Source organism: Medicago sativa, chromosome 4 (assembly GCF_051527215.1).
Source record: "Medicago sativa cultivar Bolivia chromosome 4, Bolivia_mono, whole genome shotgun sequence".
Classification (NCBI taxonomy): domain Eukaryota; kingdom Viridiplantae; phylum Streptophyta; class Magnoliopsida; order Fabales; family Fabaceae; genus Medicago; species Medicago sativa.
Window position 1 is genome coordinate 81102839 of NC_140752.1, and position 142922 is coordinate 81245760.

The 142922-nt window shown below is 33.3% G+C and overlaps 15 protein-coding genes, 2 long non-coding RNA genes and 6 pseudogenes across 29 annotated transcripts; 8 read left to right on the forward strand and 15 right to left on the reverse strand.

Annotated features, from left to right (window-relative positions):
- The first annotated feature begins 379 nt into the window (after positions 1-379).
- On the forward strand, positions 380-3785 carry LOC146932534 (F-box/LRR-repeat protein At4g14103-like). Of its 5 annotated transcripts, none has more exons than XR_015007141.1 (5): positions 380-536; positions 814-1772; positions 1905-2207; positions 2292-2500; positions 3491-3785. XR_015007141.1 is itself a non-coding variant. In XM_085704228.1 (5 exons), the coding sequence occupies exons 2-5, from the start codon at positions 819-821 to the stop codon at positions 3566-3568; spliced, it is 1500 nt and encodes a 499-aa protein (XP_085560354.1). In that variant the 5' UTR covers positions 380-541; positions 814-818; the 3' UTR covers positions 3569-3785. The 5 variants fall into 5 exon arrangements, 4 of the variants coding, with proteins under 4 accessions (XP_085560354.1, XP_085560355.1, XP_085560357.1 ...); XM_085704228.1 differs by having other exon boundaries at positions 380-541; positions 2336-2500; XM_085704229.1 differs by having other exon boundaries at positions 2336-2500.
- A 2293-nt stretch (positions 3786-6078) lies between these two features.
- Positions 6079-10597, reverse strand: LOC146932535 (F-box/LRR-repeat protein At4g14103-like). Its single transcript, XM_085704241.1, is given in 7 exon segments — positions 6079-6518; positions 6567-6595; positions 7120-7193; positions 8630-8788; positions 8910-9215; positions 9346-10356; positions 10493-10597. Coding segments are annotated over 6 exon segments (1866 nt in total). The 5' UTR covers positions 10354-10356; positions 10493-10597; the 3' UTR covers positions 6079-6228.
- Positions 10598-16716: 6119 nt separating this feature from the next.
- Positions 16717-20607, reverse strand: LOC146932536 (F-box/LRR-repeat protein At4g14103-like). Of its 2 annotated transcripts, none has more exons than XR_015007140.1 (5): positions 20487-20607; positions 18374-19393; positions 17910-18247; positions 17629-17826; positions 16717-17217 (listed from the first exon to the last, which is right to left on the reverse strand). XR_015007140.1 is itself a non-coding variant. In XM_085704227.1 (5 exons), exons 2-5 carry the CDS (start codon positions 19388-19390, stop codon positions 17137-17139), a joined length of 1599 nt encoding a protein of 532 aa, XP_085560353.1. In that variant the 5' UTR covers positions 19391-19393; positions 20487-20607; the 3' UTR covers positions 16717-17136. The 2 variants fall into 2 exon arrangements, 1 of the variants encoding a protein (XP_085560353.1); XM_085704227.1 differs by having other exon boundaries at positions 17945-18247.
- On the forward strand, positions 19787-21254 carry LOC146932537 (uncharacterized). The gene is made up of 2 exons (XM_085707767.1): positions 19787-19790; positions 20926-21254. Exons 1-2 carry the CDS (start codon positions 19787-19789, stop codon positions 21252-21254), a joined length of 333 nt encoding a protein of 110 aa, XP_085563893.1.
- Positions 21255-22347: 1093 nt separating this feature from the next.
- Positions 22348-25292, reverse strand: LOC146932538 (putative F-box/FBD/LRR-repeat protein At1g78760). Its single transcript, XM_085704236.1, has 4 exons — positions 25168-25292; positions 24100-25080; positions 23606-23903; positions 22348-22672 (listed from the first exon to the last, which is right to left on the reverse strand). The coding sequence occupies exons 2-3, from the start codon at positions 25060-25062 to the stop codon at positions 23622-23624; spliced, it is 1245 nt and encodes a 414-aa protein (XP_085560362.1). The 5' UTR covers positions 25063-25080; positions 25168-25292; the 3' UTR covers positions 22348-22672; positions 23606-23621.
- A 4326-nt stretch (positions 25293-29618) lies between these two features.
- LOC146932539 (putative F-box/FBD/LRR-repeat protein At1g78760) lies at positions 29619-32485 on the reverse strand. Its single transcript, XM_085704237.1, has 5 exons — positions 32394-32485; positions 31141-32151; positions 30708-31016; positions 30382-30588; positions 29619-30078 (listed from the first exon to the last, which is right to left on the reverse strand). The coding sequence occupies exons 2-5, from the start codon at positions 32146-32148 to the stop codon at positions 29998-30000; spliced, it is 1605 nt and encodes a 534-aa protein (XP_085560363.1). The 5' UTR covers positions 32149-32151; positions 32394-32485; the 3' UTR covers positions 29619-29997.
- Positions 32486-34046: 1561 nt separating this feature from the next.
- On the reverse strand, positions 34047-34743 carry LOC146932540 (pathogenesis-related protein 1B-like). The gene has a single exon (XM_085704239.1). It carries the CDS (start codon positions 34666-34668, stop codon positions 34174-34176), a length of 495 nt encoding a protein of 164 aa, XP_085560365.1. The 5' UTR covers positions 34669-34743; the 3' UTR covers positions 34047-34173.
- Positions 34744-36719: 1976 nt separating this feature from the next.
- Positions 36720-39880, forward strand: LOC146932541 (uncharacterized; annotated as a pseudogene).
- A 196-nt stretch (positions 39881-40076) lies between these two features.
- On the forward strand, positions 40077-40409 carry LOC146932542 (uncharacterized). The gene has a single exon (XM_085707768.1). It carries the CDS (start codon positions 40077-40079, stop codon positions 40407-40409), a length of 333 nt encoding a protein of 110 aa, XP_085563894.1.
- A 1601-nt stretch (positions 40410-42010) lies between these two features.
- On the forward strand, positions 42011-42589 carry LOC146932543 (uncharacterized; annotated as a pseudogene). The gene is made up of 2 exons (XR_015007143.1): positions 42011-42201; positions 42286-42589. The product of XR_015007143.1 is annotated as an uncharacterized LOC146932543 (transcript).
- Positions 42590-46689: 4100 nt separating this feature from the next.
- On the reverse strand, positions 46690-47316 carry LOC146932544 (uncharacterized). The gene has a single exon (XM_085707769.1). It carries the CDS (start codon positions 47314-47316, stop codon positions 46690-46692), a length of 627 nt encoding a protein of 208 aa, XP_085563895.1.
- A 1920-nt stretch (positions 47317-49236) lies between these two features.
- Positions 49237-50546, forward strand: LOC146932545 (uncharacterized). The gene is made up of 2 exons (XR_015007144.1): positions 49237-49503; positions 50245-50546. It is a non-coding gene; the product is annotated as an uncharacterized LOC146932545 (long non-coding RNA).
- Positions 50547-50750: 204 nt separating this feature from the next.
- Positions 50751-53589, reverse strand: LOC146932546 (probably inactive leucine-rich repeat receptor-like protein kinase At5g48380). Of its 2 annotated transcripts, none has more exons than XM_085704243.1 (3): positions 53287-53589; positions 51929-52818; positions 50751-51833 (listed from the first exon to the last, which is right to left on the reverse strand). In XM_085704243.1, exons 2-3 carry the CDS (start codon positions 52814-52816, stop codon positions 50892-50894), a joined length of 1830 nt encoding a protein of 609 aa, XP_085560369.1. In that variant the 5' UTR covers positions 52817-52818; positions 53287-53589; the 3' UTR covers positions 50751-50891. The 2 variants fall into 2 exon arrangements, with proteins under 2 accessions (XP_085560369.1, XP_085560368.1); XM_085704242.1 differs by having other exon boundaries at positions 53372-53588.
- Positions 53590-71847: 18258 nt separating this feature from the next.
- Positions 71848-72619, reverse strand: LOC146932547 (pathogenesis-related protein 1B-like; annotated as a pseudogene).
- A 9031-nt stretch (positions 72620-81650) lies between these two features.
- On the reverse strand, positions 81651-83444 carry LOC146932548 (probably inactive leucine-rich repeat receptor-like protein kinase At5g48380; annotated as a pseudogene). Its single transcript, XR_015008019.1, has 3 exons — positions 83392-83444; positions 82831-83098; positions 81651-82680 (listed from the first exon to the last, which is right to left on the reverse strand). The product of XR_015008019.1 is annotated as a probably inactive leucine-rich repeat receptor-like protein kinase At5g48380 (transcript).
- Positions 83445-86583: 3139 nt separating this feature from the next.
- LOC146932549 (probably inactive leucine-rich repeat receptor-like protein kinase At5g48380) lies at positions 86584-89481 on the reverse strand (annotated as a pseudogene). The gene is made up of 3 exons (XR_015007145.1): positions 89199-89481; positions 87790-88716; positions 86584-87669 (listed from the first exon to the last, which is right to left on the reverse strand). The product of XR_015007145.1 is annotated as a probably inactive leucine-rich repeat receptor-like protein kinase At5g48380 (transcript).
- Positions 89482-93404: 3923 nt separating this feature from the next.
- LOC146932550 (probably inactive leucine-rich repeat receptor-like protein kinase At5g48380) lies at positions 93405-97539 on the reverse strand. Of its 2 annotated transcripts, XM_085704244.1 has the most exons (3): positions 95837-97539; positions 94682-95598; positions 93405-94573 (listed from the first exon to the last, which is right to left on the reverse strand). In XM_085704244.1, exons 2-3 carry the CDS (start codon positions 95594-95596, stop codon positions 93644-93646), a joined length of 1845 nt encoding a protein of 614 aa, XP_085560370.1. In that variant the 5' UTR covers positions 95597-95598; positions 95837-97539; the 3' UTR covers positions 93405-93643. The 2 variants fall into 2 exon arrangements, with proteins under 2 accessions (XP_085560370.1, XP_085560371.1); XM_085704245.1 differs by lacking the exon at positions 95837-97539 and having other exon boundaries at positions 93530-94573; positions 94682-95707.
- A 100-nt stretch (positions 97540-97639) lies between these two features.
- Positions 97640-98321, reverse strand: LOC146932551 (uncharacterized). Its single transcript, XM_085704247.1, has one exon. It carries the CDS (start codon positions 98297-98299, stop codon positions 97640-97642), a length of 660 nt encoding a protein of 219 aa, XP_085560373.1. The 5' UTR covers positions 98300-98321.
- A 1667-nt stretch (positions 98322-99988) lies between these two features.
- LOC146932552 (basic form of pathogenesis-related protein 1-like) lies at positions 99989-100777 on the reverse strand. The gene has a single exon (XM_085704248.1). It carries the CDS (start codon positions 100743-100745, stop codon positions 100266-100268), a length of 480 nt encoding a protein of 159 aa, XP_085560374.1. The 5' UTR covers positions 100746-100777; the 3' UTR covers positions 99989-100265.
- Positions 100778-102773: 1996 nt separating this feature from the next.
- Positions 102774-105026, reverse strand: LOC146932553 (probably inactive leucine-rich repeat receptor-like protein kinase At5g48380; annotated as a pseudogene). Its single transcript, XR_015007146.1, has 2 exons — positions 104521-105026; positions 102774-103813 (listed from the first exon to the last, which is right to left on the reverse strand). The product of XR_015007146.1 is annotated as a probably inactive leucine-rich repeat receptor-like protein kinase At5g48380 (transcript).
- Positions 105027-110776: 5750 nt separating this feature from the next.
- Positions 110777-112177, forward strand: LOC146932554 (uncharacterized). Its single transcript, XR_015007147.1, has 5 exons — positions 110777-110993; positions 111294-111353; positions 111447-111576; positions 111655-111809; positions 111907-112177. It is a non-coding gene; the product is annotated as an uncharacterized LOC146932554 (long non-coding RNA).
- A 3668-nt stretch (positions 112178-115845) lies between these two features.
- LOC146932555 (probably inactive leucine-rich repeat receptor-like protein kinase At5g48380) lies at positions 115846-118660 on the reverse strand. The gene is made up of 4 exons (XM_085704249.1): positions 118463-118660; positions 118119-118361; positions 116992-117057; positions 115846-116878 (listed from the first exon to the last, which is right to left on the reverse strand). The coding sequence occupies exons 2-4, from the start codon at positions 118320-118322 to the stop codon at positions 115946-115948; spliced, it is 1203 nt and encodes a 400-aa protein (XP_085560375.1). The 5' UTR covers positions 118323-118361; positions 118463-118660; the 3' UTR covers positions 115846-115945.
- A 12619-nt stretch (positions 118661-131279) lies between these two features.
- LOC146932556 (branched-chain-amino-acid aminotransferase 2, chloroplastic-like) lies at positions 131280-135845 on the forward strand. Of its 2 annotated transcripts, none has more exons than XM_085704250.1 (9): positions 131280-131442; positions 132930-133107; positions 133960-134136; positions 134350-134481; positions 134578-134682; positions 134768-134884; positions 134974-135069; positions 135189-135301; positions 135441-135845. In XM_085704250.1, exons 1-9 carry the CDS (start codon positions 131396-131398, stop codon positions 135553-135555), a joined length of 1080 nt encoding a protein of 359 aa, XP_085560376.1. In that variant the 5' UTR covers positions 131280-131395; the 3' UTR covers positions 135556-135845. The 2 variants fall into 2 exon arrangements, with proteins under 2 accessions (XP_085560376.1, XP_085560377.1); XM_085704251.1 differs by having other exon boundaries at positions 131281-131442; positions 134584-134682.
- The last annotated feature ends 7077 nt before the right edge of the window (positions 135846-142922 follow it).

The following is a 142922-nucleotide window of genomic DNA, read 5'->3' on the forward strand; positions in this document are numbered from 1 at the left end:
TTTCTTTTCAATTGTACCCTCCAATTAATACTCTGCACACTACTTCCAAAGTATTACTTTTAAAACTAATCAATAGTTAATAAGAATAATTTGGTAAAATAATCATTCTCTTTCTTTTAATCATTACATTTCTTAGTATGTGTGTAAACACCTAAAACGACATTCATTTTAAAACGGAGGGAGTATTTTTTTGTGTTAACCCTCCGGTTTTCAAGAAAAATGGGTCTCGAGAATTCAGATTTGGTAAGGAGCTTAGTAAAACTTGACCAAAAACTATTACACCAAGCCCAAAAAGATGTTGTAACAAGTTTTTTTTACTCCAAAAATTTGCTTAAAACACTTAACAAATATAAGATGTTGTAAGATCATTTTTTCAGTTAATTCCCTGGACATTGCAATCGAAGTTCCCACGAATTTTGCCTGGTACAAAATTAAAAAATAGCGAACACTAGAAACGAGAAAGAGCAATGCATTTAAATGTTTCAATCCAATTTTTGTAGTTCTTTCCAATCCATCGGAGAAATTACAACCCGACGGTGAGGTATTTTTCATTTTCCAATTCAATTTCATTCTTCGATTTCCCCCCCTAAATTATACTTTCTAGGTTTTCCCCCCAAATTGTTACGTCTCATTACTCTTGCTCTGACAGTTGTTGTTTATTAGTTTGTTTTAGCAATTTTTCGTTAGTGGAACAATTGGCTTTACCTCGTTTCGAATATAACTTTGCTTTGGCTTGAAATCTAGCTTTATTTTTTCTCATTTTTGCTTCTTGTGTTGATATTAATATTGAAATTTACTTTGCTTAACCAACAGAAAATATGAGGACCATGTCTGATTATCTCGAAGAAAGCATGATTTTAGAAAAGATAAAGAAGAGAAGGCAATATGAGAATGAAATTAATGAAGAAAGTGAAGACAGGCTTAGTGACTTACCCGACGCTGTTCTCCTTCACATTTTGTCATTTTTGAATACCAAACATGTCGTTCGAACTTGTCTTTTGTCCAAGAGATGGGAACATCGCTGGAAACGTGTTCCAACTCTTGTGATGCATAGTTCAAGATTTTCCACTTTTAAGCAATTTGCAACATTCGTGTCTAAGATTTTGAATCTTCGTGATAGCTCAGCTGCATTGCACGCTATCGATTTTTACCATGCTGATTATATTGAGCCGCAACTTCTTATAAAGATTTTAAACTATGTTTCCTCCCATAATGCCCACCTCCTTGAATTAGGGATCTATGTCCGTGGTTATAGTTGTCTCATTATGAGCCGTGTTTCTTCATGCCGGGCCCTTACATCTCTTAAGCTTTCACTTTCCTCCAGCCGTCGCTATGATATTAGAGAAACATTATTTCCAAAAAATTTGAATTTGCCTCTATTGAGTAGCTTAGTTTTAGAAAATTTTGCCTTTTGCGGCGGTGAAAACGGTCGTGCTGAGCCCTTTTCGGCCTTTACGAAGTTGAATAATTTGGTCCTTCGTAGTTGTGAGGTAATGGATGCTCAAATCCTCACCATATCAAGTGAGACACTTGTCAAGTTAGCATTGCTTGATAACTTTGCCAAAATTGAGCTATCTGTTCCAAGTCTTTGTACCTTCACTTTTACCGGTGACCTTATTCAGAAAATTTGTGGGAGCAATCTCTCTTCTATTAAACAAGTAAACATTGATCCACAAATTTCACCTTCGGTGAATAATGCTTTGGCTCTTTTAAGCTGGCTGCAAGATCTTGCCAATGTAGAATTATTGACAGTCACTTCAACTACTCTTCAGGTACCTTGTCATGTTTTCAAGCTTTACTTTTTACTTTATTCTTAAGAAGATGCATATATTTTTTGTTTTTTAAATTTTGTTAAAATTCATTTAACTTGCATAAATCTAATCCTAATTCACCCCGTTGCTTAGATTCTCTCCTTGGTTCCTGATTTATTGGAGGTTAAGCTCCCTTCTTTATGTAACTTGAGGTCATTGGAAGTAAAACTGATACCACTTCATTATGGACATTTATTTCTATTAATGAAAGATGCCATGTTAAAGAAAGTTGCTGCTAAGTCACGTAAAGAAGCTGCTAAGTTAAGAAAGGCGTTTGAAGCAGGTTTAGAACTGCCTGTCATACCTGATGGAATAGTTGACTTCTTGCGACAAAACTCGCCGTCAGCCGAAGTTAACATCACAACGGATTACCCAGGTTGTTTTAATCTCAAGCAGGTAGTTATTTAAAAATCATAAGGGAGCCAAGTGTGGTAATTATTTTTTTGACAATCTAACCTTAGATAATTTTAAATGAAACAGCCATAAGAAGAGTTTGTGATTGGTTGCTACTAATTACTCAACAGGTTGAAGAATCTATAAAGGGTGCGAAGATTATCAACTATCGTTCAAAAGTTGCTGCGCCTGCTTCTTCCTCTGCTGCACCTGCTTCTGCTGCTTTTGCTCCTGCTTCTGCCGCGGCATCTGCTTCGGCTGCACCTCCCAATCTTCATCTCTCTCGCACTAAAAAGGTAACATTCCTCACATGCATTTTGATGTATCCTCTTTGAGTTTCTGATACTAAATTTTTGGGTGCTATTTCTGGTTTTCATGTGGAGATTTCTATTTTTGTGATATTTGAGAAAAATATAGCATATTAGATTATTGTAGGAACCTGTTAGGCCTCATGTAAAGAATATTTATAAGAGGAGGGGATGGAATTAATGTGGGCATTAAGCAGTTATTTATTTTATTAGCAGTTCCTGTTTTCTATAAGAGGAATGCTAGGCCTAAACGCTTTGACACTCGCGGACGAACACGCGCCAGTATTGTTAGGCCATGTCAACCATTTTTAAAGGTGATTTACCTGGTTACAGACTAACCAAGTTGTGTCTTTTTTTAACACTCACCTCTATTTAATTAAAAAAATATGTGGCACGTTAAACATCAAACACCAGATCCAGATCCTTTCGTGAGCAACACCACGCTTCAATCACCCACACCGCCACACCCATCAACACAAACAGCCATGATCAAACACCATCAATTTCTCCTCTTCCTGCAATTAACTTCTAACACCAAATTACTGCCATAATCATGTAAGATCTGAACCACTAAAACCAATCTTAGGCAGTCTGACAACCTTAACAATTAGAGAAAACAAAGAGGGAATCATCTAATTCAACCTCGCCCTTATTTTCGCTTTCCCATCACCATCTCAAGAAGAAAATTGGAAACGCGGAACAGAGAAATGCATAAAAAGTGAACGTGCTTGTATGATATATAGCCCTCTATCGTTGCCGAGGAAGAGGTAATGACATGGCTCAAAGTACGGCGAGTGTTAACAGGCATGTGTTAGAGCGTCTGTCAATAGCACTTCTCTTTTTTATAATTAATGATTAGTTGCAGTTATTGTTGTAGTTATGTGTTGTTTGTGAGTAAAATAAGGAAACCGCAGACAGAGTTGGCTATCCTGGACTGACAGTGACAGTTCACAGTGTTATTTTTCTTTTTGCCTTTAGGATAAATCATCAAATGAAGATAAGGTGGAGAAGCACCAACCTAACATCAACTCTTCACTTCTTGATAATGTGCATTGAAGAGTTCTCACATTGCCTTGTTACAATGCCTTCTTTGTGAACGTTTCTTTTAAGAAATCAGATAAGTGACCCAAATTGTAATATACTTATTTAGAGACCATCTCAGAGTATGTCTCAGATACTAAATTGCACTGTACAAATCTTATACGCTGCATATTGAATGTGTAATGTGTGCTTGACTTTTGTTTGTGGGAGCCGACCTTTTCCCTTTCCAAAATTATCCTTCATTTAAAATATTTTATTTACTACTCGCGTAAAGTCGAGTACACCGCTCATTTTATCACGCTACCATTTGTAAATTATGAACGGTATCCTTTATGAGATTTTGATTATGATTAAAAGTATAGGTAGGTATGTGATTTTCAAATTATAATAAATCTAACAAATCATGGTTATGGAGTATTTTTCAATGACAACGATAATATATAATAATCATAGAAAAATATGTTTAAGGGTATAATTTGAATAATGAAAAAACCAACCCAAAAAGTTCATATGATGTATAGATATAGATCATATTTTATTATTAGGCTTAATACATCATTTGATCCCTTAACTTATTTTCTGTTTTCAATTTGGTCCCCTAACTATTAAACGTTCCAAATTGGTCGGTCATTTATCTTCTTTCCTTCAATCAATTTGGTCCTATTTTATTCATTTTAATCCACAAAAAAAGGAGACCGTTGGATAAATGAGGTCTATCAGATCTAACTATGTATCACCAACACCTGATTTATTTTACTTTTCTTCATCTTCTTTCCTCATCCTCATCTTCATCTTCATACAACCTTCATCAATCTTCATCATCTTCAACTTTTTTTTTCACCGTTCATCCCAACCAACCCGCAAGGATTTTGGTGAGAGAAAGTTTCTTTTTGGAGTTAGCGGGTTTTGGTGATCCATTTTGAATAATGGTGGTGGTGTTAATTATAAATTTAAAGGTTTCATTATGTGGTTTTTGTTGAAGTTGAAATGATGTATTTTTAAAAGAACAAAAAAAAAGGTGAAGATGATGAAGATTGATGAAGGTTGTATGAAGATGAAGATGAAGAAAAGTAAAATAAATCAAGTGTTGGTGATACACAGTTAGATCTGATAGACTTCATTTATCCAACGGTCTCCTTTTTTTGTGGATTAAAATGAATAAAATATGACCAAATTGAATGATGGAAAGAAGATAAAGGACCAATTTGGAATGTTTAATAGTTAGGGGACCAAATTGAAAACAGAAAATAAGTTAAGGGACTAAATGATGTATTAAGCCTTTATTGTTAACAGTGGCAGAAAGACGGGAACACAATTTCTTTTGCGAGTGAAATTAAAATAAGCTTTTTTTATAGTTCAAAATATTGTTTTATTTTTTATTTATTTTGAAAGGAAAATATTGTTTTTATTGTGGTAAGGTACTTTTGGCCCCCTAACTTTTTCAAATGTTGCGATTTTAATTCCATGATAAATTTAGTCCCCTTTGAATTAACCTTTTGCAATATTCATCTTTTTGCCAATTTTTACTTTTTCTAAGCCTATGTGTCACTTCATTAGCCAACTAACCGAGTTGGCACACAACGTATGCAAACAACCATTTAAAAAAATTAAAATGGCCACACGTGTAATTAAAAAAAATCAAAAAATAAAAGGAAAATTGGAAGGGGCGCGTGACAAAAAAAAAAAAAAAACATCATTCCTTCATTATCAACGCCCTCTAATCTTCAACAGCAGAGAACAACAAAACTCAGAACCCCAATTGATTTTTTTTTCTGCATCATCACCATCATCCTTCGTAATCAGTTTTACATAATCAATTCTCTCAAAATTAGTTTTTGTCAATGCAATATCAAACATTCACTTAAACTGCATACAGAAGTTTCAACCTAAAATTAACTTTGACAATAGAAACTATTTCTATATAAAGGTCTCAACCTAAAATCAATTTTGACAATAGAAACAATTTCTAAATAGAAAGTCAATCTTAGTCACATTCAGTGAAACCACCACGTATGAACTAAACATACATGTCGCACGTGCTACATCCTATTGTGTAGCTTCAACGCGCGTGCTACCCACCGTTTATGAAAGGCTGTACAGAGCGTGTGTGGAGAGGATCCAGATCCCTATACTATCGTGCTCTAGATGCCCGGACAAAAGCAAATATAAGTACCTTACAAGGTATCAAAAAAGACACCAGACAACCCAAAAAAAAAAAAACAGAAGGACCCCTGACTAACACTACAATCTTGTACTGCACACCAAATACCAATATACTTGACTCTGCTACTCCCATCACCCTTCCAACAGACTCACCTGAACCTAGACACATTAATTTTCTATCCAACACCAATATTAACTTGAAACGCTGCAATTTGCATTCAAACTGGCCCCTAGCCTCCTACGATTTTGACAATAACGCCCAGTATCACCTGACAAATATCTTCTTTTATGACACAAACAAAATGGCCCCACGCATACAACCACACCATATCACACCCGCTACCCACAAAAAGACCAACACCAGCAACACAATCCCACCTATCAGCTAAACACGCCCCACCACAACAGCATCCGAATCAGTCAGGACAGCAGCAAACTGACAGATATACAAATAGATTTCTCTATTTCTGCAAAATAAATTTTGAATTGCAAACTAGCAAGCCTCACACACTTCAATCCTCAGGCAGCCAAATTCTCTGCCACTCCATATTCACGCCACTTTTTGCTAAAGCATCTGCAAATGAGTTCATTTCTCTGTTTACATGCACAAACTCTACCTGATGCAGTGCTGCCAAGCAATTACGCAGTTTGTCACTGAAGAACCGCATTGACCATGGACAATCCTCACTCCTCTTAACCCAACTAAGGGCCACTTGTGAGTCGGACTCTACCATCAACTTCCTCTCTTGAAGCCTCCTCTTCAAAATGTTTAGAAATGTTTGGCGAATTTTCATGCATAGCACTGAATTAGCAACAAACTATCAACGACGACAGGGCAGTCGAAAAAAGCCCCGTGGGTAATATTTACCTACGCCAATACTGCGGCTAAACCATCATTGTCATTCCTAGAACCACAACAACAGATAATAGGAAAATAAACACAATTATAAGCAAAGTTGTATCAACAAAATGAGACTAAACGCCATGTACTCTTCCGTACAAGATCATAGCACAACACCAAAAGTCATCGATAAACAAGGTCAAGTAGCAACCAACTGCTACGTGACGGCTCCAAACAACAAAAGACAAGCACATATTACACATACAATATGCAGCGTATAGGTTTTTTGTATACTGCAATTTAGTATCCAAGACATACTCCGGAATAGTACCTAAATAAGTATATTACAATTTGGCTTTAAAATTGGAGACTACCAGTTAGATGAACTCATGGACCTCAAATGAAGAGTTCATGTGATCAACCAAATGCTTCTCAAATCAAACAACATGTTTCAGTAAAGTTAGCCAAACTGATATTTTTCAGTCACTTATCTGATGTCTTAAAAGAACGGTTCACAGAGAAGGCATCGTAATTTGTATGAAATATGAGAACTCTTCACTGCTCATTATCTAGAAGTGGAGAGTTGTTGTTAGGTTGGTGCTTATCCACCTTATCTTCATTTGATTATTAATCCTCCTAAAGGCAGAAAAAGAAACACTGTCAGTTGTCACTGCAAAATCAATCATATGAAAAAAGTTTACAGCAGGTATAGAAAAAGCAAGCAAACGCGGACACCACTTGTGTACCATTGGGATACCAATGTTATATAACATTGGCCAATGAAGGTGTACCACGTGGCACTTCACATGCATGTCTTTTCTCTTTCCTCTTTAGACCTTCCTACGTGGCACACCTTCATTGGCCAATGTTATATAACATTGGTATCCCAATGGTACACAAGTGGTGTCCAGCAAACGCGCTATAATTGAGGTTGATTGCTCATCCAACCCCTTGAAAATGCAGGATCTCACTGGAAGCTAGGTTTCGGTAATGTATTTTGACAGATTTGAGCAATTACCATAAATGAATTTGAAAGATTCAAAACTCATTTTATAATAGATTCCTCTATTGTCATTCTTGAACAATTTTTACAAGAGTGAGTTGCAGACAAGCGTTCTCATAGAAACCGGCACCAAATCAGATTTGTAACTGAATAATAAGTTAATACTCCCTCCATTCCTTTTCTTTTGATGTTTTAGCTCTTAGCACAAGTTTTAAGGAGTAATTAAAGTATATAAATATTTATGTGTTTTTGACTAAAATGTCCTTATTTATCATTAAATTTACATGTGATAAACCAAAGGTCACAACTACTTTAATAGTTTATGGTGTTTTCCAACAAGGGTAAACTTGAGAAAACAATAATAAATTCACTAAAACATCAAAAGTTTTGGAATATAATTGAAACTCTAAAACATCAAAAGAAAAGGAATGGAGGGAGTAACTGTTTTATTGAACAATTTTCAAAGGGAAAAGGTTCCCAAAACAGAGACAGTACACACGATTTCACACTTGCATATAATTGAAATTACAGACACGAACAACACCAAGGGTTCTCTCCTAATCCAAAATACCACTCAATAATTCCAAGTTGACCAACTATGCCCACGTTTCCTTATTTTATTCACACACCACACATAACTACAACAGTAAATGCTAATAAGATAAATAACTGCCTACTGCCCACATTAATACTGTCCCATCCTCTTATAAATATTCTTTAAACGAGGCCAAACAGGTTCCTACAATAATCTAATAGGCTATATCATTCTCAAATATCACAAAAAAAGAAATCTTCACATGAAAACAACAAATAGCACCCCAAAAATTTAGTAACAGAAATTCAAAGGGGATACATCAAAATCTATGAAGCACAGATAAGGACACAGACACCGGACACGACTCAGACACTGACACACCAACACCGCTAATAATTTGAGAAAATCACATAATTCAGTGTAATTATATGTGTTCGTGTCAGTGTCAGACATGACACGCGTCCGACACCGGGACACGCCTAATCCGAGGAGTGTCCGTGCTTCATAGATCAAAATGCATGTGACGAATGTTACCTTTTCAGCGCAACATAGATGAAGATTGGGAGGTGATGTCGAGGCAGGCACGGTGGCAGAAGCAGACTCAGCAGCATGAACAGGTGCAGCAGAGGAGGCAGGCACGGCGAATTGCGAATGATAGTTGATAACCTTTGCACCCTTTATAGATTCTTCAACCTGTTTAGCAGCAACCAATCACAAACTCTTATCGTTGTTTCATTTAAAATTATCTAAGCTTAGATTCTCAAAAAAAATTATCACATTCAGTTTCCTCGTGATTTGATTTATAAATAACTACCTGCTTAAGATTAAAACAACCCGGGTAATTTGTTGTGATGTTAACTTCGGCGGATGGCGAGTTTTGTCGCAAGAAGTCAACTATTCCATCAGGTATGGGAGGTGGTTCCAAACGTGCTTTAAAAGCCTTTCTTAACTTGGCAGCTTCTTTACGTGACTTGGCAGCAGCTTTCTTTAACATGGTTTCTTTCACCAGGTTGGGTAATGCCATTTGATTACTACAGGTTTCCAGTTTTATTTCCATAGACTTCAAGTTACACAAAGAAGGCAGCTTAACCTCTAGTAAATCAGGAACTAATGAGAGAATCTAAACAATTAGGAGGGAAAGTGAATTAGAATAGCTTATGAAAGTCAAGTGATTCTAAACAATATTTAAAAATAAAATAAAGAACCTCGAGAAGAGAGTAATATTAAAGCTTCAAAACATTCAAACATACCCGAAGAGTAGTTGAAGAGACCATCAATGATTTTACATTGGAAAGGTTTAGCAGCCAGTCGAATAGAATCATAGGAGGCTCATCCCATCTTGAAAACATATCTGCTTTAATCTTTACTTGTTTGACAGCAGAAAGACCACTCCCACATATTTTCTGAACAGGAGTACCAGTAAAAGTAAAGGTACAAAGACTTGGAGCACATAACTCAATTTTTGCAAAGTCTTCTGAATAATTGCGCATTTTAAAATTGACAACGGTTTCACTTGATATCCTGAGGATTTGTGCATCCCTTACCTTACAACTACGAATGACCAAAGTAGTCAACTTGGGAAAGGCCAAAAAAGGCTCAGCACAACCATCTTCATCACCGCAAAAGTCGAAATTTGTTAGATATAAGTTGGTTAATGTTGGCAAATTCAAAGATTTTGGAAATAATGTTTGTCCAATATTATGACGACCTCTAGAGGCAACATCAAGCTTAAGAGATGTAAGAGCCCGGCATGAAGAAACACAGCTCATAATGAGACTAGTATCACCATTAACAGTGATTCCTAATTCATGGAGGTGGGTATTATGAGATGAAACATAGTTTAAAATCTTTTTAAGGAGTTGAGGCTCAATATCACCATGACGGTCAAGATCAAGAGCGTGCAGCGCAGTTGAGGTATCACGAAGAGTCAAAATCTTAGACACAAACATAGCAAATTGCTTAACAGTGGAAAATCTTGATGCATACAACATAAGAGTTGGAATACGTTTCCAGAGATGTTCCCATCTCTTAGACAATACACAAGTTCTTACAACATGTTTAGTATTTAAAAATGACAAAATGTGAAGGAGAACAGCGTCGGGTAAGTCACTCAGCCTGTCTTCACTTTCTTCTTCGTTACTTTGATTCTCACATTTCCTTCTTTTATTCAACTTTTCCAGAATCATGCTTTCTTCGTTGAAACTACACGGGCGCTTCATTGACATACTGTGTTCGAGATAATCAAACATTCTCCTCATTTTCTGTTCGTTAAGCATAAAAAGTAAAAATAATTGGAATTATATCAGACAAATATAAAGCCAGATTCTAGCGAAAACCTAGAAAGTATTTTGAAGTCAATGGATAACAATTTGGGGAAAACGTAGAAAAATGAAATACCTCGCCGTCGATCTGTAAGCTCTCTGATGGATCGGAACGCCGAAGCAAGAACTCACACAAAATGGATTGAAAGGTGTAAATCAATTATGCTTTCTAGGGTTCCTTATTTTAATTTTGAGTGAGGGAATATTTATTTCACGAGGGAGAAAATTGGTGCCAAGTGGGATTGAAATGTTTGTGGAGGGAGTGGTTTTTTTGTCATCACTCATCAGTATTGACTTTTACTGTACTTTTTTTTTTTTTTTTTAGTGAAATGTGTTTTTTCTTATAAATATTACAGCTTTTGTTTTAATTTCTCTTGAATTTTTCTTAGATTTTTAGTTTTTCATATAAGTCAATTCATGTATAGTATTTAAAATTTTGAATTTCTTTTTCGACAATGTTTAACTTAATATAAGAATCTTTTTAGAAGTCCGTGTGAGTATAGCTCAGTTGGTATAGACAATGCATAATATATGCAAGGTTCGGGTTTCAAACCCCTGCCCCGGCCACCACAAAAAAAAAAAAAATCTCTTTCAAAAAAATTAAAGAATTTTAACAAAAACATGAATTAAATTTAAATGTTTGACGTTTTTTTTGTGGTGGTCGGGGTTTGAACCTCGAACCTTGCATATATTATGCATTGTCCCAACCAAGTTAGTTCACGAGGACTTTTTTGACGTTTAAAAACTCATATTTAATTCATGTTTTATTAAAAATTCTAATATTTTTTTTGAGATATTCTTATAATATTATTTTGTGGTGATAAGATAACTACTCTCTATCATCGTGAATTTAACTCAGTTGGTAGGCACATTGCATATTATATGCAGGGGTCGGAGTTTAAACCCCCGAAAATCACACTTCACTACATTTAAAATGTGTAAGCTCTAGCTAACTGACAAAAAAATGATAACTACTCTTTGTCTCTCTGTCTCTAATTATAAGACTATTTACAACAACAAAAAATTGCCTTTAAATATAAGATCATCTACTAATTTCTAAATGTATTTATAATTTATGGGAAATGTTAATCGGTGTCCCTGGGGGCACTCGGTAAGGAATTATAAAAGGAAATATTGTATTGAAAATTGTGTATTCTACTTTTTGAAAGTTAAAAAATTGTTCTTTTCAATACAAAACTTGATTTTTCTTTCTACTTTTAGTTTCTTAACTAGTGTCACAGGGCACTAGTTAACAAGACCCATAATTTATTAATACCGTCAATGTATTCCGAGATATGAAAAGATGACATTGAATATATCGATACACAAAGAACAATTTGTTAATAGTTACATTAGTGACAAATTTATTTCTCCAACAACTTTTCTTAAAATCCGAAATTTGTGTAAGGTAATCTTATAAAAAGGGATAAAGGAAGTATTTTATTATTGAGCTTGTATAACCTGTGCATTATTGCACGTGTTAAAACAACTAATAGTAGTAGTAATTTTTTTTTTTAGAAAATTGAGTTTGATTATAAACATATGACATGATTTATGTTTGGATGATAAACTATTCAAATTGCTTTTAAGAATGCAATTACCGTCCTTTCAAAAAAAAAAATTGCAATTTTGTAGAAATAGTGAGAAGATTCCTAGCACATCCCAATTTTTTTTTTTGGTCAGGCATCCCAATAAAATTTTAGGGATTTACTTTTCCCATCCTATGGCCTTCTCAAGCGCCCTATGCAAATGACCAACATGCCCTCCGGATTATATATTCCGGAACATCTATACATTTTTCGGAATATAGAATCCGGACAATTGCGAAGTATAAAAGGAACTTCACCCCCCATTTTTACAGTTTTATAGTTTCACTTTCCCATTCTCTCTCTCTCTACATTATCCCAAATTCCGAACACCACAAATCTTGTCCAAATTTGGAGTTTTCTTGCTCAAAAGCACCGCATTTCAACCCTTGTCAAACATCATGGAAGGTAAGTTCGATTTCTGTACACATGCAAGTTCAATTAGTTCGTTTTTTTTTTGAATTCTGTTTGAATGCAATCCGGACTTTGTTTTCCGAACTAGGTTGTTGGCATCCGGATTTCGAAATCCGGACAAACCCAGAATGTTGTTTTGCTTCTGGTTTGTGCTGTTTGATTGTGCTGTTTGATTGTGATGTTTGATTGTGATGTTTGATTACCCTAATTTGAATGTTACAGAAGGTCCAACGTCTAATACTCAGCGCGTAAGGGAGGCAGGGCATGCTTCCCGTAGGAGAGCGCGTAGGCAACAGATGGAGGCTGAAGGTGTTGTTCCTCCGAGGCGTCGGGGTGCTAGAGCACGCCGTGCTGATGTCGATCCTGATGTCGAGGATCAGCCGGAGCAGCAACAGTATATGCCCATGGAGGAGGAGCAGACTGATATGGATTTGCAGCATACGGAGGAGCAAGAGCTTGAGGAGGAGCTGTAGGGTATGGACGAGGACATGGAAGATGCCGAGCCACAACAAAGGCAAAAGAAGAAGGAGAAGAGCCACTAGATGACTATCCCGGTGGCCCACACCAGACTGACCTGTTGTGGAGGTACCATGTGCACGTGGCCAGGAAGGCGGCTGATGGCGTGGTATGTACTGTTAAACTCACTTTATATCTGAAGCTCACTTTATATCTGAAACTGCTTGGTTATGTACTGTTTATATCTGACTGGTTTATTTATTGTTAAATATGTTTGTGGAGCCATGAGTTTAAACTCACTTTATTAATTTTAAATATTTGCAGTGGCGTGGAAAATTAAAATGCATCAACAATGGAAAGAAGATAGAGGCGATGCATGATGATGACACCAGACCTATCATGGCTGCACGGTGGTGGGAGAGAAGATTGCGTTGCACAGGCCTTGGTTGGCTCCAGGATACGAGCTACACGATTATTGATCATGGGCTGATTTGTGCGTTCGTGGAGAGGTGGCACTAGGAGACTTCCAGCTTCCACCTTTCGTTTGGGGAGATGACAGTCACACTTGATGATGTGGCCTCTTTGCTGCATATCCCCATTGATGGCATGCTCCTGTCCCACGGGTCCATATCACGGGACGAGGCGGTGGAATGGATGGTGGAGTACTTGGAGTCTGATCTGGGTGATGCACTCAAAGAGGTCGAGAAGACCAAAGGTGCACATTGCAGATTTAACTACTTGGAGAGGATATTCAAGGAGCGTTTGAAGGAGCAGAGGGATTTGGTGGACGAGTATGGTGTGACTGAGGAGGTGGAGAGGTTGCGGGACCAGGCTGTCCGCATATATTTGTTATACTTGGTGGGGATCACGATCTTCAGTGACTAAAGCCAGTGGGCTGTGGATGTTGTCTACCTGAAGTACTTCAGAGACCTTGATCTTTGTGCCAGTTATTCATGGGGAGCTGCGGCACTAACTCAGTTGTATAAGGAGCTCAACAATGCTGCACGTTGGAACACCAGTCAGGTGGCAGGATACCTGAGTTTGTTGCAGGTATAAATTAAGAACTATGTTTTATTTTTTTTAATTTAAGTGTGTATGGTTTGTATATTTATATGTGGTTGTCTTTGGTGCAGGCTTGGGTGTTTCATCACTTCATAGGTATGGGAAGCAAGGATGTCTGGGACGGATATGTGGAGAATTTGTATCCACGCGCGATGCTTTTTGTGCCACTGCATGGTTTAGGCACGGTGGACAACTACAGGAACTATCTAGATGCGCTGGATTTGACGAGGATTGTCATGGTCCCATATGCTGCACACCGTTAGGCACGTCCGTTTGAGCAGGTCAGCCTTTACTCTGGATGGCTGAGATGCGGAAAGCGCATGGTGAGATATCTGCCGGAGAGGGTGCTTCACCAGTTTGGGTTTGTTCAGACCAGACCGAGACATCCAGTTCAGAGTGCACATGTTGATGTTAACTTGGCGGAGATCACAAACCGCTTTCAGCGTGCACTTGATTATGCGCTGACACCTCAGGAGTTGGGAGAGACTGCAGTCCATGGTGTGGAGGTAGTAGATGGATACATCGAGTGGTTTTACCAGGTGTCTCATCCACGCATGATTCTTCTAGACATGCCGGTACCGGTGCCGAGGCCACCAGAGCGTGAGGTCCTTGATGCCCAAGCTGCTCAAGATGATGGAGACCTTGCGTACTTACAGCTTAGCGGAAGGATGAGCCGCATCAGAGACCATATCTATGCTGTGATGAGAAGCGGTCTGGTGCCGAAAGGGAGTGAGGAATGGCAGCATTTGGAGGATGCCTTGAGAGAGGTGCATGATGCAAAAGTTTACCGTCGTCGGGCAGCTACTGATGGTGGCAGGGGTGGTGGCAGAGGTGGTGGCATAGGTGGTGGCAGGGGTGGTGGCAGAGGTGGCGGTGGTACGGGTGTAGTTATTAGGGGCTGATAGTATTGTTTTGTATGTTTATGTTTCTTACATTTTGAATTATGTAACACTTGGATAATTTTTAATGTTATGTAATCTTGGATAATTTTTAATATTATTTGATTAATGTTTTGTTCGAAAATTATGTTGTGTTGATGATTTTAATGTTATGAGTTCGATTTACTGTTAGAACATGTCACCGACATGATATGTCTGTTTGGAAGCAAGCAAAATGCGCCAAAACAGAGGCTCAGCCAAAACAGATGGCTTCTGCCTCTGTACTGATGCATTCCGGATTATATAATCCGGACATGTTTAGCGCATTCCGGATTATATAATCCGGAACTATCGTTCACCACCCCCTTTTGTTGACTTTCAACGGGGTGATTTACATGTTTCGGATTATATATTCCGGAATATCTCTAACGTTTTCGGATTATATAATCCGGACCAATATTTTTATAACTGATATCATCATCCATCAGGGTGAATGAAGTGCCAAAATACACGAAAGAATCCGGATTAAATTTTCCGGAATCAGTTCGGATTACATAATCCGGATTAAGGGTATTTTGGGGAAAAAAAATAGGGCGCGCGAGGAAAGGCATAGGGTGGGAAAAGTAATACTCAAAATTTTATTGCCTTTTTGGTTTTACTTTGGGATTGACCAAAATTAATTTTAGAGATAGTAAAATTGATTCTAACATCCATCACTGCTAGAATTGATTTTTCCACAAGAATTTATTCTACTTGATGATAGGAATTTGAGTTTTTGATTATAGAATTAATTTTAACACTTAAATTTATTGTTCAACCCACTTGTATATGAATGTATCCAAACATAAATCATTTTCTCTTCAACTCACTTTAAGTCATAATCAGTTTTACAAAAGCAATTCACTCAAAATCAATTTTTGTCGGTGCAGAACCAAACACACACTTAACTGCATACAAAAGTTTCAACTTAAAATCAATTTTGACAATAGGAACAATTTCTAAATAGAAAGTCAAACATTATCACATTAATGAAACCATGTATGAAATCTCCAACTGTGGAACTAAACATGTCACACGTGCTACATTCTATTGTGTAGCATCAATGTTGGTGCTATCCACCTTCTATGAAGAGTTGCAGAGAGCCCACACTATCATGTGCTAGACGTCCGGACAAAAGCAAATACAAGTCCCTCACAAGGACACACCAGACTAAAAAAAATAATTAAATCAAACACCTCCAACTAGAGAATTCCCTAGACAGAAAAGCTCAAGAGAATTCCCTACACCTCTGGTACTACATATCCGACCTTTACATCAACAGAGAAACACGCCAAATACCAAAATATTTGACTCTGCCACTCCCATCACCCTTCTAACAGACTCACCTGAACCTAGACACATTCCTCTAGCCTACTAAGTTACCAACAAAACCACTAAACAATCAATTAATTTTCTATCCAACACCAATATTAACTTGAAACGCTGCACTTTGCATTCAAACTGGCCCTTAGCCTCCTACGATTTCAACAAGTACGCCCAGTATCACCTGAGATATATCTTCTTTTATGAGACAAACAAAATGGTCCGACGCATGCAAACACACCATATCACACCAGCTAGCTACAAAAAGACCAACACCAGCAACACAATCCCACCTATCAGCTAAACACGCCCCGCCACAACAGCATCCGAAATGTTTAGAAATGTTTGGCGCATCATCATGCATATCACTGAATTAGCAACAAACTATCAACGATGACAGGGCAGTTGAAAAAAGCCCCGTGGGTAATATTTGCTGACGCCAATACTGCCGCTAAACCATCATTGTCATTCCTAGAACCACAACAACAGATGACAGGCAAATAAACACAATTATAAGCAAAGTTGTATCAACAAAATGAGAATAAACGCAATGTACTCTTCCGTACAAGATCATAGCACAACACCAAAAGTCATCGATAAACAAGGTCTAGTAGCAACTAACTGCTACGTAAAGGCTCCGAACAACAAAAGACAAGGACATATTACACATACAATATGCAGTGTATAGGTTTTTTGTATACTGCAATTTAGTATCCAAGATATACTCTAGAATATTAGCTAAATAAGTATATTACAATTTGGCTTTAAAATTGGAGACTACTGGTTAGATGAACTCGTGGACCTCAAATGAAGAGTTCATGTGATCGACCAAATGCTTGTCAAATCAAACAACATGTTTCAGTAAAGTCAGCCAAACTGATATTTTTCAGTCACTTATCTGATGTCTTAAAAGAAAGGTTCACAGAGAAGGCATCATAATTTGTATGAAATATGAGAACTCTTCACTGCCCATTATCTAGAAGTGGAGAGTCGGTGTTACATTGGCGCTTCTCCTTCTTATCTTCAGTTGATGATTTATCATCCTAAAGGCAGAAAAAGTAACACTGTCAATTATCACTGCAAGGCTAGTTTTTACAAAGCTTCGCAAAATCAGTAGGTCCTTGGGCCAGATATCGAGTTTTCAAAAAAATATAATCATCATTGCAAAATCAATCATATGTAAAAAGTTTACAATAGGTATAAAAAAACAAACGAACAAGAACTGAATATGAAAAATTCAAAACTAATTTCATTATAGATACCACTGTCGTCATTCTTGAACAACTTCTACTTGAGTAAATTGCAGAAAGGGTTCCTACAATTATCTATTATGCTATCTCATTTTGAAATATAACAAAAATGGAAAAAGTCCACATTAAAACAACAAATGACACCCAAAAACTTTGAAACAGAAACTCAAGGGGATCCATCAAAATGAATGTGATGACTGTTACCTTTTCAGCGATATAGAGATGAAGTTTGGAAGGTGCAGCAGAGGTAGGCACAGCGGCAGAAGCAGGCACGGAGGCAGAAGCAGGAGCAGTGGGAGGAGCATATTCAGCAGCAGAAGCAGGTGGGGCAGAGGAGGAGGCAGACGCGGCAAGTTTGGAACGATAGCTGATGATCTTAGCGCCCTTTATAGATTCTACAACCTGCTTAGTAACAAACAATCACAAACTCTTCTTATGGTTGTTTCATTTGAAACTATCTAAGCTGAGATTCTCAAATGAATTACCACACTCAGCTCCCTTATGGATTTTAAATAACAACCTGCTTAAGATTAAAACAATCCGGGTAATCTGTAAAGATGTTAACTTCCGCAGACGGTGAGTTTTGTCGCAAGAAGTCCACTATTCCATTAGGTATGGCAGGTGGTTCCAAACGAGCTTTAAATGTCTTTCTTAACTTAGCAACTTCTTTACGTGACATGGCAGCATCTTTCTTTAACAAGGCATCTACGATTGAGCGGGATGAAGATCCATCATGAAATGGTATCAATTCTATTACCAATGACTTCAAGTTACATAAAGAATGGAGCTTAACCTTCAATAAATCAGGAACTATGGAGAGAATCTAAGCAATGAAGGTGAATTAAAATCAGTTTTACACAAGTCAATTGAACTTTAACAAAACTTTAAAACCATAAAAAAGCATCTTAAGAAGAAAGTACAAATAAAGCCGGAAAACATGACAATTGACCTGAAGAGTAGTTGAAGTGACTCTAAATGATTCTACATTCGCAAAGTCTAGCAGCCAGCTGAGTAGAATCAAACCATTCCCCGCTGAAGCATAAAGCTGATGTGAATCATCAATATTTACTTGTTTAACAGAGGAAAGTCCGCTCCCGCATATTTTTTGAATAAGACTACCAATAAAAGTAAATGTACAAAGACTTGGAGTAGATAGCTCTATTTTGGCAAATTTGGATGAAGTATCATGGTAAGATAACTTCATTTTTTCCAAAGGATAATGTATAGCTAAATTGACAAGTGTCTCACTTGATATGTTGAGGATTTGAGCATCCTTTATCTTACAACAACGAATGGCCAAACTATTCAACTTCGGAAAGGCCAAAAAGGGATCAGCACAACCGCTTTCACTACCGCAAAAGACTAAATTTGTTAAATCTAAGTTGGTCAACAAAGGCAAATTCAAAGATTTTGGAAATAATGTTTCTTCAGAAATAAAATAACGACGACTACTTCTAGGGTCAAGTGAAAGCTTAAGAGATGTAAGAGTGTGGCATGAAGAAACACAGTTCAGAATTAGATCACTTCCACGACGGAGAGAGATTCCTAATTCGTGGAGGTGGGTATTATGGGAGCATATATAATTTAAAATCTTTTTAAGGAGTTGAGGTTCAATATCACCACGACGATCAAGATTGAGAGCATGCAGCGAAGTTGAGCTATCGCGAAGAGTCAAAATGTTAGACACGAATATGGCAAATTTCTTGACAGTTGAAAAGTTTGAGGAATGTAATATAAGGGTAGGAATACGTTTCCAAAGATGCTTCCATCTTGTGGACAAAACACAGGTTTGAACGGCATGTTTGGAGTCCAAAAATGATAAAATGTGAAGGATAACACACTCAGGTAAGTCACTTAGCTTGTCTTCATTTTCTTCACTTCCTTCATTTTCAGTCTCACATTGCCTTATTTTTTTCATCTTTTCTTGAATCCTGATTTTCTTGGAAGAATCGTACGCGCGCCTCATTTTCTGTATGTTAAGCATAAAAAGGAATTATAAAGCAATATTTCAAGCCAAAGCAAATTGTTCCAAAAGCAAGTGTTATAGTATGACTGACAATAAACCAACCAACTCGAAAATAATTCGAGATTCATTTGATAATTAACTCGTTGAACTTTGTTCATGAACCAAATGAGTTCAACTTGAGCTATACATAATCCCACTCATTTGGTTCATGAGCAAGCTCGACACACTCACTACACCATCACAAGTCTGTTAACACTCGATACTTCTCTAACATTCATAATTTCAATTAAATAAATGGCTGCCATGTTTTAACAGGATTTGAATCCAAGTGAGTAAAATGCTAAAATCAAGAGATGTTATTTTAATCAACTCATCATTTGTTACAATGTACCAACAATGGGTCCGTTTGTTATAGCTTTTTATAAAATAGATTTGTGTAATGTAATATGTTTTTGTTATAATTTTTTTAACAAAGAAATTTTCAAGGAAAACTTCAAATGAAGAATTCGTTTGAATAGATTATCTTAAAATGTCATTCTAAGTATTTCATCATTTTGTTATAATTTTTTTTTATACTAAAATTTTGAAAAAATCTCTAAAAAAAAAAAGTTATTTCAAATAGCTTTTCATAAAAATCATTTTTGAAAGATGCCATTTTGAAAAAATATACGATTTTTACTATGTAAAATCTCGAACAATTAATATTTAAGTTACTGAATGTCAAAATCTCTTTTTTAACTTATAGCAAATGAGTTTAAAATTATTTCTACTATTTTTGAATAAATTTTCAAAAAATCCATTTTTAGAAATACAAAAGAAAAATTCATTTTTTTTAAATCCAAAACATACGGGCATATCTAATTTCGATTGGTTAATTAACGTTAATATTATTCATTTTACACTCTAAATGTCTATTATTTTAACAATACTTCACTCTAAAGTGTAAAGTGAGGGGGAAAAAAAAAGTTTGGAGCCGATCTAATTCTTATCGAGTTGAACTAGACTCATTTTCAGCCCTACATCACCGTAACAAAAACTGGTAAACGAAACGAAACTAAGAAAATTGAAATTGAGTTGGAGAATGTAAAGAAAATACCTCGCTGTCGTCGTTGAGTAGTGATTTTTTCGATGGATTTGAACGCTGCAGCAAGAACAGATTGAAACACTTTCAAGGATCTGTTACTTTAATTTTTGAGTGAGGGAAAAAGTTAACGAGTGAATAATTGGTGCCAACTGCAATTGCAATATCGAGGGAGTTAGCTTTTTTATTTTTTGTCCTTTTCGGCGGAGTAAATTATTTTCATGGTAAGAATTTTAAATTATATAAATAATATATGATTGTTTAGCTTTTCTATTTTTGGCTTATAAAATTTACTTTTTTTTTTCACGAAAACAAAAATTGTTTATGTTTTGATCTTGGGTTTAAGAGGGGAAGGGATGGGAGGATTTTTTTTTTTTTTTTTTTAAATTACAGACTATATAATATATTTTTTTAAAATAAATTAAGTGTGATTGAAGTATTATATGATTGACAGCTCTCCATCAAGGCCTTATCTTAGCAATCAACTTAAATTTGGAGGAAGTGGCTTGCTACTCAGACTCTCTTCTCACCGTCAACCTCATCAAGGAAGATCTCAATCATTTTCATGTCTATGCTGTTCTCATCCAGGATATTAAAGACCTCCTTGGCTCCACACATTTCTCTCTTCAGCACTCGCTTAGAGAAGGCAATCAGTGTGCAGATTTTATGGCAAAACTTGGTGCTTCGAATGACGTTCCTTTGGCTGTTCACAATTCTCCTCCAGAGAACCTGCTCCCGCTCATTAGAACGGATGAACTAGGAACGCTCTTCATTAGACGCTAGTTTATCTTTTTTTTCTTTTTCTTTGTTGTCTTTCCCGTTTTGTTTTCGTTTTTTAGCCTTGTAACCAAAGAAGTATTATATGATTGTTTATCAGGTTAAAATGTTAATTTTTTAAAAAACATTTTGTGGTGTCCGTAATTTAAAAATGAAATGTAAACACTCTCCTCCTTTCCTCTCCTAAACCCTCCATCCAAACACACCCTAATAGTAAAAATATTTTTTATGTTGATTTCTAAAATATACGTTCATTTTAACTTGTTATTCGAATTTTGATTGGAGGATATATTCATATTTAGTGATCAACATGTATTATCTCTTCTAGAAGGAATATATGAAAATTAAAAAATAAAAATAATCAAATTTTATACAAATAATTTCCCCTATGAAGGTTTTTTAATGTGATGTAATAAATCACTAACACTAATATGACTGAGGATCCTCAATCAATTCATGTTCTCAGAGGTTATGTAACGTATCTAAATGTTTTCCTAACAAGTATAACAATTCATATTGTGGATTTTTAGTTTGGTCAAAGAATTGTCAAACTATATAATCTGATCAACTGGTCGTTACCGACAATGACATTGTTAGAGTGTCTCTTATTTGTAGAGTTAAAAATGTTGCAGCTCATAGTCTGGTAGGAATAGCTAAAAGTATTTGCTCCAAAAGTTGGGTGGAAAATGTTCCAGAACCTACTGCCTCAATGGTATGGTCTGATGCTTTGTCATTCTAGTGAAGGTTTCTGTCGAAAGAAAAAAAACAATGACAGACCGATAGGACCTGTAATATTCATGCAGCTCAGATAGTGCCGTGCCATCGACAGCTTTGAAGTTGCTAAGGTATGTGCTGCTCGGTCGGTTCTACATTTACTGTCTTACCTATTTGATTAACACTTTGACAAATAAATGACTTTTCTGCACTGCCATCATATCATAATGAGGATGGATTAGCATAACCAATGGATTTCAGTAAATTTGATAACATGGTTCATGGGTTTGAATATCTAATCTTGGCTTGGTATTCAAATGATATATACCATTTTAACGACTTCTATCCTTGCTATCTTCGGTACTTCTTACTTGCACACATACAATTGACAAAGTAGAGAAACTGTCACCTCAATTTAGCATTCGAGACATAATCCGAGATGGTCCCCAAATAAGAATATTACAATACGACTTTAAAATTAGAGACTATCAGCTAGACGAATCTCATAGACTACAATGAAGAGTTCATGCGATAAACCAAATGCTTGCCAAATCAAACATGTTTCAGTAAAGTCAGCCAAACAAATTTCAAAAGAAAGGTTCACAAAGACATTGTAATTTGTAAATAGTAAGGTAATATGAGAACTCTTCGCTGCCCATTATCAAGTGGAGAGTTGGTGCTGCCTTATCTTCATTTGATAATTTACCATCCTGAAAACAAAAAAATAGCAATGTCATTTAACACTGCTATATCAATCATATACAAAAGAAATTTGTGAGTGGTATTAAAAAGCAAACGAACAATAACTGAATATGAAATATTCAAAAAATGACAGTTGTATTCGAGAATCAATCATGACATAACAGTAGTTCGCTCTCACGAACACACCATCAATATTTGAGGTGAAATTTAGTATGCAAATCCTATGACATGAGCTGTATTGTATTATAAAAGATCACAAGTTATGGTCTGACTTACCTTAAAACAAACAATTAAATAACTAAATACAAGCATCTAAATATTTGCACAGAAATTCATCTTACTACCACTAATATTTTGAAAAAATAATTGACCACCAAGCAAGTTTAAACAAGCGATATCGATCTCAATCTAATAAAATGGTTTTCCAAATAGAATCCAGGCAGTAGGCATATTTCAGAAGCATCACTCAACTGAAACAAAGAAAACTCAAAAGTAACTGCAAGGTCATTTGCCGTTTCAAAAAAAAAAAAAAAAACTGCAAGGTCATTCATTGACTACAGCAACATGCAGGCCAAGTGTTCAACAACTCCCAAAATTATGCTTCTTTACTAATTACTAGTTTGATGTTTACTACAAAGAGAGTCTAAATTATGCTTTTATTTTAAAATTGGATTAGCACGACTCCGTGCCCAGCAACTCCCAAGCAACTGACAATAAATTATGCTTTTATTTTACTAGTTTGAAGTATGCTTCCTATTTTTTATCGACAGTTTTGCTCATCAAGTCAGTTCATTGCGCAAGCAGATCACAAATCATATATATAGCAAAAGCATAGGAAATCCAAAATCTTATACGAATAATAATATAGGTTAGTTTTGATCAACTGTTCAAAAACAAAGTTTTAAATAATTACAATGATACTGATTTTTTTTAGTAAATACCTGCTTAAGTTTAAAATCAATCCCACACTGACGAGATTTCAAGTTTCGCCGAAGGCGAGTTCTGTAGCAAGAAGTCAACCATTCCATTAGGTATGAGCGGTGGTCTCCAACCTTCTTCATAAGCTTTTCGTAACTTGGCGGCTTTCTTAAGTGACTTGGCAGCAGCTTTCCTTAACATGGACTCCATCAGTATGTCGGGTAATCCCATTTGAAGTGATTCCAGTTCTATTTCCAGTGACTTCAACTTACACAAAGAAGGTATCTTAAACTTCAATAAATTAGGAACTAAGGAGAGAATCTGAAAAATGAGGAATGAGAGTAAATTAGGATAAGTTATGCAATTGCAATTCAATTGATTTTAAACAAAATTAAGAAATAAAAGGAGTTTCTAGTAGAGAGTAAAATTAAAGCCTTAAAACATGGAAAGGTACCTGAAGAGTACTTGAAGTGACTAGTAGAGAGTAAAATTAAAGCCTTAAAACATGGAAAGGTACCTGAAGAGTACTTGAAGTGACTTTCAATGATTTTACATTGGCAAAGCCTAACAGCCAGTTGAATAGAATCCAAGGATACTTCTCCCTTACTGAATACATTTCAGCTTCAATACTTACATGTTTAACAGAAGAAATACCGCTACCACGTATTCTTTGAACAGGTCTACCACAAAAAGTGAAGTTACAAAGACTCGGAGTAGATAACTCGATTTTGGCAAAGTCACGCGAGTTATCATGCATTGCTAAATCTACAAGTGTCTCACTTGATATATTGAGGATTTGTGCATCCTTAACCTTACAACTACGAATGACCAAACCATTCAACTTGGTAAAGACCGAAAAAGGCTCAGCACAACCGTTTTCATCACCGCAAAAGGCAAAATTCGTTAGATCTAAGCTGGTCAGTGCAGGTAAATTCAAAGATTTTGGAAATAATATTCCAGTATCACTACCATTATTATCTCTAGGGTGAACTGAAAGCTTAAGAGATGTAAGAGCCCGACAAGAAGAAACGCAGCTCAGAATGAGAGAACTATCACCATGGACAGAGATTCCTAATTCCTGGAGGTAGGTATTATGGGAGCAAACATAGTCTAAAACATTTTTAAGGACTTGAGGCTCAATCTTACCTCGACGGTCAAGATCAAAAGCCTGCAATGCAGTTGAGGTATCACGAAGAGTCAAAATCTTAGAAACGAACATGTCAAAATTCTCCACATTGGAAAATCTTGAGGAATGCAATGTAAGGGTTGGAATACGTTTCCAGAGATGTTTCCATCTCTTGGACACAGCGTGTTTGGTGTACAAAAATGATAAAATAAAAAGAAGAAGAAAATCAGGTAAGTCACTTAGCCTGTCTTCACTTTCATCAGTTACTTCATTATTCCCACTTTGCCTTCTTCTCTTCAACTTTTCTAGAATAAGGTTTTCTTCGTGAGAATCAATCTGGTACGTCCAATCCATTCCAACGATTTTGTATATCTGGAACAATAAGAAAACAAAGTTGTGTTGATTGCAGAATAATAGTTTAGGGAAATAAACTAGAAAGTATATATTGAACTCTCGTACCTCGATGTCGTGGTCGAGTTGTGAGTTCTCCGATGGATTGAAAGTTGGAACGTTGCGGCAACTGAAACGACTCGCAGAAAGAATGGATGGAAATGGGAATATGTAAATGCTTTTTTCGATTCGTTTTATTTAATCTTATGCGAGGGAAAACAAAATTTGACCTGGGAAATTGTGCCATCTTTAGATTTTTCCATTTTTGTCCTTTTTTTTGTTTGAGAGGATTTTTATTTTTATTTTTTTTTTCAAGCAGTTTAGTTTAGTGGTTAAAGCTCACATAATTAAACGTGGAGAATTGGGATGTCTGGGATTCGAACCCCATCTCATGTATATAACATCCAATATCTCTACCAACTGAGCTAAACTTACGAGGATTTAGATGACATTCTTACATTCAAGGATGCACTTTTAAAATTTTATACGATATGATTATTTTGTTTTTCCATTTATCTATGCTATCGAAAAAAAGAATGGAGGATTTCGGAGGAATATAGGGTTGCTATTTCAATTATACACTTAAATAAATTTTTATATAATAGTTTTATATTGTTGGTGCTATTAAAAAAGATAATTTTTTTCCTCAAAAAAAAAAGATAATTTTTTTTTGTTATATTATTGTTGTTAATGAAAAAGATAAATATGGTTTGTTAAATTTGTTACATTTGAAAGTCACAAATATTTATACTTATAATTTTAATCAATGTCAAAGAATTTATATAAAACTAGCGAAATGACGGCCACTTATGTGCCCGTCTTTCTGTTTTTTTATTGCGTTAACGTTTGAAAATTATGAACGGTGTTTTTTCTATTAAATTTTGAATTTGATTAAAACAAAAAATATAAATGTATGTTGCTTTCAAATTATAACAAACCAGACTAACCATTATTATCTATTTCAATGACATCAACAATATAACAAAAAAAAAAAATCTAAATTCTTACTCTCTCCGTTTCTTTTTATAAGCAAATTTTACTTTTTAGATTCATTCAATTAATGATGCATGTGGTCATGGACCACATGCATCATTAATTGAATGAATCTAAAAAGTAAAATTTGCTTATAAAAAGAAACGGAGGGAGTATGTTTTTAATGACAACAACAATCTTTATTATAGAAAAAGTTGTTTAATGATATGATTGGGATAATGAAAAAGTAAGTATAAATATACTCATTTAGTTTGTTACATTTTTTAAATGATAAAGGAAAAAAATGGACTTATATATATATATATATATATTCATATCGTGTTTATTACGAGTTCGGGTATGCTCCATTTAGGCTAAGCTCCATTTACTCCATTTAGGGTTTGGATGCAAGACATGTGGCAAAAAAATATCTAACGGTTGAGATTTTAAATTAAAAAACAAATATCTGTTTAATAAAAATACATAATAATAACAAACAAAATCATGTTCACTTCTTCTCTCATATCACAACAACCTTTTATTGTTTTTTAATTTAAAATCTCAACCGTTAGATATTTTTTTGCCATATGTCTTGCATCCAAACCCTAAATGGAGTAAATGGAGCTTAGCCTAAATGGAGCATACCCGAACTCGTTTATTACACTTTTATTTTAATATTTGAATTTACTCTTATCTATTAGTTATATATGCAATTTGTATTGAAAGTAAAGGGTAATTTTGAAAAAAGAAAAGGTCAGCCCAGAAGAGTCAAAACATGTTATTTTCTTTTTATATAACTAGCAAAAGTTTGAAAATTATAAACGGCGTTTTTATATGAAATTTTGATTTTGATTAAAAGTATAAATATTAATGATTGTTGCTTTCAAATTATAACAAATCAAACTAACTTTGTTTGTCTATTTCACTGACACCAATGATATAACCAAAAAGTATAATAAAAATTCTTATCTTTTTAATGACATCGACATCAATCATTGTTATAGAAAAATTGTTTTAGAGTATAGTTGGAATTATTAAAACGTCAGCCCAAAATCGTATATATTTACTCGATCTAGTTTGTTACACTTTTTAAAGTATAAAAGAAAAGAAACTGGAGATATATTCATATTGCGTTTGTTATTTTTTTTTAATATTTTGAATTCACTCCCATCAATTATCTTTTTTAAGGAATAAAGGATTAGAAGAAGAAAAATTGATATATCGTGGACAATAAAGATTGAATTTGTTAAATTTTTTTAATATTTGAATTTACTTTTATCATTTGTTATATGTGTTATTTGTATTTAATGTTAAGAATATGATGAGTTGGCAATCCACGCCGGTGGTTAACATCACACGTCATCACCGTTAATGGTGAGACTTGACGGATTGACGAAATTGATCGACGTTTGTAAAATTCAGAGACGTTTAACTATTTCAAATAATTTGAGACGAAATTGATTGATGCATGTAAATTGAAGGATGAAAAATGCATGTAGAAAATTTATTTATATATTCCTTTCAAAGTCAGGTAGAGTACATTAATTAATTTGCTCATACCTGCTTACGTGAAACTTATGTCCTGTTTAAAAATTCCCATCTCTAAAACATCTTATTAAACTTTAATTTTTTTTTTGAAGGGATATTAAACTTTAATTTTTGTGCATTGCAATTTTGGGCATTGAATTTTAAAGCAGATCCTATGTCAGGCTTAGTTTATCTCTAAAACATCTTATTAAACTTTAATTTTTGTGCATTGCAATTTTGGGCATTGAATTTTAAAGCAGATCCTATGTCAGGCTTAGTTTGACTCACCTGTACATCTTATTACTTATTGTTTAATATTTTCATTAGTTTTCTGGACACATCAGATTTTTAGAATGAGACTGGTTTGCTCAGAGCTGATTCAGCTGAATATATTTATTTTTTATTTTTTTTTTAAGAAGCTAAACTAACCCCCTCAAATTGGCACCAGAGAGAATCGAACATGAGGAGGAGCACACTCCCATGTCCTAAGCCAATACCACTAGGCCAACCCAAGTGGTATACAGAGATTAAGGCTCATCTAATGGTGAAATTACAGAGACAGGGTCAGTGAAACATTCAATGCAATACCTCAAATCTAACCAACTTGTGTATCAATTCCAGATTGGATTGGTTGGCTAGTCTTCATGTATGCTACTGTACATTGCATTTTACGTCCGTTCTACCTAGATACCCAAACCCTCAAGTGAAAAATCCAAGTTTAAACTTAAGTAACTCTCTTTAACTACATTATACCAAAAATTTTAAGAACTACACGTGAAATGACCACCCAACTGTTAGAAACAATCTCTCAAAGAAATTAAGTCAACTAATTCAATGACCATTCACTAAAGTCAGAACACCTAACCCCTAAAATGCAAGAAAAGTAGAAACTACAAATTGCTCAATGCTGTGAATAAAAACTCAACCCCCGACCACCATAGTGATGTTCAACTCAAATCTGTTTGACCAAAGGATAAAATCTTTCATGTGTATTATAGAAGAAAAGGTAAAGTGGTTACTTAACTGTTGGTTGTTATTAATAGCTAATTCGAGGTTAGGATTCGTTAGTTAATGCCGGTTGTTTTCTGTTGTAAAGTGACCATTTTCTTATAAACAGGGTCAACTCCCTCCCTTTGCTTTTCAGGAATTCATTTGCTAACCAAGAAACTACTGAATGCTCTAGAAGAGGGGGTTAGATTCATTGGGTATAATAAAATCACAAGGACGAATAATTCACTTTCATCTATATTGCAACCAAGGAACCTATCAAAAATATGAGTAGGTTTCATTTTTTGCTGAACTGTTCAGAAGTCAAAAACAGAACCGCAAAAATGAAAGACCAGAAAATCTCTAGCAAGGAAATAGAATTATTCTGTGGTGATAGAGAAAAATAGGAGTTGTATAATAAGTTGTTCTATGACTAACTATTCAAGCACTGCCATCATTAGGAAGCCCTCTCACTAAACACCACCCTACCAAGAGGATGCAACTACCATGCGATCACACCAAGCCATTGTTGGTTCACTAATAGTGCTCCTGACGAGCAAAAGTCTTTTTATACAACTAGATTTGATTTATTAGCTATCTATCTTACAAGGATATATTCCTATCAAACTCACAGCCAATTGAAGCATTGATACTGTTCCTGATATGGGCAAACGTGCATTTTTTCTGTACCAGTAACTTAGTAGCTTTAGATGAATATGCAATTTTGGGCTCCTAAATTCATCAAAAACAAAATCATATGTGAATTTTCAAGAACAGAAATATTTAGAACCCAAATACCAATATGTGAACATAAACAACTTAAATCTTTAGTTTCTTAGAAGATTTCCAGTTGACTTTACTTCCGACTTCTCATCAACGGTTGTTCTGTTCAAGTAGTGACTATTGACAAATCGAAACACACAATCAACTATAAACAGTACTATATGTTAGAAACAAAGTAGTATCAACAAAATGAGAATAAACACAATGTTTATATAAAAGAAAAGCTTGAAATAGCACGATCATAACACAAATTTAGCACAAAACCAAAAGTCATCGATAAAACACAAACAGGGTCCAGTAGCACCTAAATGATTCGTGAAGGCTCCCGAAAACAAAAGACACATTATACATACAATTTGCAGTGTACATGATTTGTACATTGCAACTCGGTATCCGAGACATACTCCCAAAATAAGTGCAGTATATTACAATTTCGCTTTAAAATTTGAGACTACCAACTAGATGAACTCATGGACCTCAAATGAATAACTCATGTGATAGACCAAACGCTTGTCAAATCAAACAACAGGTTTCAGTAAAGTCATCCAAGCTGATATTTGCAGATCTGATATCTTAAAAGAAATGTTCCCAAAGGAGGCATTGGAACAAGAAAGGCAATATGAGAACTCTTCACTGGCCATTATCTAGAAGTGGAGAGTCGGTGTTAGGTTGGCGCTTCTCCACCTCATCTTCATTTGATGATTTATCATCCTAAAGGCAGAAAAGGTAACACTATCAATTGTCACCACAAAAACAATCATGAAAAAAGTTTACAACAGATATAAAAAAGCAAATGAATAACAACTGAATATGAAAAATTCAAAACTGATTTTATTATAGATGGCTCTGTCACCATTCTTCAACAATTTCTACTTGAGTAAATTGCGGACAAGGGTTCCTACAATTATCTATTATGATGTCTCATTCTGAAATATCACAAAAAAGGAAATATTCACAAAAATTTATTAAAGAAACTCAAAGAGGATCCTTAAAAATGCATGTGAGGAGTGTTACCTTTTCAGCGCGGCAGAGATGAAGATTGGGAGGTGCAGCAGAGGCAGGCACCGCGTCAGGAGCAGTCATGGAGACAGAAGCAAGAGCAGCGGCAGAATCATATTCAGTACCAGAAGCAGGTGCGGCATGGAAGGGGACAGGCCTGAGCCGTTTGGAAAATCGCGAACGATAGCTGATGATCTTCGCGCCCTTTATAGATTCTGCAACCTGTTTAGTAACAGCCAATCACAAACTCTTCATATGGTTTGTTTGATTTCAAATTATCTAAACTCGGATTCTCAAAAAAATTACCACACACAGCTCCCTTAAGATTTTTAAATACCTACCTGCTTAGGATTTAAAACATGCGAGAAATCTGTGGTGATGTTAACTTCCGCCGACGGCGAGTTTTGTCGCAAGAAGTCAACCATACCGTCAGGTATGGCACGTGGTTCCAAACGTGCTTTGAATGCCTTTCTTAACTTAGCAACTTCTTTACGAGACTTGGCAGCAGCTTTCTTTAACATGGCAGCTTCGATTGATCGGAATAAAAATCCATCGCGGTGAATAAATGGTACCAATTCTACTTCCAATGACTTCAAGTTACATAAGGAAGGGAGCTTAACCTCCAATAAATCAGGAACCAAGGAGAGAATCTAAGCAATAAGGGTAAATTAAGATCAGTCTTATGCAAGTCAATTGAATTTTAACAAAATATAGATTTAAAAAAAGTAGCATCTTAAGAAAGTAATAATAAAGGCTGAAAACATGACAAGGGACCTGAAGAGTAGTTGAAGAGAGTGCTAATGATTCTACATTGGCAAAGTCTAGCAGCCAGTTGAATAGAAGCAAACCATGCCTCACTGAAGCTGAAAATTCTCGTGAATCATCGATATGTACCTGTTTAACAGAAGAAAGTCCGCTCCCACATATTTCCTGAATAAGACTACCGTCGTATGTAAATGTATAGAGACTTGGGGTCGATAGCTCAATTTTGGGCATGTTGGACGAATTATCATGTATAGCCAAATTAATCTCTCCAACAGGACTATGTATAGCTAAATTGGCAAGTGTATCACTTGATATGGTGAGGATTTGAGCATCCTTTACCTTACAACTACGAAGGACCAAACTATTCAACATGGTAAAGACGGAAAATGGCTCAGCACAACCGCTTTCACTACCACAGAAGGCGAAGTTTGTTAGATCTAAGCTGGTCAATAAAGGCAAATTCAACGATTTTGGAAATAATGTTTCGGTATAATCAGTTCTAGGGTAAATTGAAAGCTTAAGAGATGTAAGAGCCCGACAAGAAGAAAAGCAGCTCAAAATGAGAGAACTATCACCACGGACAGAGATACCTAATTCCTGGAGGTGGGTACTATGGGAGGAAATGTAGTTTAAAATCCTTTTAAGGAGTCGAGGTTCGAAATTACCATTACGGTCAACATCAAGAACGCGCAATGCAGTTGAGGTATCACGAAGAGTCAAAATCTTAGACACGAATGTTGTAAATTGCTTAACATAGGAAAATCTAGAAGAATGCAAAATAAGGGTTGAAATACGTTTCCAGAGATGTTCCCATCTCTTTGACAAAACACAAGTTCTCACAACCTGTTTGGTATCCAATAATGACAAAATGTGAAGAATAACACCGTCGGGTAAGTCACTCAGCCTGTCTTCAATTACTTCATTTGTATACTGCCTTCTCTTCTTCGTCTTTTCCAAAATGGTGTTTTCTTCGGTAGAATCATCCGTGCATGATTCTGTAATAAATCCGCGCCTCATTTTCTGTAAAAAAAAAAAAAAGGAATTATAAAACTAGATTTGGAGCTAAATTAAAGGCGTGTTCGATTGGAAAGGGAAACAAACAATTGGGGAAAAGAAAAACCTAAAAAAGTATCTTGAATTCTCAGTCAGGATAATAATTTGGAGAATGTAAAATAAACTAAAAAGTTAATAGAAGTCACAGCAGGATAGTAAATTCGGGGAAAATAAATAAAAATGAAATTCAAATGAGGAATGTAAAATACCTTGCTCGTCGTATGGTATAGTTGTGAGTTCTCTGATGGATTGGACCGCTCACAGGTGGTGTGAGTGAGGGAGAGGAGAGGAGGTCGATGGTAGGAGAAGAGAGAAAATATTGAAAAATTCGAAGTTAATACACCAACCGTCACTATTTTATTATAAATAAAACTTTATTTTTTAGGTTTATTCAATAAATGATATATGTAGTCTATCACACACATTCTTTATACAATGAACCAAAAATGTGAATTTTTGCTTATAATATTGACTGGAGGGTGTAGTTACAATACGATGATACTAGGTCATACTCATGTTTTTAGTTTGTTTTTATTCCTTTTTGAGCAAGTTAAAGAGTCTTTTACATGAATTACATGTTGAAATAAGTTGATAGTTGTCAGAAGTGTTAAGAGGTCATATGGCTATGAAATGAGCAAGTTTTGCACAATTTGGAGAAGACTTTGGAAGCTTCAGTTACTGGAAAAATGGTGCAACGATGGACATGTATCGTGGCACGTTTGAAGGAGCGTCAGGATCTGGAGTTTGTTCTTTTTTCCCTGCTTCGTGGTGTTTTGGGAATCAACTGTGGCACATTGACTTGTAACTTGACACGTTGGAACAGTAACGTGGCACGGTAGAGGCTGTTACAGAAATTTCTCTATAAAAGCCAGATGCAAATTTAGAACAATGGTTCGATTTTTAGGAGTCTTCAGAGCATAGGAGGCAACCCGAGACCTAGAAACACGTCGTGGATCTCACACCAACTCATAGTTGGTTCTGATTTATGTATGTTTCATATTTCCTTTGTTATTGATTGTCTTAATTATGAGTAACTAAGTCCTTTCTTGATTAAGCCATGAGATGAATCTATTGTAAGATGTAATCATGTAATTTGTATGAACTCTCTTTAACATCGATGAAATCCTAGTTTTATTCAATTTTATTTGTGTTTAATGCCTTTTGTATGAATATGTATGACTACTAGCCCTAACTTCTTGTTTATATGAATTGATTTTAGAATTTAATTGACTACTAGACATAGCTGTTAAATCTAACCTAATAAATCTATTTGACTTAACATATTAAGCTAGAGATAGAAAATTGTTAAGTTATGACATAGGAATTATCGGACTAGTAATACTTCCAACACTTATGAATCAAGTTAAGAGATCAAGGGATTATAATTTAGGAAAAGGATTTTGACTTCAGAGATTGATCAAAACTATTGTGTTAATTCGTCGTAAAACTAGGTGAACATTAAGAGAGAAGAGAGGCAAATTATTTTACAGTGAACAACAGAGGATTCGAAGGCTTAACCACTCGTAAACCTAATTTTCAAAACTTTAATTGCACTTTTTCTTGTATGCAACCAAATCAACTTTAATTGCACCTTTTCTTGCCCGGATTTTTTTTTTTCCGACTTTACTTGTCACTCAATTTACCGTAGAAATGATGGTTAATAAAAAAAAAAACTTATTGTGCGTGTTTGTGGAACTAACGATGGTAGCAAAATAAAATTTACCAATTGTGTGTGTGAAATTAACAATGGCAGAAAAATAGTTTACTTGTCAATGAAAATATGACCCATAATGGGGTATTTATAGTATATAACAATAAACAGATAAGAGAAACTAAAGTAGACAAATACGCAGCATAAAAACTTACCAAAAACAACACTGAAATATTATTTTATTTTGTTGCATGACATTATCATGCCATGCCATGATACAGTATAGACTTAGCAAAATATATATATCGCTAAGACCCTTTTAGCTCTGTATAATGTTATTAATAGGGTGTTTGACCAACATAATTACCCGGGGGATCATAGTTGCAAGTGACAAACCACCATCCATTGGTACATTGTACCCTAGCACACCCTAAACGGACAGAGTTACGCCACACAACTTGAGTATAATGCAAGCATTGTCCTCCATTGATGCATGAATTAGTGTTATAATCATAGTATTGTTTTTCATTAACCCACATATTTACCGCAGTAACTCCAGTGAATGTACCACTTGAGCCTTTGCCAAGATTCTCACCGTAAGGTCCATTTGAGTGAACCATATTGCAATCACTTTTCCTTGAATTTGCATAGTTCAAAGCATAGGTAGCAACTGTGTTGTCCCATGTAATGTTTGCAACGCCAACTTGTGCACGAGCTGTGTTGTGGGCGTCGAGAAAATCTTGAGGTAAGTTTTGTGCATTGGAGAATGAAAACCAAAGGGATAAAATGGTCAAGAAGAGGCTAAAAAGTGAAAATGTGTGGTTGAAACTCATTGTTAGTTATGTTTTGTATCTTAGATGAGAGTTGAGAAGTTGTGTTAATGATGGTTCTTCTTGCATTGCATGGATGAGATTATTTATAGGGGTGTGTTTGTGTATTTTTAATTTAAATTTATTAAGTTCATAATCCGGGTCTTACTATTTTTGGTGAAAGAGAGGGTACTTTGTTGCATCTTTAAGCAAAAATGGTACCTCCCCCTTGGTAACATATACAATACTTTGCGGTTATTTGTGTAGTTTCAATTAGAATTTAGAAGTGATATAATAATAAAGTAATTACACTAACATGATGGAGGGTTTACTAATTGTAATTAACTGTAAATATATCTCCTATTTTCATAGACATAAGCAATGCAAACCTGAATGGGAGAGGATATTCCGGGCTTGGTAGGGTTTCAATTGTAACTTGCAATAAACCAGTATTACCACTTGGCTAGTTGAAGAGTCAAGAAGCTTATTTGGAACTTTTATTGGCTAAAAAACTATATTTTTTTAATTGAGTATTTTCTAAAAAACATATATAGAATAGAACAACTACTTTCTTCAAAAAGAATAGAACAACTGCTAGTTTTTCACTATGGTTTTTCATCAGTTTTCTATAGCTAATTATTATTTAAAATAAACAAATTAACTGCTTTATTCGTTCGTTAATTTCTTTTTTTTTTAGTATTCTTAGGTAACTAAAGTCAGGGATTTTACTTTTGGCCACCACCGAAAGTTTATTTTCACCTCATCGACGATGTGCATAAGGTGATTTATTTATTTTTACCAATAATTTAGATTATCTTTTCGTGAAAGAGAAGGCTAGAATCATCATGGCTCAAAGTTGACATTTTTGATACACTTATGGGTTATATGATTTTCTCTATTCCCCTTCTTTAGTTTGAAGTGTACATAAAGAATAAAGAATGCCTATTTGAAGATGGAAGGTTAGCTTATGATCCAATTCTTGCACATTGACATTCTCCTTTTATATTTTTTTAAATTAGGCTTTGTTTGTGAGAAGTTGAAGTAAAAGAGATGAGACGAATTCGAGGAAAAAAAAAAGAAAGAAATAATGAATGGTAAGTAGATAGTACCTCATTTTGGATGATTTTTTTTCCTTTCATTTTTCTATGTGTTGGGTCACGAGCTAAACTCGGGGACCATCCATATTAGGTAAGAATAACCATATAAATGAGTTGGACACCAAAATTTTACCCAAAACCTTATGATAATTCGTTTATAGGTTCTATTACTTATAAAATGTTTAACATCCACTTTTCTAACCAATGTGAAATTTCTAACTCACACTTGCTACACAACAATCTTCCTCTCAAGTGTGAATCCATCAATTCATCATGCTAACCCCTCAAGCGGAGCGGATGCTTCTTCATCTACACAGACTTTCTTGCACCGCCGTTGCCACATCCCTAAACGTAACATGCTGTCCGAACACCTTGCCAGGAAGACTTTTGATACAAGGAGCTGATCGAATCCTTTTTGAACCATGACTATGATATTCCATTGTTGGATCACGAGGGAAGCCCAAGAGACTACCCACATTAGGCAAGGAATTTTGCTCTCCACCCAGCACGTTTTGCTCGCACCCTGCAGCCATGCCAAATTTACCCTTGCACAAGTTAACTCACGCAGCGCAAGTTAACTCACGCTGCGCAAGTTAACGAACGCCACGCAAGTTAACTCACGCAAGGTTCATGTTTTTGAACAAAACCCATCAGTCCGAACTCCAACCACCATTTTCTTTCCCTCCACCTTCAAAAACCCAAAAAGTGCGATTTTTTGGGTCTAAATCATCATCCCAAATCATTGCAAATCGTCAGGAAGCAAGTTTCTACGCTCATCAAGCATCAAATATCAGGTATTGTACCATCTAAACTCATCTCATTTTGCTGGTTTTTGAGCTTGGTTCGTCTGGTTTTCGTAGGCATTAGGGCTAGGTACGCAAGTTAACTTGCGCAGGTTAACTTGGCTACGCGACTTAACTGTCGCAAGTGCATTAGTGCTGCGTGACTTAAGTCACGCCACTGTGCAGCCATGTTTTTTTGAATTTTTTGCGCCACTTTTGTTCTTGGTTAGCTTGTTCCGCAAGTAATTTATTTTTTCTTCCTTTGTAATTTTTTTATTCAATAGATATATAGGGAGATGGTTGACAAAGTCGCGGATGATGACGTTGAACCGAAACCGGCCAAAAAAGAAGGTTCCGGCGAAGGTTCTGGCGATGTCAAACCAACCTTTAATTTGAAACCATTTAAAGTCCAAATTCCAATTCAAGCTCGAATTGGTAAAATTGAAGAACCTAAACCGGTACCTACCGGTGTTATTTGTGAAGCTCGTGACACCTCCTCATTTTTTACAACAAATGCAAGATGGAGAGATCGAGAAGAGTTACTTACTTGGGTTCACGGACAAGGGGTAAAGGCCGGATTTGGTGTTTGTATAGATAAATCCGTTATAAAAAGGCCGTACTTGACGATGCAATGTGAAAGGAGTGGGGTATACAACCCACCTAAGACAAGGAGGAAACCGAACCTTGAAGGCATTGGCTCAAGGAAATGTAATTGTCCGTTTAGGTTGAAAGGTTTCTTTGATAAGGATACAAATGATTGGTGGCTTGCAATGCTTTGTGGAATGCACAACCATGACTTGGAGGTGGGAAAGTTACAAGGACACCTAATTGCGGGTAGACTTCGTGCGGAGGAGAAGAAAAAAGTTATCGAAATGACAAAGAGCTTGGCGGTGCCTCAGAATATTCTCACCAATTTGAAGGAAAATAACAAGGAAAGTGTGACAACAATCAAGCAAGTGTACAATGTGCGAACAAGATGGCGGAAGGGGGAAAGAGGTAACATGACGGAGTTGCAATTCTTGATATCGAAGTTGGTGGAGCATAAATACGTCTATTACACAAGATGCAATAGTGAGGAAACCACTCTTGAAGACATCTTTTTTGCTCATCCAGATTCAATTAAATTGCTCAACACCTTTCCGACCGTTTTGGTCATGGACTCTACATACAAAACCAACAACTACCGAATGCCGTTGTTTGAGATAATTGGTTGCACCTCTACAAAAATGACGTATTCCGTTGGTTTCGCCTTTCTTCACTTTGAACTAGAGGATAACTTTGCTTGGGCACTTACGATGTTGAAAGGTCTCTTGTACTCAAAAGACAACATGCCTAAGGTGATTGTCACCGATAGGGATGGTGCTTTGATGAAGGCCGTTGGCACAGTTTTCCCTGAGACATAAACCATGCTTTGTTATTTTCATATTGGGAAGAATGTAAGGTCCAAGTGCATCACGGATTGTAAAGTGGTGCCAAAGCCTCCTAAGGGTACAAAACTAGACAAGAAAGAGTTGAAGAAGAACAAGATGAAGAATAGCAATGTTGTTGAGAAAGTGGGGAATGCTTGGAGAGAGTTGGTTGAATCTCCCACGGAGGAATCATATGCAAGTAATTTGTTGAAATTCAAAGAGGTATGCATGCCATTTCCGGAATTCATTAAATATGTCGAAGAAACGGTTTTGAACCTTAAGGAGAAATTTGTGAGGGCATGGACGGATAAAGTCTTGCATCTAGGGTGTAGAACCACCAACATTGTTGAATCCGCTCATGGAGTTTTGAAAAAATATTTGAGGAGTAGCATGGGTGATTTGGAATCGTGTTGGGATGAAATTCATAAGATGTTGGCGGTGCAATTTGGTGAGATACAAGGTAGTTTCGGGGGGAACAAAACGGTCTTTGAGCACAAATACAAAAAGATCAAGATGATGAAAGAGTTAGAGGGTTATGTTTCTAGAAGAGCATTGAGATTTATCTATGATGAATTGAAACAAGACATTCAGATTTGGTGAGGAAGATTGTGGTTGTGTTCAAATGACATCCTACGGGTTACCTTGTGCGTGTATTATTGCCATGAAGAGCAAGCAAAAATTGCCTCTTGTCTTGGATGATATATACCCTCATTGGAAAAGGTTGTGTGTACAAGGAGAGAAGATTGATGATGACTTTTCTGTGATGGAGGAGTGGAATGGCATTCAAGAACTTCTCAAGAAAAGCCCTTACAATATGAAGCTCCACATCAAAGAGATGATGCGTCAAATTGCATTTCCGGAAACCACATTGTTGTCTCCGCCTTTGAAAAAGGTGGCAACCAAGGGAGCACCTAAAAGGAAGAGGACTACACTCAAAGTGTCATCAACGGGTCGAATCCCCTCTAGGTGGGAGACCATTGATTCTCAAAATCCGGATAGTCAACCTTCACAACCAAAGAGGTCACTTCCAAAGAGGAAAGATGCACGCCTTGGCACTTACTCCCGCTCACAAGCTTCATCCTCTACTTCAAAACCATTTTGGAATATCCCATACATTCACAAATTCCAAATATCATGAGGCCTTTTGTTGAACAAATTGTGAATGTTAAAGGGGATGGTCATTGTGGATTCCGGGTGACAGCTAGGCACTTGGGGATGGATGAGGAAGATCATGTGTTGGTTCTTCAAGCACTTATTCAAGAGTTGAGAAATCATAAGAGTGACTACATGCCGATATATGACACGGAGGAGCGTTATAACATAATCTTGAATGGTTTATACCCTCCTAAACGTACAATTGGTGTTGCGCCTCCAGATAAGTGGATGACCACTCCGGATATGGGTCATATTATTGCTTCCTGCTACAAAAGACCTGTTGTTCTATTGACTTTGCCCGAAACGACGGGTGGTGTATGTGAGACATATTTCCCAATCCGAAGTGCTCCTCCACTTAATCCACATTCCAACATCATGTGTCTTAGCTTAATTCCCGGTCACTATCTTCATGTGATTTTGAAGGAAGGTTGTCCGTTACCACCGAGTTGTAAGGAGTGGATGAACAACAAGATTGGTGAGGCGGAGAATTGGCATTTTGCGTTTTTGGATAGACAAAACGCTTTCAATGAACTCATGTCTAAGGAGCCTAAGCCGCCAAAGAAACCAACAAATGAGCACAATCCAATTGTTTGTGGTGATACTCCCACCCCGCAAAAAAAGGAACAAGAATTTGAATGGACGGAGGACATGGAAGAGGACGACAATTTAGGAATGTCACTAGACCTCTTAGATAGGTTATTATAGGTTAGGACAGTTATAGGTCGGTCGGTGTTTGTCCTATTTTTTAGTGGTATTACACCCCGACATATTTTTTGGTGGCCGGTTATGTAATTTGTATATTTGTGGCCAATATGTAACTAATATTATATATATTAAATGAAATGAATTATTTTTTTGGTGGCCGGTTATGTCACACCAATTATTGCTTGCATTACTTACTTTGTCTCTAATTATTCAACTATTTATTTTATCTCATTTATCTCATATTTGTTTTTCATTATATTTTTGTGAAGTTTGTGAGGTGAAACATGTCTGAAGATGCACAAGATCCGGTTAAACTTGAAGTCCGTTATGTAGATGTGAAAAAGTGGGCTTGGTTCACTGTAAACCCCACCGACAAGTTGGACGAGTTGAAGGCAAAGCTTGACGACTTCTTTATCCATATAGGTTCAAATCATAGAACACGTGATGTGATAATAAATGTGTCAGGCCTGGACTTGGGGGAGGATAAGGAAGAGGACTTCTGGAAGACCGTGTATTATCCACAACTTCTCAAAGATGATAGCGACGTTGATTTCATGTTTAGGGTAATGGTTGAGAATAATACTTTGTATCTTTTTGTCCGATCCGTTGAAGTGTAATCGTTATTTAAGTGTAATAGTGTAATGTTTGACCGTTTATGTGAGACTATGTAATTTTATAAATTTATGGACAAATTTGTGTAATTTGGATCGTTTACGTGTCATTAAGTGTGTTTAAATGATTACGAGTCATTACCGGCGAATTTGTGTAATTTGGACCGTTTGGATCGTTATGTGTGATTATGTGATTGTAAAAAAACGATGTTTTGGTGTAATTTTGATCGATTGTGTCGTATTATCCAATAATATTGTTAAACTGGCGTAATTAGGTTCAATTATGAGCATATTAGGGTTTGGACCCAATCTGCATTCAATGCACATCAGTACAGCATTTAATGATGTTCTGATATATCAGTAGTGCGTGAGTTAACTCGCGCAAGTGTAACACATTGCGTGAGTTAACTCACGTAGTGTCTTATAATATATGTGACTATGCGTTAGTTAACTAACGCATAGTTTTACACTTGCGCATCTTAAGTCACGCAACGTTACTTAACTAACGCATAGTATTACACTTGCGTTAGTTAACATGCGCAAGGGCAATTTTGGCATGGCTGCAGGGTGCGAGCAAAACGTGCTGGGTGGAGAGCAAAATTCTTAGGCAAGAGCAACCACACAAGTGAGTTGGACACCGCACCTTTTCCCAAAACCTTAAGAAAATAGGTTTATAAGTCATCTTACTTATAAAGTGTTCAACCTCTCATTTTCTAACTGATGTAAGATTTCTAACTTACCCTTAATACAAAACACAGTGGACTAAAATCTTCTAATACGAAGGAAGTAAAAAAATATATTTGAAAAATTTTTAGTGTTGTTGAATGAAATAATTTTTTGCCTAGTGTAATTTTTGAGAGTATCTTCAAATTCTTCAACGTAAATTGTATTGTTTGTATGATAAATTTTTGGCTTAATAGGTCATTTGGTCCCTTAATTAATTTCAAGTTTTCATTTTGGTCCCATAAGTAATAAAACTCATGTTTTGGTCCCTCAAGTTTGCCTCCGTCGGTCAAATAAATCCCATACAGTTAAGTTTAACCCCAAATGTCTATGGTGGACCAACCTTAAGAGTGGTCCACCGTAGACTTCATTAATTTTTTAAATTTTGACCGTTTGATATTTTAAAAAAAAGGCTACCATTGGATTATGAAGGACTACTTTATCTTACAATGATCCAACAACAACTACCATTGGATTAAAAAAAAGGCTACCATTGGATTATATTTCCATTTCTTCATCTTCTTCCTTCCTCTTCTTCATACATTCAACATCATCTTCATTCTTCATCACTCACTCATAAACAACCCAGTTTTTACTCATAAACAACCCAGTTTTTTTTTTCTTTTTCAGGACAATATCATTAACCAAAATAATATATATCATTTTCATCTTCATCAGCAACATTCATCAAAAATTCAGAAAAACAAAAAAATGTAATCGAACCAAAATCATCACCAAACATGACATTTTTTTTTTCTTAGAAAATCACAAAACATATTATTAACAACAACAACTTTTCACCCAAAATCGAACCAATGCAAAAAATGTTGTTTGGGTTAAAGAGAAAATTGGTTGTGAAAGAAAAAGAGATTTATGAAAAGCAGGATTTGATAGAATCGATCCACAGAGAAAATCGAAAAGATGAACACAGACATAGCAGCATCAACAAAACCATAACACCCAGTCATTGATCGCAACCCACCATTCACATCCGTCGTCGGAAACTTCAACCCTCTCGACTACCTCCGTTTCACCACCATCGCCGGCATTTCCGTCACCGTCGGTTATCTTTCCGGTAACCATCTTTCTTCAATTGAATTTAATTGAATTGTAAATTGAAAAAATTGTAACTTTTGAAATTGGGAAATTTGTGTTTTAGGGATTAAGCCTTGAATTAGAGGACCTTCAATGGTGACTGGTGGATTGATTGGTGTTATGGGTGGATTCATGTATGCTTATCAGAATTCAGCTGGGAGAAACATGGGTTTCTTTCCTAATGATGCTGAGGTAGCTCGTCACAACAATTTTTTTTTTGGTTCATATTTAATGAAGAGAAAAAAAAACCCTCTTTTTAATGAGTTGTTGAACAATCAAATTTTTATGTATTGTTGTTGTTATTGTGATGATGATTTTTGAAGGATTATGTGTATCAATTTGGTTCAAAAGTTAGTAGATTTCTGTGATTTGTTTTGTGTAAAAAAAAAAAAAAAAAAGATTTAAGGAGGAGATATAGGGAGCAGTGTTATGATATGAGATTGGGAGGGAAGATACGCTGTTATAAGAATGAACAAAAAAAATTCTGGGCTTTTTCTGGTTGGATTTTGTATGAAGATGGATGATGAAGATGGTGTGTTGATGAAGGATGAAGATGAAGAAATGGGGAAAATATTAGCTATTGATGGTCTATTGTAACATACAATGGATCTTCATAATTCAACGGTCATCTTTTTAAAAAATAAATCGAATGGTTTAAATTAAAGAAATTATTAGGGTCTATGGTGGACCACCTATAATGTTGGTCCACCATATGCATTTGAGGTTAAACTTAACAGCAGGGATTTATTTGACCGACGGAGAGACAATTAAGGGACCAAAACATGAGTTTTATTACTTATGAGACCAAAATGAAAACTTAAAATTAATTAAAGGACCAAATGACCTATTAAGCCTAAATTTTTAAAATGATTGATTTTTTCAAAGCTAAATTTAGGATGTTGTCATACCATGTCTAAAAACTAATAATGTGAACATCCTTCCTTACTCTATCAAATGTGAATCTCAAATCAAATTGATTCCGATAATTCTTTCAAATTGTGCAAATTGATTCCTATATACTGTATTACAAATTGATTCTTTCAAAGCAACTATGATTGGTTTAGTTGTGAGGGATTTAGATAGTATACATGTGTGGTCCTAATTTCATTCCTCAGACCATCCCCAATGGTGGTGTCTTTACCAATTAAGACACCGTACCTAATAGGTACCCTCATTGGGGATTTTTTTTTTTTGGGGTCTCTTAAGACTCGGGGTCTTATTTAAGACCCCCAACTTTAAACGGGACCCGCACGCTTTTAATATTAAAAAATTGAAATGTAGTGATATAAAGTTATTGATAGTTGATTAGTGGGTCCCATTTAAGAACTTTGTGTGAGATCTGGGTTGGAGGGATTGAGTGCTTATTAGGTACTACTATTAAAAAATAATAAAAGAGTGATGTGTACGTGTGGGACCCATTTAAGTACCCAAAAATGGATGTCTCCATTGTGGATGCTCTCATTGTATCCATTGCACACAAATAGAAAACTTGACACGTTAATTAAACCTCATTTTTATTTTTTATTTTTGAATTTTGCCATTCAGTCCCTATAATTTTCAAATTTCGTAAATTGATCCCGACAAATATTTAAAAAAATTGTAAATTAGTGTTATAGCTTTTTTAAAAATTATAAATTAGTCCCTAAACTTTTCAAAAATTGCAAATTGATTCCCATTCTTTTACAAATTGGTATATATTTTACTTATTTTGAAATTGACCTCTCAACTTTTTGAAATTTAAAAATTGCCGCAAATATTTTGCTCCTAATGTGAACTAACAGAACCCCCTTGCCCTGTCTGTGATTGTAATCTTGTATATGGTCAAAAAAATATAGCTGATCAATGTACTCAACCAACCCTCTCGACCGGAAACTCAACAACAGAAGCTCGTTCACGATATTCTGCCCAACCTCTCCAGGTTTTCTAAAAGAATCTAAAAAGTTTGGTGTATGAAATGGTACTTTTAGTTCAATTTGTTTTCATTCTGATAATCTTATTTCAAGATACTTGTTTCAAAATTAACTTTTCATCATGCTAATTTTACTTTACTAGTCTAGAACGAACGCTTATCAATTTTCAATTCATACATATGTCTATCTTGACCTTAATCATAGAGTTCAAATCCTCACATGGATAGGAGGAGTTAGGGTCCCAAGGTTAAACATGTATCTGTTTCACAATTAATATCGTTTTAGCAAAAAAATATATGTTTCAAATTGAATGCCATTTTTCACTTTTCATGCAACATTTGAGAATTTGAGAAGCAGCATCTTAAACTATTGGAGCAACATGGTTCCTGTTTTCCCTGTTTTCTCGTGTTGGGCGGTTAAGAGCCAACACGAGAGTAAAGTAAGTGTAGCGAAGATGAGGATGTTGCGTTGGATGAGTGGTAAGACTAGACAAGATAGGATTATGAATGACACCATTAGAGAGAGAGAGAGTGGGGGTAGCACCTATAGTAGAAAAGTTGGTAGAAAATAAGCTTAGATGGTTTGGACATGTAGAGAGAAGATCCGTAGATGCCGTTGTAAGAAGAGTAGATCAAATGGAGGAGAGTCAGGTTAAAAGAGGTAGAGGAAGACCTAAGAAAACCATTCGAGAAACGGATTTAGAGGTCAATGAGTTGGATCCAAATATGGTTTTTGATAGAACACTATGGCATCATTTGATCCATGTAGCCGACCCCACTTAGTGGGATAAGGCTTGGTTGTTGTTGTTGTTGTGATATCTTTAATCAAATTGTTATGATAGCATGAAATGAAATAAAGTAATTAGCACGTCTTGGTGGCCATGTAATTGATTCTTTAGGTGCATTTTGCAGAATCAAGTAACTTTTGACATTTAAAAAGATATTAATCGAGCTTTGGAAAATGATTTCGGTATGGTATTAGAAATAGGTAAAGACTTCAAAAAAAGGAGGAGAATTGGTAACATAACCTTAACAGTTCTTACAACTGCCGCACAATAGTCCTTACATCAGCAGTAGATGATTAGGGTTCAGAGAGGAGGAAGATAATGTAAGAGAAGGAAAAGCAAGAGATAAAAGTAAAAGTATGAGGAAGATGTAGAGGGTGGAGAGAATAATGGAATGAGGGTGGAGAGAAAAGTAGAGAATAATGTAAGATAATGCACTATGCCCAAATCGCATGTATGATGCAGCCATGATAATCCTCTTGCTATTCCAAGTGTAATGTTTACCCTGTCATGCCATTTCAATCTTATGACTTCACTTTCCAAAGGATGCAACCATTTGGAAAGCCTTCCATTTGACATGTATGCGTATGCCAAGAGCCTTTCATTTCCTTCAATGCAGAACCCAAGCAGGGGAACTATATTTTTGTGTCTGTACTTACACAAAATTGTTGTTTCTAAAAGGAACTGCCTTTTAAAGAGGCGAGAGTCAAATAGTCTCTTAACAGCTAGCAATTGACCATTAGGCAGAAACCCTTGGTACATCATTCCCATCTTTCCTACCCCAATGAAATTGTCCATAGAGAAGCAATCAACTGCATCACACAGTTCTTCCAGCCATATTGTTGACGTCAGTCTTTCCAACAGTACATATATCTGTGGATCATGTGTAATTTTCTTTACAACAGACAATATACACTGATTAAACTAAAAAAAACAATTCCATACAAGGTGTAATTTAAAAGATAGAACTATTTAATGAAGAGATTGAGTACCTGTTTGGTTTCTCTGTGTACCATCCTCGAATGCAACAATTGGTGCATCTGATTAACTACCATCTGTGTTCTCCTGCTGGTGATGGAGATAATATATTTGCCCAATTCTATAGCTTTGTGATTTCATTTCATCTATACTATTTTTTATAGTCTCATGATAAGATTCGATTCAAGCAATTCTTGGATCTCACAAGTAACATATTTTGATTCGTGTTGTTGGGTGTGTGATTTTTCAAAGTATTATTATTATTCAGTTCACTCTCTAAAAATCCCAGCTACTGTCTTTTCTTTTTTGGATTCCATCAACCTCAATACCTCATATTGGGTTTATTTATGTAAGTAAATTATTGATTTTTATGTTGCTGTTTTCTTTTTCTTTGATTTTGAACTTGGAATACACTTTGATCTTCTATACATTTCAACTAATGATATTTTTTTTTTACTTTTTGTTTTTTAACCCGTGATGACAGCCTATGCTATGGTGCTTTTGCAGATCCTTTCATGTGGGGGTCTTAGATGATGGAGTCTTGCGAGTGTATCGACACACCTTATCCCCTGATGATCTTCTTGTCAAGTATCAATACATCTCCAATGTTCTAATCGCGCTTGGTTATTTCTCAATTCCTGTTGAACTCATTAATTTTGTTCGGAACTTCTGGATTTTTCAAGATGATTATAGAGGATTGAAGAAGAAGAATCTGCAGATTCAGAAAAGATTTTTTTTTTGGTTACAAAGCTAATCAAACAAAAGAAACACAAAGAAAAAAGAAAAGAAGAAACAACTAGGCCCTAGGGAAATAAACTCCCGAAGCGTCACTCCTTAACAGCCCAATGAGATCTGTTGGAGGAGAGGGATGAATAATGATGTCAACATCTGAATCAACCCCTAATTTAGCCATATAGTTTGCACTCTGGTTGCCTTCTCTGAGAGTGTGCTGAAGAGAGAGATTACCGGTGGTAAGAAGGTCCTTAATGTCCTGAATTAGGACAACATAAACATGGTAGCGCTGAGTGCCCCCCTTTATGAGATTAATGGATAAGAGAGAATCCGAGTAACAAACCAAATCAATGATGCCCATGCTTCTTGCCAATCTAAGGCCGTGGTAGATTGCTGTTAGCTCAGCCAGCAAGAAATCATTAGAGTGGGAGATCGAACCTGAGAAGGTTGAGAGGAAAAAACCAGTGTTGTTTCGGAAAATGCCACCAAAACCGATACGTATATGAGTCCCATTACAGCTTCCGTCAACATTCAGAATGGTAAACATACGGTTGCCGCAATTCCATTTAACAAAACGCTCAGGAGTGGCAATCGAATCTTCTTGATAGAGGGAAGAAATGATAGTGTCAGCAGAGTTATGAATGCTAGTGATAAGACGAGTTAAGGACCAAGTCTCATTTTTGAGGCACATTAAATTTTGATGTCTCCAGACCCACCAAAGACTAGCAAGAAATAAAGTGGGGGCGAGCACCGTTAATGTTAGAACGAATCCAATCTCTCGCACAAGTAGAAGAGAAAAAATCATGACTTGAAAATCCAGCTTTGTGCCATATGGTTTTTGAGTGACTACAATCTTGGACACAATGGAGGAAGGTTTCTTCATGAGCTCCACAACGGGTGCAAGTGGCTGATTGCGCTATATTGCGATGGTGAAGCAAGGAGAGGGTTGGTGCAGCATCATGACAAGCTAGCCGAACAAGAAATTTGAATTTTTCCGGGACTTTCATTTTCCAAATCCAAGACCAAGAAAGTTGGTTAGTGGCGGGAACTTGAGATTCATATAGGGAGAGAAGCCAAGTGTAACCACTTTTAGCAGTGTAAACCCCATTTTTGTTGTGAGACCAAATGAACGCATCTTCAACAGAGGCATTAAAAATAATGTGAGTGTTGTTGATGTAGTCTTCAATTTCAGTAGGAAGAGTGGTGTAGAGAGCTTGAGTATGTAATCCATTGTTGGAAAACACGTCTTTAACTGAAAGATGAAGATCATGAATATCAATAATAGGGGCAAGAGTACCAAGGAAATCATGAGGACTCCAGTTGCTAAACCAAAAAGAGGAGGATCCCGAGCCTGCCCTCCAAGAGTAACCGTGTTTTAGGATGTTTTTTGCATGGATAATGGAAGACCAAGAAGGAGAGCAGTTGGCGTGGGCATTAGCATGAAGAAAATTTGGACCACCTTTGTTGGAAAGGAGGCTCACCCAAAGCTTGTTTTTAGATTGGACCATGTTCCAGGCAAGTTTCCCAAGAAGACATGTGTTGACTTCTCTGGCTTCTCTAATACTCAAACCACCAAGGTGCTTTGGCCTAGTAATTTTCTTTCAATTTACCAAGTGGACTCCCTTGTTGTGCAGACCTCTCCAAACAAAATTTCGGGTTGTTTGATCAATGCTATCACAAATATTCTGAGGAAGCCAATTAATCTGCATATAATAAGATGAGATGGAAGATAAAACAGAAGTTGCTAAAGCCAATCTACCTGTTCTGTTGAGGAGTTTATTCTTCCAAGATGCCAACCTGAAATGGAAGTGAAAAAATAAAAATAAAAACGAATGAGTTGGATATTTTTTTAAAAAATTACACAAGTGGCATCTGACTCAGCTAAATGAGATGCCACATATACGTTGACTGGGTCAAAATTGGATAGGGGGCCTAAACTGCAAAAGGGGGCATACTTAAGGGTTAAAATTGTTATTATTTTTTATAGGGAGTCAAAATCGCAACTTCGTAATACGGGGGTCAAAACTGCTATTAAGCCTAAAACATACTCCCTCCGTTTCAAAATGAGTGTCGTTTTAGGTGTTTACACATATATTAAGAAATGCAATGATTAAAAGAAAGAGAATGATTATTTTACTAAATTATCCTTATTAGCTATTGGTTAGTTTTAAAAGTAATACTTTGGAAGTAGTGTGCAGAGTATTAATTGGAGGGTACAATTGAAAAGAAAAAGTTATTATTGCATTGGAAACTGAAAGTGACATTCATTTTGAAACAAATTTTTTTGGCTAAAGCGACACTTATTTTGAAACGGAGGGAGTACAATAGTAATAGATTTGAGTTTCAAATGTTTTACTTAATTCAAAGACAAAGGACATTGTTTAGTTTGCTTGTGGAACGGGTTAGGATAACATTACTATCATAATATACTCTACACTTTGAGAGGATTAGAGGTGTGTTAATCCTCAACAGCCAATTTGTCTACAGCCTCTCTGTTGCACTATTCTCATCCGTTGGATTAATCTAATGATTGAGATATCTATTAAACACTAAATCAATATTTGTAACCTTTTTGGAGACCGTTGATTGCCTAAGACAGAGAAGGAGGCTATAGAGCAGTCCAGTGATCCACCCATGGCAGCAGCTTGTTTGTGGAGAGGTGCCTAACTGGATTGCGCCACCAGCGGTGGAGCTTTTGGAGGTACGGAAAATTCTGCTTGTGACTTCCATATCAAACACCAGACCTTATTAAATAGTAGAGATTGAGAGTTTTAGAGAGAAGAAGATAATGGTTGACATGTTGATTTATTAACAAATGAGGCACAAGAGCTTGTTAAATGCAACCATCTTGGCTAAAAAGGAGGCATGATGGTATAAGGTAAAACTAGTATTTAATATAAACACAATGTATGTTTGGTTTTGGAGTTACAAGAGTTGATTTTGAGTGAATTGATTCTGTAAAATTGATTTTGACTGTCAAAGTGATTTGAACTATAAATTCGTGTGTAAACATCAATTCGACAATCAAAATTACAAATCCTAACTTTTTTGGAGGCAAAATCAATTGTATTTGAAAGCAACCAAACATGTTAGAATCAATTCTACATCTCTTAGGGGAGACATCAGGAGACAGAGAGGGAGCACGGAAATAGAATCTTAGAACTAGAGTGAGGGCCTATTTGGAATTTTTCTTTATAAAAAAAATAAAACAATTATAGGGCTGGCTGCGACCAACCTGTATCCTTCATGAGCTTCATCTATGCGGAAAAGGCCGCCATTCTGTGGCAGTGATAGGCATTTACAAAAGACACGACTCACTTTGCAGGTGAGTTTGACAATGTTGATGGCTCTAGTTTGTACTTTTGGATTTGACATTGTAGTTGAGTATATTGCAAAAAGTTTCTCTAAATTTGATGATTTTGATGTTTACTATTTTGATTTATTTGTGTTATTATTATGTTTCTCATTTTCATGTGAAGTATGTAAAACTTTAAACTAATAGGATGAGTTAATTGTGTGCATGCTTACCATACTGCATCTTTCTTCTCTTCTTTTAACCTGAGACTGCCACGAACATTAGACACGGTAAACTGACATTACAACAAAATTGCTTTTGCAGGTATTCAACTGGGAATCATCCAAATACAATTGGTGGGAAAATTTAGAAGTTCCTAACATAGCCAAATCTGGATTTATTTGTCGAACAACATTTGGGACAGGGCATCTTAAACTACTGGAGCAACATCAGTTCTGTTTTGGCCTGTAAGTTCAATTTTCGGAATTTGTATCGTGATTTTTAATCAAGTTGCTATTACAGCATGAAATGAAATGCATAATTAACACGTCTTGGTGGCTATATTATTGATTCTTTAGTCGCAATTTGGAGAATTAAGTGACTTTGACTTTCAAAAGTATATTAAACGAGTTTTGGAAAAAGATGAGTAGTTAACGGTCCTTATGACTGGTTTACCATAGTTATACAGCAGCTGGAGAGGTTCCGGGTTAAAAGAGGAGGAGAAAAAATGTGAAAGCGAGAGAAAAGTAAGATATAAATAAAAGTATGTGAGAGATGTAGAAGGTGGAGAGAGTTCAGGTCCAATTTGGTTACAAAAAAATAAAAATTAATGGACTGAAAGCTATCCAACTTTTAATCTATATTTTATCAGGAGAGCAATACAATTTTTATTACAATTACAATGATGCAAAAGTAGTCTTTTTTTCGAGATTATAACAAAGCCTACGTATTAAAAAACCAACCCTAACTTTTTATAACTCGGTAATTTCATCTGCAATGATTCCAGAATCAATTTGTGATACACCGGCTGAGTTAGAATCATCACTAGAGCCATACTGTGTCTTCCTTACATTGCTCAAATTATTGTAAACTTCAAGCATTGTTGGCCTTTGGTATATAGGTTTAACACACTCACAAGCAATCTTTAGGAGAGTACATACTTCGTTTTCAAAACCTTCAGCAGTCAAAGATTTATCAATGGTATTGTAAAAATTCGAAGGGTTTTCATAGAGATTAGTGATGGTGGTGAATAAACGATTCAGTTCGTTATATGTTTTCCCTGTAATCAGTTCAAAAAGCACACTTCCAAAGTCATAGACATCCTTCTTTCCATCGTTTACTTTAAACATCATGCCAAGATCATCCTCAATGTTGGGATTCATAAATTTGGCCTCTCCAAAGTTGGATATTTTGGGTTCAAAGTTCTCATCTAGCAATATGCATTCTGAACATATATTAAAATGCGCTATGCCCAAATCACAGCTATGATGGAGCCATGATAATCCTCTTGCTATTCCAAGTGCAATGTTGACCCTCTCAGGCCATTTCAGTCTGATGACTTCACTTTTCAAAGGGTGCAGCCATTTGGAAAGCCTTCCATTTGACATGTATTCATATGCCAAAAGCCTTTCCTTTCCTTCAATGCAGAATCCAAGCATGGGAACTATATTTTTGTGTCTGTACCTACCCATAATCGTTGTTTCTAAAAGGAACTGCATTTTAAACAACTGAGAGTCAAACAGTCTCTTAACAGCTAGTAACTGACCATTGGGTAGTCTTCCCTGGTACATCATTCCCATCTTTCCTACCCCAATGGCACTGTCCATTGCGAAACAGTCAGTTGCGTCGCGCAGTTCTTCGAACCATATTGTTGATGTCAGTCTTTCCAATAATGCAGTGATTTGTGGATGCATCTATAAAAAAAATCACACTGGCATTATATACCAATTAAACTGAAAAATTATTCAAAACAGAATTTGTTTAAAAAGAGGGTTAATGAAGAGAGTACCTCTTTGCTTTCTTTGTGCGTTAGCCACGGATGTAAATATTCGTGCACATGATTAGCTACCACTCTTGACCTCCTGCTGACGATGGAGCAAATACATTTGCCAAATTCATTAGCTTTGTTTATGTGATTGTTTTCTTTCTTCGTAAGTTGCACACATTTGGAGTAGAACATACATGTCAGCATAACATAACATGTGAGTGAAAAAACATATCCAACAATAAGACCACTCTTGAATGATTGGAGGAAATCGTTGGGCTTGCCACAAACTCCACTATTGTTAGCATAGTTAAAATCTCCTTCACTGAAGTTGTCGAACACCGGCACTTGCCCACACAATTGATTGTTAGCAACAGAAATTGTTTTAATTCTACTAAGTTGGCCAAGTCCTTTTGGAATTTCGCCGCTTAACATATTGTTCTCAAGTTTAAGAGTGTGAAGGTAAGTGCAGTTTACTATAGTTGTGGGAATTTCACCGGTGAATTTGTTACTAGAGAGATCAAGGTTGGTAACAAATGTGAGTATCCTTGAAATATCAGACGGGATGGATCCCGAGAGGTCATTGAGCGAAAGGTCTAAGCCCGTCAACGAAGAGCAATTTTCAAGTCCCCGTGGAAACTGACCCTTCAACCCCATGTTAGATAGTTTGAGATTTAGTACTCTATTTTCATCTGGATGCCAGCATTCAACACCAGTAAATTTGCATATGAAACCTTCTGTTCTGTTGTTGAAGTCCCAGTTTTGTAAGAAATTATTTGGGTCTTCCAATGAATTCTTAATGGATTTTAAACAGAAGATATCAGTATTATTAGCACTTTGACTAGTCATTAACGTACTGAGGCACAAGATTAATATTTGGAAAAGAATATCCCTTTTTATTTCAAAAGCCATTCCTGTGCAGACAAAAAAAAAAACTGAGATTGTATCGAGAAGAAAGGTGGGTTAAGAAGAGAAAATTGAAAAATTTAGGCGAAGAATGATGTAAAAATTCAAGATACAGAAAATCCAAATACCAAAGGATTTAGTGATCTATATTCTATAACGTTTTTTCTTTGACCAAGATTATAATGTCATGGAGTAAATAGTTACACTGATTATTTTTTTGAAGCACGCTGATAAATGAGGAAGAAAAGTGAGTTAAGAAGAGAAATTGGAAAATTATGATGAAGAATGATGTGGAAATTCAGGAAATCCAGTCACCAAATGGAACATATCAGAAATTACTAGTGATGTGAGAAAATAAAACTCTACACTTTTTCTTTTTGAGAGGAAAACTCTACACTTATAATCACAATAAAGAAACTATTATTTGTACTTTTTTAGAATAACGCTATTAAATTGGACCATATCAGAAACTGTACCTGTAAGCTTCACCTTAGCTCAACATGCATGAAACATTGAGCTACCTACAAAGTAAAACTAACATCTAATAAATTAAACTCTAACCTGGTTGGTTGTCTTGTATGTGGCTACGATTCTCAGTGTCTCACCAGCGATTAGAAGTTTGGTTTAATTACTTTTCTGTATATGTGTATATATCGCATTTCACTGGCCGCCCGCCACTCTGAATATTCATTAGGATAGTTGGAAAATTGAACAACTTTGTTTGCAAAAGTCTAAAATGTTGACTCACAAAGTCAATCGCAAGGAAATGACACTGTTTAGTTTGCTTATGGAACGTGTTAGGAAAATACGATCATAATTTACTTGACATTGAGACTTCGAGTTTTAGAGGATTTTAGAGTTTCTTTCACGCGCACATAAAATAAGAAATAGGAGACACAAATTTTTTTTTTTGACAAAAAATAGGAGACACAATTAATTCAAACCAAAATAGGATAAAAGCAGGGCCGGCCCATAGCCCGTCGAGGCTGGGTGACGACACCGGGCCTCCAATTTTTTGGGGCCCAAATTTTTTTTTTTTTTTATATGTAAGACACGAAAATAATGGTTATATATCTATTGAAAGAGAATTATTTTAGTGTGTACAGCTTGCTTCAGTGGCATGGCCATTTTTTGTTGAGTGTGAGGTCAGGTGTTCAACACCCACCAAAATGTGATTTCTATAAAAAAAAATTTCAATTTTCTTTTTCTTTTCTTTAATTCTCTTTAATTCTTCTATTCTTTTCTTTTTTTTCTTTTCTTTAATTCTCTTTAATTCTTCTATTCTTTTCTTTTTTATTCTTTTCTTTAAATGACTTATTTGTTTTTTTTTTCTTTAAATGACTTATTTGTTTTTTTTGGGGCCCAGAATTTAATTTTTTTTCATCCCTTATAAAATTAAAACTGGGCCTATGAATTTGTTAAAATGGCCCTGGATAAAAGTAAAACAAACAATGGTATAATTGATTAGAGTCTTGTACCAAAACGAAAGTACTAATAAACCAGGTGATTTAACCAAAGACGAATTGTTAAGGAGAACCTATTTCGATTCTTAGGTGAAATAATTTTTTGTCAGACTTTACTTACTTCGGTCGAACTTCGGGTTATTATGGTCCATTTTCATATGAATCGAAGGGTTAAAAAAAAATACTAATAGAGTAATTTATTTGGGCTTAATTGCACTTTGGCCCCCTATCTTTCCAAAACTTGCGGTTACAGCCCCCTAACTAATTTAAATACAAAACAGCCCCCTAAGTATTGAATCTTTGGCAGTTTTGGCCCCTCAAGGCCAAAAAAAAATAAAAAAAAAGACACGTGGCACCTCATTTAGGGTGCCACGTCAGCGTTGGGGGCCAAAACTGCCAAAGATTCAATACTTAGGGGGTTGTTTTGTATTTAAATTAGTTAGGGGGCTGTAACCGCAAGTTTTGGAAAGATAGGGGGCCAAAAGTGCAATTAAGCCATTTATTTGATTTAAAGTTAATCTCGAAGGCACTAATAGAGTTTTTCCTTGTGCCGCTCACTCCTTCCTTCTTCCTTCTGTTAGGGTTTGAAGGAGAATGATGTATAGTGCTCCCCATATCCGTTTCCATTGCGTTACAATTTGCTCGGCCGACTTCTCAAACTCCTTCACTCATAGTTTTAAAAACTGGATCGGTCGTCGATTCGGTAACGTCATTGGGTCACCGAGTCATTGGTTCAACCACTGGGTCATTGGTTGAACCGCATGACTGAACCAAATTAAACCGATTAACTTGGTTGTAAAACTCGGTCTATATAAAAATATATTCATGTTTTAAACTGGGTTGGATCAGATTCATTTAGATCACTTAATCTTAAAAAATAAAATAAAAATCTCATAAAACCTTGTCAAAACTCCTCAAAATTAACCATAATATGTGCATTTTATACTTGCACAAAAAATACCATATTTAAATAAATTTTTAATATTTTTCCCTTAAAAAACATAAATATTAAAAATTACAACTTTTTTTTTATCAAAAACATAAAATAAAATAAAATACAACTTTTTTTTTTAACCAAGTTAGTCAAAAAAAAATTGAAGCATACATGACGACTATACCTGCTTCAAAAAAATAATAAGTGATAGTGTACCAAAAAAAAAAAAAAAAAGCATACGTGAACAATGGATTCTGAGTGAAGATTTAATTCTGCACTTGAATTTTTATATATCATCTACAATCTACAATATAAACAATTCAAACCTCTTCTATTCAATAGTACACGTGGCATTGTTATAGCCTGATTATCATTAATGCGCATATTCAATTTTTGGTCAATATCAATTGTCAACACACGGTAACAATACATGATTTTGGAAACTCCCTCCTTACATGATTGCATTCAATGCGTGATATCAACTAAACCATAATTAAGGAAAGTGTTTTGAATTCGAGCCTTAAAACATGTACTCCCTCCGGTCACATTTATAAGCATAAAATGATTTTTTAGGTACATTGAATAATTAATGTATCTAGTCACATCTATAGATTAGATACATTAATTATTCAATGTACCTAAATATTTATTTTTTGCTTATAAATGTGACCGGAAGGAGTAAGAGTTGACAATTTCGAATTACTCAATTTGAAATTGCTCGGTCCCCCTTCAAGACCATAATTTTCAACCCCAAATGCATTTTAAACATACAAAATTTTTGGCTATATAAAGCATGTATTGTTGATAGTTTTGTGCACAATTTTAATGTCATTTCACAGACCCTTTAATCTCTTTTTTTTTTCTGCATATTTTTTTTTTATCTTTTTTTCTAAATCAGCTAAATATACCTCCTCAAATCAAATTCATCTATGAAATTAACCAAACTAACGAGGGATGTTGTTGTTTCATATTTTTTGTACACATATTGTTGATATTTTTTTTCACGATGTTTTTGTTTTCATTATTTGTGGGATTTGTCCGAGTTGTGCTTTGCGACAACCACCCTTTTTCTTTGGATGTAATCACCATGGATTGAACCATATATGTATTAAATTTTAGGTGAATGTTAGTGATATATATTACAGGACAACATGTATTGATTTTTTTACTTCAAAAAAAAAAAAAACATGTATTGATTTTTGGATTGAACCCTTGAAGTGTTTGTCACATTTTCCAGGGCAACAAATTTCACATTATTGTGCGTTGTACTTTCATATATAAGTTTGATAAACACACTAAAGAGAGTTTTTTTTTTTTTTTTTTGAGAGAAACACTGAAGAGAGTAATGTGTACTCAATATCTAACTATGTGATTTCTTCAAATAATGGTTCATACTGGATCACTAGGCATGAGTATAATCTGAATTTTTAGTTCTGACACATGTTAAGATTTATGCTTCAAAAATATTTTCATCAAACATTTATATCTATCTAATTCCAATATAGTGACACATATTACAGGACAAGGTCCATGTTCAAAATTCAAAATCAGATAGAAGTAGAGAAGAGTGATCTACGAATCCCTTAATAATGTCACTCCTTAGAAGTAGAGAAAGATCCTCGATAATATTTAATTTGATCTACGATTTTATGGCAGCACTTCCCTGATCCTCAATTTTCTCAACTTGATGGCAGCTTTCACAAGGTTAAATTGATGTCATAAAACCAATGATATGAAATTATTATTTTTTTGTTCCGAACTTTCAATTTTATCACTCCCAGATTACAACTGTAAACGTTGAAAATGAAAAAACCGAAATAGTATTAATTCATTGTCTTTTAATGCAATAAATATAATGCAAATTTATCAATTAGGAATTTTTAATAGGTCAAACATTTTTTTTTTGTTGAATTTGTGTTCTTTAATCTACCTAATAGTTTTTGCCGTTAAAACTTGAGAAATAATGATTATCATGTTTGAACTGGAATGTAATTTGATGCAATGATAGAATTAAGATTTTTCATTGCAACTTATAATGTAGGTATAATTGTTCTTAGACAACTCTCTAAATGAGTGAAATGAATATGAGTCCCACCATTTTATGCTAGACACATTTTCATCCAATAAGTTGAAGATTGTATCAAAAAGAGTAATTCAAGAACTTCTCATATATTTTTTTGGTGAACATTCACTTTTTTTATACAGTAAGACATAAAAATACACTTGACACTATTTAAATTCACTTATGACTTTGTTTTATGAATTACATTTAAGAACAATAAAAAGAAACAATCGAGAAGTAGGAAAGAAACAAATTAATTGTTAAAGGTTTAATTTTTTAGGAAAGAAGATTAAGTGTTAAAAGAAATCAATTTTTTTGTCAAAAAAAAAGAAATCAATTTTAAAAAATTATTTGTCATTGTCAATAAAAGTATACCTAAAAAAATGAAATAATTTTTAACTTAGAGAATTTTGCATTGTTTTTTGAATTTTTCACATGGAAATTAAATAATTTAAAATGACTTCCTTGACATAAATATTGCTAAATCAAAATGTGCAAGTGATTAATTAATGAATTACTATTTGTTATTTTATTTTTTATTATGAAATTTAATCCACACAAATGGTATTGAAATTAATTTGAATATTTAATACTCCTTTAACAACATTTTTGGGACATTAGTGTGAGTGTGTTGGTTTGTACCAACCACACTTATTTCTCTTCCCGGTTAATTACGTGATGTTAACCACTAGGCTAAAAGCAAAACAAAAAAATAGAATTTTTTTATGATTATCTTCAATTATTTAATTTATATTTAATTTAATTACTACTGTGTTTTACTAATAATTATGAATGATTGTGGTGCATTTATCAATTAATGTTGTTATAAAACAAAATATACAATTTCGTCATGTAATCACACATTTAGCATTTTGAATTCTATATGCTTTTATTCTGGTATGATGCATTAATGGTACCATAAAATGAAAATGAAATTTAATCATTGCATAATTAAATATTAATAACAAGTTTCTATTTTTTGTACAAAAAAAAAAAACAAGTTTCTATTTCAGTTGTTGTTCATGTGACATTCATTCTTATCAACATATGAATATAAATTTTCAAAATTTTAAAATGTATATAAACAATAAAGTATTAAACATGTTCCTCCATTTCAGAGCCTCATCTATTCTAATTGACTTTGATTTTGGAATGTTTTTTTTTTTTTTGTTACAATAGAGAAAAAAACAAAAACAAAAGGGGGCTACTCCCTAACAAATGCTACACCTCATGCATAAGCAAGGAGCAGACTATACAAATCAATTTGAGGTTTAGATAACTTTACAAAAGGATAGTTGGATTGCACTCTATCTTAGCAGGAACATCCGCATACACAATACATTTCTAAAGAGTATGCTCAATAGTTGACAAAAACATTGGTATAAGACCATAGATAGTCCCTTAAGTTGTGACTCATTGACATTACTTTGTTCTCTTCATCAACTCAAGTACATCATGAACCTTAGGTTACAAGGGTAACAATGGACAATTGGATAGATTTAATATTTTTTTCTTCAGAATAATCGGAAATTCCTCTTTTGCTTTACAATATTTGTATTGCTTTTATTTCTCATGGTTATATGTTTTTTTAAGGGTTATTCAAGGTTATAATAGGTTCTTATGTTATTATAGACTTATCAAAATTCATTTGCATATACTACTTAAAATTTATGTACAATAACTAATTGATTAAGTAAGCATCCATCTAAGGGTACAATTAAAGAATACAACATATTTAAATATATTTGTTTCATAAAAGCAAGTTTATACTAAAAATAAGATGTTAGGAGTTCATATGTCATGTACTTTTTTTGGGGTACAACAAATGACATATATTTTATTTTACAAATCAGAAAAGTGAGTCATATTTGAATCAAGCCAATGACTGATGAGAAATTTTACATTTTTGTCAATAGTTTATCCTTGAAATTTCCAATTGAGTTGGACAAGCTTTACTTTTTATGGCCTAAATGGTGAGTTAAATATTGGACTGACATACATGTTAGTGTACCAATATATTTGCACTGCTAAATGAACTACATGTTAAAGTAAGTGAAGGGCAAATACAAGGAGTTCATGGGAGCAATGTCGTCATTAGCGTCACTTCAATAGAACAACGTAGTTCTGGCAGGGTTCAGGCGCGATGCTTTTGGCCTACAATCTGCCGTCAATAATAGTGGTATTTGAGGGTGCCATTTGCTGCCCCAAACGGCTATCGCATATGACAATAGGGTTTCATGGCAAAATTTCTCAAATCATTTTTCTTAAAACCATGGTCTTTTTTTAAGGATATACATGTCAATTCGAACCCTTTTTAAGTTCTAAATTGTATTGCTTTCTAGAATCTTTAATTATTAGGTATGAAGGCCTCTTTTTTTTTATGTATTTTTCTATTTTTGATTATTAATGTTTACTTTGTACTCTGTTTTTAATCTTTGCAAAAATGGCTATCATGTTATTCGCTATACTGTCAATGACAAATCTAGCCAAAATTTTACGAGGGGAACAAATATATAGAAATAAAAAAAAAACTATTTTTGCGAATTTTCTCTTTACATTTTTCGTTGTTGACCAAAATATGTGTGTAGTTACTACAGAGATTGAAAGTGTCAAAACAATCAAAATAAATTTAAATATCAAATGATAATTTTGTCTTTCATATATCTACTACTACTTTTCACAAACAAACTATTTGGGGTAACTAAAGTTGCATTGTTTGTGTAGCTAAATATAAAAATACACTAACTTATAAAAAAAGTAAATAAACTAAAGAAAATTGAGTAGCCAAGGCCACCCAAACGTGACAATACCCTCCGCCCATGTATACCCTATCACAATTTAAGGGCCGTGTTATGTGATGTTATATGAGATTAAAAATATTTTAAGGGTTGGTTCCACCATCTCAAATTCATGTTATTTGGACTCTTTTCAATTTCTTACAATTTATTTTCTAAACACACATATTAAAATACAAAAATAACATTAATGCGTGGGAATAGGCATTAAAATACATATTAGTGGGACCAATTTAAGGACTCTTTTTAGTTTACTACCATTGGAGTCATTGATTCCTTATTCGGTACTTTCATAAAAAGATTATAAATAAGTGATGTGTACATGATTTAAAGACTCTTTAGTTTACTACCATTATGAATGTTACAAGTAACCTTCACTATAACATTTTGTGCAAGTAACATTCACTAGAAGATTGTGTTGGAACAAAATATGTTTAACAATGAACCTTAAAGAGTTTTGATGATAACAAGGTATTAAAAATTGTAAATTGGACTAGCTAATATTTGTTCAAGTGTACAGGACCATAATTAAAAAGTTACATCATTAAGAGGTTCTGAATGAGCAAATAAAGAGCAAAAGGAATCAACAAAAGTGAAGCTTAGACGCTCCTGAAGGCAATATGCTCCTGAAGAGAAAAAGCGCTCCTGAAGTCAAGCTGCTCCTGAAGAGAGTAAAATGCTTCTGAAGAGTAAAAGCGCTCCTGACGAAATAGTGCTTCTGAAGATTAGTGATCCTGAAGACAAGAGGTCCAGAAGCGCCACGTCATCATCAGAAGCTACATTATCAGAAGCTGCCTCATCAGAAGCCATTTCACCAGAAGCTGAAGATCAACTGAATTTGAGAAATTCAAGGATTCAAGAGCTATGTCATGGATCGAAATTCATCAAAGGACAACAAAAGATTAGTGGAATTTTGCAACGGTCATTTCAAAGGTGTTTGAAGGCATGTGCTTGGAATTTTGGACGAAAGCGTTGATATTGTACTATTGTACGAACTGTACAACCACCTTCTCCACTACTCTGTTTTGTGTCCACGCTACAAGACAAGAAAGCAACTCCAGAATACGGCTTCGCCTGCAAAGATGTTCCTTTGGATTAGGAATGGATTTCAAATTTGTTCTTCATAGGACAATAACCAAATCGGGCAAAAGATTATTGGTGAAAGATCAAGCTTCAACAACGACTCTTTGATGTGCTGGCAATTTCACAACGTCTCTTTCACACCTCTATATAAAGGAGTGAAGACTTAGAGATTTGGTAATGCTGAACGAAAGACTCACAACATTTTTACAAGTGCCAAACCTCTGCTGAAATTGTTCTGCATTCACTTAGAATTTCTGTGTCTCAAAGTTTCATTTTAGAAATTCTTAAGTTATTGAGTCTGTATCTGACCTGTATTGTGAACACCTCTGATTGTATATCAAGTGTTCAACCTTAAACAATTTTATTTGTAATTTTGTTTAGTTAGAAGTCTCTTGCAGTTGTGCTTGAGCAGGGAAGTCTCTTGATTGTGTTCTTGAGCATAGGAAGACTCTTGCAAAGTGTGCTTGAGCAAAGGAAGTTTCTTGCAGGTGTGCTTGAGCAATTGTAATCAGATATTACATTCTAGTGAAATCTCCTTGGAAGTGCAAGGGGGACTGGACTACTTTCGGATTGTGGAAGTGATAAGTGCTAAAAAGTGTTAATTTCATGTTATATTTTAAGCACTTTTTGTTACTTGTTTTGCAAGTTATTGAAGGAAAAGCCGAAAAATTAGCGTTAAATGCCTTATTACGCTTTATATATCGTACTCTATCCTTTTATGCAGGAATTTACCCCAAGACACTGAGCAAAGACCAAAAATCATGAAAAAGTGCAAAATGGCAGAAAACTGTACAGAGAGATACGCTATTAGCGTATCTGGGGCGTGGTTTGGAAGAAAGTCGCTATTAGCGACATCTACGCTATTAGCGTAAGAGCTCCAGACAACTACGCTAATAGCGTACCTGGAGCGAAGCAGGAGCTGGTTGTCAAGAAACACGTTATTAGCGTGATCTACGCTATTAGTGTAAATGCTCCAGGGGACTACGCTATTAGCGCGATTTGGGCGAAGCAGGGCAAAAGGACCAACGTGGCACAATTTCATTGGCCACAGCTTAGGCCGACCTACTTCGCTAATAGCGTATATTTCGCTATTAGCGTAGGTGTAAAAACTCAGCCCATTTAAATAGAACTTTTACCTCTCTTTGGATAATAAATTAGATATAAATTATTCCATTAGATATTTTATAGATTCTTAGAGAGATAAAATAGGGTAGATCATATAGAGTGAGAGTGATTTTGGAAGTTGGATCTTTCTTCCTTTGTTGAGACATCACAAGGTGAATGAATCCTTCCTTTTCAATCCATCCTTGCAAGGCTTCCATGATGATGTGTAGCTAAATACCCTTTGTTGGGATGAGAGGTACTTGATCCTTGCTAAACATGTAATCTTTTGATCTTGCAAAATATGTTTCTAGCAATTTATATTCAATATAGTTGTTATTCTTGTTGTTAATGCTTTTGGATACTTAATCAGGCTGGACACGGTCGATTAAGTTATCCGATCGACTTTGTTATCTTTTAAATGATTTGGTCACTAATGTTTAAAAGATGCGTTAGAAATAACTATATCGTTTTATGACACGATCGATTATGTTATCTTTTGAATGGTTAGGGCACGAATGTTTGAAAGATAACTTAGAAATGATGATATCGCTTTGGACACGAAGGGTATTGTAGAGCTAGAATGACAATCTATCATAGGTTATATCACTCTTGACAAGTTTGTAGATCTTTGATAGTCACCTTTAATCATGAACTTAATGCTTTTGGACACTTAGTCAGGCTGGACACGGTCGATTGAGTGATCCAATCGACTTTGTTATCGTTTAAGGGATTTGAACACGAATGTTTAAACGATAACCGAAGTGATTGTGATAATGTTGGTTATATAGCTAGAATTCGTATGGATCATTTGGTTATGTGTGATGCTTGGTTAAGGAACTCTAGTCTTAACAAGTTTCAAACCTTATAATCTCATCTTTTTACTTTTGCATATTAGTTAGCCTAGTTGTAAATGAAACAACCAAACAACCACCCTTTTTACTTAGAATGATAATTGACGTTGAACTATCCTTGATATCGCACTAATCCCTGTGGAGACGATACAAATACTTATCTTGTTTGATGTTAAAAACAACTTCATCAAAATGGCGCCGTTGCCGGGGATTGGTGTTTAGATATCATAGATAGAACGATTGATTTATCATTTTAAGTATTCGTACATATTCCGTAAATATTTTCTTTACTTGATAGTTGTTTGTACTAACCCCTCTTTGATAAACAAAGAAAAGTTTCTTGTTAGTTATTTCCGTTTCAGGATCATCACCTAGAAAAAAATCATGGCTGATCATGGTTATAGCAACTTCTATACTCCATCCGAGTATGAATCCTATCAACAGTATCATTCTTATGAAGATGAGAGATATTCGGTGATAGAAAATACTTTGAACATCTTCATGCAACAATCCATGATAAACACGCAAAATACCAACCGGAGATTGAAGAATTTATCATTACAGTTGGAGATGATGCAAGCACAAATCATGGAGAACCAATCCAACATTCAATCCACTCATGATGGAGAGATTGTTAGAGAAGGTGTTGTTGAACTTGAGGAAGATATAATGAAAGAAATAGAGCCACCACTTGAAATAGAACTTCCTCAAGAACGGTCAGATTCTGAGGAGGCCAAAATTGTTGATGATGGAGAAGTGATAGAGGTGGTAGAGAAAAAGGAACGGTTACTATGCAAGGAAGACTTAATGGAAGCAAGGGGGAAGAAAGTGAACAAGGTAGAAATCGATCGGGTCATTGATGAAATTAGTGCCTTGTTCAATAAACCAATGTTAAGGAGGACATGGACTCCACATCAGCTGTACCTAAAGTTCATGGAATTCCTCCCAAAGCGTAGGGTTTCAAAAGATGATGTGTTGTCCGTCTCATTTTGGCCACCCTAACGAAAAAGGCGTCGAGCTAACGACGTTAAACAAGCGCTTGTTGGGAGGCAACCCAACTTTGCAAGTCCATTTATTGTTTTAATGCATAATAATTTTGTTAGCACTTTTGGTTGATTAGGTACTTCATTTTGTTTTAATTGTGGAAGTTTCTTTTGTATCACTCTTGCTTAAATTTCAAATCTCAGATGATTGATAATGATTCATAGTTGTGATCAAAAGCGCAAAGCCAAGGTACAAGTTTCCAGTTTTTCTAGGTTTTTACTCAAATATGGAACGAGTACTTTGTGTAAATTTGATGTCATTTAGTTCTTCGCAATAATGTGTTTGTTTGTGAACCACTCAGTACTAGCTAAAAGTGAGGAAACCTCAAGTGTTTGTACATATGCAAGGAGATTGGCTTTCATTGTTTAACTCGATTGTGTTATTTTAAATCCAATAATTGTTTTAAATTATGTGAAGGCATGGAAGTGATCAAGGCACATTTTTGTTAATGAGTGAAACATACTTGACCACAAATAGCCTACCTTGTGAGAAGAGCGAGTATTTGCTAACCCATTTGAGCCAAATGAATCAGAGTCCTCAATTATGAACTGTCAATTCATAAGCACAATGCTTGATGAATTTAACTTTTCAATATCCAGTTCATTCTTGACGCACTTTAAGACTCTGATATGTTTTTAATTGTTGAACCCTAAAACTTCAATGTTTATTTGTCTCTTTTGCCTTAGAGTAAGGGAACATTCAAATAGAGTGTATTTTGATTCAAGTTGGGGAGAGAATGTAGATGTAAATCTTTTGTCAAGTACAATGGTGTAATTTTATCTTTGATCAAGACAACATGGTGTTGTAAATACAAAAAGAAAAGAAAACAATGTGTACATGAAAAGAAAAAGAAAAAGAGAAAAAGAAAGAAAAATCCAAAAATAGAATAAGTTGTCAAGATCAAAGTGTATCATTTGTAAACACCAAAGGTTTATAATGATTGGTAGGGAAGATTGTGAATTTTAATGGTTGATACAAGGAATGTTCCTCTTTGTTAGGCTTTTTGATTTCAATTGCCCCACATATGACATTTCTTTTGTAGCCAAGCCAAGTTATAACCCTTAAAGACCTTTTGATCCATGTTTTTATGCCTTTTGAAATGATATTTGGATGGACACATAACTTGATTGGAATGTTAACTTGATTGCCGGATGTGTGTTCATAACCCTCATTTATATGTTTTCAAGTGTTTATCTACTTTCAAAGAAGTGTGTTAGGTGTGGTTCGTAAATAAGTGTATTATTGTCTTGAAATATTTGACATGAACTTTGTACTTAGGACTCATCCCATGTTGGTAGTAGAATTTTAGATTAGTTGGAAACTTAGACTTGCCCGTGCATTCACTTTTAAATCATTCATCTGAAAAAGTTTTCAAAGCCTTTTGTACTTGTGTCTTGGCTTATTAACTTGTTTGATTTTCAATCTTTTGTTTGAGGACAAACAAAGAGTTAAGTTGGGGAGAGTTTGATAAGTGCTAAAAAGTGTTAATTTCATGTTATATTTTAAGCACTTTTTGTTACTTGTTTTGCAAGTTATTGAAGGAAAAGCCGAAAAATTAGCGTTAAATGCCTTATTACGCTTTATATATCGTACTCTATCCTTTTATGCAGGAATTTACCCCAAGACACTGAGCAAAGACCAAAAATCATGAAAAAGTGCAAAATGGCAGAAAACTGTACAGAGAGATACGCTATTAGCGTATCTGGGGCGTGGTTTGGAAGAAAGTCGCTATTAGCGACATCTACGCTATTAGCGTAAGAGCTCCAGACAACTACGCTAATAGCGTACCTGGAGCGAAGCAGGAGCTGGTTGTCAAGAAACACGCTATTAGCGTGATCTACGCTATTAGCGTAAATGCTCCAGGGGACTACGCTATTAGCGCGATTTGGGCGAAGCAGGACAAAAGGACCAACGTGGCACAATTTCATTGGCCACAGCTTAGGCCGACCTACTTCGCTAATAGCGTATATTTCGCTATTAGCGTAGGTGTAAAAACTCAGCCCATTTAAATAGAACTTTTACCTCTCTTTGGATAATAAATTAGATATAAATTATTCCATTAGATATTTTATAGATTCTTAGAGAGATAAAATAGGGTAGATCATATAGAGTGAGAGTGATTTTGGAAGTTGGATCTTTCTTCCTTTGTTGAGACATCACAAGGTGAATGAATCCTTCCTTTTCAATCCATCCTTGCAAGGCTTCCATGATGATGTGTAGCTAAATACCCTTTGTTGGGATGAGAGGTACTTGATCCTTGCTAAACATGTAATCTTTTGATCTTGCAAAATATGTTTCTAGCAATTTATATTCAATATAGTTGTTATTCTTGTTGTTAATGCTTTTGGATACTTAATCAGGCTGGACACGGTCGATTAAGTTATCCGATCGACTTTGTTATCTTTTAAATGATTTGGTCACTAATGTTTAAAAGATGCGTTAGAAATAACTATATCGTTTTATGACACGATCGATTATGTTATCTTTTGAATGGTTAGGGCACGAATGTTTGAAAGATAACTTAGAAATGATGATATCGCTTTGGACACGAAGGGTATTGTAGAGCTAGAATGACAATCTATCATAGGTTATATCACTCTTGACAAGTTTGTAGATCTTTGATAGTCACCTTTAATCATGAACTTAATGCTTTTGGACACTTAGTCAGGCTGGACACGGTCGATTGAGTGATCCAATCGACTTTGTTATCGTTTAAGGGATTTGAACACGAATGTTTAAACGATAACCGAAGTGATTGTGATAATGTTGGTTATATAGCTAGAATTCGTATGGATCATTTGGTTATGTGTGATGCTTGGTTAAGGAACTCTAGTCTTAACAAGTTTCAAACCTTATAATCTCATCTTTTTACTTTTGCATATTAGTTAGCCTAGTTGTAAATGAAACAACCAAACAACCACCCTTTTTACTTAGAATGATAATTGACGTTGAACTATCCTTGATATCGCACTAATCCCTGTGGAGACGATACAAATACTTATCTTGTTTGATGTTAAAAACAACTTCATCAGGAAGGAACCAGTATAATTGCTTTGTGTCTTTAGAAGCTGTTTCACTTAGCTTCTGATCAGTGTGTTCAGTTTTTAGAGAAACGAAGAATTTTTCAAAACACAATTCAACCCCCCTTCTTGTGTTTTTCTCATCTTCAGATCGTACCTACGAATATAGATATGATGGATTTGGTTAGATATCTTCTTTTCTCTCTATTCAATGTTGTACTTTTGACCACCTATAATCATTTTCTTAAATCTCCAAATTCTAATGTAATTCGGCTATTGTTTTGTCTTGGCATGGTGATAATGATAATGCCGCATACGGGTAATATGGTTTGTTGTTTTTCCTACATCATACATTTTTTATTGGTACAATTATTTATTTAATAATAAAATTTTCAACCATTTTTTAAACCAACACAATCTTGAATAATTCCTAAAAAATTAATCCTAGAGATTGATAAAGAATATTTCGGTTCGACTGTTGTTTGTAAATCAAAGAAAACAATGGTTTATGTATATCAAACCACACGACAACGCTTAAAAAAGGATGCTTTATGCTAAGAGAAGTGATATTTGTACATCTCTTTCTTACAACTTTCATGACAACTTTGTTTTTCTCTACAATGATTGGTCAAAAACAATAGAGAGAGAAAAAGGAAGAGAGAGAATAAAAGCATAATGTGAGTATGATAGAGAAAGTTGTCAAAAAGTTGTTAGAAAATGGTTGTACAAATATCATTTCTCTTATGCTAATTAGTTTTTGAAAGGGATAAAGTGTCCAGGTATTCCAAACCACAAGTTGAGGCTTAGAAAATGATGTCTATCCTAATAATTTTTTAAATGACATAAATGGCCCGTGTATTCCAAACCACAAGGTGAGGCTGAAAAATGATGACTTGCAATGTTGATGAAAAATATTGATCAGACAATTAGGTTATACAAGGTTAATAGTCAATGATTTGACCCAAGAACTTTATTAGATATTTTATTGTACGTCCAGATGCAAGTTCTACAACATGCACTCAAATGTGTATTCATTATCAATTTCATACATGATATACAATTATGCAACATACTTGCATGTATTTACCCACAATTCTCAAGTTACCTAATATCATAAAACAATCCAAATTATTATTTTGTTACATATCCATACCTTCAATTTTAAACAATTAACACAAACTTCGTTCAATTATATTTGGGTCGAATACACGACCCTGTTTTGTTTTTGAAACAATATTTGAGTTTGATTGATTTCACACACAATTTCACTATCAATATGGCCAGATAACCCTGAAATATTTTCCATTGTTTAAATACTTCACAAAATACATTGTATTTTTATTTTAAAATTTTATTACAATAGTTAATTTTAATTAATTTTAGAAAAGAATAAGAATTGCAAATAACAATAATTACCCGTGCTTGGCACGGGCCACATACTAATTTTTGAAAAGTAAAACCAATCACAAAGAAGCATTTAGTGCATTAGTTAATGCTTATTCTGCCTTAGTTGTTGATTGTGGGTTCGAGTCCCTGCCATGCCAATTTTTTTTGTTGATTGTGGGTTCGAGTACCTGCCATGCCAATTTTTTGAAAAAAGCTTTGAAGCTCGGTCAACGTGAGCATTGACTCGGCCGGTTTGCAAAAAACCGTCGAGTCACCGGTTTTTAGCAGGTTTGGCCGGTTTCCACCGGTTTGACAACATAACCGATCCATTAATCAATTCGAACCGGCTACCACACCGGTTCATGGTTGGACCGGTCCGACCGACCGATCCGGTCCGGTTTTCTAAACTATGTCTTCACTATTTCAATCGATGCTTTGAACCCCAAATTACTTTTTGGCCCTAAACCACTTCCACCCAAAATCGGATTCTCACTTAAATCGCTTTCGACCCCAAAAATCTTTCACCACTGCTTAGTTGTATCGTTCTAAAGACTTCTCCGCTTAATCATATGGCTGCCATCTCAATTGCTGATAGAACATCGGAGCGCCCCCTCGGAAACCACCTTGGCAACGTTGTGTTTTGATTACTTCATCTTTCCTCGTTTTGAGATTTATTGCATCTGTTGGTGTTTTCGTTGTGTTTTGATTACTTCATCTTTCCTCGTTTTGAGATTTATTGCATCTGTTGGTGTTTTTCTCTCATTTGGTGAAGGACGCTTTTGAGCTTTTCGTGGAAATGCCCATAAAATAAACACTCTGACAAACCATTGTGTGTTAAGAGAATCTTGTGGCTGAATATCCTTCTTTTCTGTTACTCTCCAACAATCAATTAGTTCCTGATCGAAGGTTTAAGATGGATTTTTACGAGACAATTAAAAGTCAAACCGTGTCTGCATCAAATGCAATTTGTCATAAGTGGATAAGTTTTAAGACTGTGGCATCTCATCTCTTCAATATCCAAGACCGATTGAGGAAGCGATTGATTTCATGGATGCTAGGATACAAAAATTGGCCTGATGCCCCTAAGCTCTATACTCATTATATGATTTCTAGTGTAGTTGGTTTATCTTTAAATTTTAAGTCCTTCACGAGAATGGGGAATGCCCTTGCACTACACATTAAATTTGGTGTAATGGTTCTTTCAGGATTTGAATGAATTTTTTTTTTTTCCGGTAAAAAGAAGTTAATCTCAAAGGCAAAGCCACTGTTTCATTTTTCTTGTGGAACGAGTTAGAAAACATTATCATATTTCATTTACACTTTAGAGGACCAGAGGATTATAAATGACAATATTAGAAAGAGCACGAGAGAGATATGTTGAAATTATAATTTTGTCCTTGCATTTTAATCGAAATTACAAAAATGTCACTGATGTTGTATTTTTGTCATAATTTGTGTGTTTGTTTATCATTTCTGAAATAAAATATTGAAAAATCCAACATTGATAGTTGCAATATTCTAAAACTAATCGGAAGTTACAAACCAATAAAAACTTTTAAGGATATTTGAGGGGTGTGTGAGCAACCCAAGGGGCTAGTGGTTGAAATGTCAAAACTGCCCATGGTGTTGTATTTGTGTCACATATTTTGTGTCTAGTTATCATTACTGTATCAGATAGTAGTACTTCATCAATTTTAAAGTATTGCGACTTTAGAGGTACATTACTTCTCGAGAGTCTTCATTTTTAATGTTAATCACCCTACTTTTTACGATCCTACTGCTACGGGTGACACTTAACATGGGGGAGGGGTAGTCATATCCAAGACACCATTTTTTTAAGAGTATCAAAATTATTATTTTTACCTTTTTTTATGACTAAAAAAAACTTTTAACTAAAAAAAATATTAATTATTTAAAATGATCAACTTCAATTAAACCTAAATTTTAATGTTGTTTAAAATTATGAATTCAAGTTTTTATTTAACTTTCAAACATATTTTTTTTTTCCTTCTTTTGACAAAATTCTCTCTGAAAGATATCTGGTTAAGTTGGAAGAGACTCCTTATCATCTCATCCAAGTGCTCTTGGATAAGTTTTGTTTTAGATAGGAAGACAAAAAAGTACATTTAAACTTTTGTTTTTATTTATCTTCAAGTGACTATTATTTATTTATTAATTTTATTACATACTTTTATTAATAATTTCATTTATTACATATACTTATTCCTAAAACTTCATTCATCCTCACAAATAAAGGAACTTCATTTTAATCACATGAATGTTAACATAACTTGGATATTTTTATCAAATTTTATACGCATTAAATACTATTTGATACTTAGGGCTCGTTTAGATTTGACTTATTTTGAGCTTATGCAAAACAACTTATGCAAATAAATAAGTTTTTTTTTGTTAATTTATAAGTTTTCACTAACGAAAATTTTATCTTCAAAACCTGTTTGTTTATAAACTACATTTACAAACTTATGAATAATACATAAAAGCTTATTTATTTATTAGTTGTTTTGCATAAGTTCAAAATAAGTCTAATCCAAACGGGATCTTGTTCATATCTAGATCACAATTGAAGGAGAACCAGCTTATCATTCGATATATAAACAAACAAGATGAGGGGTTTACTAGTTAAAGGGTAGTAAGCGTATCTTTGGATTCATTTTTAGAGAAGACAAAATTTATTTTAAAGGAGTAAAATTAATTTTGACATGTTTAGATGCTACCAAGTACAATTGATTTTAACTTTAAAATTGATTAAAACTTGTTAAAACTAGCCTAAATTTATTATTCAAATAACTTTTCCATCAATGTATTCAACATAAATTATTTTATATTCAATCTAGCCAAAATCAATTTCAATTAATTCATCAACTAATTCAAAATCAAATTTTATCACCTCAAAACCAAATAAGCACAACATTAACGTAGAAATGATAGTAAAGTAACAAACCAATTGTCTGGAACCAGGAAGCTAGTTTAGTTTTAGTTCAATTCAAGTGACCATTGAGAGTATTCAGTTCGAATTTTGTTTAATATAATATTTTTTCCAACTTTACTTGTCACTCAATTTATCGTAGAAATGATGGTTAAGACAAAAAAAAAAAAAAAACACTTATTGTGTGTGTGTGGAATTAACGATGGTAGGAAAATAAAATCTACCAATTGTGTGTGTGAAATTAACGATGGTAGAAAAATAGTTTACTCGTCAATGAAAATATGACCCATAATGGAGCATTTATAGTATATAACAATAAACAGATGAGAGAAACTAAAGTAGACAAATACGTAGCATAAAAACTGATATGTCAACGAAGAACACATTCAGAGATTAAATAAAAAACTTACCAAAAACAACACTGAAATATTATTTTATTTTGTTGCATGACATTATCATGCCATGCCATGATACAGTATAGACTTAGCAAAATATATATATATCGCTAAGACCCTTTTAGCTCTGTATAATGTTATTAATAGGGTGTTAGACCAACATAATTGCCCGGAGGATCATAGTTGCAAGTGACAAACCACCATCCATTGGTACATTGTACCCTAGCACACCCTAAACGGACAGAGTTACGCCACACAACTTGAGTATAATGCAAGCATTGTCCTCCATTGATGCATGAATTAGTGTTATAATCATAGTATTGTTTTTCATTAACCCACATATTTACCGCAGTAACTCCAGTGAATGTACCACTTGAGCCTTTGCCAAGATTCTCACCCTAAGGTCCATTTGAGGGAACCATATTGCAATCACTTTTCCTTGAATTTGCATAGTTCAAAGCATAGGTAGCAACTGTGTTGTCCCAAGTAATGTTTGCAACGCCAACTTGTGCACGAGCTGTGTTGTGGGCATCCAGAAAATCTTGAGGTAAATTTTGTGCATTGGAGAATGAAAACCAAAGGGATAAAATGGTCAAGAAGAGGCTAAAAAGTGAAAATGTGTGGTTGAAACTCATTGTTAGTTATGTTTTGTATCTTAGATGAGAGTTGAGAAGTTGTGTTAATGATGGTTCTTCTTGCATTGCATGGATGAGATTATTTATAGGGGTGTGTTTGCGTATTTTTAATTTAAATTTATTAAGTTCATAATCCGGGTCTTACTATTTTTGGTGAAAGAGAGGGTACTTGTTGTTTTTGGATTTCCAAACTGTTGTATTTGGATTTCCAAATTCTATTATCTACCGAAGTTGTTACTAGGTTGAGTCACGACCAGGTCGCTCTCTTTAAGACGTTTCGTGACACTACCCAAAATTGTGCAAGGTAGACTATCAACCACGCCGCTCCAGGATAAAACAAGCCCAGCTACAACTGTGCGGTTAACTACTGCACTGTAGAAAACCGTTCGAGAATTACACCTTCAAATATGGTACTAAGACCACTCTTTAATACTGAAACCACTTTAATATGGTATTATTACCATTCTATTATGGTGCTAAGACCACTCAAATATGGTGTTTCCACCATTCTAACCTTTAAGTTCTCCAAACTATCAATATGGTACTATGACCACTCAAATATGATGTTACCACCATTTCTCCTCAAATAGAAAAATATTGTTATAATATTTATATACCGTTAAGATCATTCTTGATTCCGACGGGACATTATTATTCTAAATAGGGACTATGATCTTAAAAGTACTCTTTATTCCGAAGGGACATATATTACCGAAGGGACTATGAACTTAAGACCACTCTTAATTCCGAAGGGACATTAAACCGAAAAGGGACTATGGTCTTAAGAACACTCTTAATTCCGAAGGGACAGAAAGGAGTAGAAAGAGGAGAAGGACTTGTTAAACAAGTCGAAGGAGGGAGAAGAGATGAAAGACTCGTCAACACAAGTCAAAAAAGGGGAGAAGAGAGAAAGAGTTCCCGACAACTCAATGAAACTCTTTGGTGTGTGGAATGCACTGTGTGAGCTCTCTATTTATAGAGAAAATTCACAACTAATAAGTGAGAAACTTTGGGAACAAGTAATATGAGAAACTTTGGGAACAAGTAACATATTACTTTGCGATTAAGTAATTCACATATTAGAATTGAGTACTAAAATATATTAAATTTAGTACAAAAATATATTATATTATGTACCAAAATATTTTAGCAAAACTTGGGGACTAAGAAAGCACTTTCTAATAATGATTAAATTAATTATTTAATTTATCATTTCCAAATAATAAAATATATATCAATATATATTTTTTCTCTAGTGCTTATGTACCCCCATTAATTAGAGGTACACCCCCACTATATAAACACTACTAATGTGTGTGTTCCATCCGATGTGGGACTTCCACTTTTTTCAATTCACACAACACTAGTTCTACCCAACATGGGAATTTGTGTTTAGTCTTTTTTACTCAATTTCCACACATGTTCCAACAGTACTTTGTTGCATCTTTAAGCAAAAATGGTACCTCACCCTTGGTAACATATACAATTATACTTTGCGGTTATTTGTGTAGTTTCAATTAGAATTTAGAAGTGATATAATAATAAAGTAATTACAGTAACATGATGGAGGGTTTACTAATTGTAATTAACTGTAAATATATCTCCTATTTTCACAGACATAAGCAATGCAAACCTGAATGGGAGACGATATTCCGGGCTTTGGTAGGGTTTCAATCTATCTATATCTATCTATATATCTTTGTAAAGGAAACTTTAGTTGTTCTCATGCAAGCATTTTGATGATGTGGCATATCTAGAAAAGCTTCAACTCCCTACTCTCTATTGTGTTGATTGATGATTAAAGTCTTGGCATTATCCTTCTCTTGAAACTTTGCCATCTTTACACCGTTAATTTAATAATGTATAAAGTCTAATGGTACAAATTCTAAAACAAAAACTGATGCATTAAATATGTTAACTTTAGGAGGCTCCAAATTCTTTTTTGAGTAACGTTTTTGTTTGCTGTGAAAATTAGAGAAGTTACAGTAGATTAGAGAAGTTCACTTTGTATTCCTCATCCACACCTTTCATTTGCATAAAACGTTTTAATTCATACACCTTTCTATGATTAGAGCACCTTTTCGAATACTCTTTATTTAATCGATTGAAAACCAAACATTGTGTTCTCCCATTCCTCTTCACACTATTAGGGTAACCCTTTGCATTGTATGTTCGGTAGCTTTATGTCCAAGAGATAAGACAATTTTCAACTTTCTTCAAGCTCACAATAAGGTATAGCTTGGCTGTGGCAATATTTTTAATTGCATTTTAGAATTAGTTTGTTTGTGGTTAGTTTTAAATTTAGCAATGGTTAATAATTAAATTAATATAGCTTACTCTCTTTTATCATTATTCAAAACTTTGTCAGCGATTAAATCACGCTTAACAAGTATGAGAATGAAGACAATGAGGAACTTCAGTAATGTTGTGACTTTAGTTATAAGATTAAATCTTGGTTTGTTTAACATATATTGGGGTTTGTGGCATATCATTTTAATATTGTTGTGACTTTCAATTTTTTTACATTCATCAATTGGAATGACATATCTATATGATTTGTAATGTTTGTCTTCGAGCATGGGAACAAATATAGAGGATTAGCTACGTAAAGGAATACTTTTTCCTTCAAAATGATATTGAGGTGGTTTTGTAATAATATATCATTTTGATAATTTAATTATATAGCTTTTGATTCATAACTTATTATTTATAAAAACTCACTTTTGAGAGGTCCGTAGATTATGAATGTTTGGATGTTTAGTGATCTCAAGTTTAATAGTGATATGGAATGATCATTATATGAATGATGATAGTTTTATTTTTGATGGTTGAATCAAATCACATGTGTGCTGCTATACACAAGAATTTCACATGTATTAGTCTATTTTTTTTATATCTTTCTTTCATTTTTTTTTTTTATCATTTAATATGGATATGCCTATTTTTCATGTCGATGGGGAGAAAAGGACAAAGCACACTTATTGTTTTTCTTTCGTTTCATCATTGCTACTCAGGGAGCCTATGAAATGACAACATGTGTAAGTATATATCTTTAATTCTAATATTTTCTTTTTGTGATTTAAATTTATTTATTCAATTAATGATTTTGCTGACTCCAAGTTATAGGTATTCCCTTGAAGTTTCATTATGAATTGAGAGGAAATCTAGCCTTCCATTAAATGAGAACAATCCGATGAATTTACGAATATAAATATGTGTTTAATTCTTAATGCAATGATAGAAACAAAATCAAAGTCAAACATAAAAGACTTTGATGTTCTCATATAAGAAGAATATTGACGTGACTCAACTTAGAATTTGTCCGTGTAGATTATCTTATGTACAATTTTCCTAAACATGGTTGGTTGAGTAAAGTTTATATATGAATTTTAAATGATTTAAGAACTATTTAATCTAATAAAAAAATACTACTTACAAGTGACAAAGTTGATTCGAAAAGAACTTTGAATATTTAGTTTATTTTGGTTGTTGTAAAAGCTTTGATGTTGATGTCATATATTTACTTTTATATTTTAACTATTTGGCCTAGATAAAAGGATTTTACTTTTAAAAGAAGTTAAGATTCAACATGTCATCTTATTCTTAAAACTATCTCATTTTTGCAATTTAAATTGTCAATCAAACATAGTGTCACATCATTTAACAATTTTATATCGCGGACTTAAATCCAATAATCTGAAAGTAACAATTCTATATCACGGACTTAAATCCAATAATGTTGAGGTGAGACCAAATTGAATGATTTTAAAACTAAGGGAAAAAAATCTAAGTAAATAAGGGACTAAAACTACAATTAAACCTAAATATTTTAACTGAAATTTTGTTGAGTACTTTATGTAAAGCCACTATTCAAATTCTAAAGCTAACTTTATATTATATTACAACTAAATGTTACAATAATTTATTAAGAAAATGACTTCAACAATTTTTTTAAATTAACCAAAATATAATAATAGTATGTTTAATTATACCAATCATCTTTAAATATAATTCATTAAGAAAATGGCTTCAACTATTTAGGGACATAATTAGGGAACGTAAAAGAAAATTTATCGCCACAAAAATTAAATTTTGAATGAATATGAGAGAACTTAAGTAAGATATAAGAGATTAAAAGTGAGAGTTGATGCATGTAAAGGTTAATTTTCTTCAATTTCATAAAGAAATAATATTTGAAATTTATCATTTCTTTTTTGAAGGAATTTGAAATTTATCATTGTTTCTGTGACAAAATCAAACAATAAAAAATAATTATATTTAACAGTATTTTAATGTAACCCGTGCAACGCACGGGTTGAATACCTAGTTGTAACTTGCAATAAACTAGTATCACCACTTGGCTAGTTGAAGTGTCAAGAAGCTTATTTGGAACTTTTATTGGCTAAAAAACTATATTTTTTTAATTGAGTATTTTCTAAAAAACATATATAGAATAGAAACAACTACTTTCTTCAAAAAGAATAAAACAACTACTAGTTTTTCACTATGGTTTTTCATCAGTTTTCTATAGCTAATTATTATTTAAAATAAACAAATTAACTGCTTTATTCGTTCGTTAATTTCTTTTTTTTAGTATTCTTAGGTAACTAAAGTCAGGGATTTTACTTTTGGCCACCACCGAAAGTTTATTTTCACCTCATCGACGATGTGCATAAGGTGATTTATTTATTTTTACCAATAATTTAGATTATCTTTTCGTGAAAGAGAAGGCTAGGATCATCATGGCTCAAAGTTGACATTTTTGATACACTTGTGGGTTATATGATTTTCTCTATTCCCCTTCTTTAGTTTGATGTGTACATAAAGAATAAAGAATGCCTATCTGAAGATGGAAGGTTAACTTATGATCCAATTCTTGCACATTGACATTCTCCTTTTATATTTTTTTAAATTAGGCTTTGTTTGTGAGAAGTTGAAGTAAAAGAGATGAGACGAATTCGAGGAAAAAAAAAAGAAAGAAATAATGAATGGTAAGTAGATAGTACCTCATTTTGGATGATTTTTTTTCTTTCCTTTTTCTACGTGTTGGGTCACGAGCTAAACTCGGGGGACCATCCATATTAGGTAAGAATAACCATATAAATGAGTTGGACACCAACATTTTACCCAAAACCTTATGATAATTCGTTTATAGGTTCTATTACTTATAAAATGTTTAACATCCACTTTTCTAACCAATGTGAGATTTCTAACTCACACTTGCTACACAACAATCTTCCACTCAAGTGTGAATCCATCAATTCATCATGCTAACCCCTCAAGCGGAGCATATGCTTCTTCATCTACACAGACTTTCTTGCACCGCCGTTGCCACATCCCTAAACGGAACATGCTGTCCGAACACCTTGCCAAGAAGACTTTTGATACAAGGAGCTGATCGAATCCTTTTTGAACCATGACTATGATATTCCATAGTTGGATCACGAGGGAAGCCCAAGAGACTACCCACATTAGGCAAGAGCAACCACACAAGTGAGTTGGACACCGCACCTTTTCCCAAAACCTTAAGAAAATAGGTTTATAAGTCATCTTACTTATAAAGTGTTCAACCTCTCATTTTCTAACTGATGTAAGATTTCTAACTTACTCTTAATACAAAACACAATGGACTAAAATCTTCTAATACGAAGGAAGTAAAAAAATATATTTGAAAAAATTTTAGAGCGTTGTTGAATGAAATAATTTTTTGCACTAGTGTAATTTTTGAGAGTATCTTCAAATTCTTCAACGTAAATTGTATTGTTTGTATGATAAATTTTTAAAATGATTGATTTTTTCAAAGCTAAATTTAGGAAGTTGTAATACCATGTCTAAAAACTAATAGGGTTAATAGTGTTTTTCACCCCTGTAATATAGGCCATTTCCGGTTTTCGCCCCTGTAAAATTTTCGGTTTGATTTGCATCCTTCTAAAAAAAAATTTCTTCCGGAAAACACCCCTTCCCCGTCCAACTCAGCAAATTCGCTTACGTTGCGCTGATTTGCCATTTTTTTTTCATTTTTTATTTTTTTAAATGGCCAGGTGTAAAAAAAAATTCCACATCAGATTTTATTTTTAAAAATAAAAAAAATCATAAAAATATTCAGTTTTTTTTTTCCAAAAATTTAAAAAATCGAATTTTTTTTTTTAAAAAAATTCAGAAAAAATATTAAGATTTTTTATGAAATATAAAAAAAATAGAAAAATATTCATATTTGTTTCCTAAAAATTTAAAAATCGAAAAAAAAATAATAATAAAAATCAGAAAATATAATCAGATTTTTTTAAAAATTAAAAAGATTTTAAAAAATTCTGGAATTTAATTTTCAAAATTACAAAAGAGGTCCCATTAAAATCTGAATTTTTTTTAAAAATCTGTATACAAATATAGAAAAAATTCAGATTTTTTATTCGAAAATTTTATACCACAATTTTAATAAAATATTGAGAAAAAAATCATTTCATTCCACAAAAATTTTTTTTTGCTTAATGATTCTAACAAAAATCCATTTTGGGGCAATAATAAGATTTTTTATTCTTAAATAATATCATAGGGTTTTGCCATCGTCGTGGAAAGAGCTTAATTCTAGGAAAAATGGAATTTCCACGACTTTCATAAAACCCTCTAAATTTGTATCCAGATTTTTAAAAATTAAATTTTTTTTTCAGAATTTATGACCTTTTTTTAATTTTGAAAATTTAATTTTTTTGTATTTTGAAAATTAAATTCCAGAATTTTTTAAAATCATTTTAATTTTAAAAAAATCTGATTATATTTTCTGATTTTTTTTCTAATTTTTTAAATTTAAAAAAAAAATGTTAATAATTTTTTTATAATTTTTTTCGATTTTATAATTTTTTGGAAAAAAATATGACTATTTTTCTGCTTTTTAATTTTTGGAAAAAATCATAATATTTTTCTGAATTTTTTAAAAAATTTTTTCGATTTTTAAAATTTTTGGAAAAAAACTGAATATTTTTATGATTTTTTGGATTTTTTTTATTTTTTAAAATTTATTTTCAAATATTTTAAAATTAAAATCTGATGTGGAAATAATAAAAAAAAATGAAAAAAATGCCAAATCAGTGCCACGTAAGCGAATTTGCTGAGTTGGACTGGGGAGGGGTGTTTTCTGGAAAAAAAAAGTTTTACAAGGATGCAAATCAAACTGAAAATTTTACAGAGGCGAAAACCAGAAATGACCTATATTATAGGGGTGAAAAACACTATTAACCCAAACTAATAACGTGAACATCCTTCCTTACTCTATCAAATGTGAATCTCAAATCAAATTGGTTCCGATAATTCTTTCAAATTGTGCAAATTGATTCCTATATATTACAAATTGATTCTTTCAAAGCAACCATGATTGGTTTAGTTGTGAGGGATTTAGATAGTATACATGTGTGGTCCTAATTTCATTCCTCATTGTATCCATTGCACACAAATAGAAAACTTTGACACGTTAATTAAACCCCATTTTTATTTTTTATTTTTGAATTTTGCCATTCAGTCCCTATAATTTTCAAATTTCGTAAATTGATCCCGACAAATATTTAAAAAAATTGTAAATTAGTGTTATAGCTTTTTTAAAAATTATAAATTAGTCCCTAAACTTTTCAAAAATTGCAAATTGATTCCTATTCTTTTACAAATTGGTCTATATTTTACTTATTTTGAAATTGACCTCTCAACTTTTTGAAATTTAAAAATTGGCGCAAATATTTTGCTCCTAATGTGAACTACCAGAACCCCCTTTTGCCCTGTCTGTGATTGTAATCTTGTATATGGTAAAAAAATATAGCTGATCAATGTACTCAACCAACCCTCTCGATCGGAAACTCAACAACAGAAGCTCGTTCACGATATTCGCCCCAACCTGTCCAGGTTTTCTAAAAGAATCTAAAAAGTTTGGTGTATGAAATGGTACTTTTAGTTCAATTTGTTTTCATTCGGATAATCTTATTTCAAGATACTTGTTTCAAAATTAACTTTTCATCATGCTAATTTTACTTTACTAGTCTAGAACGAACGCTTATCAATTTTCAATTCATACATATGTCTATCTTGACCTTAATTATAGAGTTCAAATCCTCACATGGATAGGAGGAGTTAGGGTCCCAAGGTTAAACATGTATCTGTTTCACAATTAATATCGTTTTAGCAAAAAAATATTTGTTTCAAATTGAATGCCATTTTTCACTTTTCATGCAACATTTGAGAATTTGAGAAGCAGCATCTTAAACTATTGGAGCAACATGGTTCCTGTTTTCCCTGTTTTCTCGTGTTGGGCGGTTAAGAGCCAACACGAGAGTAAAGTAAGTGTAGCGGAGATGAGGATGTTGCGTTGGATGAGTGGTAAGACTAGACATGATAGGATTATGAATGACACCAGTAGAGAGAGAGAGAGTGGGGTAGCACCTATAGTAGAAAAGTTGGTGGAAAATAGGCTTAGATGGTTTAGACATGTAGAGAGAAGACCCATAGATGCCGTTGTAAGAAGAGTAGATCAAATGGAGGAGAGTCAGGTTAAAAGAGGTAGAGGAAGACCTAAGAAAACCATTCGAGAAACCATTAGAAAGGATTTAGAGGTCAATGAGTTGGATCTAAATATGGTTTTTGATAGAACACTATGGCGTCATTTGATCTATGTAGCCGACCCCACTTAGTGGGATAATGCTTGGTTGTTGTTGTTGTATCGTGATATCTTTAATCAAATTGTTATTATAGCATGAAATGAAATAAGTAATTAGCACGTCTTGGTGGCCATGTAATTGATTCTTTAGGTGCATTTTGCAGAATCAAGTAACTTTTGACTTTTAAAAAGATATTAATCGAGCTTTGGAAAATGATTTCGGCATGGTACTAGAAATAGGTAAAGACTTCAAAAAAATGAGGAGAATTGGTAACATAACCTTAACAGTTCTTACAACTGCCGCACAATAGTCCCTACATCAGTAGTAGAGGATTAGGGTTCAGAGAGGAGGAAGATAATGTAAGAGAAGGAAAAGCAAGAGAGAAAAGTAAAAGTATGAGGAAGATTTAGAGGGTGGAGACAATAATGGAATGAGGTTTGAGCAATAACACATTTGCTTATCTACAAAAAGAAATAACACACTGATAGCTGTTCAACTTTTTATTATTTTCAGGAGAGCAATGCAACTTTTTATTTCAATGATACTGAGAGTCGTAGCATTATTTTTTTTCCGATATAACAAAACCTATGGATGCGTACATCTGATCTAATTATTTAAAACTCAACAATTTCGTCTATAGTAATTGAAGAAGCATATTCTAACCCCCTTAATGTGCCAGAATCATCAACAAAGCCATTTTGTCCCTTCCTTACATTGCTCATATTGTTGTAAACATCAAGCATTGTTGGCCTTTGGTCTGGAAAAGGGTGTACACACTCACAAGCAATCTTGATGAGAGTACAAACTTCATTTTCAAGTCCTTCCTCGGTCAAAGATTTATCAATAACATTATAAAAACTTAAAGCACTAATGGAGGGACTGACTCGTTATATGTTTTCCCTGTCATCAATTCAAAAAGCACACTTCCAAAGTCGTAGACATCCTTCTTCCCATCATTCACTTTAAACATTGTTCCTAAATGATCTTCAATGTTGGGATTCATAAATTTGGCCTCTCCAAAATTGGATATTTTGGGTTCAAAATTCTCATCTAGCAATATGCATTCTGAACATATATTAAAATGCACTATGCCCAAATTGCATGTATGATGTAGCCATGATAACCCTCTTGCTATTCCAAGTGCAATGTTTACCCTGCCATGCCATTTCAATCTTATGACTTCACTTTCCAAAGGATGCAACCATTTGGAAAGCCTTCCATTTGACATGTATGCGTATGCCAACATCCTTTCTTTTCCTTCAATAGCAGGGGAACTATATTTTCGTGTCTGTACTTGCACAAAATTGTTGTTTCCAAAAGGAACTGCCTTTTAAATAGCGGAGAGTCAAATAATCTCTTAACAGCTAGTAACTGACCATTAGGCAGAAATCCTTGGTACATCATTCCCATCTTTCCTACACTAATAGCATTGTCTACAGCGAAACAATCGGTTGCGTTACGAAGTTCATCCAACCATATTGTTGAAGTCAGTCCCTCCATTAGTATAGAGATCTGTAGATGCTAGCAAGCCACAATTATCAAAGCAAATAATCAATCATTGTTATGACTTACAAGTTGTAATTATTTGTAATTGATGAGGTAATTATCTCTGAAGATAACTCAATATAATCCTTTGTTTAGAAAGATAGACAAAAAGAGTACCTCTTTGCTTCCTTTCTCCACCAGTTGTGGATGTAGCAATTCATGCATATAATTAGATATCCTTTGTGTTGTCTTGCTTGTGATGGAATGAATATATTTTCCCAACTCTTTATCTTTGTTTTGGCGGCTGTTTTTATTCTTCTTCTTCTCCAGTTGCTTGCGAGGTGCAACGCTGGAGTAGGAGATGTAATAAGTAACCACAATATAACATGTGAAAGATAATGCAAAACCAACAATGAGGCCACCCTTTAATTGATTGGTTTGGTGGCTAAAAGTGCAAAAAGGGTAAACTTAGGGGCCTAATTTGTTATTATTTTTTATAGGGGGTCAAAATTGCAAGATTGTGATACTTAGGAGGCCGGAACTGCAATTAAGCCTATAAATAATGATAGTAAAATCTTTCAATTAAAATATAGTTATTTCAAAATATTTTTAATGAAATCCTATAGCTAAAAGTACAAAATGAGTGTTTTCTCTCTTTTGTAGTAATAATAAATAGTGAAAATGAACATCTGCGATGATCGGTTTTGTCTATTGTAAACAAGTAAATTACTTTTGTACCATGAACAAATTTGTTTTTCACCATCGGAATAGCAAGCCACATCATATCTCATTTGATTCGATGATGAAAATAAATATGTGCATAATAATGCAAGATTTATATCAATTTTACATCATAGACACAATGATATGCTATGAAGGGAAAAGTGTTATATGCAGATGGTTTGTTTTGTTTTTTTGCTACTTTTTTTTTTCTTTCTGAATCTAATCAAGAAAAAGGAAAAATGTTATTTGGACAAGTTTTTTTTGTTACATCTTTCTCTTTCTTTGAATAACATCAATAAATAAAAATGATATATTTTCATATGATCTCCAAATGATGTCAACTTTTTATTTCATCATTTTTCAACACTGTATATTGCTAAACAAAAATAGGTATTTCCTTCAATAAGTATACATGGTCAGTAAATTGAGCTGTACTGAAGATTGTGACAATAAAGAATGAGCAAACCAAATATATCTAAATACCATTAATAATAAACTAGTTATAATATCCAAAATTAAACCAAAATGTGTATCAAGAGGGATGCAAAAGGGACAGGGTACCTCTTTGTTCCTCTCCTGTTTGGGCATCTCTCCTATTTTCTTATGTCTAAGGTTCTTGTTTTTTCTCTTCTTCATAATTTTTGTGGGTAGACAATATGACATATAAAATACAATGAGAAAGGTTGCAGTGAAAAAATAGCCAGCAATAAGACCTTGCCTAAATGAATCTTTGAATTGATTAGAGAATTCCATGATTCCACCTCAGCTTCCACTAAGTTTGCTTACACTTATTGGATTGAGATTTTAAAAGACTATTTTGACAAAAAAAGTCTTGAAGATTTTAAAAGATTGTGGAGGAATGTATTAACTTTCATGGGATTTTAAAAGACTTTAAAGATTTTGAGGGATTTTAGCTGATAGACTTTTAAAGATTTGAAAGTATTTTATGAGAATTCATAAGATTTGAAATGACTATCAAATTTTAGCAATAATTCAAAATTACAAGAGATGACTAAAGATAAAAAGGCTACTTTTATGTTTGGCACAGATATGTGTGGTGTTCGAACCTTTACAATGTTTGGGCATCACCTAATGTGTTTTGTATATGTTTGACTGACATTGTGTATTTTTAGGAATTCCTTTGGCACGTCTTGTACTTTGGGGGTTGCCTGGTTTTGTGATTAATATATTCCATTTTTGATTGTTCAAAAAAAAAAAGATTACTAAAGATAATAAAAAATCAAAGGTTTGCATGATAAAAAATAAAATCGATACAATTTTTATGGGTTTGATTACTAATTATAATATAATATAATAATAATTACTAAGAAACTCATTGATAAAGTAACCAAAAAAAAAACTCATTGATAATAATAAAAAAACATGTAAGAGCATGAAAAAAAATAAACATGAAGTAACATGATCTTTAAGTAAAAAAAAATTAAATAATGTGATCAACAACAACCAATTCGTGAAGAAAATAAAACGACGAGGATAAAAAAAAATAAAACCTGGAAAAATCCAGGAAAACAAACATAAAATAATGATACTGAGAGAGAAACAAAAAAGTGAAATAGGTATCAACATTGTAGAGTTCATGGAAACTTGGAACTTGCTAGAAAAGATGCAGAAGCTTTGTTTGCGTTAGAACCTGAAAACACAGGTAGATATAACACACCTTGATGACTAAAGTGAGAGGAGTAAAAAAGTCTCAAGAAATCTCAAGTCTTTGTATGAGATTGTTAGTTTTGAAATTTTTAACTAAAAAGTCTCACAAAATCCATTCTATTAAGTAATCCATTGAAATCTATACATTTTTGAATACCGAGAGACAATTTTTAAGTTGTGAAAAATCTTGATGGAATACCACTGGATTTGGTTGGACTCTTTAAAAAATCCTGAAAATCTTAATTGAATACCACCGGAATTATTTATAATCTTTTAAAATCTTGATTGAATACCTCAAGATTTTTTTATAACTAAAAAGTCTTTTAAAATCCTTTGAAATCTCAATCCAATACACCCCCTAAGTTTGATGGACAAAGTTTGCTTACACCAAGTACAATATGAAGACATTTCTTTCTTATATGCAATTATTTTTTAACCACTTTTAATACGTGTAGGAAAATTGTGGTAGCTATTAAGTCATGTAACATCATCGACTTTGCCATTGACGCTAATAGTTTTGTGGAATTGGCTCCCCTTTGACCATGTAATTAAGCGTGTAAATAATTCTAAACTTCAACTTTGATTCTTAGTAGTTGCTCTATATTTTTTTTTTTCCTTTTGAAAGAAAGAGAGGTCAAGACTCAAGCCCAAAAAAAGTGTTTTAGTATGGACTTTTGGTTGGCCTTACACAATATCATCTTCTTACTGATGAAAAAAGACGAGCATTTACATATCTGTCTTTCTACTCTTTTTATTGCATTAATGCGTGTAAATTTTAAACGGTATTTTATATAAAATTTTGATTTTGATTAAATTATAATTATAAATATTTGTGACTTTTAAATTATAACAAAATAAAAAAAAATCATGTTTATCTTTTTCAATACCACCAATAATATAACATTAATGTAAGTAAATTTGTTTAAGGAAAACACTATCTTACAATGTTACTATCTTTATCTTTAAAATGTTACTATTTACAAAGTTAATCTCAAGGAAAACACTATCATAAAACAAAGTAGGATCAGATAAACAATAGTAACAAATTAGATTATTCAAATGTTTACTCAATTCAAAGACCAAGACATTGTTTAGTTGATTGTGGAAGGGGTGACGAAAGCATTATCATAATTTTCTTGACACTGGGATTAGAGAGGTCTGAATCCTCAACAATTTTGTCTACAACCCCCTCTGCTGCACTATTCTCATCCGTTGCCGTTGGATTAATCCAATGCTCGAGATATTTATTAAACACTAAATAAAATAAAAAATTGTAAAACGAAATTATTTATCCCTTGTTTGTATACCCTATCGGAAACGAGCTTTTGAAAAAGATTTTGGCGTGGTTTTGGTAATAGGTAAAGACATCAAGGAAAGGAGGAGAATCGGTAACATAACATTACCAGTTCCTACAACTGCTGCACCATAGTCCCTACAACAACCGTGGAGGATCTGAGTTCAGCGAGGAGGAGAAAAAAATGTTAAAATTGATGGAAAGGTAAGAGAGAAAAAGTACAAGTATGAGGGAGATGTAGAGGATGGAGAGGAAACTGGAGTTCATGTTCACTTTTTTAATATATGTGGGCGAGACATACTATATACATATTATACAACTTCTTATCACAATGATACAGAGACTAACATTACTTTTTTCCGACATTACAAAACCTATGGATGCATATACCCGATCTAATTATTTAAAACTCGACGATTTCATCTATAGGAATAGAAGAAGCATATTCTAATCTCCTTAATGTGTCAGAATCATCACCAGAACCATTTGGTCCCTTCCTAACGTTGCTCATATTGTTGTAAACTTCAAGCATTGTTGGCCTTTGGTCTGGAAAAGGGTGAACACACTCAGGCAATCTTGATGAGAGTACAAACTTCATTTTCAAGTCCTTCCTCGGTCAAAGATTTATCAATGACATTATAAAAACTCAAAGGGTTACCACATAGATTAGTAGTGTCAGATGAACGCGACAATTCATTATATGTTTTCCCTGTCATCAATTCAAAAAGCACACTTCCAAAGTCGTAGACATCCTTCTTCCCGTCATTCACTTTAAACATTGTGCTTAGATGATCATCAATGTTGGGATTCATAAATTTGGCCTCTCCAAAATTGGATATTTTTGGTTCAAAATTCTCATCTAGCAATATGCATTCGGAACATATGCTAAAATGCACTATGCCCAAATCGCATGTATGATGCAGCCATGATAATCCTCTTGCTATTCCAAGTGCAATGTTAACCCTTTGATGCCATGTCAATCTTATGACTTCACTTTCTAAAGGATGCAACCATTTGGAAAGCCTTCCATTTGACATGTATGCATATGCCAAAACCTGCTCCTTTCCTTGAATGGAGAACCCAAGCATGGGAACTATATTTTTGTGTCTGTACTTGCACAAAATTGCTGTTTCTAAAAGGAACTGCCTTTTAAAGAGGCGAGTGTCAAATAGTCTCTTAACAGCTAGTAATTGACCATTAGGCAGAAATCCTTGGTACATCATTCCCATCTTTCCTACCCCAATGGCATTGTCCACAGCAAAACAATCGGTCGCGTCACGCAGTTCTTCCAACCATATTGTTGAAGTCAGTCTCTCCATTAGTATAGAGATCTGTGGATGCATGTGTAATTATATTTTACAACAGACAATATACACTGATTAACCTAAAAAAACAATTCAAAACAAGGAGTGTCTAAAAAGATAGAACTATTTAAAGAAGAGACTGAGTACCTCTTTGGTCTCTTTGTGTACAATCCACGAATGTAACAATTGGTGCATCTGATCAGCTACCATCTGTGTTCTCCTGCTGGTGATGGAGATAATATGCTTGCCCAATTCTATGGCTTTGTTTAGGTGATTGTTTTTCTTCTTTTTCGATTGATGCACCCAATGTTCACATTTGGAGTAGAAGATATAAGTGAGCGTAACAGAAAAAATTAGTGAAAAAACATAACCAACAATAAGACCACTCTTGAACGATTGATGGAAATTGCCGTGCTTATCACGTGTCAAGGAGCAAGGTCTCAAAGGCGCTCCACAAAGTCCACTATTGTTAGCATAGCTAGCAACATCTAATCCTGTTTTGAAATTTGGCACTGGCCCATACAATTGATTGTTGGAAAAAGAAATTGTTTTAAGCCTCGTAAGTCCGGCAAATTGTGGTGGAATTTCACCGCTTAACATATTTTGGTCAAGTTTAAGATTATTCAGGTAACTGCAATTTGCTAAACCTATTGGAATTTCACCGGTGAATTTGTTACTAGAGAGATCAACGTTGGTAACAAATGTGAGTATCCTTGAAATATCAGATGGGATGGATCCCGAGAGGTCATTGAGCGAAAGGTCTAAGCCCGTCAACGAAGAGCAATTTTCAAGTCCCCGTGGAAACTGACCCTTCAACCCCATGTTAGATAGTTTGAGATTTAGTACTCTATTTTCATCTGGATTCCAGCATTCAACACCAGTAAATTTACATATGAAACCTTCTGTTCCGTTGTTGAAGTCCCAGTTTTGTAAGTAACCATTTGGATCTTCCAAGGAATTCTTAATGGATTTTAAACAGAAGATATCAGTCTCAGTACTTTGACTAGTCATTAACATAGTGAGGCACAAGAGTATTTGCAATAGAATATCCCTTTTTATTTGAAAAGCCATTCCCTGCAGATACAAAAACTGAGACTGTCCATATATGATAGCGAAGAAAAGCGAGTCAGAGAAAATAGAAAAATAAAACAAATTGAATGATACCATTTTTTTGAATAACATAATTCAATACCAATGTTTTTTTTTTTTTTAATTATATAATATATTTTTTCCGAGGTCTGTCTAATATGAACATGGTTCAACGGTGACCCCTCTTACTTTTTGTAAATTTTAATAAAATAAATAATCACTCTAACATCACTTACAACATCTTCATGTCGGCAACTTCACCTTATTATTGCTTTATTTGTTTGAGTATTTTTTTTTGTACTCAAATCATCAATAAAATTCATTTTCTTATTAGAAAAACATCAATATAACATGTTTAAGTTGTTTGTGACATATAGCATACTGTTTTTTAAATCACTATAACATCAACATTAACAAATTTCCAGTTAAAAAATATTATAAAATGGATATATGTATTGGATTCTCACCATAGAAGTCGTTACTAGAAAGATCATCTTGCTAGAATGCATGCTGAAAGCTCCTTTGATTCAAGTTCTATACTGCAAAGAAAATACTCCCAGTCCCACCAATTCTTACATTAACTCCTTTGCAAAATTCAAGAGTTTAATCACACGAAATACAACGAACATATTTCTTAGATATGCAGTTTCTTCTTTCTTATATTCAATTATTTTCTAACGTGATTTTCATTTTCTGCAACATCATATTGACGCCAGTAGTTTCGTGGAATTGGTGCCCCTGGTGGACCCTAAGTCATCACATTGAATCACTAATTTTGTACTCAATAATCCCTCCGGTCCTATTTACAAGAGAAAATTGAGTCAACAAAAGTTGATGTATCTAGTTAAAAATTCAATCTAGATACGTCAGTCAACTTTGTCCCTTATTTGCAAAATAGTAGAAATATCTCTAAAATTGAAGTGTGTCAAACGTTAAGCAATATAATCATTTTGTCTTGTACCAAAGAAACATGGTCATTTTTACATCAAGTGATGCTTGAAGTGGACTCCTGTAATAAAATTTATTATGTGTTGGAAAAAAGAAAAGTTTTATATTGATGGTTCCCTACCAAAAATTCTTTTCCACACAAACTTTGGAAGAAAACTGAATGGAATACATCCTTGGTTGGAAAAAAGTCATAAGCACCCTTGCTTTGGGCGATGTGACTACTGATTAATTAGGACATTATTGATCGTAATTACATTCATATATTTTTAAGAAAGAAATTCATTCTATTTTCATTCCAAATCAAAGGGAAAATAATACAATGTGGTAGATGATAAAAAAAAAAATTGGGATTAAATGTAAATAATGTCGCTTTCATTACTATGAAAGTTATGAGAAATAACGGGATAGCACTTATGTATCATCGGGTTATCAATGTTATATAACATTAGCCAATTCCTTGTCAAAAAAAAACATTGGCCAATTAGGGTGTGCCACATGGCCAATGTAAGGAAGTGCTAAAGAGGAAAGAGAAAATATATGCATATGAGCAAAAGGGTGTGTCATGTGGCACACCCTAATTGACCAATGTTAAATAACATTGGTAGCTCAATTGTACACAAGTGCTATCCGAAATAATGATTGAGTGGAGACTAAAAACTCAAGCTGGTATAATCATCTCGGTTTTATTTTTGATAGAATCATGAAACCAATCTACTTACTACCATATGTGATAGAGCGATATCGGATGAAAGATTTGTACATAGTTTTATGGAAAGTCGTAGTGAAAAAGTGATTTAGGATTGCCTATATTATAAGTCAATATATTTATGAGGGGCCACACCTAGTGTGAGGATGTGCAGTTAGGGTTGGGTCGTATAAGATTTTCCCATAACAATAAGATTGCATCAACGTTCAACTTAAAGGTCTTATTATATGAATTCTGTTAACCATGTAAAATCCTTGGGGGATATGATAGCTTAACATTCTTGGGGTAAATTTAGGTAAGTGTAGTTTGCAGAATTTATCGGACCCAATGATGCAAGGATAGTCAGGCATGATAAACGAAGCAGTCGAGAAAACAAGTCGCAACAGAGGCAGGGGAGGGCAGGGGGGAAACAAAGAGAGAGCTTGCAAACTCATAATCTGAGAATTAGGGTTTTAGGGCGGTGTTGTGTAATTTTTGACTAAAGTTTTTCTATAGATAAAAAAATTAAAAAAATTCTAGGGGTGGTACCGACCACCTTGTTTCCTACATGAGCTTTGCCTCTATAGAGAAGGCCGCAAATCTATGGCAGTGGTAGGCCTTTACAAAGACACGACCCGCTTTGCTGCAGTGAATTAGATAATGTTGATGGCTCCAGTTTTTTCTTTTGGTGTTCTTTTAGATATTTTATATTGTAGTTGATTATGCTGCAAATTTTGTCTTTCAATTTGTTGATTTTGATGTTAACTATTGGGATTTATTTGTGTTATTATGTTGCTCATTTTCATGTGAAGTATGTAAAATTAATAGGACGAGTTACTTTTGTGCATGCTTATCAACTGCATCTATTTTTTTTTTCTTCTTCTTTTAATATGAGATTGCCACGAATATTAGACACTGTAAAACTGACATTAGATCAAAATTGCTGATGCAGGTATTCAACTGGGAAAGTCCAAATACAAATGGTGGGCAAATTTAGAATGCTGAGTTCCTAACATAGCCAAAGCTGGATTTACTTCTCAGACAACATTTGAGAAGCAGCATCTTAAATGGTCCTGTTTTGGCCAATAAGTTCAATTTATTGAATTTGTAGTGTACTATCATCTTTCAATCAAATTGTTATTATAGCAAGGAATAAAATACACAATTAGCATGTTTCGGTGGCTATAATATTGTTTCTTTATCAGAATGCAGAAGAGCAATTCACCACAACTCGACTCTTATAAATTTTCTACAAGTTAAAAAAAAATGCAAAGACCCAAACATATAGCAGAATACAGAACCTTCAATGAGAAAGTAAACAGTCTATTCTATTATAAGTTTACTTGAGCTCAGCGTGCACACATTCAACTTTGAGCCACTCTACAAAGCCAAACTAACATCGACCGTGTTTGGTGATCTATGCCTTTTATATAGCATTCACATCCCGCCCGCCACATTTGAACATCAATCAGGATAGTTTGAAATTTGAATTATTTCGTTATTTGCTAAAGTCTTTTAAATGTTGACTTGAAAAGTGAATCTCATCGAAAAATTGTTTAGTTTGCTTTTGATTTTTGACTCAATTGTTTCGTTTGCTTGTGGAACGGGTTCGGGAAACATTATCATACTTTAAGGAGGTGCGTGGCGTATAAGAAAGAAAAACCCAAAATGAGTTTCTTTCATAGTAGTCATCATAAATCAATGGAGGAAAACAACAACAATAATGAAACGGAAAATATTAATTGTAACAAAAGTCAATTTCATAATTGAACAAGTCTTGCAAGAGAGAAAAGCAGAGAACTTAAGCAGAGGAAACGGGTACAATTAACGCGTGAAATACAAATGAAGAATAACACGTGACCATTTTTAAACAACATTGCATGTGAGAGGTTTATTTGAATCCAAAGGTTAAAATTAAATTCTCTCATCTCTCACAATTATAGCTGTCACTTTATACATGCCCTCAAAATTTGACCACAGCCCACATGCTTCGAGGATAAAAAACACTCAATCAATGAAACTCAGATGTGTAGTATGGATGCGATACAATATGGATAAATGGATACATGAAGTTTTAGAAATTCAAAATACGATTCGGCCAAAATATGGTCCGAACCAGTTTTAAAACTATGAGTGACAGTGCATAGAGATTAATTTTCAGAGTGTTACAGTAAAATGTTTTAAATTGTCAACAAATCACAAACACTCATATGTATAATAACTTTAGAAATAGTTATAGTCAAACAATTTCAACGATATGATGATTATAATTTACTGACATTGTAAAAATGCTTTAAAATATCGATAGTATGATCTAGTCCTACTGGATAATATTGATGAATAAATTTTTCTGTAACACCTCATGTGTGAACTCCCATGATGTCAGTATGTAGTAGCTCTTCTGAACACCCGGCGTTGAGAACTTCCTTTGCTTGCTTTGTCTGTAATCTTGTAGTAGAAATAAATCTTCTTTGGTCTGTATTTCTTAAAATAAATTTGGTAGATATATCTGATGTGCTCAACTCAACCCTCTCGGAAACCCAAGAACAGACGCGGTACTAGATGGGGCTCCACGATTGGGTTTGGGTTTACAATGTCATAGAGCTTCAGCGTATCATTCACAATCAAATTGGATCTTATTGATTTGAATAGAGTAACTCGTGATCTAAACTTAAGGTAAATTAACGACTTGTTGCATGCTAAAATATTTATAATGTATGCTAAATTAAGTAACTTTGACTTCCTAAAATATATCAAACGAGCTTTGGAAAAAGTTTTTGGTGTGATCTTGGGGGAATTGGTAAAAAAAAATCAAATAAAGGAGGATAGTAGGTAACATAACCTTAACGGTCCCTAATCTATGACTGCTGCACCATAGACCGGACAAGAGCTGTGGAGGATTGGGTTCATAGAGGAGGAGAAAAAATGTTAAGTGAAGGAAAATTAAGAGAGAAAAAGTAAGAGGGGGATGCAAAGGGTGGAGAGAAAAATGGGATAAGGAGAGTTTAGGTTCATTTTTTTAATATATGTGGGCGAGATATATTACGACAACAACCAAGCCATATCCCACTAAATGGAGTCGGCTGGGGGAGATATGCTATTCATATATTTGACCAATAACACACACTGATAGTAAATTTGCTTATCTAAAAAAAACAATGACACACTTCTTTTATTATCAGAAGAGTGGTACAACTTTTTATTACAATGATACTGAGACTAACATTACTTTTTCCCGACATAACAAAAGCTATGGATGCTTAAACCTGATCTAATTATTTAAAACTCAACAATTTCATCTATAGTAATAGAAGAAGCATATTCTAATCTCCTTAATGCGTCAGAATCATCACTAGAACCATTTGGTCCTTTCCTTACGTTGCTCATATTGTTGTAAACATCAAGCATTGTTGGCCTTTGGCCTGGAAAAGGGTGAACACACTCACAGGCAATATTGATGAGAGTACAAACTTCATTTTCAAGTCCTTCCCCGATCAAAGATTTATCAATAACATTATAAAAATTCAAAGGGTTACCGCATAGATTAGTAGTGTCAGATGAACGCGACAATTCAATATATGTTTTCCCTGTCATCAATTCAAAAAGCACACTTCCAAAGTCGTAGACATCCTTCTTCCCGTCATTCACTTTAAACATTGTTCCTAAATGATCTTCAATGTTGGGATTCATAAATTTGGCCTCTCCAAAATTGGATATTTTTGGTTCAAAATTCTCATCTAGCAATATGCATTCTGAACATATATTAAAATGCACTATGCCCAAATTGCATGTATGATGTAGCCATGATAACCCTCTTGCTATTCCAAGTGCAATGTTTACCCTGTCATGCCATTTCAATCTTATGACTTCACTTTCCAAAGGATGCAACCATTTGGAAAGCCTTCCATTTGACATGTATGCGTATGCCAAGAGCCTTTCATTTCCTTCAATGCAGAACCCAAGCAGGGGAACTATATTTTTGTGTCTGTACTTGCACAAAATTGCTGTTTCTAAAAGGAACTGCCTTTTAAAGAGGCGAGAGTCAAATAGTCTCTTAACAGCTAGTAATTGACCATTAGGCAGAAATCCTTGGTACATCATTCCCATTTTTCCTACCCCAATGGCATTGTCCACTGCGAAACAATCGGTTGCGTCACGCAGTTCTTCCAACCATATTGTTGAAGTCAGTCTCTCAATTAGTATAGAGATCTGTTGATACATGCAAGCCACAATTATCAAATCGAATAATCAATCACTGTTATGGCCTCTAAGTTGTAACTATAAGCCTTTGTTTAGAAAGATAGACAAAAAGAGTACCTCTTTGCTTCCTTTCTCCACCAACTGTGGATGTAGCAGTTCGTGCATATAATTAGATATCCTTTGTGTCGTCTTGCTCGTGATGGAATAAATATATTTGCCCAACTCTTTAGCTTTATTTAGGAGGCTGTTTCTATTCCTCTTCTTCTTTGATTGCATGCGAGGTACACCCTTGGAGTAGGAGATGTAAAAAGTAACCACAATATAAGAAGTGAATGATAATGCAAAACCAACAATGAGGCCACCCTTTAATGCTTGATGGAACTTGCCAACGGAGCAAGGGGCCAAAGACACTCCTCCACAAAGTTCATCATTATTAGCATAATTATAAACTACTACTCTTTGGAACATCGGTACTGGCCCTGACAAATTATTATTAGAAAAAGTAATCACTTTAAGCCTGTTAAGCATGGCAAATTCTTTTGGGATATGACCGCTTAACATGTTACCATCAAGCTTAAGAGTATTCAGGTAAGTGCAATTTGTAAAATCTATTGGAATTTCACCAGTAAATTTATTACCAGAGAGATCAATGCTGGTAACATACGAAAGTATACTTGATATATCAGATGGGATGAATCCCGATAGCTTGTTGATTGAAAGGTCTACGCCTGTAATTGAAGAGCAGTTTTCAAGACCACGTGGAAACTGACCCTTCAATCCCATGTTAGATAGTTTGAGATTTAGTACTTTATTCTCATCTGGATGCCAGCATTTGACACCTTTAAATTCACATATGAAACCTTCAGTTTTGTTGTTGAAGTTCCAGTTTTCTAAGAAATTATTTGGGTCTTCCAATGAATTCTTAATGGATTTTAAACAGAAGATATCAGTATCGGTACTCTGACTAGTCATTAACATACCGAGGCACAAGAATATTTCGAATAGAGTATCCCTTTCCATTTCAAAAGCCATTCCTGTGCAGATAAAAAAAAAAAAACAGAGATTGTGTCGAGAAGAAAGTTGAGTTAAGAAGTGAAATTGAAAATTTTAAGCGAAGAATGATGCACAAATTCAAGATACAGAAAATCCAAATACCAAAGGATTTACTGATCTGTATTCTATAATGTTTTTTCTTTGACCAAGAAAACAATTATTTGTATAATTTTTGACAACAAACACAATTAAATTGGTACATGGAAGAAAACACAGTACCTTAAAGGATACACTGCACCTATAAGCTTCACCTTAGTCCTTAGCTCAATATGCATGAAACTTTGAGCTACCTACAAACTACAAGCCAAACTAGTATCTAATAATAAGTTAAACTCTAACTTTGGTTTTTATATATACAATTTCACTCCCACCACTTTTGAATATTTATTATGATAATTGGGAATTTGAATTATTTTGGTTGCAAAAGTCTTTAAAATGTTAACTTTCAAAGTCAATCTCAATGAGAACAATATCTTAACTTACTTGACATTGACACTTTGAGTTTGAGAGGATTAGAGTTTCTTTCAGGCTTTCATATATAATAGGATAAAGAAAGAAAATGGGGACACCATTAATTAGTTTTCAAACAAAAATAGGATAAATCAAACAATAGTAATAGATTTGAGTTTCAAATGTTTTACTTAATTCAAAGACAAAGGACATTGTTAATCCTCAACAGCCAATTTTTCTACAACCCCACTGCTGCACTATTATCATCTTTTGGATTAATCCAATGATTGAGATGTTTATTAAACACAATAAAATCAAAACTTGTAAAAAGAAATTATTTGTCTCTTTTTTTGGATTCAGATTCTCTAAAATGAGTAACTCGTACAATGAGCATTATCAACCGTGAATTAACAAATTAAAGGCAGATGTTATAGGTACATCATAACAAATGATGAGTTTTCCTTCAAAAACAAAAACAAAAACAAAAAACAAATCATGAGTTTGTTACTGTTACAACTCTTGATTTTCTCAGCTTATACTTTACTCAATTGGGATGGTGGCCCCATTTTTATACCATTTTGGAGACAGAGAAGGAGGTTATAGAGCAGTCCAACGATCCACCCATGGCGGCAGCTTGTTTGGGGATAGAGACCGGTGGAGTACTCACAATCTTTGTAGAAAATACGGACTTGCGGGAGACCTTCACTTTCTGGTTCCACTTCTTCTTAACTAAATATTTTTATGCAACAATTGATGTTCCAAAGTAAAACGTCCATCACATAAGAAACATAAACTCATTTCTATCTTGTCTCCAGCAGTCCAGCTTTGAGACACTCAAAATTCTGCTTGCAACTTCCATATACAAATACCGGGTCCATGGTCTGATACCTATTGAAACGGGAAAATAGGTTCTAGGGATGAATCAATAAAATCTATGTCTCAAGAGTAGGGATACTAAACAATTTAGAAAAGAATCATGCACAAATGAGAAATTATGTGAGAATAGTAGAGAATGAAAGTATTAGAGTAAAGAAGATAATGTTGACATGTTGATCGATTAGCGAATGAGGCACAAGACCTTATTAAATACAACCATATAGGCTAAAATAGACTTAATGTTTGTTTGGTTTTGAGTGACAAGAATTGATTTTGAGTGGATGGATTGTGTAAAATTGATTATGACAAAGTCGACCTGAATTTCTTTGATTTATAATCATGGAAGTTTTTGTAAACTAGGGTACATCATTCCCATCTTTCCCACCTCAATGACATTCTCCATAGTGAAACAGTCAGTTGTGTCGTGCAGTTCTTCCAACCATATTGTTCATGTCAGCCTTTCCACTAATACAGTAATCTGTGGATGCATGGGTTAATTTTTTTTTTACACTGCCATTATTTACTAATTAAACCAAAAAGTTATTCAATACAGGATTCGTTTAAAAAGATTTTAATGAAGAGACTACCTCTTTGCTTTCTTTATGTGCCAGCCGCGGATGTAAATGTTTGTGTACCCGATTAACCAACACTCGTGTCCTCCAGCTAACAATGGAGCAAATATAATTGCCCAATTCATTAGCTTTGTTTACGTGATTGTTTTTTTTCCTTCTTCTTAAATTGCACACATTTGGAGTAGAAGATACAAGTCAGCATAACAGAACTTGTCAGTGAAAAAACATATCCAACAATAAGACCACTCTTGAACGATTGAAGGAAATGGTTGGGCTTGTTATGTCTCAAGGAGCAAGGTCTCAAAGATTCTCCACAAAGTTCGCTATTGTTAGCATAGTTAAAATCTACCCCTCCTCCTGCGAACACAGGCACTAGCCCTGACAAATAGTTGTTAGCAAAAGAAATTTCTTTAAGCCTGGTAAGCGTGCCAAGTTGTCTTGGAATTTCACTACTTAACATATTGTTGTTAAGTTTAAGGGTATTCAGGTAAGTATAACTTGCTAATGATGCTGGAATTTCACCAGTGAACTTGTTATTCGAGAGATCAAAGCTAACAACATATTTGAGTATACTTGATATTTTAGATGGGATTGGTCCTGAGAGTTCATTGAATGAAAAATCTAGGCTCACGAGTGAAAAGCAGTTCTGAACGGCACCTGGAAATTGGCCCTTCAACCCCATGCCAGATAGTCTGAGATTTTGTACTTTACTATCATAGCTTGATTGCCAGCATTCAACACCATCAAACTTACATATGAAATCCCTATTTAGTCGAAAAGCCATTCTCGTGCAGATACAAAAACTGAGACTGCAGGGGTATGGAGAAGAAAAGCGAATTATGAAGAGAAATTAGAAAATTATGACAATGGCAGAAAAGCTGAACCTTAAACGAGAAACTGTATTAAGCTTCAGCTTAACTCAACATGCATGAAACATTGAGCTACGTACAAAGCCAAACTAACATCTAAAAATTAAACTCTAACCTGGTTGTTTGTGCCTATGTTCCTCAATGCATAGGCTAGTATAAGTTTGGTTCCTATACTTTTATATATAGTTATTTATATATACAGCATTTCACTGGCTTCCCGCCAAGCTGAACATTTTGTTTGAATGAGTCTTTAAAATCTTGAGTAAAAACAAAAGTCTTTTAAATGTTGACTTACAGAGTCAATCTGAAGGAAAATACATGTTTAGTTTGCTTGTGGAATGGGTTAGGAAAATACTTCTATCATAGTTTACTTGACATTGAAATTGGAGACATCATTAAGAGTTTTCAAACAAAAATAGGATTAAACAAACAATAGTAATTGATTAGAGACATTGTTCAGTATGCTTGTGGAACGGGTTAGGAAAACATTATCATAATTTCCTGGACACTCTGAGAGGATTAAAGGGGTGTGAGTCCTCAATAGTCACTTTGTCTAGAACTTCCTCTGCTTCACTATTCATATCTAGCGGATCGGATTAATCCAACGACTGAGATATTAAACACAAAAATAAAATTAAAAAACATTATAAAAGGAAAAGACATGTCCCTTTTTAAATGGCTTCTGCACTATATGAGACAACTCAAATAATGCATTGGAGGAGAATTTTAGAGGGCATAAACAAATTTTTCAAATTATTTTCATCTCTTTATAGTAATCTCAAAATAAAAAATATATCAATCATATCCATCAACATTTTCTTCTCATTCTCTACAAAAACACTCTCAAAAAATATTGAAAAATGTCCTCTCATTACCTCATTCAAACTCTTAAACAGAGCCTAATTAACAAATTTTATGGCATATTAATAATTTTCTTTATAGATAAAAATTAAAAACAAATAAAACAATTCTATAGGGGTGACCACGATCACAACTGTGTCTTTAGGAGCTTCACCTCTACGGAAAAGGCCACGACTTTAAAGCAGTGACAAGCATTTACAAAGGCACAATTCACTTTGCAGTGGCAAGTTTAATTATGTTGATGGCTGCAATTTTTTCTTTTGGGTTTCATACTGTAGTTGATTATGCTGCAAAAATTGTTATCCAATGTGTTGATTTTGATGTTAACTATTGCCTATTGGGATTTATTTGTGTTATTATGTTGCTCATTTTCATGTGAAGAATGTTTTAAGGTTATATTATTATCATTCCTAATTTCCTGTTATGATGTTACCTTCTCTGATCGAGTATCATGTTCCTAGCTTCATTTACTTCGAGAAGCTTGACATTAAGGAATCAAATCCTTAACAGAAATCCAGTAATTCCACATGCCAATCCAACGACTTAATTCATTTTTTTTAAGGACAACGACTTAATACATTTGTTATGCAGATTTAGGTGTATATAATTATTGTGAAGAAATGGTATGTTGTGAATGTTAATAATAATTGAATAAGAGATATATAATTGACGAGAGCGATAAACAAAAAAGAGATATCGACAAATATTATTAGTAAATAATTTGCAAGATTGAGATGAAAATATTATGGAACTCTGGCCTCCTCGATATAGCTCTTTCGGTGTTCCAATTCAAACTACCAGATTACATTATTTCTTCAAAGACAATATTTTTGTAAATGATTACATCAATCTCTTATTGTGTCTAACTATATAATAAATTGAGTCATTCATCTCTTTTGAGAATAAATGGAGAGACCTTAGCTCTCAAGTCACACCCTATATGTAAATGTTATGCAACAAATAAAAAACATGAGTTTATGGTGGATCATAGCCACAGATAATAAATATGAGACCTCAAATCTAGTAAGGTTTATCGCCGACATAATTTCCTGGTGGGTAATAGCTACAAATGAAAAATGTCCATCCATTCTTACAACTTTCTCTAGCACAACCAAGCTGCTTGGTATTGCTCCAAACCACTTGTGTATAATGTCTGCACTCATCTTTAACACACGCGTTGGTACTATAGTCATAGAAGGCCTTCTCATCCACCCATAATTTCACAGCAGCGGCAGCAGTCATTTGGGGGTCGGAACCCTCTGCAAGGTTCTCGCCATAAGGCCCTTGGGAGTGCACCATTTCGCAGGTTTCGTGCTTCGATTTAGCATAGTTCATGGCATAGGCTGCAAGGGTTTCGTTCCACACGAGTGGGCCAACGCCAACCTCGGCACGAGCCTTGTTGTGCACGTCAAGGTAGTCTTGAGGGGCGTTGTGTGCCAAGCAAAGGAAACAGCACATAGAGAAAATGGTTAAGATTACGAGAATATTTGAGGACTTCATGTTTATTGGATGATGGATTAATTTGAAGGCTAAATAGTTCAATTTATAAGGTACAAACTTAAACCAAATATGTAACAGAAACTAATAATAACTAAACTAAATAAAACACTAATCTAGTGGTGTGGCCTCTTCTTTCGCTCATTCTTTAGAGTCTATGATTCACTAAAAAAAGAAATCACACAAATATAGAATGCAAAATATGTGATCTTTTTTTAGTGGGCAATATTGTTTCATTATCTAAATTTGACGATAAAACAAAATCAGTTGAAAAAGTTTGTGACTATATAAATATACCTAGTTCTATAAAACAAAATGAGTTGAAAATTGTATGTTGCTCGTACCATCCTTTTACCTTTGATTATTTCAATTTCGACGGCCATGTTTCCGTAGAGAAGCCATTGGAAAACATGATTTCCCAACTAACATTTTTATTGATATTGAAAAACAACAAAAAAAGAATACAATAAAACGCAGCAAAAGAGTTATGTATACTAGCGGAAATAAAGACAACATTAACATGTCCGTCACATTAAGTGTAGCATTTTTTTATCATGATTGTAGCCTTAAAATCTCGAGTCTTGGTTCTGCCTACCTCGCAACGCGGAGCTCGAAAGATTGTAGGGAGTCTAGCCACTCCCTATCTTGCGACGCGTAGGATGGACTCGCGACGCAGATGCACGAGTTTTCTGTTTTCTTAGTCGCCGAGTTATAAAGGCTGGTTGAATCCTACAAATCAGCACCTGGTTTGGGGTTGAGAGAGAGTGAAAAACCAGTTATTTGTAGCCAACACTAAAACTAGGGTTATCTTAGGTTTTCTCTTGGTAAAACCTCTAGGGTTGGAAGAATCATCATTGGATTCACCTTGAAGAATACTAAAATATTGAGTCTCTTGGTCACGGATCGAGATTTAAGAAAAGGGTAAAATTATGTCTGAAGAATGATTCTTGTAATTTCTTTTGGAATCTTTGTGAGTGCTACTCTCTTAATTAGCGGAAAGGATAGCTGCTCTCTCCCCCAAAGTAGATCATTATTGGACCGAACTGGGTAAACAATATTGTGTGTTTTTCTTCCTTCTTCTTCCTTCATATTTCCGTTTAATTTGTTCGTGATTATTATTGTGTTCCTTTGGTTTTTTGGTTGCCTTTGATTTGCTCACACGCATCAAGTATTGGTGGGAATCTCGAATTCACAACCATCACTAGCATTGGTCTATGTCTTTTTTTTTTTTTTTTTTATATAGAGAGCATATGTTTGTGTCTAGTGACGGGGATATGGCTTATAGCTAGGTTTAAACTCATTGTCTCTATTGATCAACAAAAAAATTGTGATTTTGCAATTGAGTTAGAAACATATTTTTCCGGACAAGGTAATCCATTGTCACCATAAATTTATTAGGAAAAAATTATTGAGCATAGAAGCATGGCTAATAGTAATGTAGATCTATTGTGGATTCAGTCTCTTCTCATTGAGTTCAAAGTTCAATTTCATACTCCTAATATTCTCTGTTACAACTGAAGTGTTTTGGTCTAGATTCATAATTCGATCGTTCACAACAGAACTAAGCATATTGAGCTTGATATTCACTTTGTGAGAGAAAGTGTTGGCCAAGCAACTGAATGTGCTTCATTTTCCAACTTAAGCAACTTGCAAATCCACTTACAAAGCCTTTGTATCCCTCTAACTATACTACTATAATAACCAAACTAAAATTGTTTCCTTTTCAGCAAACACCTTAAGTTTGTGGGGTGATGTATACGTACCATGTGCCATGTCACTAAGCTAGTTGGTAAAATGGCACATAACTAGTTGTTGATATAGCAGATGTAGAGGATTCGGGTTCAAGCGGAAAAAAAAAATGTGAAAGAGAGGGAGAATATGAGAGATAAGGTAAAAGTATGAGAGATGTAGATGGTGGAGATAAATGAGATTAAGAGAGACAAGGTTCACTTTCTTTATACACATATTTGACCAATAACAAACTGAGAGCAAATTTGCTTATCTGAAAAAAATAATGCATCAAGAGTAAAATTGCTTAGGAGAGCTGTACAACTTTTATTAGGATGATGCTAAGGGTAACACAAATTTTTTTTTTTTTTAAAATAACAACAAAGCCTACGTATGCAAAAACATGTCCTAGTTTTTTATAACTCGGTAATTTCGTCTATAGTAATACCAGAAGCAATTTGTGATCCACCGGTTGGATTAGAATCATCACTAGAGACATATTGTGACTTACTTATATTGCTCAAATTGTTGTAAACTTCAAGCATTGTTGGTCTTTGATTTATAGGTTTAACACACTCACAAGCAACCTTTAGGAGAGCACATACTCCGTTTTCAAATCCTTGTCCGGGCAGAGATTTATCAATGGCATTATAAAAATTTGAAGGGTTATCATAGAGATTAGTGGTGGTGGATGAACGAGTCAGTTCGTTATATGTTTTCCCTGTAATCAGTTCAAAGAGCACACTTCCAAAGTCATGGACATCCTTCTTCCCATCGTTTACTTTAAACATTCTGCCAAGATCATCCTCATTGTTAGGATTCATAAATTTGGCTTGCCCAAAATTGGATATTTTGGGTTCAAAATTCTCATCTAGCAGTATGCATTGTGAACATATATTAAAATGCACTATGCTCAAATCACAGCTATGATGGAGCCATGATAATCCTCTTGCTATTCCAAGTGCAATGTTTTCCCTCTCAGGCCATTTCAGTCTGATGACTTCACTTTTCAAAGGGTGCAACCATTTGGAAAGCCTTCCATTTGACATGTATTCATATGTCAAAAGCCTTTCCTTTCCTTCAATGCAGAATCCAAGCATGGGAACTATATTTTTGTGTCTGTACCTACTCATAATCGTTGCTTCTAAAAGGAACTGCCTTTCAAAAAGACGAGAGTTAGATAGTCTCTTAACGGCTAGTAACTGACCATTTGGTAGATTTCCCTGGTACATCATTCCCATCTTTCCCACCCCAATAGCATTGTCTATAGCAAAACAGTCGGTTGTGTCCCGGAGTTCTTCTAACCATATTGTTGAAGTCAATCTTCCCAACAATACAGAGATCTGTGGATTCCAACCATAGCAAAGTTATATATGTCAATCATTTCTATGGATTGTAAGCAATACAAATATGCTATTTAGATAGAGTCAACAAGGTAATGAGATGAAGGGTAACACTTTTTTATACAACCCAAATCCTTTACCACAATTTCATTGGGAAGCTAGATGGTTGTGGACTGTTAGATTAAAAGAATTTTTTTTTTAAAAGATTATGTGAGATCCTCTATAATCTAACGGTCTTCTGCATCGTAAAGCCAAATGTAGATAATTTAATTTGTGTTTTATAGACTTTTTTAAATCTTCTTTTAATATCGATCTAAACTATCACGGCTCATTAAGTTAGTCCCTTAGCTGCTTTAGATATACAAGAGAAAATGATAGTTCTGAAACTATACTAATGAGTTAAAAATTGTTTAAAGACTAATTATATTTATATAGTCCGATTACCAAATAAAAAATAGAGTGATAGTTAGAGAGGGAAACTGCTGCACAATTTTTTTATATTTATTTTTGCGAAGTTTGGACACTCTTCAAGTTTGTGATCTTTTGACAAATGCTCTCATTGGAGTTAGAAACTGTATTGAGGTTTGATACCCCAATTTGAACTCTATTCCTATTTTTTTTTCCTTTGTCGTTCTAAAAAAAACTGAGATTTGGTTATTTTTTCTGGTAGTTTATTTAAAAAAGATATACTTAATAGAGTACAATACCTCTTTGATTTCTTTGCGTGCCAGCCACGGATGTAACAATTCGTGCATCTGATTAGTTGCCATTCGTGTCTTCCTGCTCGTGATAGAGTAAATATATTTGCCCAATTCTTTAGCTTTGTTTAGGTGATTGTTTTTTCTCTTATTAAATTGCACACATTTGGAGTAGAACATACAAGTGAGCATAACAAAACGAGAGTGAAAAAACATAACCAACAATAAGACCGCCCTTGAACGATTCGTGGAAATCGATGGTCTTGTCATTGAACGGATCTTCCAATGAATTCTTAACGTATTTTAAACGGTGCATATCAGTCTCAGAACTCTGAATTGTCATCAACATACCGAGGCACAAGAATACTGCGAACAGATTATCCCTTTTTATTTGAAAAGCCATTCTTGTGGATATACAAAAACTGAGACTGCATGGATATGGAAGAAAAAAAGTGAGTTAAGAAGAACAAATTGGAAATAAAAAGAGGAATGATGATGTTAGAACAACATCTCAATTCAAAAGTAGAAAGATACAAAAAAAATGTAGATAAATAACAAACGATGTTTAATTACAGAATGAAGCTAACAAGTTTAAGAACCCGTGTCTTGCAGCTTGTTTGTATACACTCACTACTAAATTTTTCAATTATATTTTTTTTTTGACAATTATATATCTCATTTAATACAAGGTAAAAAAAAAATGCAAAGAGTGAAACATATGGAAGAAATGTAGAACCTTGAATGAGAAGCAGTCTATTATAAGCTTGTGCTCAGCATCCTTGCATGGAACTTTCAGCTACCAACAAAGCCATACTAGCATCAAATAATCTAAACTTTACCCTGGTCATCCGTGCCTACGATTATTCTAACTTCTAAGGGTCTTGTTAACCAGTGCCCCCGGGACACTGATTAAGGAATCCAAAAGTGAAAATTTTAAATCAAAAAGAACACTTTTTAAACTTTTAATGCAATGACTGCACAACTTTCAAAGCAGGATACTACTATATTTGACTCCTTAACCAGTGTCCGAGTGCATTGGTTAACATTTCCCTTATAATATATATAGCATTTTACATGCCGCCCGCCACATTTGAACATTAATTACGATAGTTGGAATTTGAATTATTTCATTTGCTCAAGTTTTCTAAATGTTGACTTGCAAAGTGAATGTGAATCTCATGGAAAATTTGTTCAGTTTGCTTTTTAATTTTGACTCAATTGTTTGGTTTACTAGCTTGTGGAACGGGTTCGGAAAACATCGTCATACTTCTTGACATTGACACTTTAAAAGAAAAAGCCAAAATGGGTTTAGTCATCATAAATCAATGGAGGAAAACAACAACAATAATGCAATGGAAAATATATTAATTGTATAAGATAGAACTTATACAAATAAGGAGAAGCAGAGGAAACGGTACAATTAACGCGTGAAAGAAAAATCACCATTTTTAAACAACATTCCATGTGAGAGGAGGGTTGTCAAAAAAAAAAAAAATGTGAGAGGAGGGTTATTTGGATCCAAAGATTAAGGATGTATTAGATTAAGATTTTAAGGGATTTTCAATCGAGACTCCTTGTCATTTTAAAAAATTTTGTGGTATTCAATAAAGACTCTTCATCACTTAAAAAAAGTCTTGTGGTATTCAAAATCATTCAAATTTCTAAGGATTGTTTAATAAATTGGATTTTGATGGATTTTGTGGGATATTCCAAGGAAAAATTAAATTGTCACATCTCTCCAATTATAGCTATCACTTTATTTATCAGGAATAGGAATCATTGCTGTCGGTTTTTCTCACATTCACACCATTAAGACATTGATAGCCGTCTTATCTTGATCGGACGATTAAAATACACATTTGATTCTATTTCTTACGGACACGAAACTCACAACTAACAAATTTATCCTTATCCTTATTATCTAATCCTAAAGTACAATGCAAACAACTAATGCATACCCCTAAACCTAAATTTTGAGCGGGAAAACTTTGCTTAATCTCATTTAATGCCATTTTCAAATTTCAAATTCACTTCAGCAACAATCAATGTTTGTAGTTTTCCAACGTGGTGAATACCAATAGTCTCCTTTGAAAGTCTGCTTTGAAAATTGACAAAGCATTAAAATTTGATCCGTTTCCCAATAGGCTGAAAGGTACACATTGCTCATTACACTCAATCTCTTTCTCATTTGTTCCTCTCTCTCTCTCTCTCTCTCTCTCTCTCTCTCTCTCACCACTGTGTCCTCTTTTCTCTTCTCTCTCACCATTGTGCTCTCTCTTTCATCACCTGTTCTCTTTTCTCTTTCACTATTTTCTCTTTCTGTTTTCTCTGCAACTGTTCCGGCGTTCTCCTCCATTTCGATTTCTCTTAGTGTCCGATCGTCTTCCTCGATCTCCCGCCGATCAGATTTGGTGACACACATGAAACCACATATCTATGGATCACGATCTGTCAACGACGATGGTGATAGCCGAGGGCGGGGATGTAACACCCTGTTTTCCCAACGTAAAAATTTCATAACAATTATTAGAGTTTGTCATCACAAAACGGAATGTCACATTTCTTAAAAATCATAAATGGAATAAATTAATATTTATCCTTCAAAATTCAATCAACAATTAATTAATACTTTGCAGCGGAATTATTCATCATATAAAATAGTCTTTGGCACGCAAGCCTCATCATAAAAGTCTCATAAATCTTAGTTCAAAAATAATTCTTAAACTTCAAAAGCAATACGTAAAGGAACAGAAAATAGTATTAAAAATCCCCATCCCGTTACGTATCAGAGCACCTAAGGACACAGTGAGAGATAGTCACCCACGACCGCAGCTAATCTTGATTACCTGCAAGTTACCCATACGAAGAGCAACATTTTCAAGCAGAAGGGGTGAGATTTCTCAAACAATAATATTAAGCTCATAAATCATAAATTATATTTAACAATATAAACATCTTATAATTTAACAATTATAATCAAATACATAGACATCATCATTTCATCTTAGCAATATATCATCATATAGCAGTCACATTCATCGTCACATATCATCATAAAATATCATCATTAAATCATACTCAAACATCTTTTAAATCAACATCAGACATCATATACAACTTGATACTTGACTCGACAATGCGACTCAACTTGACAATGCAACTCTTAACAACTTAACGACTCAAATCATCGTGAAACTTCTTGATATGCAAATGCATGTGGTACCATTCAGCAACATATATGAGCGTAATTAGGCTCTTCAACAAGTGAGCATAAAGCTGTCGGGCCTAAAGCCCCCAACGTAGTTTGAGCATAAAGCTGCCGGGCCTAAAGCCCCCAACATAGTTTGAGCATAAAGCTGCCGGGCCTCAAGCCCCCATCTTTAATGAGTATGCAATGGACTCAACTCCTACAACTTAGACATCTTGAACTTCTTAAACAACTTATATGATTCCAATAATTTGGACAACTTCTTACGACTTCACAACTTAGACCGACACTTACAACTTTATGACATTAATGGTCAACAGCATCAAACGATAAACATCAACATCTTAAACATCGCATCAACATAAGCATCATAAATAACACATATTTAAATAACACATCTTCCAAATAGCACTTCATTATATAATACATCTTTAAATAGCATCATTATCAAATACACATCATTAAATAGCACTTCAGTTATACATCATCAATTAACACATCAATTTCACATCATCAAATAATTCACAAATTACACTTAGTCAAATAATACATCAACTATACTTCTTAAATATCACATCTTTACATACCACATCTTTAAATCATATACATCTTCAAATATCACATAGTCAAATAATATATTTCATTTACACATCTTAAAATAATACATTTAGCACTATGGTATCCAAGACACATCTATAAGGAGAATAAATCTTATTTCAAACACATTCAAGATAGTAAGAATAATTTCAATTATTATCCCTATAAAATCACTTAAAAAAAAACTATTATTTATACTAGGCATACGGCACCACTACAATTCCAACTTCTAATACATTTTATTTTGATTTTTAAAAGTTATAAATCATGAACCCTACTAGATATACCATGTACCTAATCCTCTAAGCCCAAAATATACGCTCCTGATCTACTCTTAACAGTCCAAGAGGCCGAAATTCTCTATAAATTATTTCTAATAACAACAGTACTTACGGATGCTAACTCCATTAGTGCACCATCAAGCAAGGCAAATCCTTTTTGTCATTAACCAAAGAATCATTCATATCTAATGTGTGTGTCATTCTTCCTTCCTGTTCTACATAAATATAAGGGGTATTGGCTTCTATATTTTATAGTATTCTCATCAGTCCTAATAATATTATATAAAAAGAATAAATTTCCTTATCATAATATTTTAAAGAGACTACATGGTTAATTATACCTTCCTAACAAGCCACTAAATTGTAGTTACAAGAGGTATTGGTTTCTATGTTGGAATTGTGCACTAACCTGTACTCTTTCTTTTTAAATTGAAATACCTTTAAATATCAATTAGTAACATTACTATCCCATCCGTAAAAAAATATACTAATTTTGATTATATATATTAAACTACAATCAAATGCATAATGCTTTTTGAGTTCAAAACAGAACCTTCTTGTATTAAGTCAAAACAACGACGAAAATATTAATGTGTACCGTGAAACAATACAGGCTATTGGCTTTGATTCAAAATATAGTGGTTCAAAACAAATGCAAATCATCTACGAAAAATTACGTACGGTGCTGTATCGGTCATGAGAAATACAATTATATATCACATATAAACAAATAAATGGTCACACATCATGAAGAACAGCGTAGTGCGCGCACAACAGCTATAAATAAATCGGATTCGAATAGATGATTCAATCACAAATTTAATAAGAAAGCATCACAATTCAAAACTAAAATTAAACATATAAGAGAAAACATGAATTTAACATGAAATCATGAAAACAAAGAACAAAAACAAAACCCTTCACTACCCATATGTTCATACAACCCTAATTTCTCATAATCTCACAAACTCATCCTAAAGCATGTTAGATGCAATCTATTGATTCACAGACCTAATATTAGTAAAAGATAGTCTCACCCTTACCTTAGATTGTTTTTCTGAAATCAAAAGCAACGTTCTTCGTTCATAGGGTTCTCTCTCTGAGTTCTCCTCTTTCTCCAAAAAGCGGTCTAACGTAAAAACTCTTTCTAACCTAAGCTTCCTTGTTTATAATACTAATCACTCTTCCTAAATCTATTTAGGCCCAATAACTTATTCTTCCTTCTATTCTAACCTCCAATTCTACTTACACTAATAATTCTTTTAATAATTAATAGAATAATGCCACAAAATAAAATACTAACACCTCATATATATAAATAAAATCACATAAATAGATTCTAACTTAATAAAAATATATAAATAAAAGGAGGGCGTTACAGGGGATATGATCGACAAAGGTGATGTGGTGGTGGTGGTATTGACGTAAATCGTGAGAAAGAAGGAAGAAGAGAGCGGCGGTGACGATAGACACCATGAGAGGGGACTGCAAATGTTGAACTACAGGTTTGTTTTTGATAATATGGTATACTATGATTTTCTCTCAACATTCAAGATGCTTTCTTTCCTCTAATGTATGATTCAGAATTAGATGAGTTCCATTTTGTTTGTAAATGAAATAACGATTTTTAACTTTTCACATAAATTTTATTAATTTTATGGTATTTTGTTTATTTATTCATTATTCGGATTGTGGTTGCTAAAGTTTCTCAATATCTCATCCTTATAAATTGGAATTTAAATAACCATCGAAAAGGTCTCTGCATTGGATTTGTCTAATTTGATATAAAAGCTGAGTTTAACTATGCCTTTTTAAGCTGAATTCAAATCCCCTTTATTTTTCTCTGAACATTTTTTCGGTTAGTAATGTAGTTTTTTGTTTTTGCTTTATAAAAAGTGGGAATATGTTTGTTGAAATTTCTTCTGATTTTTGGGGTTTAATTTCATCCGTACTGGAGTATTATCTCACTAAATAACTGGCAAAAAACAGAGAGGAAGCTACCAAATATTTGTAGAATATTTAATATAACTAATATTGTGTAATTGGGGGGGCCTTTTGATCCCTTGCATCATATATTAAATTGCAGATTTTTAATGAGAGAATTTTGATTCTATGAAGCAATAGCAAGGAATATTTTTGAATTTTTAACCTCTAAGGTGAATGTGATGCAGGGGAACTGAGGCTCGCCCCAGTCATGAACTTCTAGGGCGACAAGGGCGGTGGATCGCCCTAGACATCACGCAAGTGAAGATATGTTGTCCCTCTCTCTCTTCCTCTCTCTCAAAATCAGTTGCTGCTATTTTTATTCTTACTCTCTCTTCTTTTTTGACAGGGTATCATAGAAGGAGACTAATATGTTTTGTGTATGAGGAAACCAATAAATGAAACAATAACAGGTTCAAGCCTCCAATTTTTATCAATTGTTTATATATTTCATGCATCCCAGTATGGTTGATTTTATGCAAATTGACCCCAATTAGTTTGTTTATTGTTGTTGCAACAATATTATATTGGCGCATCTATTAGATTTTGATCTTCATTATTTTTATCAATTGTTTCTATATTTCAAGCATCCCAGTATGGTATTTGAATGTTTCAACTACTTTTGTTGTAGTTTACATATTCATGCAATTCATTTGTTGTGGTTTTGATATTCGTTTGATTCTCACTGCCTTTTAGTTTCATTTAAATGTTAGATGTAGGATGTATTTCATCAAAGTTGGCCGGTCTGCAGCAATGACCCAATACAAGTCAAAGTAATTACAATAGTTCATATAGTAGTTCAATCCTTACTTTAATGACATATTTGTCTATGTATAATACTAATTATTTAGTTGATTGCTATACAGGATCAGTGGTGCAGATGTCCAGGTCACACAGGGCATTAGCCAAAATTGATCATCTAGCGTTGTGTCGTTGGTCGATGACATGCTTCAATCTCGCAGAATGACTATTGAAGACTTAATCGAAGCATATGATGTATGAGAACTTAATTCTAAAACAACCTGTAGTTAATCTTTTCATATTCACTAACGTACCATAATACACAATTCACAGAAATGCCATGGAATTGTTCTCGCAACTGTGTGTGACATCAATAAAGAGTTTAGTTGGTATTATCAGGCGTGTACAAAGTGTGCGGGTAGAGTGAAGACTATTGCTGGTCGACTCTTTTGCCCGAACTGTAACAATGGGAGTAATGTTGTGCCAAGGTTTGTTTTTATGCGACTCTGTTTAATCAATTCCATATTTTGTCGCAAACATTGTTTATTTTTTTCCTTAATATTGTTGTTGTTAATTAATTTGTAGGTTCAAGGTGCACCTGCAAGTAATGGATCACACAGGGTCTACGAGTTTTATCGTGTTTGACTGCAATGTGCAGACTTATGTTGGGAGAAGTGTTCAGGATTTAGTTGATGCATAGGCATTTATAAGATTCATTACTTTTTATTGATTCAAAATATATGATAAGCTTTGTAAAAATCGTGTAAGTTTGGAGATTGAAAATATATGATAAGCTTTCTAAACACCGTAATTTAGGAGATGCACTTTATTAAAGTGATTGATCACAGTTAGATAACCACTATTTAGATCAACGTGTTACTAAACAACAATGATAATAATAAGCGCAATGAACAATAAACTTCTTATAAATTACGGTGCGGCTGTTCAATCGTTATCTGATACTATATATGTAACATTATTCCTGTGTATATGCAGAATAACAATGCAGCTGATTTTCCTTCTGGACTTGATATTTTCTACGGGAAACATATGTTGTTCAAAGTTGAGGTCACCAATGGAAATCTTATACATAATTGGCGCAGCTACGCTGTTAAATCGCTGATGATGGGGATATGATAAAAAGGTTCATGGTTCTACATAATATCAAGGTGCTATGTTCATACAATATCCATATGGTAATCAACCTATTATACGAGGACTGTTTATAATCGAAGCTTTTATTTTGTGCAGGCAATTACCGACGATGATAATGTTGTGTATGATGACAATGTCGTGACTTTGAGCGATTCTGTTCCAACTCAGGTATATTAATTGTATTAAAACTATTTGTAGTCAATGATTTTCGGGTGTCAATCCATTAATTGGTTTTGAACCTTCGATCTTTGGACTCTCGATTTTTATTCGTGGGAAGGGAAAAAAACGAGTAAAAACCCTTATTCAAGACTTTGGATCCGGGGGTTGGTTTCGATCGGGGAAGGTGTTAAGCACCCCTAACGACCACGGTACTCCGTAGGAACCTCTTACTTAACTTTATCTTGTGCTAAATTTATTTATTTATTTGAAAATTATTGCCTAAAAAATCTAGGTGAAAGAATGGAGGGAGAAGAAGTATGTTTTTGTTGTTTTTATTTAATTTGGAAGGAATAAAATCCTTTGCCTACATATCCATAAATGGAATCAAAATCATTGTAGTTCACTCTCAAAAAATTATTTGGTGGATTGGGTTATTTTTAGAGTTTTTTGAAAATAGTTTTAAGAAGGGAAGAGAGGCCTCAAGGCATAGAATAATGAAAGAAGTGAAGTTGTTTACTTTTAATTACAAGAAAGTAAGTCTAAATATGGATTAAATTGATTGAGAATTTGGTTAAGAAATAAAAGGAAAAAGATCACTTGGGTTAAAACCCAAGGTTTCTTAAGAAAATATTTTTTGAAGTTTTGCATATTTGATTTTTTTTTGGGAAAAGATTTTTTTAAGTTAACGGTAAACTAAAGAAACTAAACGCAATGACGTAGCGTAATGAAAAAAAAGAGAGAAATTTACAAAGGACGTTGGATCCTAAGCAAATTCTCAAGTTAATGAACCTAAAATTACTAGTGGTTTGATTTTAAGAAAATTTTAAAGCCCAATAGTTAACCTACAAGTCACTAATTCATTTTGGTCCTCGCTCACGGTTATGCATAAAGCGGTAAAAAGTAAATGTGTGAGTGTCAGTGCTACTTCTCATTTATGGATATTTACAAGGGACCTAAATACATGCTAAAGTCTTCAAGTAAAATATAGACGATAAGAAAAATAAGGTGCATAAAATTAAATCACATCATTTCCTATATACACACTAACATCTTAGAAAAAATGACAAAAAAAATAAAGATAACAAATTAGATCGCAAATGAATGACATAATAAAAATGCAAAGCAATAAAATGCATGAAATGATTTTTTAAGCCTAAACAATCTAAAGAATAAGAGAAATACATGAGATAGAAATTAAACCAATAAACTAAACTAAACTAAATAATAAACCAAGCATGATAATTGAAACATTTATATAAAAAAAACATGGAACACCAATAAAAATGATATATCAAAGTAAAAAGGTTTTAAAATCAACTTCAAATGCAAGGGAAAAAAAGATACGCAAGAAAAACATTTTTAAAAGAAACAGAGGGTGCAGAAGCACACATAGGGGTTCAAACAGTAAAACAATAGTAATTTTAAAAACAATTGGGCTCAGACTGTAGTCTCATCACAGCCACTTGATCTAAGATCAAGAGTTAAACAACAAGGGAATACAGTGAGGACTAAAATAGTAAGAGCGTAAGAACCTATACAACACACATCCTTGGCCGTTAGATTTCAGATCTAACCGCCTAGCCTGAAGGTCCATCATCACAACTCTTATATATAGCACTATTTTTAATGAGTCATGGATCGATGATAATTTTTAATGAGTCATGCTCCTTTTTTGATTCGTTGATATAAAACAAATGTGTCATAATCTATTTTGATTGGATGGTAAGAAAACATTAAATGAGATAGGGAAGGTGAAGATGCCAAGTGTACTATCAAAATAAAATAAGGGAAATGTTTATAATAAAGATTTCACCAATCTTCTTATATATAGCACTATAATAAACTAAGTCCTTCATTTATTTTGAGAATAAATGGAGAGACTTTAACCCTAAGTCACACTCAATATGCAACAATGTCATGTTACATATATACATGAGAGGCCATAACTCTAGTAAGGACGACCGCCTTTAAGATTTGCTGGTGGGTCATAGTTACAAACGAAAAAATACCAACCATTGTTACATTTTGTTTTAGCACAACCAAGATGAACAGTATCACGCCAAACAATCTGTTTATAATTGCCGCAGTATAAACCTAGAGTACACGAGTTGGCAGTATAATTATAATCCTTCTTCTCATTGAGCCACTTATCCACAACATCACTAGGACTCACTTTACCAAAGGCAAATGTTGCAATGTTCTCACCATAAGGCCCTCCGGAGGGATCAATTCCGAAGCTATCAATCTTCGATTAAGCAAAGTTCTTGGCATATTCTGCAACGGTGTCATTCCACTTTAGTGGAGGAACACCAACCTCAGCACGAGCCTTATTGTGCGCGTCTACGTATTCTTGATGGGAGTCTTTTGCCAGGCAAAGGAAACAACACATGCACAAAATGGTTAAGATTACGAGAATATTTGAAGGCTTCATGTTTATTTCTTTCTAGCTTAGATAGATTTTGGATGAGGAATTAATTTGAAGGCTAAATAGATCAATTTGAAGGTGCAAACTAAACTATGTATGTAACAGAAGTTAATAATAACTTAACTAAATATAACACAAATCTAATGGTGACTGGTGAGGCCTCTTATTTCGCTCGTTCTCTAGTTTCACTTAAAATGAAATCACAAAAATAGAGAATGCTAAATATGGGATCTTTTTTTTAGCGGACAATATGCTTTCATTATCTAAATTTGATGATAAAACAAAATCAGATGAAAAAAGTGAGTGACTATTTAAATCTAGATTCTGTAAAAACAAAATCAGTTGAAATTGTTTATTTCGACGGCCATTTATTTATTGAGAAACCATCGAAAAAACTTAATTTTCAACGAGATTTTTGTTTGTTTCCACCGGCATTTCTCCTTTCCTAAGTAACATTTTTCTATATATTGAAAAACAATACAAGAAAAAGAATACAAATATAATGTGCGCATATAGTTATATATACTAGAGGAAAGAAAGACAATATTATATTGACGTGTATGTCTATACACATTTCTATTGTCTTAAATTTATCTTGATTGTAGTTAGTATAGTCCCTAGCATTGGTCTAGAGATGAGAGATTTGGCCTATAGCCAGGTTTAAACTCATGGTCTCTGTTGATCAGCGAAAAAAAATTGTGATTTGCATTTGAGTTAGAAACATTTTTTTTTTCCGGACAAGGTAATCCAATTTGTCACCTATTTTCTATGAAGGGTTGCAAACCTTAAATCAAATCACGTGCTTGAAATTCGAACAAAATTCAATACAACAGACCCTTACAAATATGTTTGGATACAACATGACACCTGCAACAAATATGTTAATTAATAAGTATATTGGTCTCTATTTGTCGTAGGAGTTTCAAAATCGATCGATAAGAAGTCAGGATCTTCACAAATATCATCTCTCTCCCATATGTTGCCCATCTTTCTGTACACCTCAAGCATAGTAGGTCTTTTATCAAACAAAGGATGAACACAATCACATGCAACTCTAAGTAGAGCAGATACCTCATCTTCAAATTCCATCATGTTTAGAGATTCATTCACTGCATCATAGAACCCAGAATGGTCCTCCAACAGATTCATAGGATTAGGATACGTGTACGTCGCAAAAGGAACATTAGTATTACTTAAACAATCACTTGTTTGGCCAAATTTCTTCCCCTTAATCAGCTCAAAAAGCAAACAACCAAAATCATAAACATCCTTCTTTCCAAATCCTATGTTTTTGTTCGCATCTTTATGCATAAACATGGCCCCTTGAAAATTGGATATTTTCGGCTCAAAATTGTCCCCTAGCAAGATACACTCGGAGCTTATATTAAGATGAACCATATGCAAGCTATAATGTAGGCAACATAAACCTCTTGCTATCCCAAGAACAATTTTAATAACCCTTGGCCATCCTAATTTTGTAGTATCATCATTCAACCAATCAGAAAGTCTTCCATTTGACATGTATTGATACACCAAAACTCTTTCATTTTTTTCTTCTTCTATGCAGAAACCAATCAAGGGAAGTATGTTTCTGTGACTGTATTGTCCCAAAAGCATTATTTCTAATTCAAACCTTTTGATACAAAATTGAGAATCATGTAGTCTCTTAGCTGCGAAAATACAACCGTTGGAAAGTGTTGCTTTGTACATTATCCCAGTCACTCCCACCCCAATGACATTGTCCTTGCTAAAGTATTCTGTTGCATGATAGAATTTTGTGAAGTTCATCTTATAAGCCAACCGTCCAACTTTATTGATCTGTTGATTTTATCCACCCCAAAAAAACATAACAGACAACAATATTATGTTATTTTATGAGTATAGATATCCATAAAAACATTTGCATTTGATCAGTGAGATTAATGGATTACCTGTATTCTTTTATCTAGCAACTCCACAGGTAACATTTTGTCCTTTTGTCTGGCCCTTTTTAGTTTCTGTGCATGGATATGCCCCATTAGATAATAAATAATGATAGCAAAATCTTTCAAGTAAAATATAGTTATTTCAAAATCTTTTTAATGAAATTCTATAGCTAAAAGTACAAAATGAGTGGTTGCTCTCTCTTTTCTAATGAATAGTAAAAACGAACATGTACAATGATATTCTTTGTCTAATGTGCACAACTAATTTAGTTTTGCACCGTGCACAAGTTTGATTTTACTATTGGACTAATAAATCACAACAGTGATAGATCGAGGGGCAAGATTTTATATGTTAAATATTTATAGAAAAAATTTAGCAATGCAAAAATGATACAATAATAACATCATTGTCATTGAACAAAATACTCGAGATTATAAACAATGTTCTATTATATATTAGAAAAATTAAAGATTCATCAACATCTACAAATAAAAATTGTTTTTTACCTGTTTTTATAGTTAAAAAGTATGGTAGAAATTATTTAAAATTTCAACTCAAATGAATTTACACATTTGATTTTATAAAAATTAATGAGCGAAACTCTTTTTTATGGTATAAATTTCCATTTAATAGATAGGACAATCATTAAAATATCAAAGACATAACAAATATAACTAGAAGTAGTGGGGGCAGTTGCCCCCAATCTACTATACATAGATCCTTGGCTGAATCACATCACATCTCATTTGATCCAATGATGAAAACAAATTTGTGCATGGTGTAAAATTTATCTCACTTGTGTATCATAGACTTGGTCTCAACTCACAATGATATGCTTTGAAAGGAAAAATGTTATTTGGAGAAGGTTTGATTTTAATTTTTTTTTGCTCTCTGTTCTCAAGCCTAACACAACGAAAATAGGTATATGTCTTTGGCGCCCAAAAGTCACTGAAGTGCCTCCCGTATATAAATTAGTATACATGTTCAGTAAATTGAGTTGTACGGACAATTGTGTATATAAATAAGTGTGACAATAAAGAATGAGCAAACCAAATATCTAAGTACCATTAATAATAAATTAATTATAGTATCCAAAATGTGTATAAAGAGGAATGCAAAAAGGACAGAATACCTCTTTGATCTTCTCCTGTTTGGTGTTCTGATTACGCATCTCTCCTATTTTCTTATGTCTAAGGTTCTTCTTTTTTCTCTTTTTCATAATTTGAGTGGGTAGACAATAAGACATATAAAAAACAATGAGAAAGGTTGCAGTGAAAAAATAGCCAGCAATAAGACCTTGCCTAAAAGAATCTTTGAATTGATTAGAGAGTTCCATGATTCCACCTCAGCATCCACTGTTATTTTTAGTAGTTCACTACAACATCAACATTAAAAAAATGATTTACAAAACAAAATTAAAAAACTTGTCAAGTGCATAAAAATATTATAAGATGTAGATATGTATTAGAATCTCACCAAAGAAGTCACAATTCTTGATGGAATCTAGCTAACTTCTTCCAAAATGCTATAGTTTACTTACACGAAGACATTTCTTGATGGACTAAGAAGAAGAAGAAGAAGACTACATTTCTAATTTCTTTCTTATTTGCATTTACTTTTGAAGCTATTTGTGCACGTGTAGGAACACTGTGGTTGCTATCTGTCTGATGATGTAACCACCATTGACTGACTTTGCCATTGACGCTAAATAGTTTCCTGGAATCGGTCCCTTGTGAGTACGACCGTGTAAAATTAAGCGCGTATAATAATAATTACAGAGTTTGTGACCAATTTTTTTATACAAGACATAATGTTTAAGAAAGTGACCTACACTACATGTCCAATTTTTTCATGATATTTTTCGGGCTTTTTTAGCACGTTAAAATAAGGCCTCCAACATAAATTTAGAATTTTTCAAGAATGGTCAGAATAATTATGAATTTTTAAAGTGTGAAAAACTCAAAAATCAAAACAACATAAACCTCAGCTTAGAAAATGAATTTTGATCTAATCGTTTGTAAAGACCATTGTAAAAATATATAGAATGGATTTGCAAAGTTTCATAAACATTTCGAAGATGTCTTAGTCTATTTTAATTTTTCGACCAAAACGTTCAAAATCGCAATTTTGTTCTAAGTAAGTATATACTCATAGGTCAAATTTAGTTCCTCAATTTTACAGCCATGTTTAAAACATCATAAGAACATCCTTTAGGAAGTTTTGAAATTTTTAAACAAACGAATAATTAATTATAAAATTTTTAAGAAATTCATAATTATGAGAAACAAAAATTTATAATTAATTTGTTCCTTGTTTAAAAACTCCAAAATTTTATTGTGGGGATTCTTATAATGATTTTATAATGATCTAAACATGCCTGCAAAATTAGGGAACGAAATTTGACCAGTGAGATTATGCTTACTCGGGAAAAAAAATGTTATTTTGCATGTTTTGGTCAAAAAATCAAAATAAATTGAGGTATCTTCAAAATGATATGAAACTTTGCAAATCTTTTCTATGTATTTTTATAGAGGTCTCTGCAAAAAAATCAGTTCAAAATTTTATTTCTATTTTGACGTTTTGTTGTTTTGGTTTTTGAGTTTTTTTGCACTTTAAAAATTAATAATTAATTTGTTCCTTGTCGGAAATTTCTAATTTTATGCGTTAGATCTTTTTTTAATGTCCTAAATAAGCCTGCAAAACATTGTGAAAAAAATTGACTTCTGGCCATTTTTCTGGACTATATATCTACAAAAGTCTATTTTTTTTCTTTATTTCAGTCCTTCAATTAATGTTATAAAAAAATTGTTGAGGAACAAAAAATAAAAAAAATTAATAGCAAAAATGTCACGTCATAAAAAATCTACGTAGCAGTAGCCATGTGGCACCACGTCAACCCCTCCTGTGTGACTAGACTGTTTAAGGACAAAAAAAATCTCAAATTACAATGTTAGAATATGTGTTTTTACTTTTACGTTGACTATTTTAAAATTTCGTGTATGTTATAGTGGGTTATTTAAAAAATAAACCCTAATTATAATTATAAACTTTAACTTTGATGATTCTCAATAATTTCTCTATAATTCTTCTTTTCTCCTTTTTTTTTTAAAAGAAAGAGGTCCAAGTCGAAGAAAAGTGTTATGGTAGAAAATTGTTGATCTTACATCAAAGTTTGTTATGAAACACTATGCAATTATGAATATAACCTCATTGGCAGTTAACTGCCGCTGAATTTTAACCAACAATAGTTAACTATCGATAGAATTTGGGGTTAAACTTGTTATTTTATGGTGTTTCTTATCTCTGTGTGAAGTGAGAAAAACAATTTTCATTACTTTTGTACCTTCGAATAAAGTTTAATAACTCGATAGGGTGGATGTGTGAATAATACATGTATGTATAACTTTATGGCAAGCTATCTAACAATTTTGGCAGTCTACCAATTTTATTGTTGACTTCATTTTTACAGCATTACACAATTTGAATACTGATCGATTTTGTCTTATGACACCATGTCATAATAATATATAAGTGTCGTTTATGAGTCTTTTGGAGTCTTTAGGTAAGTATTTTGAATTTTTTTAGTTTAGTTATGTAATGAAGTGAAGAAATTATCTGAAAAAGATAAAATTGCAAAGAAGACTTTGAAACTGGTTTAAATTCACGCTAACCAGACAACTTTGTGGTTGTGTTATACTTTTTACAAGATATATCAAGTGATCTCCTAGAGTATAGTCATCACAGATGTTACAATAAGGAAAAATGAACAAGGAATGAAGAAAATCAAAGGAACTAACTACGAATGTAAATGTGTGCATGTGGGCACATATAGTAGGATATTTATGATCATTCTAATGGATGATTATGATACTTGTACTAGCTCGTATCCGTTAAAAGGGTAACTAAATCCACGAATTTTGAGGTACTAGCCGTTATTTATGGATGTCCGTGGATAACAACTTTTTTATAAATGAATTTTTGTAAAAAAAATAAAATGTAATCTCTATATACATGTATTCTAAGCTACACTTTGCTTATATGCCACCTCACAAATGCCCCTTTTCTAATTTACTTTCCATAAGCATTCACCATGTAGCTCTCTCTTTTCTTTTTTTTCCCTTTTTTCATCTATTTACTAAATATTACATATATTCATTCTTATATTTGTTATGTAACTGAAAATTGAGCTTTGTAACCCTTCCCACTACCCATTCTTAAATTTCATTCTACTACAAGTGGCTCTTAATGTCCATATAATAAATAGCTTAACAAATAAATAAAGTTATTCTATCACTTTAAAAGAAAATTTAGTGTGCCTCTTAGAAAAATATATTGTGTAGAGTTTTTTTTTGTTACGTAGTGTGCCACTTCAAACCAAAAATTAGTGTGCTGATAACATGCAAAATACACTGTCTAAATAGTTTGTTTTCCATTTATTTTAGAGTCAATTATTTTATTTTGCACGATTACTGCTAGTACTTTGATGTGTTTCAGGACCATAAGGTGTAAAAAGCAGAAGTGAAGAAAAATGAGGAAAAGAAAGAAATCATGTGTCACAAGCCCAACGACCTTTAGCAATTTTTCTGTTCAAGAATTAGACTATAAAAGCACATGAGACACTCAGTTGCAAGGGGAGCGGAGTTTTTCAATTTCTGTTTTATTTTGTTATCTCTTTTGAACCCTAGCTGCCGTACAATATAATAGTTTCAAAACTATTGGTTCTCGGCAATTTTGATTTCAGCCGCTAACTCTTGTTATTACTTTGATGTTGCTCCTTTGATTTATATTTCGATCCATTCAATTTCAATTTGCGGTGCTTCTATTCATATTAATTCCATTTATTCCTTTATTTCAAGTGGTTCCACGTAATAATATTTTGATTCCATTTTATACTTTTGCTTCTTGAATTCCTGGAGCCTTTTCTTCAATTGGAATTGAATATCTACGTTCAAAGGTTCAAGAGAATTAATACTACGGTACTAATTGAAATTGCACACTATCACAGCTGTTCTTTCTTGCTTTCCTTTATTTAATAAAGTTTCCAACTATAACAGGTTCGGTTCCTTTCATTTACTTGCTTTGATATGAATTTATCACAAATAGGTTTAGATTGTTATTTCATTATGTCTGAGTAGTTTATTTTGAGTCCAAAACGAAAGGACCGTCGTACCGACGGAACTCATGTAACTGCGCGCCCCTTTTATTGTAACGAGAATTTAAATACTTTGTTTTGAAAATTCTGTTTTGTAATTTAAAAAGTCTACTACGAAAGTAGAGACACCGAGATATCGTTTACGCATCGAAAGAGCGAAAACGATATCCGACTAAGAAAATTCGGATTTTTAATTGAAAAGGTTAAAGCGAAAGCACTTCTTTTCTTTTAATTAAGAATTTATTGAATTAGAAAAATGAATTTTTAAGCCTGTAGTTATACGCTACGAAAGTAGGTTGTTACGCGCCGAAAAATTCCGACAACGTATTGCGAAAGCAAACAGAGTCTCTTTTTCAATATATTCTACAAAAGTTTTATTTCTCTCGTTACTATTTAATTAGCGCAAAATTTACGTGAGTGACGAAGGTCGACGGAAACCATCATTTTGGACTCTCCTTATCGTTAATTTATTAAAATCAATATTTATATTTTACGCTCGAAACCCAATTGTTTTGAATTTCGCCTTAGATAAACATAGAAACGACAAGAAGCGGTACTTGTTAAATTGGTCTCTGTGGATACGATACTTTTTATACTAAAACCGACATAGCCGTACACTTGCGGCCCTGTCATGTGCCTCTCAAAAAAAATTGTGTGTAGAGTTTTTTTTTTGTTACGTATTGTGCCACTTCAAAAGAAAAATTAGTGTGCCTCTCAAAAAAAATAAATTGTGTAGAGTTGAAAACCAATAGGTATTTTTTTTTTTTTTTTTGAAATCAAAGAAGGATTTATTAATGAATTAAGCCCTGGAAATACATAGAGTAAGCTTGGGGGGTACATAGTCCTTCCAAGTACTATTGGGCTCTAAATGAGCAAGTTGGGCTAAACAGTGAGCCACTTTGTTACTTAATCTAGGTGTAAACTGAAACGAATTTTGCTTTCCACCCTGCACGTTTTGCTCGCACCCTGCAGCCATGCCAAAAATTCCCTTGCGCAAGTTAACTAACGCAAGTGTAAAATTATGCGTGACTTAACTAACGCAGCGTGACTTAAGTCACGTATGTGTAAAAACCGTTTTTACACTTGCGTGAGTTAACTCACGCACCCCACGTGAGTTAACTCACGCTGGGTCTGCACAATAAGCTTTGTGCTTTTGTAAAGTAACAGTTTATGTATGTATGTATGGGTCAATGAGAGAGAGGATCATCATGTAAAGTGGAGTAACAGTGAATGCATGTGGCTTACTGTCAACACATTAACTAGTCGACATACCCGTGCTATAGCACGGGTAGCGCGGCTTCGCCGCGCTGTATGGCCGCGGCTACGCCGCGTGTCGCGTCTCGACTGAGCTTGGTATAGTATTTTTTTGTCCATACTGAAAATATGTAAAATATTTAAAGCATAATAATTAAATTTTAATATGAACAAATATATATATTAAATTTTAATATTGACGATATTAAAAAAACTAATAAATAAAAATAATCATAGTTTTTATTTACTAATATTTTTTAGTGTGAAAAATACTAATAAGGATCCCGTGAAAAATCATAACTAATGTATTATATAATATTGTTATCGTAAAATATATTTCATAAATAAGCATATGGTAACATATTGCCGTAAAAAAAAATACAGTGAGATATATTTTTGTTAATATATAGTCAATACACTCATATATATTTTATCAATATATATAGTTCTCAATAGATTTAATAAATTAAAATATTCTAATACATTCCCGTAAAACAAACATATACTCAATTTTTTTTTTATTAATATATAGTCCATACACCAACATATACTTTAATAATATATTAATAAAATTTCGGCAGTTCTTTAAAAAAAATTAAAACTTAGGCAGTCGCGGTGTTTAAATAGATATAAAAATTGAGATATTGAGATATATGTTTTTTTTTTTTGAAGAAGAGATATATGTTTATTAATATATAGTTTATTAATATATAGTTCATACACTCACATATATTTATCAATATATAGTTCCCATTTGATTTTAGAAATTAGAATATAATAATATATTCCCGTAAAACAAACATATACTCACATATATATTTTTATTAATATATAGTTCATACACCCACATATATTTTTTTCAATATATTCATAAAACTTAGGCAGCTGCGGTGTTTAAATAGATATATTAAGAAAATACTAATTAAAACCGATCACTCATTGTAGTTACTAAAATAAGTCCCGTGTTACAATTGTACACTCGAAGGATTTTTTTAGTGATACATTTAAAAAAAACAACAAAAAAATTGAAGTATAATTAATCATAGTATATTATAATATTGTTCTTGTTTTATAATTGAGGATATTAAAAAAGCTAATAAATGAAAATACATTTTATAAATAAATATATACTAACATATTCCCGTAAAAAAATATAGTGAAATTGGATATTAACATATACTAACAATATTTGATAATAACTTAGTTGTTAATGCCTCGGTCTTCATGCTTTTTGTCATTACTAAGATTCGAGTTTGTTAGTAGTAGGTCATGGTCCTAATATATGTGTAAACAAATATTGGATATGCACTCTTAAAGTACATTCAATGTCATAAAATATGTTTGCTATTTGTACTACTCCATCCGATCACTATTATAAGCTAAATTTCACCGTTTAGATAAATTGAATAATAATTAATGTATCTACTCTATAATATAAACTAAATACATTAATTATTTAATATATTTAAAAAGTCAAATTTTATTTATAAGTAATAATGAAATAAAATATATGTTTGCTATATTTTAACATAAAATATTTTAATATAGACATTGAACTAAATTATTGCTACAACTTTTGATGTACTATACTATTATTTGATGTAGTCATTTTTTCTGTTAGTGATCTACCCCACCACCTACTCTACCCCACCACCTTTTATTTCTTATTCTTCTCTAATTTTATATTTTTGGTTTTATAATTACATAAAATTACAATTATCGATTATAATTAAATTAAAATAAAGAAAAACTGAAAAAATATTTAAAAAATTTATTAAAATAATTTATTGGGATCCATTTCACTAAAAAGAAGATTAAAACTTCACTTAGTTTGCTAATAGAACGATATAATAAGAAGAAGATAGTGAAAAACTTGGTATTTTTTTCTGTGTCCAAATGAAATGAACCAAGTCTCTATTTATAGAGAAAAATAAATCATGAATTTTGATATAATTTTTTGTTTTTTTAAATTATTTTTCGACAAAATAATTGATTTACAATTATTAAAAAAAATTAAAAACCAACCAACCAATAGAAACCCAACACGCGTCCATGCTGTCCAGCTTTTTTGCTTTCTCTCTCCGGCCTCTGCTCCCCACTTGCGCTGTCGGAGAGTGTGATACACTTGCCATTTTTGCTGGAATCAGAACGCGACACATGGCACGGCTTCCTTTCAAACAAAAGGGCAATGAAATTCCAAAAGTACCCTTGATTGGGAGTAAAAAGCAACTGTGAAAATTAATAGAGTTAGGGACAGTTAAATAATTTTGCTAGTATGTTGTTTTGTTATATTGAGAGTAGATAATGCTTTTCACCACCATATACATGTACTCTCATGTAGTTAACTACACTGACATTGTTTTCTGTCCACATGGTTCATTATTGTTTGAGTTTGAAATAGCAACCACTATAAATTTTGACACCTAAGCTAATTTGCATGTGAGACTATTAAGAAAGTCCTTTCCTTTTTGTTCTTTATATATGTCCTTTATTGCTGTCGCATATGGCAGACAAGTGAAAACATGCAAATAAATAAGTTAACTAGCGTAATGGTCCAAGAAATTGAACTAGCGTGAGTTAACTCACGCACACTGCGTGAGTTAACTTGCGCAGCGTTAGTTAACTTGCGCAGCGCAACTTAACATTCGCAAGGGCAATTTTGGCATGGCTGCAGGGTGCGAGCAAAATGTGCTGGGTGGATAGCAAAAATCAACTGAAACACACATCTGTCTAAACCCTCACTGGTCCGCCAGATTTCCTTTAGGATAGAACCCAAGTAAGATCTTTCATTATCCATTCTTCGGTTAAGCTTGTTGATAATAGCTTCACAGTCACTTTCAAAAACCACGTTTCTGATTCCACAATCCAGAGCAAGATGCATGGCAGCATAAATAGCATAGGCTTCAGCGGTTGCTGCACAGTCAAAGCCATTTCTTCCCCTCGTTGCAGAAGCTATAGCGCGACCCTCCGAGTTTCGAATGATACAGTCGAGATCCCATCTGCCTGGAACTTGTAAGTTTGCATCACTATTTGCTTTATACATGTTAGGGTCTGGCTTCTTCCAGTGGGTTGGCTTTTCATGATTAGTTCTCTGATGGTTTGCTTGTTGGTTTGAGCTGTGCGGCGGGGGCATAGGGGTGTTATCTTGTTGCGATTCTGCTGCTTGAACAAAGGCAAGGAGGCTCGATTGAGCTTGTTGCATGATGACACATTCTGGGATGCAGAGATTTTCAAAAACTGCTTGGTTTCTCGCGTGCCATATATTATAGGTAAGAGCTGCAATTTGTACAATAGTGTAATCATCCTTTGTGGCAAGGATCTCATGAATCCAGTTGGTGAAATTGTTGTCCGAAATGTTTTGCATTCTGATTGATAATTGTGAACCAAACCAAACTTTAGAAGTTAGGGGGCATTCCAATTTAACGGTTACAATATAGTGTATGAATAACGAATATATGATCACTCAACATGAAAAGTTTGGGGAAAAAAACCCAAAAAGTCAGTCCCAAACTTAAACGTTAAAAATGTTATGCTACCCTAATAAATTCTATTCACACTAATGAAAACTAAATTGAACGTTTTATTTTTTTTCCTAATAAAATTATTGCCACTTAATGTAATAAAAAAAAAAATCTTGCCACTTAATATATGCATGGTTCTCCTCCTTCTTCTTCCTTTTGGTTTATCATATGATGATGATTCTCTCTCTCTTTTTGCTAATTTGAGATGGTTCTCCTTCTTCCTTCCTTTCATTTTATTTTTTTGTTTATATTAGATTTGCATTTACAGTTCATAATCTAGGTTGATATATTTCCTAAAAAAGGTTGATATATGAAGCTTATATAGTGTGGAAGATCATATCAACGGAGTGCATTATTTTATTGATTATTGATGTTGTTTTTTATTTGTTTAATTTTTTTGTTCAAATTTTATACATTACAATTAGAAATAAGTCTAAGGTTTTTGGAGGTTTGTTAGGTCAAAGTCACATTAAGAAGTCTAAGTATATGGTTTGGTTGACAACGATATGGTGCATTTGGAATAGGAAAATGATATATATAGCTACAAATATTATAACGAAGACATCACGATAGCAATCCTCCCTGCGGTGTTTTCAGGCAGAAAACTTTATGATTGGTTGCTTTGAATTCGTGAGAGTTTCGGGACACAATTTCTCGCTATTTATAGCAGTTCTCTTTGGAATATTATAATATTTACTTTCACTTGGAGGTGGTTAATGTGGCAAAATTGATAGATAAAATTGAAAGTATTGAAAAAAAAATATAAAAAAAATCAAAAGTATTGTTTGGTTATTAGGAAAGGGGGTAAAGACTCTTGGTGTGCTTTTTCTAATTGGTGAAATAATCATTCATTTTGTTAGAGCATGTAAAACTAGGTTTCCAAGGGTTTGGATATCTCTTATGCTCCATGTAATTCATTTTGATAGATAGATATACGATAGATGGTATTTTTTTTCATGGGAATGTTTTCACGAGAAACACAAGGATTGTATTTTTTTAAGCCTCTCCATTGCATTAGGAAAAATGTTTGGGTAGTGATAATCATGTTTTACCGTGAAAAAAACAAATAAAAAATAGTTTAAATGATTATGCATTTTTGTTTGTCTAAGAGAGAGTAAGTTTGGGGCTGGCAACTAAGTATGTTGCACGAGGGACAAAATAAAAGTGAATATGTGATAGAAGGTTACTTTTTGAATATGCACAGATTGATTTTCATTTTAATGGTATTTGAATGGTTAAAAACTATGGAATATATGTGATTCGTGAAGTACTTAATCGCAGTGATGTTAATAGTTTTTGTGATGGAAACACTCTGAGATTTAGTGTAATGTAAAATGTGTAGGAATGAGTAGAAAATTAGTGTGGGGTAAGTGACAAGTATTTTATTTTGGTTAAAAGCTTCCCTTTCTTTATTATTGATGTTATAATGGAACGGGTTTTTTTTTTTTTAATACGTACAAATTTTTGAAGCTAATATCTCACCTTTTTTTTTGTGGTGGCTGGGGTTCGAATTTCGGACCTTCCTTATTTTATGCATTTTCCATACCAACTAAGATAAGTTCACGATAACAAACTACTTTATCATAAGTGGATCCAATCTTACTTTTCCAAATATATGCAACGGTCCTAATACATGTGACTATGTATTGTGCTTGACCAAATATGCATTAGTAAAGTATCTCTCTAGCAATGATGACTGCAAAACTCAAATTATGAGAATATATCTGTCACTTTTTCTACTTCAAAATACAACAATCTATAAAATCAAATTTATCTTAAAGTATCATTCAATTTTTTTTAAAGGAAACAAATGTTAATTTAGTTAAAAACACAAACGTATATTTACATTGAATATGCACCAAAAACAATAAACACTAAAATTAGTTGGTGAGAGCGCTAATTTAGTTAAACAATCGTAGGTTGAGAAAAAAATTCTTGAAAACTATTTCAACAATCCTTTAACTTGACAAATAAAATTATTTATTTGATTGTTCAATATTAAGTCAAAATCTTAATTGGTAGATTTTTAATAAATTTCATTTCAACTTTCGTAATTAAATTTATTTTATCAAAACGATGATGGTATTTGATGTCAAAAAATGTGTCCAAGTAACTTTTTTTTTATTTTTTATACATTTGTTCAATCGCATTCTTTCATTTCTAAATGATAGTGTATTTTTTTTGGGAAAACAACGGGGATTTGACCAAACTTTTCTTATCATCGGTTGAACTTCAGATTATTATGTCCCCTTCCCCTAGAAATCAGAGAGATAAACTTTTTTTAATAGAATGAGATGTACCCAAAAAATGATAGAATGACAAGAACAAAAATATTTAAATAAGTGATAAATTGTATATGTTTTAGTGTTCAATGAACTAATATGTGTAATTAATGACGAAAACCACTATTTGTATTACAAAAATATATCTATGCTTTTTTTAATAATTAAAAAAAATCTCTATGTTATTCCCTGTTAAAAAACAAATATTTTGGTAAACAAAAAAATAGTTTATGGTTTTCTTTCAACAAAAAAAAAGTATATGGTTCATTAGTTGAAAAAATAGTGTTTGTAAACAAGAGATGCATAAAATATTAAATCATAAAAAATTGAAAACGAACCATTGTCATATTAAGATGGTCTTTTTTTTTGACCGAGTATTAAGATGGTCTTAATGTTGGTATTGTGGTGGAAAATATATGATTATATGTTTAGGGTTTATAAGGGATGAGGAAGTTCTAAACATTTTTTAATTTTTTTAATTATGATTTAAACACACTGTATGTCAGTGACATGTTTTATTCATTATAAATATAATTTTTTTACAGCTGGTATCCATTCGACACACTAACAAATTTAATTAAAATAAATATATTATATGCTTTAAATGTTTAATATTTTTTTCTTAACGTTTAGAATAAATAGGTTAGTATTTCCTTTTTAAACCAAAATTGAGTGTAATTAAATAACTATTTATAATATTATGGATTTTATAGAGGTTGAATTTTTAATAAATCAATTGTATAAATGTGGTTAAATTTTTTACTATTGAAGTCAAATCTGTATAATTATTTAAGTATGACGTGTCGTTCTATATTTTACTTTTAAGAAATTCTCCAAGTTCATAAATAAATAATATTAAGAATTTGTAATAGCCATCAAATTCAATAAAATTAAATAATAAATATATTATACCAAAAATTAAATTATATAAGAGCATCCTAATAAAACCCGTGCAACGCACGGGTTATATACCTAGTTACTTATAATTTAACAACAGAGGTTCATCATATTCATTTCACTTTCAATTTAGCAACAATATTCATCACATTAATTTCGTTCTTTTTACCAAAACAATAATATCCATAAATTATTCAATAAAAGCATTAAAAAAAAATCTGAGTTATAGTGAAGGAGTGAGAGGTTTGAAAGAGAAGAAGAGCGTGAATAGTTTTTTTTTTTTTTTTACTGAATTTGAAAGACAACTTTTATATTTAACTAAAGATATTTAAGTAATTTACTTAATTTTTTAAAGCGTATGGAAAAATGCGGCACATGTATCCTTAAGTAACAGCTAATTGAAAGTAACGTCAAAAAAAAAAAAACAGCTAATTGAAAGTATATTATTGTGTCACTGTTACAAGGAAAAATCTATATTTTAGATTTATTTAATAAATAATATATGTGTTTTATAGTATTATAGACCACATATATCAATTATTAAATTAATCTAAAAAATAATTTTTTTCCATAATGGTAACCGGAGGATGTATATATTTATTTATTTTACGTGTAGATATCCATGAGATACCCACCTCGTTGCGGATTGGACTACTTTGCCATCTCTATCCCCAACCCATTCATATTTCTCAACAATGTCGGATATTCATGCTTCTAAAAATACAAAGGATGACGATGATGAGAAATTTTAAACAACCACAAATAATCACTTGAGAGTGCAGCACCATCTCTTTACCGTAATTTTTCTCTATAATATAAGAAAAAAATAGTAACATTTATTAAAATTCATAACAAATGGTCCTCGTGAGCTTAGCTCAGTTGGTATGGACAATGCATAAAATATACAAGGTCCGGGTTCAAACCCCGGCCACCACAAAAAAAAAACTCGTGAGCTTAGCTCAGTTGGTATGGACGCATAAAATATACAAGGTCCGGGTTCAAACCCCAGCCACAAAAAAAAAATTCATAACAAACGAGCCAAAATTATTGGAGAACTGAGTGGTTGAGACAAAATTGACAGCTGATACAGTTGTGATTTCTAAATTCGTCTTCAAATATTCACCTAGATGCAGTCCTCTTAGTTCGGAGTCAATATTTAGGTCACCCCGTACCTATAAATATAACCAAACTTGTTGATTGTAATTAGTTTGGGACCAACCAACATTCAACCTTTGAAGTTTGTAGCTCAATTTCTCTTCGACGTACCCATCCTACATTTTTATCTTACCTTGGTTGGTTGGTTATGGCAACATCCCATCAATCACCCAACAATGGTAAAGCTTCCAACAGGTTCGTTTTCCACAACATTTTTAGATTCATTTTTTTTTTTGAAGAAAACATTTTTAGATTCATAACATGCAATATTTTTAATATGAATTTTGACATTTGATCTTCTTTTTTATCCATAGGTTTTTTTATGAAGAATGAATTACATTAGTCATTACAGTTGTTTGAAACGGAAGAAAAAAAAAGTAAAACTTAATGGTTTAAATATGTTTTTGGTCCCTATAAATATGTCAACTTTTCGTTTTAGTCCCTCTAAAATTTTCCTTCAACTTTTAGTCCCCATAAAATTTTCAATCTTCACTTTTGGTCCCTCTTTTAAAGTAAACTCATATGTAGAATTCATATTTTTTAATAAAATTTTCCAGAAAAATTCAAAATATTATAAGAATCACTCCAAAAAAAATTTAGAATTTTTTAACAAAACATGAATTTAATATGAATTTTTATATTTTTTACGGTTAAAAATTCATATTTAATTTGTGTTTTGTTAAAAAATTCTAATTTTTTTAAGGAAATTGTTTTAGAATATTTTACACATTTCTGCACAATTTCATTAAAAAATACATAAATTAAGTTGAAAATAGGGACCAAAAGTAGTGATTGAAAATTTTATAGGGACCAAAAGTTGAAGGAAAATTTTAGAGGGACTAAAACGAAAAGTTGACATATTTATAGGGACCAAAAACATATTTAACCCAAACTTAATTTCCATTGTATACTTCTATTTAAGCAACAAAAAAAAGGATTGAGTACATGTTACCTGATAGAAAATATTTCCTATCTAATAATGTTTTACTTTTTTATTTATCTAAAAACAATAGAAAACTATGTATTTCTTGCATCAATTTTTCTAAAAAAGGAAAACATCAAGCACTCATTGTTATGTTATAATTGATAATACCGGGAGGAAACAAATTAATCGATCATGTAGGCAAACCAGATAATATTGTATTTTTTGAATTTTTGTCATGACTATATTTAATAAAAGAGTGCTATTTTCCGCTTCGATTCTCCGGTGTCCATTCTGACGGGTTAGTTTGACTTTTTCCATAAAGAAAAAATTAAGAAAGTTCTATTTTATGTGAAATGGGGATAGTAAAAATTACTCTCCATCTCAAATTACAAAACGTGTTTGTAGTATTTCACGGTATAAGAAATGTAATTAATTTTATATGTGAAAGAGATCTTATCAGTCTTATTAGTTGTTTTACAAAATTGTCGGAATTGAAAGAGTAGGGAGCAATAATATATTTTAAGGTGCAAAACTACTTGCCTATTATTATTCAGCTGTTAATGAGCATTCCCTTAATTATCGTATCTTTAGTTACGAGCTCTCTTAATTGTAGTATCTTTAATTTAACACCTTAAATATAGAAACAATTTATATGATATCTATTAATTTTTTTTTTTGACAAATATAATTAATTATCTATTATGAATAGCTCTCTTTTAACATTCCAAACAAGTTTATATAATCTATTTTGGTGTAGGGAGACTGAAAAAATATATGCCAATATGGATTGGGACAAACTTGCATGTGGAGTGATTCCAACTGATTATATGTACATCATTAAATCCAATGAAGACCGGACCTTTTCAAACGGCACTCTCGTGCCTTTTGGAACCATTGATATCAACCCACATTCTGCTGTTATAAATTATGGACAGGTATATATATAGCTCTTTTTTTCTCTTGGTGATTAACTATGTATAACTTTTGCTCTAAAAAAACTATGTATAGCTTTTAATTAAGCTTTTTTGGTACATGTTTTTAGTGGCTTTTGCTCTAAAAAAAACTACGTATAGCTTTTAATTAAGCTATTTTGGTACATGTTTTTAGTGGAAAGACAAGGAATGAAAGAAAGTAGACCAAATTGAGAGAGTTTTTTTTTAGGGGAAGTAATAAAATAAGAAAAGGAAATGAAATTCCCTTCCTCTCCTTGATTAAAATTTCCAAGTAAGGGTTTGGTAATTTTTATCTCCAAAAAATATATTTAGGTAAGTCTAAGATTTTAAATAAAAGACCATATCAATTTTCATAGTGTACTCAACTTAATTAGAGTGTGTTTGATCGGTAAAATGTAAGTATTAGGCAGAAAAACACACACGTAGAATAGCCCAGCACAAGGCAGAACAAGACAAACCTTTATAGTATCGTCTTATATGATGTTTGGTAAATAAAAGACTATTTTGGTATTTTAAACAACTTATAGTAGGTCCAAAAAGATGTGATGTGGTTTAGTAAGGGACAAGAGTTTCAGTTTTTGTCATGTCTCTTGCCCCTCGTTTGTCCAATCTCTGTAATAGTTTACAATCAAATACAATACAACTGAAGTTGTCGTGGATAATCCTTTATTTCTTAATTTTTAGGTTTGAGTTAAGTATTTGGAAAACATGATATAGCTTGTTGGCCTGATTAAAAAGCTATATTTCACATGAACTGATTACATTAAATAACGTACCATAAAGGACAATCTTCTCAAAAAACTGATTACATGTATGATATATGAATGATAAAAGGGATTATTTGAGGGCATGAAGGCTTACAGAACAAAAGACGGCAATGTGCAACTATTCCGACCGGAAGAGAATGCGCTGCGAATGCAGATGGGAGCAGAGAGGCTGCTGATGCCATCACCTTCTGTTGAGCAGTACATTGATGCTGTAAAACAAGTTGTTCATGCAAATAAACGTTGGGTAGACTTATTGCTCTAATTTTCTTTTATCTCTTTGCCTTGTTTTGTTTTTAGCGCATGTCTGGTATTACGATGTATTTGTCATAATCACAATGAGTCGCTTTGGTTCAGACAAAGTTCATTGTGACACCAAACATGCACCAAGTTCAAGTTTGAGTATGCACTAATGAGTTCAAGTTTGATTATTTCAAATTTGTAATTGGATTAATTGTAGGTGCCTCCTTGGGGAAAAGGAACATTGTACATTAGGCCTTTACTATTTGGAAGTGGACCTGTTCTGGGTATTGGACCAGCACCTCAATGCACCCTCTTAATATTCACTAATCCAATTAGCAACATTTACAAGGTACGGTATCTAATTTTCAACTAGAATTTATAAGTCAAAACAATTGATCTATTTCAATGTATATTATTAAAGGACTAACAAGCAAAGTGTAAACATGGACAGGGACAAAAATCAGCCTTGAATTTGTTGATTAATGAAAACTTTCCTCGTGCATATCCTGGTGGAACTGGTGGAGTAAAAAGTATTAGTAATTATCCACCTGTAAGTTATTTAAATCTGCAAAATAAAATAATAGAAGTTATCTATGACTATAAGCATTTGGTTGAAATTTTTATCTCCTAAATAGGTTTTTCAAGTTGTAAAAGAAGCAAAAGCCAAAGGATTTTCCGATGTGCTTTTTCTAGATGCAGTGGAACATAAATACATTGAAGAGGTATCTTCGTGTAATACTTTCATTGTGAAGGTAATGTTATATTACAACAAATTTTTTTGTTAATTTTTCATGTTTTATATTTATGTTAAATATAATTTGTACTTCATATATATATATAGGGTAAGGTTATTTCAACTGCATCTACACTCGGAACTATTCTTCCTGGAGTCACAAGGAAAAGTGTCATTGAACTTGCACGTGATTTGGGTTACGAGGTAATTAATTAATTATTATACTCGTTTTCAATATACTTACTAATACTTTGCATGGACTCTGGTAGATGAGTTGAGATCCTCTCCATTTGATAAATTTTTTATATAATAAATTTTGCAAGGTGATGGAACGCAAGGTCTCGGTAGAAGAACTGCTTGAAGCTGATGAGGTTTTCTGCACTGGAACCGCTGTTGGGATCTCTGCTGTTGGCAGTGTAACATACAAGAATAAAAGGTGATACAATATATATATTGATGTTGTATTTTGCCGTGTTCACAAAATTACTTAATATATAGAATGTTTAAAGAGTGTTCTGGAGCACTCGTTAAGTTCACAAATATAATATATTAACAATTGATGTTGTTTTTTGCAGTGTTAACTTCAGAACAGGGGCAGATAATGTGACTAAGAAGTTGTATGATTTGATTACGGGCATCCAGACAGGTCTCTTGGAAGATAAGAAAGGATGGGTGGTCAAGATTGATTGAGCTACATTCTCTAAATGTTTGTTGGTCCCAGCTCCACATAATTCTAAACTACTAAATACTCCGGATTGAGTATAATAATAATGACATAAGCTTGTTTATGTCACAAAAAATATAAGCTCGTCTTGGAGAGAAAAATAAGATAATATAAGTATATGGTGTGTTTGTCAAAATCACAATGAATCACCGTGACTTTGTAAAAACTATATAGCAAAATTACGATGGTTCAACATGTATTAACAAATTCATGTAATATCAAACATGCTCTAAATAATATTTGTTTTAATGTCAAATCACAATGAATTTCTCTAAAAGATTTGACACTAAAAAGAAAGAGAAATGGAAATAGTTTCTCTCATTGGAACCCTTTTCATTTTCTCAATTCTAACATTTTAACCATCAAATTTGATATTTTATTTTCTTTATAAATATCCCTTATGTTTGATACAAATCCGCGAGCGTATGGTTCTATCGAGTAGTAAAAATATCGTTCTATAGAGAATTATTGTAATTACCTATTTCGTTTTCAATGTTGATTAGCCGAAAAGATTAAGTATTCGAAGTTCAACAGTTTTTGATTTAAATTCATACTCGCTCCGGTCCTATTTATAAGAGAAAGTTAGGTCAACAAAAGTTGATGTATTTGGACTAAATTTTTAACTAGATACATTAACTTTCGTTGACCCAACTTTCTCTTATAAATAGGACCGGAGGGAGTATAATATAAAAAGGCCTTAGAATTGTGGTCAAATCTTAATGACAAAAACTGAACAATTCCTTGTCTATTTCCTTATTCTATGTTAAATTTATTTTCTTAAGACAAGATTTTCGTAAGTATTTCTTGTTTCCCTTTAGAATACATGAATGTATCTCAATAGCAATAAAACTTATTCTCATGGTTTATTGTTATTGAGATCCTTTAAGTTCAATCTTATAGTCTCAAGATTTACAAAACCACTCTCATGTTTTGCTCACCTTGACTAATATCATTTGTTCTAATATCAATCTTCATCTTTCGATCCTTCCATTGATATTTGAAATATGACTTAAAAATGATGAGATTAGATTAGAAACAACACTAAGGTTCTAAACTTGGTTTGAATAGGATTTAGTCATTAGACATTGTAAACAAAAGACAATAAGTAAAAGATATGGAATAATAAGACATAAAAGTAAATTGTTGAATGTAAATTACAGAATTATAAAGGGCAAGAAAATAAAATACAATAAGGTAAAATGCAGAAATTAGAGCAAAACAACTTAGAACAAAATGCTAACTTTTGATTCAATCTTAAAACAATTTCACAAGATATTCCTCGGTAGTTTACAAGTGTGATATGAGCCATATATATAGCCTATAACCTCAGACAGGGGATTAAACTCGGATTACAATGCAATAATGGGCAGTTTCCAAGAGTTTTCATCATTAATATTTGACTGCATAACGTGCACGGTCGTGCTGGTGAGGCACACAACTGTGCTTGATCCAAAAACGACCAAAACTGAACAGCTGAAGGGCCGCACGGTCGTGCGGCTGAGGCGCACGGTCTGTGCGAGTCATTCGCACCACCTGCGCACGATCAGCACAAAATAGGCGCACGATCAAGCAAAAATGGGGCACGACCGTGCCACTTGAAAATGGCATGTTTCTTGACTTTTGTTGACTTCCTTGGCTTTCAATCCCTAACTTTGGCCCAAATGCATTGTTCTTCAATATTTTTATTCTGAAATTAAAACAAACACTTAGAAGTAAACTAGCTCTAGAATAAGATAAAAACACACATTTTTATTGAAATTGACGACTAAAAACATCACAAACTACCACTTATCAATTTTGATGATTGAAATATTAAAATTGAGAATAGAGAGAATCTATTCCCAAAGAGTAATGACATGTATACACTCACAATTTCTCAACATTTATTTAACATCTCATTTTCTCTCTATCTCTCTTCATATCACATCACTAATGTGATAACACCTCTTTATTTATTTATTTGTCAAAGTGTTATTATTCATTCCCAGAAAAAATAAAACTATTTGTTATTGGGTAGTTAAGATATATGCATGAATCCCTAAAAAAAAAAAAAAAAGATATATGCATGAATGTACATACGGGTTGCACGACGTTGGTGACCATAGTAAGTTAGGCATTTTAGAGTTAAAATATTCAAAAATTCATTATAAAATATTATCAAAGTTTAAACGGAATTGTTAAAATATAGTATCTTCTTTTACACATTCATGTCAAATATTTAGGTATCTCTCAATCAAAATCCAAACTTTAGTTCTCTATATCGTGGAATTTTAGTCTCTTTTGCTACATTCAATCTTAGTGGATCATATATACTCTTTTTTATATGTAAAAAAAATGTGTGGTGCGTATTTATATATAAAACACACATGCTATGGAAGCATATCAAGTGAGAAAGAAGATTCTTATGTGAGAATGAGAGAATCAAATTTGAGCTTTTGGATTAAACTAAAAAACTAAAAAAACTGTCAATCACAACTACTACAAACGGTAAAACCACCAAACCAGTCAGCCACCAAAGATCCCAACTATCAATATTGCTTATGGATTAAATGGGGCAAAAACAAGTGGAGACCACATTCATAGGCATGAGTAGCGCATGAGCCATCCTTATTTATTCTCATTGCCCCTTATAGTCTTCATCAATTTAGGTCCATTCCTTCGCTTTCACCAACCAATCCCTCATCCCTTACTTTGCCATTACAGTCCAAAAACAAAAATAAACGTAGAAATAACATCAAGAAATACTAATATTGTGTTTGCTAATGTGAGGGATATTGGTTAAATAATCATTAGAAAGAAATGCTTCAAAAGAATCCATAGAAAGAAAGTTTGTCTAAAAAATAGATGCTAAATAATTGTCAATGGTAATACTTGCATTATTTTCAAAATTACAAACTTATGTCTCGAGATTTGAGAGAAGGTCTATCCTTATACTGGGAGTTAGACAAATGATGGAGAAGGAAGGAGTAGAACATGGGAGCTTCTAGGTATACTCACAAAAAAAGCGTTTTGATACACTTTTTAATTTTTTTTAAACTAATAAACTAACGATGATTTTTATGAATTCCGTATTTCATATTTTAGGAAAGATCATTTTATAAGAAAAAGTGTCATTTAATTGTTTATCGATATTATACAAATTTTTATATTTTATCTTAAAAAATATTTATCATTATGAGTAATAAAAGTTCAGAAAAAAATTATTTAGCAACACTTGTAGTAAATAATGCTTTGTATTAGTATAATTTTGTAAATGATGGAAAATATTTTCTTTTCTAAAAATCCAATTTAAAGAATAAATAAAGTAGATCAGACCAAGTCAAAGTGTATAATGTATTGTGGATATTATCGCAAAACACATCTTGTCTTGTTATTAATTCTGAATTCTTAATGAAAATAGTGTCGTCTTAATGCTGTGTTTTTTTAGGCGTAATGAAAATAATATGTTATGATTTTATGAATAACAATAAATGAACTTTTTTTTTTACAGAAACAACAAATGAACTTCAACATGAGAGATACCCTACGTGATTTTAGAAATAAATGAAGGCTTTGCACTAAATCAAAGCTTGAGTAGGTTAGATTAGGTTTGAATGTTTTTTTCCCTGAGGGAAGGTTAGGTTGTTGCTTGCATATATAATAAAAGATGGGGAAGAATGAAATGTCTCATTTTTTTTTTTTTTTGAGCAAGAAATGTCTCATTTTATTTAGCTTTGATTTTGGCAAGTAACAAACCTACCCATCCGTGGTTGGTAGTACTACTACTACTAATTACTGTTAATAACTTCATCCGTTCCAAATAGTATATGTACGTTACTTCAAAAAGGAATCTCACTTAATCAATTATTCTCTCATCAAAATAGTTTATTTTAATCATTCATACATCATATCTCATTAACAATATATTAAAATCATCAATGTCACCAAAGATCAATATCACTCTAGTATTTTTCCTCTACAACAATCTTTAGGTCAAGTCAGAATTTTTTCCATACAGAGTTAAATAAAATAAAATAAAAAAATTAAAGGCACCTACTTCCAAGTCGTCTCTTGGTGGGAGGTTATTCCCTCAACCTTTAGGTCCTATTGGTTCAAGGTCGGGTAACTTGAAGAAAAAAAATTGAGGCATATTTAAATAAAGAAATCGGACATCAAGCCATAAAAAATCTTTTAGATTTACTAGGCTGGTCAAAATCTTGGTTAAGAAATATTCAAACAGAAAATTTATCTTCAAACATTTGTCAAAGTCAAAAATATATTTCTTTATAAAAATTACTTTTTTTGATTCTTTAAACTAGTGATGGCAATGTGGGTCAGCTCACCACATTTAAGCATGCCCCACTATTAATTCAAGCATTTAAAACATCGTGATAAATCTTAATTAAAGTAGGTTTTCAAATAAAATTTTACTGCAAATATCATGATAAGTCTTAAAATAGAACTTAATCAATGACATATATTAACTTGTTAGTCTATTTAAATACAGCAAAATGCTCCTTCAAAAAAGATATACTCCCTCCGTCTCTAAATTATTGTCGTTTAAGATTTGTGCACGGTTATTAAGGAAATGATTGATTGTGTTGATTACAATGGTAAAATTAATATCATTTACTAAAATACCCTTATTAATTGTAGTTAGTGGAGTAGTTAAGTTTGATGAAATTCAATAATAAGGGTATAATAATGGAAAAAAATAATAAATGCTGCATTGATATTCTAAAGTGACAATTATTTTGAGATAAAGAAAAACATGCTAAAGAGACTATTATTGTGAGAAGGAGGGAGTAGCAAAATGTTAACTTGAGCAAGTTAAGAAGTCAAATATAGAAACTTAATCTTGAAAAATTATGCATTCAATATTTTTAGCTCCTTAACTTGTGTCATTAAAGGCACATGGCACAAGTTAGCATGATCTTTAATATGGAAGTCAAATTATTTATTTAAGATTAGCTCATTTAAGTTGGTTTAGTGACGTTGGTTTGAGACCTTAGAGTGTGCTCCTCTTAAGGTCTCATGTTCACCTCATTGTGTCGATTTCATTGAGATACGTTCATATAGAGCAATGATCTACCTTAAATGGGCCCCGCAAGTGGATGTTAGTATCAAACCCTTCAGATTAGTCAGACTCAGTTGTAGCCGGATACCAAGTTTAAAAAAACATGAGTACGCTAACTGATCATATCATACTCTAAAAAAATGCCAGACTCGGGCTTAAAATACGTTTCAAGTAGACAATATACTAGACTCACCCCTTGATTTTTTTTGATTAGGTATTATAAAATCTTACTCGATTTAGCCTATTTTGACTTTAATTGAGAGTAGCAAAATTAAAAATTTCCCTAAGTGTATGTTTGAGAGTTTAGGAGGGAGGGAGAAGACTTTGGGGAAAGAAAAAAAAAGGAGCAAATGGAAGGAATAAAGAACTTTGAGGATTTATTTTTCTTCGTAATATAAAATTAATCTACTTTAAGGAGACCTCAACAATTATATTGGGTGAGAATTTTAATTAGAACATTTTAAAAGGTTTATAAAAATTCTTCAAATTCTATCTATGTTGTAATAATATTTTCAAAATTTAAAGTATATTGATAATATACATTAAATTATCATTCTTTACAAAAACACTCTCTAAAAAATATGAATGATTTCTCAATTTTTTCTTATACGTCCTCGCCCCAAAATACTCTCATCCTCTCTCTCTCTAATTTTACAAACAAAACCTGATAAACTAAAAAGTAAGGATGTGTTTGATTCACAAAATAGCAAATACTTTTTTTTTTGTTACAAAATACTCCATTCGTTTCAAAATGAGTGTCACTTTAGCAAAAAAAAAACTGTTTCAAAATGAATGTCACTTTACATTTCCAATACAACTTTAATTTTTTCTTCCAACTTTACCCTCAATAAATACTCCAACTTTTCTCTCGCACAATTTTCAATGCAACTTTAAGTTTATCTTTTTCTTATAAAGTAAGGGCAATTTAGTAAAAGTGTTATGTCTAATGATTATTTCATTCCATTTCTTAATCTGTGTGCAATTAGCTAAATCGACACTCATTTTAAAACGGATGGAGTAGCAAATACTTGACATAACATGATAGGACATAGTTGTAATTGTAATTAAAAATATGATATCCTCAATTATTGTGAGCAATAAATGAAATATGAATTGTTTAAAAAAATGAAATAATTAATATAATGATATAAAAAAGAGTTATTCCATATCATTACTGTCAACTCCAACTGAGTGCCACTTCATAATGAGGTGTCATATCATTAAAACTAATTGGGAATTAAAAAAAGATCAAAAATCTGATTTTTGAAAGAAAGAAAGAAAAAAGATACTCCCTATGTCTCACAATAATTACTGTCTCTTTAGCATTTTTTCTTTTTCTCAAAATAATTGTCACTTTACAATACCAATGTCACATTTATTATTTTTTTTCAGTATTATACTCTTATTTATTGAATTTCATTCAACTTAACTACTCCACTAACTACAATTAATAAGGGTGTTTTAGTAAATACTACTAATTTTACCATTGAAATCAACACAATTAATCATTTCCTTAATAATTGTGCACAAACCTTAAACGACTAATATTGTGAGACGGATGGAGTATTAAAAAAAGTTCAAAATATGAAAATAGGACGTGCATTTAAACCTAATATTTTTTTTATTTGAAGGATAATATTTTTTATGTTTAAAAATAAGAAGAGTAAGAAGAGTATTTTTGTATTTTTCATGGACCGTGCTCAAGACCAAAGGTTGTCTCATGTTGAATTTTTAAAACAAAATGAGTAAAAAAAAGTTGATCAACCTGATTTCATGCTTGTTAGCAAATTATTAAGCGCAACCTAAAGGTTGTTGAATCTTTAAAAAGATAACTTAAACAATGAAAAGCATTGGACTTTCCTAAGGAGGCGAGTCGACGACCGCTATATGCCCATTTTAGCACAGATGGGGTGGAGAATTAAGTCTTAATTTTCTGAATTTTTTATAATCATTAAAGTATAATTGTTCGATAAAATAATAATATATCAATCGACTAAACGTAGTCTTTACTTTTTTTAGTGAACTTGGTCTGTTTCTTTTTTTGGTAGTGTACGTGGTCTTTGCTTAATAATCTAAATAATATATCCAAGAACTAAATATAGTCTTCGTTTAATAATATAGTCTCGCCAAGAATTTTCAGATTAAATAATATATCCAACAACTAAACTTAGTCTTCAAAATAATAGTTCTCTTTAGAATTGCTATATATACAAAATGTATTCTCTTTGATCAAAATATACGAGAAAAACATTTCACCAAAAAAAATATAAGAGAAAA

Bases quoted from the DNA above. Each gene is read 5' to 3' on its own strand.
- LOC146932544 (XM_085707769.1), bottom strand. From the start codon at position 47,316: ATGTGCCTCAAAAATGAGACTTGGTCCTTAACTCGTCTTATCACTAGC.
- LOC146932534 (XM_085704228.1), top strand. From the start codon at position 819: ATGAGGACCATGTCTGATTATCTCGAAGAAAGCATGATTTTAGAAAAG. The intron at 1,773-1,904 runs GTACCTTGTCAT...CCCGTTGCTTAG, and splicing joins TCACTTCAACTACTCTTCAG to ATTCTCTCCTTGGTTCCTGA. The intron at 2,208-2,335 runs GTAGTTATTTAA...ATTACTCAACAG, and splicing joins GTTGTTTTAATCTCAAGCAG to GTTGAAGAATCTATAAAGGG.
- LOC146932550 (XM_085704244.1), bottom strand. From the start codon at position 95,596: ATGGCTTTTGAAATGGAAAGGGATACTCTATTCGAAATATTCTTGTGC. The intron at 94,574-94,681 runs GTACTCTTTTTG...ATGTATCAACAG, and splicing joins TGGAGAAAGGAAGCAAAGAG to ATCTCTATACTAATTGAGAG.
- LOC146932555 (XM_085704249.1), bottom strand. From the start codon at position 118,322: ATGGAACTCTCTAATCAATTCAAAGATTCTTTTAGGCAAGGTCTTATT. The intron at 117,058-118,118 runs GTATTCTGTCCT...ATCCATGCACAG, and splicing joins AACAGGAGAAGATCAAAGAG to AAACTAAAAAGGGCCAGACA. The intron at 116,879-116,991 runs GTAATCCATTAA...TAAAATCAACAG, and splicing joins TGCTAGATAAAAGAATACAG to ATCAATAAAGTTGGACGGTT.
- LOC146932536 (XM_085704227.1), bottom strand. From the start codon at position 19,390: ATGAGGCGCGCGTACGATTCTTCCAAGAAAATCAGGATTCAAGAAAAG. The intron at 17,827-17,944 runs GTTGTTATTTAA...GTTACTAAGCAG, and splicing joins ATTGTTTTAATCTTAAGCAG to GTTGTAGAATCTATAAAGGG. The intron at 17,218-17,628 runs GTAACAGTCATC...TTCTGCCTTTAG, and splicing joins ATCTCTATATCGCTGAAAAG to GATGATAAATCATCAACTGA.
- LOC146932546 (XM_085704243.1), bottom strand. From the start codon at position 52,816: ATGGCTTTTGAAATAAAAAGGGATATTCTTTTCCAAATATTAATCTTG. The intron at 51,834-51,928 runs GTACTCTCTTCA...TTTTTTTTATAG, and splicing joins CGCACAAAGAAAGCAAAGAG to ATGCATCCACAAATCACTGC.
- LOC146932556 (XM_085704250.1), top strand. From the start codon at position 131,396: ATGGCAACATCCCATCAATCACCCAACAATGGTAAAGCTTCCAACAG. The intron at 134,482-134,577 runs GTACGGTATCTA...AAGTGTAAACAT, and splicing joins CAATTAGCAACATTTACAAG to GGACAGGGACAAAAATCAGC. The intron at 134,683-134,767 runs GTAAGTTATTTA...TCTCCTAAATAG, and splicing joins GTATTAGTAATTATCCACCT to GTTTTTCAAGTTGTAAAAGA.
- LOC146932552 (XM_085704248.1), bottom strand. From the start codon at position 100,745: ATGAAGTCCTCAAATATTCTCGTAATCTTAACCATTTTCTCTATGTGC.
- LOC146932542 (XM_085707768.1), top strand. From the start codon at position 40,077: ATGTCTGAAGATGCACAAGATCCGGTTAAACTTGAAGTCCGTTATGTA.
- LOC146932539 (XM_085704237.1), bottom strand. From the start codon at position 32,148: ATGAGGCGCGGATTTATTACAGAATCATGCACGGATGATTCTACCGAA. The intron at 30,589-30,707 runs GTAGGTATTTAA...GTTACTAAACAG, and splicing joins ATGTTTTAAATCCTAAGCAG to GTTGCAGAATCTATAAAGGG. The intron at 30,079-30,381 runs GTAACACTCCTC...TTCTGCCTTTAG, and splicing joins ATCTCTGCCGCGCTGAAAAG to GATGATAAATCATCAAATGA.
- LOC146932551 (XM_085704247.1), bottom strand. From the start codon at position 98,299: ATGGCTTTTCGACTAAATAGGGATTTCATATGTAAGTTTGATGGTGTT.
- LOC146932538 (XM_085704236.1), bottom strand. From the start codon at position 25,062: ATGGATTGGACGTACCAGATTGATTCTCACGAAGAAAACCTTATTCTA. The intron at 23,904-24,099 runs GTACCTTTCCAT...CTCATTTTTCAG, and splicing joins TCACTTCAAGTACTCTTCAG to ATTCTCTCCTTAGTTCCTAA.
- LOC146932540 (XM_085704239.1), bottom strand. From the start codon at position 34,668: ATGAGTTTCAACCACACATTTTCACTTTTTAGCCTCTTCTTGACCATT.